Below are 144,179 nucleotides of genomic sequence, written 5' to 3'. Positions count from 1 at the left end.
TGGTCTATGTTGCCCTCTACTGACCAAAGTCCGTTATTGTCTCCGAGGCCTGAAACCATTTTACATTTATATGACTGTATAACTGTACTCTTGAGCCAATTATTCAATTTCTCTTTATTCTTGAACTAATTATAACTCAACGCGGGTACCATGACTATATTCAATTTCAGTTTTTATTGCTTTAAATGCATTTTCAGCCCGAGCTGAGCACGTTTTGTGTGTTTGAATGTATCTTCATAGGAATGAGTTGTGTGGTCAAATTAATGCTCATATGGGCTTCAGGAGGTCATCCTGAAAAAATACATGTTGAAGTGTGTGATAAGTCCTTTTTTAGGCGTGACACTCAATTTGAGTTTTTATTGCTTTAAATGCATTTTCAGCCCGAGCTGAGCACGTTTTGTGAGTTTGAATGTATCTTCATAGGAATGAGTTGTGTAGTCAAATTAATGCTCATATATGGGCTTCAGGAGGTCATCCTGAACAAAATACATGTTGAAGTGTGTGCATAAGTCCTTTGGTTTAGGTGTGACACTCAATTTGAGTTTTTATTGCTTTAAATGCAATTTCTGCCCGAGCTGAGCACGTTTTGTGAGTTTGAATGTATCTTCATAGGAATGAGTTGTGTGGTCAAATTAATGCTCATTTAGGCTTCAGGAGGTCATCCTGAAGAAAATACATGTTGAAGTGTGTGCATAAGTCCTTTGGTTTAGGCGTGACACTCAATTTGAGTTTTTTTGCTTTAAATGCATTTTTAGCCCGAGCTGAGCACGTTTTGTGAGTTTGAATGTATCTTCATAGGAATGAGTTGTGTAGTCAAATTAATGCTCATTTAGGCTTCAGGAGGACATCCTGAACTAAATACATGTTGAATGTGTGCATAAGCCCTTTGGTTTAGGCGTGACACTCAATTTGAGTTTTTATTGCTTTAAATGCATTTTCAGCCCGAGTTGAGCACGTTTTGTGAGTTTGAATGTATCTTCATAGGAATGAGTTGTGTGGTCAAATTAATGCTCATTTAGGCTTCAGGTGGTCATCCTGAACTAAATACATGTTGAAGTGTGTGCATAAGTCCTTTGGTTTAGGCGTGACACTCAATTTGAGTTTTTATTGCTTTAAATGCATTTTCAGCCCGAGCTGAGCGCGCTTTCTGACTTTGAATGTATCTTCATAGGAATGCGTTGTGTGGACAAATTATTGCTCATTTAGGCTTCAGGAGGTCATCCTGAACAAAATACATGTTGAAGTGTGTGCATAAGTCCTTTGGTTTAGGCGTGACACTCAATTTGAGTTTCTATTGCTTTAAATGCATTTTCAGCCCGAGCTGAGCGCGCTTTCTGACTTTGAATGTATCTTCATAGGAATGAGTTGTGTGGTCAAACTAATGCTCATTTAGGCTTCAGGTGGTCATCCTGAACAAAATACATGTTGAAGTGTGTGCATAAGTCCTTATGTTTAGGCGTGAAACTCAATTTGAGTTTTTATTGCTTTAAATGCATTTTCAGCCCGAGCTGAGCACGTTTTGTGAGTTTGAATGTATCTTCATAGGAATGAGTTGTGTGGTCAAATTAATGCTCATTTAGGCTTCAGGTGGTCATCATGAACTAAATACATGTTGAAGTGTGTGCATAAGTCCTTTGGTTTAGGCGTGACACTCAATTTGAGTTTTTATTGCTTTAAATGCATTTTCAGCCCGAGCTGAGCGCGCTTTCTGACTTTGAATGTATCTTCATAGGAATGCGTTGTGTGGTCAAATGATTGCTCATTTAGGCTTCAGGAGGTCATCCTGAACAAAATACATGTTGAAGTGTGTGCATAAGTCCTTTGGTTTAGGCGTGACACTCAATTTGAGTTTCTATTGCTTTAAATGCATTTTCAGCCCGAGCTGAGCGCGCTTTCTGACTTTGAATGTATCTTCATAGGAATGAGTTGTGTGGTCAAATTATTGCTCATTTAGGCTTCAGGAGGTCATCCTGAACAAAATACATGTTGAAGTGTGTGCATAAGTCCTTTGGTTTAGGCGTGACACTCAATTTGAGTTTTTATTGCTTTAAATGCATTTTCAGCCAAAGTTGAACACGTTTTGTGAGTTTGAATGTATCTTCATAGGAATGAGTTGTGTGGTCAAATTAATGCTCATTTAGGCTTCAGGTGGTCATCCTGAACAAAATACATGTTGAAGTGTGTGCATAAGTCCTTTGGTTTAGGCGTGACACTCAATTTGAGTTTTTATTGCTTTAAATGCATTTTCAGCCCGAGCTGAGCACGTTTTGTGTGTTTGAATGTATCTTCATAGGAATGAGTTGTGTGGTCAAATTAATGCTCATTTAGGCTTCAGGAGGACATCCTGAACTAAGTACATGTTGAAGTGTGTGCATAAGTCCTTTGGTTTAGGCGTGACACTCAATTTGAGTTTTTTTGCTTTAAATGCATTTTTAGCCCGAGCTGAGCACGTTTTGTGAGTTTGAATGTATCTTCATAGGAATGAGTTGTGTAGTCAAATTAATGCTCATTTAGGCTTCAGGAGGACATCCTGAACTAAATACATGTTGAATGTGTGCATAAGCCCTTTGGTTTAGGCGTGACACTCAATTTGAGTTTTTATTGCTTTAAATGCATTTTCAGCCCGAGCTGAGCACGTTTTGTGAGTAGTTTGAATGTATCTTCATAGGAATGAGTTGTGTGGTCAAATTACTGCTCATATGGGCTTCAGGAGGTCATCCTGAAACAAATACATGTTGAAGTGTGTGCATAAGTCTTTTGGTTTAGTAGTGACACTCAATTTGAATTTTTATTTCTTTAAATGCATTTTCAGCCCGAGTTGAGCACGTTTTGTGAGTTTGAATGAATCTTCATAGGAATGAGTTGTGTGGTCAAATTAATGCTCATTTTAGGCTTCAGGTTGTCATCCTGAACAAAATACATGTTGAAGTGTGTGCATAAGTCCTTTGGTTTAGGCGTGACACTCAATTTGAGTTTTTATTGCTTTAAATGCATTTTCAGCCCGAGCTGAGCATGTTTTGTGAGTTTGAATGTATCTTCATAGGAATGAGTTGTGTGGTCAAATTAATGCTCATTTAGGCTTCAGGTGGTCATCCTGAACTAAATGCATGTTGAAGTGTGTGCATAAGTCCTTTGGTTTAGGCGTGACACTCAATTTGAGTTTTTATTGCTTTAAATGCATTTTCAGCCCGAGCTGAGCGCGCTTTCTGACTTTGGATGTATCTTAATAGGAATGCGTTGTGTGGTCAAATTATTGCTCATTTAGGCTTCAGGAGGTCATCCTGAACAAAATACATGTTGAAGTGTGTGCATAAGTCCTTTGGTTTAGGCGTGACACTCAATTTGAGTTTCTATTGCTTTAAATGCATTTTCAGGCCGAGCTGAGCGCGCTTTCTGACTTTGAATGTATCTTCATAGGAATGAGTTGTGTGGTCAAATTATTGCTCATTTTGGCTTCAGGAGGTCATCCTGAACAAAATACATGATGAAGTGTGTGCATAAATCCTTTGGTTTAGGCGTGACACTCAATTTGAGTTATTATTGCTTTAAATGCATTTTCAGCCCGAGTTGAACACGTTTTGTGAGTTTGAATGTATCTTCATCGGAATGAGTTGTGTGGTCAAATTAATGCTCATTTAGGCTTTAGGTGTTCATCCTAAACAAAATACATGTTGAAGTGTGTGCATAAGTCCTTTGGTTTAGGCGTGACACTCAATTTGAATTTTTATTGCTTTAAATGCATTTTCAGCCCGAGCTGAGCGCGCTTTCTGACTTTGGATGTATCTTAATAGGAATGCGTTGTGTGGTCAAATTATTGCTCATTTAGGCTTCAGGAGGTCATCCTGAACAAAATACATGTTGATGTGTGTGCATAAGTCCTTTGGTTTAGGCGTGACACTCAATTTGAGTTTCTATTGCTTTAAATGCATTTTCAGCCCGAGCTGAGCGCGCTTTCTGACTTTGAATGTATCTTCATAGGAATGAGTTGTGTGGTCAAATTATTGCTCATTTAGGCTTCAGTAGGTCATCCTGAACAAAATACATGTTGAAGTGTGTGCATAAGTCCTTTGGTTTAGGCGTGACACTCAATTTGAGTTTTTATTGCTTTAAATGCATTTTCAGCCCGAGCTGAGCACGCTTTCTGACTTTGAATATATCTTCATAGGAATGCGTTGTGTGGTCAAATTATTGCTCATTTAGGCTTCAGGAGGTCATCCTGAACAAAATACATGTTGAAGTGTGTGCATAAGTCCTTTGGTTTAGGCGTGACACTCAATTTGAGTTTCTATTGCTTTAAATGCATTTTCAGCCCGAGTTGAGCACGTTTTGTGAGTTTGAATGTATCTTCATAGGAATGAGTTGTGTGGTCAAATTAATGCTCATTTAGGCTTCAGGTGGTCATCCTGAACTAAATACATGTTGAAGTGTGTGCATAAGTCCTTTGGTTTAGGCGTGACACTCAATTTGAGTTTTTATTGCTTTAAATGCATTTTCAGCCCGAGCTGAGCGCGCTTTCTGACTTTGGATGCATCTTAATAGGAATGCGTTGTGTGGTCAAATTATTGCTCATTTAGGCTTCAGGAGGTCATCCTGAACAAAATACATGTTGAAGTGTGTGCATAAGTCCTTTGGTTTAGGCGTGACACTCAATTTGAGTTTTTATTGCTTTAAATGCATTTTCAGCCCGAGCTGAGCATGTTTTGTGAGTTTGAATGTATCTTCATAGGAATGAGTTGTGTGGTCAAATTAATGCTCATTTAGGCTTCAGGTGGTCATCCTGAACTAAATGCATGTTGAAGTGTGTGCATAAGTCCTTTGGTTTAGGCGTGACACTCAATTTGAGTTTTTATTGCTTTAAATGCATTTTCAGCCCGAGCTGAGCACGCTTTCTGACTTTGAATATATCTTCATAGGAATGCGTTGTGTGGTCAAATTATTGCTCATTTAGGCTTCAGGAGGTCATCCTGAACAAAATACATGTTGAAGTGTGTGCATAAGTCCTTTGGTTTAGGCGTGACACTCAATTTGAGTTTCTATTGCTTTAAATGCATTTTCAGCCCGAGTTGAGCACGTTTTGTGAGTTTGAATGTATCTTCATAGGAATGAGTTGTGTGGTCAAATTAATGCTCATTTAGGCTTCAGGTGGTCATCCTAAACTAAATACATGTTGAAGTGTGTGCATAAGTCCTTTGGTTTAGGCGTGACACTCAATTTGAGTTTTTATTGCTTTAAATGCATTTTCAGCCCGAGCTGAGCGCGCTTTCTGACTTTGGATGTATCTTAATAGGAATGCGTTGTGTGGTCAAATTATTGCTCATTTAGGCTTCAGGAGGTCATCCTGAACAAAATACATGTTGAAGTGTGTGCATAAGTCCTTTGGTTTAGGCGTGACACTCAATTTGAGTTTCTATTGCTTTAAATGCATTTTCAGGCCGAGCTGAGCGCGCTTTCTGACTTTGAATGTATCTTCATAGGAATGAGTTGTGTGGTCAAATTATTGCTCATTTTGGCTTCAGGAGGTCATCCTGAACAAAATACATGATGAAGTGTGTGCATAAATCCTTTGGTTTAGGCGTGACACTCAATTTGAGTTATTATTGCTTTAAATGCATTTTCAGCCCGAGTTGAACACGTTTTGTGAGTTTGAATGTATCTTCATCGGAATGAGTTGTGTGGTCAAATTAATGCTCATTTAGGCTTTAGGTGGTCATCCTGAACAAAATACATGTTGAAGTGTGTGCATAAGTCCTTTGGTTTAGGCGTGACACTCAATTTGAATTTTTATTGCTTTAAATGCATTTTCAGCCCGAGCTGAGCACGCTTTCTGACTTTGGATGTATCTTAATAGGAATGCGTTGTGTGGTCAAATTATTGCTCATTTAGGCTTCAGGAGGTCATCCTGAACAAAATACATGTTGAAGTGTGTGCATAAGTCCTTTGGTTTAGGCGTGACACTCAATTTGAATTTTTATTTCTTTAAATGCATTTTCAGCCCGAGTTGAGCACGTTTTGTGAGTTTGAATGAATCTTCATAGGAATGAGTTGTGTGGTCAAATTAATGCTCATTTTAGGCTTCAGGTTGTCATCCTGAACAAAATACATGTTGAAGTGTGTGCATAAGTCCTTTGGTTTAGGCGTGACACTCAATTTGAGTTTTTATTGCTTTAAATGCATTTTCAGCCCGAGCTGAGCATGTTTTGTGAGTTTGAATGTATCTTCATAGGAATGAGTTGTGTGGTCAAATTAATGCTCATTTAGGCTTCAGGTGGTCATCCTGAACTAAATGCATGTTGAAGTGTGTGCATAAGTCCATTGGTTTAGGCGTGACACTCAATTTGAGTTTTTATTGCTTTAAATGCATTTTCAGCCCGAGCTGAGCGCGCTTTCTGACTTTGGATGTATCTTAATAGGAATGCGTTGTGTGGTCAAATTATTGCTCATTTAGGCTTCAGGAGGTCATCCTGAACAAAATACATGTTGAAGTGTGTGCATAAGTCCTTTGGTTTAGGCGTGACACTCAATTTGAGTTTCTATTGCTTTAAATGCATTTTCAGGCCGAGCTGAGCGCGCTTTCTGACTTTGAATGTATCTTCATAGGAATGAGTTGTGTGGTCAAATTATTGCTCATTTTGGCTTCAGGAGGTCATCCTGAACAAAATACATGATGAAGTGTGTGCATAAATCCTTTGGTTTAGGCGTGACACTCAATTTGAGTTATTATTGCTTTAAATGCATTTTCAGCCCGAGTTGAACACGTTTTGTGAGTTTGAATGTATCTTCATCGGAATGAGTTGTGTGGTCAAATTAATGCTCATTTAGGCTTTAGGTGTTCATCCTAAACAAAATACATGTTGAAGTGTGTGCATAAGTCCTTTGGTTTAGGCGTGACACTCAATTTGAATTTTTATTGCTTTAAATGCATTTTCAGCCCGAGCTGAGCGCGCTTTCTGACTTTGGATGTATCTTAATAGGAATGCGTTGTGTGGTCAAATTATTGCTCATTTAGGCTTCAGGAGGTCATCCTGAACAAAATACATGTTGAAGTGTGTGCATAAGTCCTTTGGTTTAGGCGTGACACTCAATTTGAGTTTCTATTGCTTTAAATGCATTTTCAGCCCGAGCTGAGCGCGCTTTCTGACTTTGAATGTATCTTCATAGGAATGAGTTGTGTGGTCAAATTATTGCTCATTTAGGCTTCAGTAGGTCATCCTGAACAAAATACATGTTGAAGTGTGTGCATAAGTCCTTTGGTTTAGGCGTGACACTCAATTTGAGTTTTTATTGCTTTAAATGCATTTTCAGCCCGAGCTGAGCACGCTTTCTGACTTTGAATATATCTTCATAGGAATGCGTTGTGTGGTCAAATTATTGCTCATTTAGGCTTCAGGAGGTCATCCTGAACAAAATACATGTTGAAGTGTGTGCATAAGTCCTTTGGTTTAGGCGTGACACTCAATTTGAGTTTCTATTGCTTTAAATGCATTTTCAGCCCGAGTTGAGCACGTTTTGTGAGTTTGAATGTATCTTCATAGGAATGAGTTGTGTGGTCAAATTAATGCTCATTTAGGCTTCAGGTGGTCATCCTAAACTAAATACATGTTGAAGTGTGTGCATAAGTCCTTTGGTTTAGGCGTGACACTCAATTTGAGTTTTTATTGCTTTAAATGCATTTTCAGCCCGAGCTGAGCGCGCTTTCTGACTTTGGATGTATCTTAATAGGAATGCGTTGTGTGGTCAAATTATTGCTCATTTAGGCTTCAGGAGGTCATCCTGAACAAAATACATGTTGAAGTGTGTGCATAAGTCCTTTGGTTTAGGCGTGACACTCAATTTGAGTTTCTATTGCTTTAAATGCATTTTCAGGCCGAGCTGAGCACGTTTTGTGAGTTTGAATGTATCTTCATAGGAATGAGTTCTGTGGTCAAATTAATGCTCATATAGGCTTCAGGATGACCTCTTGAACTAAATACATGTTGAAGTGTGTGCATAAGTCCTTTGGTTTAGGCGTGACACTCAATTTGAGTTTTTATTGCTTTAAATGCATTTTCAGCCCGAGCTGAGCACGTTTTGTGAGTTTGAATGTATCTTCATAGGAATGAGTTGTGTAGTCAAATTACTGCTCATTTAGGCTTCAGGAGGACATCCTGAACTAAATACATTGAAGTGTGTGCAAAAGTCCTTTGGTTTGGGAGTGACACTCAATTTGAGTTATTATTGCTTTAAATGCATTTTCAGGCCGAGTGGAACAAGTTTTCAAAATTAGTCTTGAATCATGTTATGGTCTATGTTGCCCTCTACTGACCAAAGTCCGTTATTGTCTCCGAGGCCTGAAACCATTTTACATTTATATGACTGTATAACTGTACTCTTGAGCCAATTATTCAATTTCTCTTTATTCTTGAACTAATTATAACTCAACGCGGGTACCATGACTATATTCAATTTCAGTTTTTATTGCTTTAAATGCATTTTCAGCCCGAGCTGAGCACGTTTTGTGTGTTTGAATGTATCTTCATAGGAATGAGTTGTGTGGTCAAATTAATGCTCATATGGGCTTCAGGAGGTCATCCTGAAAAAATACATGTTGAAGTGTGTGATAAGTCCTTTTTTAGGCGTGACACTCAATTTGAGTTTTTATTGCTTTAAATGCATTTTCAGCCCGAGCTGAGCACGTTTTGTGAGTTTGAATGTATCTTCATAGGAATGAGTTGTGTAGTCAAATTAATGCTCATATATGGGCTTCAGGAGGTCATCCTGAACAAAATACATGTTGAAGTGTGTGCATAAGTCCTTTGGTTTAGGTGTGACACTCAATTTGAGTTTTTATTGCTTTAAATGCAATTTCTGCCCGAGCTGAGCACGTTTTGTGAGTTTGAATGTATCTTCATAGGAATGAGTTGTGTGGTCAAATTAATGCTCATTTAGGCTTCAGGAGGTCATCCTGAAGAAAATACATGTTGAAGTGTGTGCATAAGTCCTTTGGTTTAGGCGTGACACTCAATTTGAGTTTTTTTGCTTTAAATGCATTTTTAGCCCGAGCTGAGCACGTTTTGTGAGTTTGAATGTATCTTCATAGGAATGAGTTGTGTAGTCAAATTAATGCTCATTTAGGCTTCAGGAGGACATCCTGAACTAAATACATGTTGAATGTGTGCATAAGCCCTTTGGTTTAAGCGTGACACTCAATTTGAGTTTTTATTGCTTTAAATGCATTTTCAGCCCGAGTTGAGCACGTTTTGTGAGTTTGAATGTATCTTCATAGGAATGAGTTGTGTGGTCAAATTAATGCTCATTTAGGCTTCAGGTGGTCATCCTGAACTAAATACATGTTGAAGTGTGTGCATAAGTCCTTTGGTTTAGGCGTGACACTCAATTTGAGTTTTTATTGCTTTAAATGCATTTTCAGCCCGAGCTGAGCGCGCTTTCTGACTTTGAATGTATCTTCATAGGAATGCGTTGTGTGGACAAATTATTGCTCATTTAGGCTTCAGGAGGTCATCCTGAACAAAATACATGTTGAAGTGTGTGCATAAGTCCTTTGGTTTAGGCGTGACACTCAATTTGAGTTTCTATTGCTTTAAATGCATTTTCAGCCCGAGCTGAGCGCGCTTTCTGACTTTGAATGTATCTTCATAGGAATGAGTTGTGTGGTCAAACTAATGCTCATTTAGGCTTCAGGTGGTCATCCTGAACAAAATACATGTTGAAGTGTGTGCATAAGTCCTTTGGTTTAGGCGTGAAACTCAATTTGAGTTTTTATTGCTTTAAATGCATTTTCAGCCCGAGCTGAGCACGTTTTGTGAGTTTGAATGTATCTTCATAGGAATGAGTTGTGTGGTCAAATTAATGCTCATTTAGGCTTCAGGTGGTCATCATGAACTAAATACATGTTGAAGTGTGTGCATAAGTCCTTTGGTTTAGGCGTGACACTCAATTTGAGTTTTTATTGCTTTAAATGCATTTTCAGCCCGAGCTGAGCGCGCTTTCTGACTTTGAATGTATCTTAATAGGAATGCGTTGTGTGGTCAAATGATTGCTCATTTAGGCTTCAGGAGGTCATCCTGAACAAAATACATGTTGAAGTGTGTGCATAAGTCCTTTGGTTTAGGCGTGACACTCAATTTGAGTTTCTATTGCTTTAAATGCATTTTCAGCCCGAGCTGAGCGCGCTTTCTGACTTTGAATGTATCTTCATAGGAATGAGTTGTGTGGTCAAATTATTGCTCATTTAGGCTTCAGGAGGTCATCCTGAACAAAATACATGTTGAAGTGTGTGCATAAGTCCTTTGGTTTAGGCGTGACACTCAATTTGAGTTTTTATTGCTTTAAATGCATTTTCAGCCAAAGTTGAACACGTTTTGTGAGTTTGAATGTATCTTCATAGGAATGAGTTGTGTGGTCAAATTAATGCTCATTTAGGCTTCAGGTGGTCATCCTGAACAAAATACATGTTGAAGTGTGTGCATAAGTCCTTTGGTTTAGGCGTGACACTCAATTTGAGTTTTTATTGCTTTAAATGCATTTTCAGCCCGAGCTGAGCACGTTTTGTGTGTTTGAATGTATCTTCATAGGAATGAGTTGTGTGGTCAAATTAATGCTCATTTAGGCTTCAGGAGGACATCCTGAACTAAGTACATGTTGAAGTGTGTGCATAAGTCCTTTGGTTTAGGCGTGACACTCAATTTGAGTTTTTTTGCTTTAAATGCATTTTTAGCCCGAGCTGAGCACGTTTTGTGAGTTTGAATGTATCTTCATAGGAATGAGTTGTGTAGTCAAATTAATGCTCATTTAGGCTTCAGGAGGACATCCTGAACTAAATACATGTTGAATGTGTGCATAAGCCCTTTGGTTTAGGCGTGACACTCAATTTGAGTTTTTATTGCTTTAAATGCATTTTCAGCCCGAGCTGAGCACGTTTTGTGAGTAGTTTGAATGTATCTTCATAGGAATGAGTTGTGTGGTCAAATTACTGCTCATATGGGCTTCAGGAGGTCATCCTGAAACAAATACATGTTGAAGTGTGTGCATAAGTCTTTTGGTTTAGTAGTGACACTCAATTTGAATTTTTATTTCTTTAAATGCATTTTCAGCCCGAGTTGAGCACGTTTTGTGAGTTTGAATGAATCTTCATAGGAATGAGTTGTGTGGTCAAATTAATGCTCATTTTAGGCTTCAGGTTGTCATCCTGAACAAAATACATGTTGAAGTGTGTGCATAAGTCCTTTGGTTTAGGCGTGACACTCAATTTGAGTTTTTATTGCTTTAAATGCATTTTCAGCCCGAGCTGAGCATGTTTTGTGAGTTTGAATGTATCTTCATAGGAATGAGTTGTGTGGTCAAATTAATGCTCATTTAGGCTTCAGGTAGTCATCCTGAACTAAATGCATGTTGAAGTGTGTGCATAAGTCCTTTGGTTTAGGCGTGACACTCAATTTGAGTTTTTATTGCTTTAAATGCATTTTCAGCCCGAGCTGAGCGCGCTTTCTGACTTTGGATGTATCTTAATAGGAATGCGTTGTGTGGTCAAATTATTGCTCATTTAGGCTTCAGGAGGTCATCCTGAACAAAATACATGTTGAAGTGTGTGCATAAGTCCTTTGGTTTAGGCGTGACACTCAATTTGAGTTTCTATTGCTTTAAATGCATTTTCAGGCCGAGCTGAGCGCGCTTTCTGACTTTGAATGTATCTTCATAGGAATGAGTTGTGTGGTCAAATTATTGCTCATTTTGGCTTCAGGAGGTCATCCTGAACAAAATACATGATGAAGTGTGTGCATAAATCCTTTGGTTTAGGCGTGACACTCAATTTGAGTTATTATTGCTTTAAATGCATTTTCAGCCCGAGTTGAACACGTTTTGTGAGTTTGAATGTATCTTCATCGGAATGAGTTGTGTGGTCAAATTAATGCTCATTTAGGCTTTAGGTGTTCATCCTAAACAAAATACATGTTGAAGTGTGTGCATAAGTCCTTTGGTTTAGGCGTGACACTCAATTTGAATTTTTATTGCTTTAAATGCATTTTCAGCCCGAGCTGAGCGCGCTTTCTGACTTTGGATGTATCTTAATAGGAATGCGTTGTGTGGTCAAATTATTGCTCATTTAGGCTTCAGGAGGTCATCCTGAACAAAATACATGTTGAAGTGTGTGCATAAGTCCTTTGGTTTAGGCGTGACACTCAATTTGAGTTTCTATTGCTTTAAATGCATTTTCAGCCCGAGCTGAGCGCGCTTTCTGACTTTGAATGTATCTTCATAGGAATGAGTTGTGTGGTCAAATTATTGCTCATTTAGGCTTCAGTAGGTCATCCTGAACAAAATACATGTTGAAGTGTGTGCATAAGTCCTTTGGTTTAGGCGTGACACTCAATTTGAGTTTTTATTGCTTTAAATGCATTTTCAGCCCGAGCTGAGCACGCTTTCTGACTTTGAATATATCTTCATAGGAATGCGTTGTGTGGTCAAATTATTGCTCATTTAGGCTTCAGGAGGTCATCCTGAACAAAATACATGTTGAAGTGTGTGCATAAGTCCTTTGGTTTAGGCGTGACACTCAATTTGAGTTTCTATTGCTTTAAATGCATTTTCAGCCCGAGTTGAGCACGTTTTGTGAGTTTGAATGTATCTTCATAGGAATGAGTTGTGTGGTCAAATTAATGCTCATTTAGGCTTCAGGTGGTCATCCTGAACTAAATACATGTTGAAGTGTGTGCATAAGTCCTTTGGTTTAGGCGTGACACTCAATTTGAGTTTTTATTGCTTTAAATGCATTTTCAGCCCGAGCTGAGCGCGCTTTCTGACTTTGGATGCATCTTAATAGGAATGCGTTGTGTGGTCAAATTATTGCTCATTTAGGCTTCAGGAGGTCATCCTGAACAAAATACATGTTGAAGTGTGTGCATAAGTCCTTTGGTTTAGGCGTGACACTCAATTTGAGTTTTTATTGCTTTAAATGCATTTTCAGCCCGAGCTGAGCATGTTTTGTGAGTTTGAATGTATCTTCATAGGAATGAGTTGTGTGGTCAAATTAATGCTCATTTAGGCTTCAGGTGGTCATCCTGAACTAAATGCATGTTGAAGTGTGTGCATAAGTCCTTTGGTTTAGGCGTGACACTCAATTTGAGTTTTTATTGCTTTAAATGCATTTTCAGCCCGAGCTGAGCACGCTTTCTGACTTTGAATATATCTTCATAGGAATGCGTTGTGTGGTCAAATTATTGCTCATTTAGGCTTCAGGAGGTCATCCTGAACAAAATACATGTTGAAGTGTGTGCATAAGTCCTTTGGTTTAGGCGTGACACTCAATTTGAGTTTCTATTGCTTTAAATGCATTTTCAGCCCGAGTTGAGCACGTTTTGTGAGTTTGAATGTATCTTCATAGGAATGAGTTGTGTGGTCAAATTAATGCTCATTTAGGCTTCAGGTGGTCATCCTAAACTAAATACATGTTGAAGTGTGTGCATAAGTCCTTTGGTTTAGGCGTGACACTCAATTTGAGTTTTTATTGCTTTAAATGCATTTTCAGCCCGAGCTGAGCGCGCTTTCTGACTTTGGATGTATCTTAATAGGAATGCGTTGTGTGGTCAAATTATTGCTCATTTAGGCTTCAGGAGGTCATCCTGAACAAAATACATGTTGAAGTGTGTGCATAAGTCCTTTGGTTTAGGCGTGACACTCAATTTGAGTTTCTATTGCTTTAAATGCATTTTCAGGCCGAGCTGAGCGCGCTTTCTGACTTTGAATGTATCTTCATAGGAATGAGTTGTGTGGTCAAATTATTGCTCATTTTGGCTTCAGGAGGTCATCCTGAACAAAATACATGATGAAGTGTGTGCATAAATCCTTTGGTTTAGGCGTGACACTCAATTTGAGTTATTATTGCTTTAAATGCATTTTCAGCCCGAGTTGAACACGTTTTGTGAGTTTGAATGTATCTTCATCGGAATGAGTTGTGTGGTCAAATTAATGCTCATTTAGGCTTTAGGTGGTCATCCTGAACAAAATACATGTTGAAGTGTGTGCATAAGTCCTTTGGTTTAGGCGTGACACTCAATTTGAATTTTTATTGCTTTAAATGCATTTTCAGCCCGAGCTGAGCGCGCTTTCTGACTTTGGATGTATCTTAATAGGAATGCGTTGTGTGGTCAAATTATTGCTCATTTAGGCTTCAGGAGGTCATCCTGAACAAAATACATGTTGAAGTGTGTGCATAAGTCCTTTGGTTTAGGCGTGACACTCAATTTGAATTTTTATTTCTTTAAATGCATTTTCAGCCCGAGTTGAGCACGTTTTGTGAGTTTGAATGAATCTTCATAGGAATGAGTTGTGTGGTCAAATTAATGCTCATTTTAGGCTTCAGGTTGTCATCCTGAACAAAATACATGTTGAAGTGTGTGCATAAGTCCTTTGGTTTAGGCGTGACACTCAATTTGAGTTTTTATTGCTTTAAATGCATTTTCAGCCCGAGCTGAGCATGTTTTGTGAGTTTGAATGTATCTTCATAGGAATGAGTTGTGTGGTCAAATTAATGCTCATTTAGGCTTCAGGTGGTCATCCTGAACTAAATGCATGTTGAAGTGTGTGCATAAGTCCTTTGGTTTAGGCGTGACACTCAATTTGAGTTTTTATTGCTTTAAATGCATTTTCAGCCCGAGCTGAGCGCGCTTTCTGACTTTGGATGTATCTTAATAGGAATGCGTTGTGTGGTCAAATTATTGCTCATTTAGGCTTCAGGAGGTCATCCTGAACAAAATACATGTTGAAGTGTGTGCATAAGTCCTTTGGTTTAGGCGTGACACTCAATTTGAGTTTCTATTGCTTTAAATGCATTTTCAGGCCGAGCTGAGCGCGCTTTCTGACTTTGAATGTATCTTCATAGGAATGAGTTGTGTGGTCAAATTATTGCTCATTTTGGCTTCAGGAGGTCATCCTGAACAAAATACATGATGAAGTGTGTGCATAAATCCTTTGGTTTAGGCGTGACACTCAATTTGAGTTATTATTGCTTTAAATGCATTTTCAGCCCGAGTTGAACACGTTTTGTGAGTTTGAATGTATCTTCATCGGAATGAGTTGTGTGGTCAAATTAATGCTCATTTAGGCTTTAGGTGTTCATCCTAAACAAAATACATGTTGAAGTGTGTGCATAAGTCCTTTGGTTTAGGCGTGACACTCAATTTGAATTTTTATTGCTTTAAATGCATTTTCAGCCCGAGCTGAGCGCGCTTTCTGACTTTGGATGTATCTTAATAGGAATGCGTTGTGTGGTCAAATTATTGCTCATTTAGGCTTCAGGAGGTCATCCTGAACAAAATACATGTTGAAGTGTGTGCATAAGTCCTTTGGTTTAGGCGTGACACTCAATTTGAGTTTCTATTGCTTTAAATGCATTTTCAGCCCGAGCTGAGCGCGCTTTCTGACTTTGAATGTATCTTCATAGGAATGAGTTGTGTGGTCAAATTATTGCTCATTTAGGCTTCAGTAGGTCATCCTGAACAAAATACATGTTGAAGTGTGTGCATAAGTCCTTTGGTTTAGGCGTGACACTCAATTTGAGTTTTTATTGCTTTAAATGCATTTTCAGCCCGAGCTGAGCACGCTTTCTGACTTTGAATATATCTTCATAGGAATGCGTTGTGTGGTCAAATTATTGCTCATTTAGGCTTCAGGAGGTCATCCTGAACAAAATACATGTTGAAGTGTGTGCATAAGTCCTTTGGTTTAGGCGTGACACTCAATTTGAGTTTCTATTGCTTTAAATGCATTTTCAGCCCGAGTTGAGCACGTTTTGTGAGTTTGAATGTATCTTCATAGGAATGAGTTGTGTGGTCAAATTAATGCTCATTTAGGCTTCAGGTGGTCATCCTGAACTAAATACATGTTGAAGTGTGTGCATAAGTCCTTTGGTTTAGGCGTGACACTCAATTTGAGTTTTTATTGCTTTAAATGCATTTTCAGCCCGAGCTGAGCGCGCTTTCTGACTTTGGATGCATCTTAATAGGAATGCGTTGTGTGGTCAAATTATTGCTCATTTAGGCTTCAGGAGGTCATCCTGAACAAAATACATGTTGAAGTGTGTGCATAAGTCCTTTGGTTTAGGCGTGACACTCAATTTGAGTTTTTATTGCTTTAAATGCATTTTCAGCCCGAGCTGAGCATGTTTTGTGAGTTTGAATGTATCTTCATAGGAATGAGTTGTGTGGTCAAATTAATGCTCATTTAGGCTTCAGGTGGTCATCCTGAACTAAATGCATGTTGAAGTGTGTGCATAAGTCCTTTGGTTTAGGCGTGACACTCAATTTGAGTTTTTATTGCTTTAAATGCATTTTCAGCCCGAGCTGAGCACGCTTTCTGACTTTGAATATATCTTCATAGGAATGCGTTGTGTGGTCAAATTATTGCTCATTTAGGCTTCAGGAGGTCATCCTGAACAAAATACATGTTGAAGTGTGTGCATAAGTCCTTTGGTTTAGGCGTGACACTCAATTTGAGTTTCTATTGCTTTAAATGCATTTTCAGCCCGAGTTGAGCACGTTTTGTGAGTTTGAATGTATCTTCATAGGAATGAGTTGTGTGGTCAAATTAATGCTCATTTAGGCTTCAGGTGGTCATCCTAAACTAAATACATGTTGAAGTGTGTGCATAAGTCCTTTGGTTTAGGCGTGACACTCAATTTGAGTTTTTATTGCTTTAAATGCATTTTCAGCCCGAGCTGAGCGCGCTTTCTGACTTTGGATGTATCTTAATAGGAATGCGTTGTGTGGTCAAATTATTGCTCATTTAGGCTTCAGGAGGTCATCCTGAACAAAATACATGTTGAAGTGTGTGCATAAGTCCTTTGGTTTAGGCGTGACACTCAATTTGAGTTTCTATTGCTTTAAATGCATTTTCAGGCCGAGCTGAGCGCGCTTTCTGACTTTGAATGTATCTTCATAGGAATGAGTTGTGTGGTCAAATTATTGCTCATTTTGGCTTCAGGAGGTCATCCTGAACAAAATACATGATGAAGTGTGTGCATAAATCCTTTGGTTTAGGCGTGACACTCAATTTGAGTTATTATTGCTTTAAATGCATTTTCAGCCCGAGTTGAACACGTTTTGTGAGTTTGAATGTATCTTCATCGGAATGAGTTGTGTGGTCAAATTAATGCTCATTTAGGCTTTAGGTGGTCATCCTGAACAAAATACATGTTGAAGTGTGTGCATAAGTCCTTTGGTTTAGGCGTGACACTCAATTTGAATTTTTATTGCTTTAAATGCATTTTCAGCCCGAGCTGAGCGCGCTTTCTGACTTTGGATGTATCTTAATAGGAATGCGTTGTGTGGTCAAATTATTGCTCATTTAGGCTTCAGGAGGTCATCCTGAACAAAATACATGTTGAAGTGTGTGCATAAGTCCTTTGGTTTAGGCGTGACACTCAATTTGAGTTTCTATTGCTTTAAATGCATTTTCAGCCCGAGCTGAGCGCGCTTTCTGACTTTGAATGTATCTTCATAGGAATGAGTTGTGTGGTCAAATTAATGCTCATTTAGGCTTCAGGTGGTCATCCTGAACAAAATACATGTTGAAGTGTGTGCATAAAAGTCCTTTGGTTTAGGCGTGACACTCAATTTGAGTTTCTATTGCTTTAAATGCATTTTCAGCCCGAGCTGAGCGCGCTTTCTGACTTTGAATGTATCTTCATAGGAATGAGTTGTGTGGTCAAATTATTGCTCATTTAGGCTTCAGTAGGTCATCCTGAACAAAATACATGTTGAAGTGTGTGCATAAGTCCTTTGGTTTAGGCGTGACACTCAATTTGAGTTTTTATTGCTTTAAATGCATTTTCAGCCCGAGCTGAGCACGTTTTGTGAGTTTGAAGTATCTTCATAGGAATGAGTTGTGTGGTCAAATTAATGCTCATATGGGCTTCAGGAGGTCATCCTGAACAAAATACATGTTGAAGTGTGTGAATAAGTCCTTTGGTTTAGGTGTGACACTCAATTTGAGTTTTTATTGCTTTAAATGCATTTTCAGCCCGAGCTGAGCACGTTTTGTGAGTTTGAATGTATCTTCATAGGAATGAGTTGTGTGGTCAAATTAATGCTCATTTAGGCTTCAGGCGGTCATCCTGAACAAAATACAAGTTGAAGTGTGTGCATAAGTCTTTTGGTTTAGGCGTGACACTCAATTTGAGTTTTTATTGCTTTAAATGCATTTTCAGCCCGAGTTGAGCACGTTTTGTGAGTTTGAAGTATCTTCATAGGAATGAGTTGTGTGGTCAAATTAATGCTCATTTAGGCTTCAGGTTGTCATCTTGAACTAAATAGATATTGAAGTGTGTGCATAAGTCCTTTGGTTTAGGCGTGACACTCAATTTGAGTTTTTATTGCTTTAAATGCATTTTCAAACCCAGCTGAGCGCGCTTTCTGACTTTGAATGTATCTTCATAGGAATGAGTTGTGTGGTCAAATTATTGCTCATTTAGGCTTCAGGAGGTCATCCTGAACAAAATACATGTTGAAGTGTGTGCATAAGTCCTTTGGTTTAGGCGTGACACTCAATTTGAATTTTTATTGCTTTGAATGCATTTTCAGCCCGAGCTGAGCGCGCTTTCTGACTCTGAATGTATCTTCATAGGAATGCGTTGTGTGGTCAAATTATTGCTCAATTAGGCTTCAGGAGGTCATCCTGAACAAAATACATGAAGTGTGTGCATAAGTCCTTTGGTTTAGGCGTGACACTCAATTTGAGTTTCTATTGCTTTAAATGCATTTTCAGCCCGAGTTGAGCACGTTTTGTGAGTTTGAATGTATCTTCATAGGAATGAGTTGTTTGGTCAAATTAATGCTCATTTAGGCTTCAGGTGGTCATCCTGAACAAAATACATGTTGAAGTGTGTGCATAAGTCCTTTGGTTTAGGCGTGACACTCAATTTGAGTTTTTATTGCTTTAAATGCATTTTCAGCCCGAGCTGAGCATGTTTTGTGAGTTTAATGTATCTTCATAGGAATGAGTTTTGTGGTCAAATTAATGCTCATATGGGCTTCAGGAGGTCATCCTGAACAAAATACATGTTGAAGTGTGTGCATAAATCCTTTGGTTTAGGCGTGACACTCAATTTGAGTTTGTTTTGCTTTAAATGCATTTTCAGCCCGAGTTGAGCACGTTTTGTGAGTTTGAATGTATGTTCATAGGAATGAGTTGTGTGGTCAAATTAATGCTCATTTAGGCTTCAGGATGTCATCCTGAACAAAATACATGTTGAAGTGTGTGCATAAGTCCTTTGGTTTAAGCGTAACACTCAATTTGAGTTTGTTTTGCTTTAAATGCATTTTCAGCCCGAGTTGAGCACGTTTTGTGAGTTTGAATGTATGTTCATAGGAATGAGTTGTGTGGTCAAATTAATGCTCATTTAGGCTTCAGGTTGTCATCTTGAACGAAATAGATATTGAAGTGTGTGCATAAGTCCTTTGGTTTAGGCGTGACACTCAATTTGAGTTTTTATTGCTTTAAATGCATTTTCAGCCCCAGCTGAGCGCGCTTTCTGACTTTGAATGTATCTTCATAGGAATGAGTTGTGTGGTCAAATTATTGCTCATTTAGGCTTCAGGAGGTCATCCTGAACAAAATACATGTTGAAGTGTGTGCATAAGTCCTTTGGTTTAGGCGTGACACTCAATTTGAATTTTTATTGCTTTGAATGCATTTTCAGCCCGAGCTGAGCGCGCTTTCTGACTCTGAATGTATCTTCATAGGAATGAGTTGTGTGGACAAATTAATACTCATTTGGGCTTCAGGTGGTCATCCTGAACAAAATACATGTTGAAGTGTGTGCATAAGTCCTTTGGTTTAGGCGTGACACTCAATTTGAGTTTTTATTGCTTTAAATGCATTTTCAGCCCGAGCTGAGCATGTTTTGTGAGTTTGAATGTATCTTCATAGGAATGAGTTGTGTGGTCAAATTAATGCTCATTTAGGCTTCAGGTGGTCATCCTGAACTAAATGCATGTTGAAGTGTGTGCATAAGTCCTTTGGTTTAGGCGTGACACTCAATTTGAGTTTTTATTGCTTTAAATGCATTTTCAGCCCGAGCTGAGCACGCTTTCTGACTTCGAATATATCTTCATAGGAATGCGTTGTGTGGTCAAATTATTGCTCATTTAGGCTTCAGGAGGTCATCCTGAACAAAATACATGTTGAAGTGTGTGCATAAGTCCTTTGGTTTAGGCGTGACACTCAATTTGAGTTTCTATTGCTTTAAATGCATTTTCAGCCCGAGTTGAGCACGTTTTGTGAGTTTGAATGTATCTTCATAGGAATGAGTTGTGTGGTCAAATTAATGCTCATTTAGGCTTCAGGTGGTCATCCTAAACTAAATACATGTTGAAGTGTGTGCATAAGTCCTTTGGTTTAGGCGTGACACTCAATTTGAGTTTTTATTGCTTTAAATGCATTTTCAGCCCGAGCTGAGCGCGCTTTCTGACTTTGGATGTATCTTAATAGGAATGCGTTGTGTGGTCAAATTATTGCTCATTTAGGCTTCAGGAGGTCATCCTGAACAAAATACATGTTGAAGTGTGTGCATAAGTCCTTTGGTTTAGGCGTGACACTCAATTTGAGTTTCTATTGCTTTAAATGCATTTTCAGGCCGAGCTGAGCGCGCTTTCTGACTTTGAATGTATCTTCATAGGAATGAGTTGTGTGGTCAAATTATTGCTCATTTTGGCTTCAGGAGGTCATCCTGAACAAAATACATGATGAAGTGTGTGCATAAATCCTTTGGTTTAGGCGTGACACTCAATTTGAGTTATTATTGCTTTAAATGCATTTTCAGCCCGAGTTGAACACGTTTTGTGAGTTTGAATGTATCTTCATCGGAATGAGTTGTGTGGTCAGATTAATGCTCATTTAGGCTTTAGGTGGTCATCCTGAACAAAATACATGTTGAAGTGTGTGCATAAGTCCTTTGGTTTAGGCGTGACACTCAATTTGAATTTTTATTGCTTTAAATGCATTTTCAGCCCGAGCTGAGCGCGCTTTCTGACTTTGGATGTATCTTAATAGGAATGCGTTGTGTGGTCAAATTATTGCTCATTTAGGCTTCAGGAGGTCATCCTGAACAAAATACATGTTGAAGTGTGTGCATAAGTCCTTTGGTTTAGGCGTGACACTCAATTTGAATTTTTATTTCTTTAAATGCATTTTCAGCCCGAGTTGAGCACGTTTTGTGAGTTTGAATGAATCTTCATAGGAATGAGTTGTGTGGTCAAATTAATGCTCATTTTAGGCTTCAGGTTGTCATCCTGAACAAAATACATGTTGAAGTGTGTGCATAAGTCCTTTGGTTTAGGCGTGACACTCAATTTGAGTTTTTATTGCTTTAAATGCATTTTCAGCCCGAGCTGAGCATGTTTTGTGAGTTTGAATGTATCTTCATAGGAATGAGTTGTGTGGTCAAATTAATGCTCATTTAGGCTTCAGGTGGTCATCCTGAACTAAATGCATGTTGAAGTGTGTGCATAAGTCCTTTGGTTTAGGCGTGACACTCAATTTGAGTTTTTATTGCTTTAAATGCATTTTCAGCCCGAGCTGAGCATGTTTTGTGAGTTTGAATGTATCTTCATAGGAATGAGTTGTGTAGTCAAATTAATGCTCATTTAGGCTTCAGGTGGTCATCCTGAACTAAATACATGTTGAAGTGTGTGCATAAGTCCTTTGGTTTAGGCGTGACACTCAATTTGAGTTTTTATTGCTTTAAATGCATTTTCAGCCCGAGCTGAGCGCGCTTTCTGACTTTGAATGTATCTTCATAGGAATGCGTTGTGTGGTCAAATTATTGCTCAATTAGGCTTCAGGAGGTCATCCTGAACAAAATACATGTTGAAGTGTGTGCATAAGTCCTTTGGTTTAGGCGTGACACTCAATTTGAGTTTCTATTGCTTTAAATGCATTTTCAGCCCGAGCTGAGCATGTTTTGTGAGTTTAATGTATCTTCATAGGAATGAGTTTTGTGGTCAAATTAATGCTCATATGGGCTTCAGGAGGTCATCCTGAACAAAATACATGTTGAAGTGTGTGCATAAATCCTTTGGTTTAGGCGTGACACTCAATTTGAGTTTGTTTTGCTTTAAATGCATTTTCAGCCCGAGTTGAGCACGTTTTGTGAGTTTGAATGTATGTTCATAGGAATGAGTTGTGTGGTCAAATTAACGCTCATTTAGGCTTCAGGATGTCATCCTGAACAAAATACATGTTGAAGTGTGTGCATAAGTCCTTTGGTTTAAGCGTAACACTCAATTTGAGTTTGTATTGCTTTAAATGCATTTTCAGCCCGAGCTGAGCATGTTTTGTGAGTTTGAATGTATCTTCATAGGAATGAGTTGTGTGGTCAAAGTAATGCTCATTTAGGCTTCAGGTGGTCATCCTGAACAAAATACATGTTGAAGTGTGTGCATAAGTCCTTTGGTTTAGGCGTGACACGCAATTTGAGTTTTTATTGCTTTAAATGCATTTTCAGCCCGAGCTGAGCACGCTTTCTGACTTTGAATGTATCTTCATAGGAATGAGTTGTGTAGTCAAATTAATGCTCTTTTAGGCTTCAGGAGGCCATCCTGAACAAAATACATGTTGAAGCGTGTGCATAAGTCCTTTGGTTTAGGTGTGACACTCAATTTGAGTTTTTATTGCGAAATGCCTTTTCAGTCCGAGCTGAGCACGTTTTGTGAGTTTGAATGTATCTTCATAGGAATGAGTTGTGTGGTCAAATTAATGCTCACTTAGGCTTCAGGAGGTCATCCTGAACAAAATACATGTTGAAGTGTGTGCATAAGTCCTTTGGTTTAAGCGTGACACTGAATTTGAGTTTTTATTGCTTTAAATGCATTTTCAGCGCGAGCTGAGCACGTTTTGTGAGTTTGAATGTATCTTCATAGGAATGAGTTGTGTGGTCAAATTAAAGCTCATTTAGGCTTCAGGTGGTCATCCTGAACAAAATACATGTTGAAGTGTGTGCATAAGTCCTTTGGTTTAGGCGTAACACTCAATTTGAATTTTTATTGCTTTAAATGCGTTTTCAGCCCGAGCTGAGCACGTTTTGTGAGTTTGAATGTATCTTCATAGGAATGAGTTGTGTGGTCAAATTAATGCTCATTTAGGCTTCAGGAGGACATCCTGAACTAAGTACATGTTGAAGTGTGTGCATAAGTCCTTTGGTTTAAGCGTGACACTCAATTTGAGTTTTTATTGCTTTAAATGCATTTTCAGCCCGAGCTGAGCACGTTTTGTGAGTTTGAATGTATCTTCATAGGAATGAGTTGTGTGGTCAAATTAATGCTCATTTAGGCTTCAGGTGATCGTCCTGGACAAAATACAGGTTAAAGTGTGTGCATAAGTCCTTTGGTTTAGGTGTGACACTCAATTTGAGTTTTTATTGCTTTAAATGCATTTTCAGCCCGAGCTGAACACGTTTTCTGAGTTTGAATGTATCTTCATAGGAATGAGTTGTATGGTCAAATTAATGCTCATTTAGGCTTCAGGAGGACATCCTGAACTAAATACATGTTCAAGTGTGTGCATAAGTCCTTTGGTTTAGGCGTGACACTCAGTTTGAGTTTTTATTGCTTTAAATGCATTTTCAGCCCGAGCTGAGCACGTTTTGTGAGTCTGAATGTATCTTCATAGAAATGAGTTGTGTGGTCAAATTAATGCTCATTTAGGCTTCAGGAGGACATCCTGAACTAAGTACATGTTGAAGTGTGTGCATAAGTCCCTTGGTTTGGGCGTGACACTCAATTTGAGTTTTTATTGCTTTACATGCATTTTCAGGCCGAGCTGAGCACGTTTTGTGAGTTTGAATGTAACTTCATAGGAATGAGTTGGGTGGTCAAATTAATACTCATTTAGACTTCAGGAGGCCATCCTGAACAAAATACATGTTGAAGTGTGTGCATAAGTCCTTTGGTTTAGGTGTGACACTCAATTTGAGTTTTTATTGCTTTAAATGCATTTTCAGCCCGAGCTGAGCACGTTTTGTGAGTTTGAATGTATCTTCATAGGAATGAGTTGTGTAGTCAAATTAATGCTCTTTTAGGCTTCAGGAGGCAATCCTGAACAAAATACATGTTCAAGTGTGTGCATAAGTCCTTTGGTTTAGGCGTGACACTCAGTTTGAGTTTTTATTGCTTTAAATGCATTTTCAGCCCGAGTTGAGCACGTTTTGTGAGTTTGAATGTATCTTCATAGGAATGAGTTGTGTGGTCAAATTAATGCTCATTTAGGCTTCAGGAGGACATCCTGAACTAAGTACATGTTGAAGTGTGTGCATAAGTCCTTTGGTTTAGGCGTGACGCTCAGTTTGAGTTTTTATTGCTTTAAATGCATTTTCAGCCCGAGCTGAGCACGTTTTGTGAGTCTGAATGTATCTTCATAGGAATGAGTTGTGTGGTCAAATTAATGCTCATTTAGGCTTCAGGAGGACATCCTGAACTAAGTACATGTTGAAGTGTGTGCATAAGTCCTTTGGTTTAGGTGTGACACTCAATTTGAGTTTTTATTGCTTTAAATGCATTTTCAGCCCGAGCTGAGCACGTTTTGTGAGTTTGAATGTATCTTCATAGGAATGAGTTGTGTAGTCAAATTATAATGCTCATTTAGGCTTCAGGAGGCCATCCTGAACAAAATACATGTTGAAGTGTGTGCATAAGTCCTTTGGTTTAGGTGTGACACTCAATTTGAGTTTTTATTGCTTTAAATGCATTTTCAGCCCGAGCTGAGCGCGCTTTCTGACTTTGAATGTATCTTCATAGGAATGTGTTGTGTAGTCAAATTAATGCTCTTTTAGGCTTCAGGAGGCCATCCTGAACAAAATACATGTTGAAGTGTGTGCATAAGTCTTTTGGTTTAGGCGTGACACTCAATTTGAGTTTGTTTTGCTTTAAATGCATTTTCAGCCCGAGCTGAGCACGTTTTGTGAGTTTGAATGTATCTTCATAGGAATGAGTTGTGTGGTCAAATTAATGCTCATTTAGGCTTCAGGAGGTCATCCTGAACAAAATACATGTTGAAGTGTGTGCAGAAGTCCTTTGGTTTAGGCGTGACACTCAATTTGAGTTTTTATTGCTTTAAATGCATTTTCAGCCCGAGCTGAGCACGTTTTCTGACTTTGAATGTATCTTCATAGGAATGAGTTGTGTAGTCAAATTAATGCTCATTTAGGCTTCAGGAGGCCATCCTGAACAAAATACATGTTGAAGTGTGTGCATAAGTCCTTTGGTTTAGGTGTGACACTCAATTTGAGTTTTTATTGCTTTAAATGCATTTTCAGCCCGAGCTGAGCGCGCTTTCTGACTTTGAATGTATCTTCATAGGAATGTGTTGTGTAGTCAAATTAATGCTCTTTTAGGCTTCAGGAGGCCATCCTGAACAAAATACATGTTGAAGTGTGTGCATAAGTCTTTTGGTTTAGGCGTGACACTCAATTTGAGTTTGTTTTGCTTTAAATGCATTTTCAGCCCGAGCTGAGCACGTTTTGTGAGTTTGAATGTATCTTCATAGGAATGAGTTGTGTGGTCAAATTAATGCTCATTTAGGCTTCAGGAGGTCATCCTGAACAAAATACATGTTGAAGTGTGTGCAGAAGTCCTTTGGTTTAGGCGTGACACTCAATTTGAGTTTTTATTGCTTTAAATGCATTTTCAGCCCGAGCTGAGCGCGCTTTCTGACTTTGAATGTATCTTCATAGGAATGCGTTGTGTGGTCAAATGATTGCTCATTTAGGCTTCAGGAGGTCATCCTGAACAAAATACATGTTGAAGTGTGTGCATAAGTCCTTTGGTTTAGGCGTGACACTCAATTTGAGTTTCTATTGCTTTAAATGCATTTTCAGCCCGAGCTGAGCGCGCTTTCTGACTTTGAATGTATCTTCATAGGAATGAGTTGTGTGGTCAAATTATTGCTCATTTAGGCTTCAGGAGGTCATCCTGAACAAAATACATGTTGAAGTGTGTGCATAAGTCCTTTGGTTTAGGCGTGACACTCAATTTGAGTTTTTATTGCTTTAAATGCATTTTCAGCCAAAGTTGAACACGTTTTGTGAGTTTGAATGTATCTTCATAGGAATGAGTTGTGTGGTCAAATTAATGCTCATTTAGGCTTCAGGTGGTCATCCTGAACAAAATACATGTTGAAGTGTGTGCATAAGTCCTTTGGTTTAGGCGTGACACTCAATTTGAGTTTTTATTGCTTTAAATGCATTTTCAGCCCGAGCTGAGCACGTTTTGTGTGTTTGAATGTATCTTCATAGGAATGAGTTGTGTGGTCAAATTAATGCTCATTTAGGCTTCAGGAGGACATCCTGAACTAAGTACATGTTGAAGTGTGTGCATAAGTCCTTTGGTTTAGGCGTGACACTCAATTTGAGTTTTTTTGCTTTAAATGCATTTTTAGCCCGAGCTGAGCACGTTTTGTGAGTTTGAATGTATCTTCATAGGAATGAGTTGTGTAGTCAAATTAATGCTCATTTAGGCTTCAGGAGGACATCCTGAACTAAATACATGTTGAATGTGTGCATAAGCCCTTTGGTTTAGGCGTGACACTCAATTTGAGTTTTTATTGCTTTAAATGCATTTTCAGCCCGAGCTGAGCACGTTTTGTGAGTAGTTTGAATGTATCTTCATAGGAATGAGTTGTGTGGTCAAATTACTGCTCATATGGGCTTCAGGAGGTCATCCTGAAACAAATACATGTTGAAGTGTGTGCATAAGTCTTTTGGTTTAGTAGTGACACTCAATTTGAATTTTTATTTCTTTAAATGCATTTTCAGCCCGAGTTGAGCACGTTTTGTGAGTTTGAATGAATCTTCATAGGAATGAGTTGTGTGGTCAAATTAATGCTCATTTTAGGCTTCAGGTTGTCATCCTGAACAAAATACATGTTGAAGTGTGTGCATAAGTCCTTTGGTTTAGGCGTGACACTCAATTTGAGTTTTTATTGCTTTAAATGCATTTTCAGCCCGAGCTGAGCATGTTTTGTGAGTTTGAATGTATCTTCATAGGAATGAGTTGTGTGGTCAAATTAATGCTCATTTAGGCTTCAGGTGGTCATCCTGAACTAAATGCATGTTGAAGTGTGTGCATAAGTCCTTTGGTTTAGGCGTGACACTCAATTTGAGTTTTTATTGCTTTAAATGCATTTTCAGCCCGAGCTGAGCGCGCTTTCTGACTTTGGATGTATCTTAATAGGAATGCGTTGTGTGGTCAAATTATTGCTCATTTAGGCTTCAGGAGGTCATCCTGAACAAAATACATGTTGAAGTGTGTGCATAAGTCCTTTGGTTTAGGCGTGACACTCAATTTGAGTTTCTATTGCTTTAAATGCATTTTCAGGCCGAGCTGAGCGCGCTTTCTGACTTTGAATGTATCTTCATAGGAATGAGTTGTGTGGTCAAATTATTGCTCATTTTGGCTTCAGGAGGTCATCCTGAACAAAATACATGATGAAGTGTGTGCATAAATCCTTTGGTTTAGGCGTGACACTCAATTTGAGTTATTATTGCTTTAAATGCATTTTCAGCCCGAGTTGAACACGTTTTGTGAGTTTGAATGTATCTTCATCGGAATGAGTTGTGTGGTCAAATTAATGCTCATTTAGGCTTTAGGTGTTCATCCTAAACAAAATACATGTTGAAGTGTGTGCATAAGTCCTTTGGTTTAGGCGTGACACTCAATTTGAATTTTTATTGCTTTAAATGCATTTTCAGCCCGAGCTGAGCGCGCTTTCTGACTTTGGATGTATCTTAATAGGAATGCGTTGTGTGGTCAAATTATTGCTCATTTAGGCTTCAGGAGGTCATCCTGAACAAAATACATGTTGAAGTGTGTGCATAAGTCCTTTGGTTTAGGCGTGACACTCAATTTGAGTTTCTATTGCTTTAAATGCATTTTCAGCCCGAGCTGAGCGCGCTTTCTGACTTTGAATGTATCTTCATAGGAATGAGTTGTGTGGTCAAATTATTGCTCATTTAGGCTTCAGTAGGTCATCCTGAACAAAATACATGTTGAAGTGTGTGCATAAGTCCTTTGGTTTAGGCGTGACACTCAATTTGAGTTTTTATTGCTTTAAATGCATTTTCAGCCCGAGCTGAGCACGCTTTCTGACTTTGAATATATCTTCATAGGAATGCGTTGTGTGGTCAAATTATTGCTCATTTAGGCTTCAGGAGGTCATCCTGAACAAAATACATGTTGAAGTGTGTGCATAAGTCCTTTGGTTTAGGCGTGACACTCAATTTGAGTTTCTATTGCTTTAAATGCATTTTCAGCCCGAGTTGAGCACGTTTTGTGAGTTTGAATGTATCTTCATAGGAATGAGTTGTGTGGTCAAATTAATGCTCATTTAGGCTTCAGGTGGTCATCCTGAACTAAATACATGTTGAAGTGTGTGCATAAGTCCTTTGGTTTAGGCGTGACACTCAATTTGAGTTTTTATTGCTTTAAATGCATTTTCAGCCCGAGCTGAGCGCGCTTTCTGACTTTGGATGCATCTTAATAGGAATGCGTTGTGTGGTCAAATTATTGCTCATTTAGGCTTCAGGAGGTCATCCTGAACAAAATACATGTTGAAGTGTGTGCATAAGTCCTTTGGTTTAGGCGTGACACTCAATTTGAGTTTTTATTGCTTTAAATGCATTTTCAGCCCGAGCTGAGCATGTTTTGTGAGTTTGAATGTATCTTCATAGGAATGAGTTGTGTGGTCAAATTAATGCTCATTTAGGCTTCAGGTGGTCATCCTGAACTAAATGCATGTTGAAGTGTGTGCATAAGTCCTTTGGTTTAGGCGTGACACTCAATTTGAGTTTTTATTGCTTTAAATGCATTTTCAGCCCGAGCTGAGCACGCTTTCTGACTTTGAATATATCTTCATAGGAATGCGTTGTGTGGTCAAATTATTGCTCATTTAGGCTTCAGGAGGTCATCCTGAACAAAATACATGTTGAAGTGTGTGCATAAGTCCTTTGGTTTAGGCGTGACACTCAATTTGAGTTTCTATTGCTTTAAATGCATTTTCAGCCCGAGTTGAGCACGTTTTGTGAGTTTGAATGTATCTTCATAGGAATGAGTTGTGTGGTCAAATTAATGCTCATTTAGGCTTCAGGTGGTCATCCTAAACTAAATACATGTTGAAGTGTGTGCATAAGTCCTTTGGTTTAGGCGTGACACTCAATTTGAGTTTTTATTGCTTTAAATGCATTTTCAGCCCGAGCTGAGCGCGCTTTCTGACTTTGGATGTATCTTAATAGGAATGCGTTGTGTGGTCAAATTATTGCTCATTTAGGCTTCAGGAGGTCATCCTGAACAAAATACATGTTGAAGTGTGTGCATAAGTCCTTTGGTTTAGGCGTGACACTCAATTTGAGTTTCTATTGCTTTAAATGCATTTTCAGGCCGAGCTGAGCGCGCTTTCTGACTTTGAATGTATCTTCATAGGAATGAGTTGTGTGGTCAAATTATTGCTCATTTTGGCTTCAGGAGGTCATCCTGAACAAAATACATGATGAAGTGTGTGCATAAATCCTTTGGTTTAGGCGTGACACTCAATTTGAGTTATTATTGCTTTAAATGCATTTTCAGCCCGAGTTGAACACGTTTTGTGAGTTTGAATGTATCTTCATCGGAATGAGTTGTGTGGTCAAATTAATGCTCATTTAGGCTTTAGGTGGTCATCCTGAACAAAATACATGTTGAAGTGTGTGCATAAGTCCTTTGGTTTAGGCGTGACACTCAATTTGAATTTTTATTGCTTTAAATGCATTTTCAGCCCGAGCTGAGCGCGCTTTCTGACTTTGGATGTATCTTAATAGGAATGCGTTGTGTGGTCAAATTATTGCTCATTTAGGCTTCAGGAGGTCATCCTGAACAAAATACATGTTGAAGTGTGTGCATAAGTCCTTTGGTTTAGGCGTGACACTCAATTTGAATTTTTATTTCTTTAAATGCATTTTCAGCCCGAGTTGAGCACGTTTTGTGAGTTTGAATGAATCTTCATAGGAATGAGTTGTGTGGTCAAATTAATGCTCATTTTAGGCTTCAGGTTGTCATCCTGAACAAAATACATGTTGAAGTGTGTGCATAAGTCCTTTGGTTTAGGCGTGACACTCAATTTGAGTTTTTATTGCTTTAAATGCATTTTCAGCCCGAGCTGAGCATGTTTTGTGAGTTTGAATGTATCTTCATAGGAATGAGTTGTGTGGTCAAATTAATGCTCATTTAGGCTTCAGGTGGTCATCCTGAACTAAATGCATGTTGAAGTGTGTGCATAAGTCCTTTGGTTTAGGCGTGACACTCAATTTGAGTTTTTATTGCTTTAAATGCATTTTCAGCCCGAGCTGAGCGCGCTTTCTGACTTTGGATGTATCTTAATAGGAATGCGTTGTGTGGTCAAATTATTGCTCATTTTGGCTTCAGGAGGTCATCCTGAACAAAATACATGATGAAGTGTGTGCATAAATCCTTTGGTTTAGGCGTGACACTCAATTTGAGTTATTATTGCTTTAAATGCATTTTCAGCCCGAGTTGAACACGTTTTGTGAGTTTGAATGTATCTTCATCGGAATGAGTTGTGTGGTCAAATTAATGCTCATTTAGGCTTTAGGTGTTCATCCTAAACAAAATACATGTTGAAGTGTGTGCATAAGTCCTTTGGTTTAGGCGTGACACTCAATTTGAATTTTTATTGCTTTAAATGCATTTTCAGCCCGAGCTGAGCGCGCTTTCTGACTTTGGATGTATCTTAATAGGAATGCGTTGTGTGGTCAAATTATTGCTCATTTAGGCTTCAGGAGGTCATCCTGAACAAAATACATGTTGAAGTGTGTGCATAAGTCCTTTGGTTTAGGCGTGACACTCAATTTGAGTTTCTATTGCTTTAAATGCATTTTCAGCCCGAGCTGAGCGCGCTTTCTGACTTTGAATGTATCTTCATAGGAATGAGTTGTGTGGTCAAATTATTGCTCATTTAGGCTTCAGTAGGTCATCCTGAACAAAATACATGTTGAAGTGTGTGCATAAGTCCTTTGGTTTAGGCGTGACACTCAATTTGAGTTTTTATTGCTTTAAATGCATTTTCAGCCCGAGCTGAGCACGCTTTCTGACTTTGAATATATCTTCATAGGAATGCGTTGTGTGGTCAAATTATTGCTCATTTAGGCTTCAGGAGGTCATCCTGAACAAAATACATGTTGAAGTGTGTGCATAAGTCCTTTGGTTTAGGCGTGACACTCAATTTGAGTTTCTATTGCTTTAAATGCATTTTCAGCCCGAGTTGAGCACGTTTTGTGAGTTTGAATGTATCTTCATAGGAATGAGTTGTGTGGTCAAATTAATGCTCATTTAGGCTTCAGGTGGACATCCTGAACTAAATACATGTTGAAGTGTGTGCATAAGTCCTTTGGTTTAGGCGTGACACTCAATTTGAGTTTTTATTGCTTTAAATGCATTTTCAGCCCGAGCTGAGCGCGCTTTCTGACTTTGGATGTATCTTAATAGGAATGCGTTGTGTGGTCAAATTATTGCTCATTTAGGCTTCAGGAGGTCATCCTGAACAAAATACATGTTGAAGTGTGTGCATAAGTCCTTTGGTTTAGGCGTGACACTCAATTTGAGTTTCTATTGCTTTAAATGCATTTTCAGGCCGAGCTGAGCGCGCTTTCTGACTTTGAATGTATCTTCATAGGAATGAGTTGTGTGGTCAAATTATTGCTCATTTTGGCTTCAGGAGGTCATCCTGAACAAAATACATGATGAAGTGTGTGCATAAATCCTTTGGTTTAGGCGTGACACTCAATTTGAGTTATTATTGCTTTAAATGCATTTTCAGCCCGAGTTGAACACGTTTTGTGAGTTTGAATGTATCTTCATCGGAATGAGTTGTGTGGTCAAATTAATGCTCATTTAGGCTTTAGGTGTTCATCCTAAACAAAATACATGTTGAAGTGTGTGCATAAGTCCTTTGGTTTAGGCGTGACACTCAATTTGAATTTTTATTGCTTTAAATGCATTTTCAGCCCGAGCTGAGCGCGCTTTCTGACTTTGGATGTATCTTAATAGGAATGCGTTGTGTGGTCAAATTATTGCTCATTTAGGCTTCAGGAGGTCATCCTGAACAAAATACATGTTGAAGTGTGTGCATAAGTCCTTTGGTTTAGGCGTGACACTCAATTTGAGTTTCTATTGCTTTAAATGCATTTTCAGCCCGAGCTGAGCGCGCTTTCTGACTTTGAATGTATCTTCATAGGAATGAGTTGTGTGGTCAAATTATTGCTCATTTAGGCTTCAGTAGGTCATCCTGAACAAAATACATGTTGAAGTGTGTGCATAAGTCCTTTGGTTTAGGCGTGACACTCAATTTGAGTTTTTATTGCTTTAAATGCATTTTCAGCCCGAGCTGAGCACGCTTTCTGACTTTGAATATATCTTCATAGGAATGCGTTGTGTGGTAAATTTATTGCTCATTTAGGCTTCAGGAGGTCATCCTGAACAAAATACATGTTGAAGTGTGTGCATAAGTCCTTTGGTTTAGGCGTGACACTCAATTTGAGTTTCTATTGCTTTAAATGCATTTTCAGCCCGAGTTGAGCACGTTTTGTGAGTTTGAATGTATCTTCATAGGAATGAGTTGTGTGGTCAAATTAATGCTCATTTAGGCTTCAGGTGGTCATCCTGAACTAAATACATGTTGAAGTGTGTGCATAAGTCCTTTGGTTTAGGCGTGACACTCAATTTGAGTTTTTATTGCTTTAAATGCATTTTCAGCCCGAGCTGAGCGCGCTTTCTGACTTTGGATGCATCTTAATAGGAATGCGTTGTGTGGTCAAATTATTGCTCATTTAGGCTTCAGGAGGTCATCCTGAACAAAATACATGTTGAAGTGTGTGCATAAGTCCTTTGGTTTAGGCGTGACACTCAATTTGAGTTTTTATTGCTTTAAATGCATTTTCAGCCCGAGCTGAGCATGTTTTGTGAGTTTGAATGTATCTTCATAGGAATGAGTTGTGTGGTCAAATTAATGCTCATTTAGGCTTCAGGTGGTCATCCTGAACTAAATGCATGTTGAAGTGTGTGCATAAGTCCTTTGGTTTAGGCGTGACACTCAATTTGAGTTTTTATTGCTTTAAATGCATTTTCAGCCCGAGCTGAGCACGCTTTCTGACTTTGAATATATCTTCATAGGAATGCGTTGTGTGGTCAAATTATTGCTCATTTAGGCTTCAGGAGGTCATCCTGAACAAAATACATGTTGAAGTGTGTGCATAAGTCCTTTGGTTTAGGCGTGACACTCAATTTGAGTTTCTATTGCTTTAAATGCATTTTCAGCCCGAGTTGAGCACGTTTTGTGAGTTTGAATGTATCTTCATTAGAATGAGTTGTGTGGTCAAATTAATGCTCATTTAGGCTTCAGGTGGTCATCCTAAACTAAATACATGTTGAAGTGTGTGCATAAGTCCTTTGGTTTAGGCGTGACACTCAATTTGAGTTTTTATTGCTTTAAATGCATTTTCAGCCCGAGCTGAGCGCGCTTTCTGACTTTGGATGTATCTTAATAGGAATGCGTTGTGTGGTCAAATTATTGCTCATTTAGGCTTCAGGAGGTCATCCTGAACAAAATACATGTTGAAGTGTGTGCATAAGTCCTTTGGTTTAGGCGTGACACTCAATTTGAGTTTCTATTGCTTTAAATGCATTTTCAGGCCGAGCTGAGCACGTTTTGTGAGTTTGAATGTATCTTCATAGGAATGAGTTCTGTGGTCAAATTAATGCTCATATAGGCTTCAGGATGACCTCTTGAACTAAATACATGTTGAAGTGTGTGCATAAGTCCTTTGGTTTAGGCGTGACACTCAATTTGAGTTTTTATTGCTTTAAATGCATTTTCAGCCCGAGCTGAGCACGTTTTGTGAGTTTGAATGTATCTTCATAGGAATGAGTTGTGTAGTCAAATTACTGCTCATTTAGGCTTCAGGAGGACATCCTGAACTAAATACATTGAAGTGTGTGCAAAAGTCCTTTGGTTTGGGAGTGACACTCAATTTGAGTTATTATTGCTTTAAATGCATTTTCAGGCCGAGTGGAACAAGTTTTCAAAATTAGTCTTGAATCATGTTATGGTCTATGTTGCCCTCTACTGACCAAAGTCCGTTATTGTCTCCGAGGCCTGAAACCATTTTACATTTATATGACTGTATAACTGTACTCTTGAGCCAATTATTCAATTTCTCTTTATTCTTGAACTAATTATAACTCAACGCGGGTACCATGACTATATTCAATTTCAGTTTTTATTGCTTTAAATGCATTTTCAGCCCGAGCTGAGCACGTTTTGTGTGTTTGAATGTATCTTCATAGGAATGAGTTGTGTGGTCAAATTAATGCTCATATGGGCTTCAGGAGGTCATCCTGAAAAAATACATGTTGAAGTGTGTGATAAGTCCTTTTTTAGGCGTGACACTCAATTTGAGTTTTTATTGCTTTAAATGCATTTTCAGCCCGAGCTGAGCACGTTTTGTGAGTTTGAATGTATCTTCATAGGAATGAGTTGTGTAGTCAAATTAATGCTCATATATGGGCTTCAGGAGGTCATCCTGAACAAAATACATGTTGAAGTGTGTGCATAAGTCCTTTGGTTTAGGTGTGACACTCAATTTGAGTTTTTATTGCTTTAAATGCAATTTCTGCCCGAGCTGAGCACGTTTTGTGAGTTTGAATGTATCTTCATAGGAATGAGTTGTGTGGTCAAATTAATGCTCATTTAGGCTTCAGGAGGTCATCCTGAAGAAAATACATGTTGAAGTGTGTGCATAAGTCCTTTGGTTTAGGCGTGACACTCAATTTGAGTTTTTTTGCTTTAAATGCATTTTTAGCCCGAGCTGAGCACGTTTTGTGAGTTTGAATGTATCTTCATAGGAATGAGTTGTGTAGTCAAATTAATGCTCATTTAGGCTTCAGGAGGACATCCTGAACTAAATACATGTTGAATGTGTGCATAAGCCCTTTGGTTTAGGCGTGACACTCAATTTGAGTTTTTATTGCTTTAAATGCATTTTCAGCCCGAGTTGAGCACGTTTTGTGAGTTTGAATGTATCTTCATAGGAATGAGTTGTGTGGTCAAATTAATGCTCATTTAGGCTTCAGGTGGTCATCCTGAACTAAATACATGTTGAAGTGTGTGCATAAGTCCTTTGGTTTAGGCGTGACACTCAATTTGAGTTTTTATTGCTTTAAATGCATTTTCAGCCCGAGCTGAGCGCGCTTTCTGACTTTGAATGTATCTTCATAGGAATGCGTTGTGTGGACAAATTATTGCTCATTTAGGCTTCAGGAGGTCATCCTGAACAAAATACATGTTGAAGTGTGTGCATAAGTCCTTTGGTTTAGGCGTGACACTCAATTTGAGTTTCTATTGCTTTAAATGCATTTTCAGCCCGAGCTGAGCGCGCTTTCTGACTTTGAATGTATCTTCATAGGAATGAGTTGTGTGGTCAAACTAATGCTCATTTAGGCTTCAGGTGGTCATCCTGAACAAAATACATGTTGAAGTGTGTGCATAAGTCCTTTGGTTTAGGCGTGAAACTCAATTTGAGTTTTTATTGCTTTAAATGCATTTTCAGCCCGAGCTGAGCACGTTTTGTGAGTTTGAATGTATCTTCATAGGAATGAGTTGTGTGGTCAAATTAATGCTCATTTAGGCTTCAGGTGGTCATCATGAACTAAATACATGTTGAAGTGTGTGCATAAGTCCTTTGGTTTAGGCGTGACACTCAATTTGAGTTTTTATTGCTTTAAATGCATTTTCAGCCCGAGCTGAGCGCGCTTTCTGACTTTGAATGTATCTTCATAGGAATGCGTTGTGTGGTCAAATGATTGCTCATTTAGGCTTCAGGAGGTCATCCTGAACAAAATACATGTTGAAGTGTGTGCATAAGTCCTTTGGTTTAGGCGTGACACTCAATTTGAGTTTCTATTGCTTTAAATGCATTTTCAGCCCGAGCTGAGCGCGCTTTCTGACTTTGAATGTATCTTCATAGGAATGAGTTGTGTGGTCAAATTATTGCTCATTTAGGCTTCAGGAGGTCATCCTGAACAAAATACATGTTGAAGTGTGTGCATAAGTCCTTTGGTTTAGGCGTGACACTCAATTTGAGTTTTTATTGCTTTAAATGCATTTTCAGCCAAAGTTGAACACGTTTTGTGAGTTTGAATGTATCTTCATAGGAATGAGTTGTGTGGTCAAATTAATGCTCATTTAGGCTTCAGGTGGTCATCCTGAACAAAATACATGTTGAAGTGTGTGCATAAGTCCTTTGGTTTAGGCGTGACACTCAATTTGAGTTTTTATTGCTTTAAATGCATTTTCAGCCCGAGCTGAGCACGTTTTGTGTGTTTGAATGTATCTTCATAGGAATGAGTTGTGTGGTCAAATTAATGCTCATTTAGGCTTCAGGAGGACATCCTGAACTAAGTACATGTTGAAGTGTGTGCATAAGTCCTTTGGTTTAGGCGTGACACTCAATTTGAGTTTTTTTGCTTTAAATGCATTTTTAGCCCGAGCTGAGCACGTTTTGTGAGTTTGAATGTATCTTCATAGGAATGAGTTGTGTAGTCAAATTAATGCTCATTTAGGCTTCAGGAGGACATCCTGAACTAAATACATGTTGAATGTGTGCATAAGCCCTTTGGTTTAGGCGTGACACTCAATTTGAGTTTTTATTGCTTTAAATGCATTTTCAGCCCGAGCTGAGCACGTTTTGTGAGTAGTTTGAATGTATCTTCATAGGAATGAGTTGTGTGGTCAAATTACTGCTCATATGGGCTTCAGGAGGTCATCCTGAAACAAATACATGTTGAAGTGTGTGCATAAGTCTTTTGGTTTAGTAGTGACACTCAATTTGAATTTTTATTTCTTTAAATGCATTTTCAGCCCGAGTTGAGCACGTTTTGTGAGTTTGAATGAATCTTCATAGGAATGAGTTGTGTGGTCAAATTAATGCTCATTTTAGGCTTCAGGTTGTCATCCTGAACAAAATACATGTTGAAGTGTGTGCATAAGTCCTTTGGTTTAGGCGTGACACTCAATTTGAGTTTTTATTGCTTTAAATGCATTTTCAGCCCGAGCTGAGCATGTTTTGTGAGTTTGAATGTATCTTCATAGGAATGAGTTGTGTGGTCAAATTAATGCTCATTTAGGCTTCAGGTGGTCATCCTGAACTAAATGCATGTTGAAGTGTGTGCATAAGTCCTTTGGTTTAGGCGTGACACTCAATTTGAGTTTTTATTGCTTTAAATGCATTTTCAGCCCGAGCTGAGCACGCTTTCTGACTTTGAATATATCTTCATAGGAATGCGTTGTGTGGTCAAATTATTGCTCATTTAGGCTTCAGGAGGTCATCCTGAACAAAATACATGTTGAAGTGTGTGCATAAGTCCTTTGGTTTAGGCGTGACACTCAATTTGAGTTTCTATTGCTTTAAATGCATTTTCAGCCCGAGTTGAGCACGTTTTGTGAGTTTGAATGTATCTTCATAGGAATGAGTTGTGTGGTCAAATTAATGCTCATTTAGGCTTCAGGTGGTCATCCTAAACTAAATACATGTTGAAGTGTGTGCATAAGTCCTTTGGTTTAGGCGTGACACTCAATTTGAGTTTTTATTGCTTTAAATGCATTTTCAGCCCGAGCTGAGCGCGCTTTCTGACTTTGGATGTATCTTAATAGGAATGCGTTGTGTGGTCAAATTATTGCTCATTTAGGCTTCAGGAGGTCATCCTGAACAAAATACATGTTGAAGTGTGTGCATAAGTCCTTTGGTTTAGGCGTGACACTCAATTTGAGTTTCTATTGCTTTAAATGCATTTTCAGGCCGAGCTGAGCGCGCTTTCTGACTTTGAATGTATCTTCATAGGAATGAGTTGTGTGGTCAAATTATTGCTCATTTTGGCTTCAGGAGGTCATCCTGAACAAAATACATGATGAAGTGTGTGCATAAATCCTTTGGTTTAGGCGTGACACTCAATTTGAGTTATTATTGCTTTAAATGCATTTTCAGCCCGAGTTGAACACGTTTTGTGAGTTTGAATGTATCTTCATCGGAATGAGTTGTGTGGTCAAATTAATGCTCATTTAGGCTTTAGGTGGTCATCCTGAACAAAATACATGTTGAAGTGTGTGCATAAGTCCTTTGGTTTAGGCGTGACACTCAATTTGAATTTTTATTGCTTTAAATGCATTTTCAGCCCGAGCTGAGCGCGCTTTCTGACTTTGGATGTATCTTAATAGGAATGCGTTGTGTGGTCAAATTATTGCTCATTTAGGCTTCAGGAGGTCATCCTGAACAAAATACATGTTGAAGTGTGTGCATAAGTCCTTTGGTTTAGGCGTGACACTCAATTTGAATTTTTATTTCTTTAAATGCATTTTCAGCCCGAGTTGAGCACGTTTTGTGAGTTTGAATGAATCTTCATAGGAATGAGTTGTGTGGTCAAATTAATGCTCATTTTAGGCTTCAGGTTGTCATCCTGAACAAAATACATGTTGAAGTGTGTGCATAAGTCCTTTGGTTTAGGCGTGACACTCAATTTGAGTTTTTATTGCTTTAAATGCATTTTCAGCCCGAGCTGAGCATGTTTTGTGAGTTTGAATGTATCTTCATAGGAATGAGTTGTGTGGTCAAATTAATGCTCATTTAGGCTTCAGGTGGTCATCCTGAACTAAATGCATGTTGAAGTGTGTGCATAAGTCCTTTGGTTTAGGCGTGACACTCAATTTGAGTTTTTATTGCTTTAAATGCATTTTCAGCCCGAGCTGAGCGCGCTTTCTGACTTTGGATGTATCTTAATAGGAATGCGTTGTGTGGTCAAATTATTGCTCATTTTGGCTTCAGGAGGTCATCCTGAACAAAATACATGAAGTGTGTGCATAAATCCTTTGGTTTAGGCGTGACACTCAATTTGAGTTATTATTGCTTTAAATGCATTTTCAGCCCGAGTTGAACACGTTTTGTGAGTTTGAATGTATCTTCATCGGAATGAGTTGTGTGGTCAAATTAATGCTCATTTAGGCTTTAGGTGTTCATCCTAAACAAAATACATGTTGAAGTGTGTGCATAAGTCCTTTGGTTTAGGCGTGACACTCAATTTGAATTTTTATTGCTTTAAATGCATTTTCAGCCCGAGCTGAGCGCGCTTTCTGACTTTGGATGTATCTTAATAGGAATGCGCTGTATGGTCAAATTATTGCTCATTTAGGCTTCAGGAGGTCATCCTGAACAAAATACATGTTGAAGTGTGTGCATAAGTCCTTTGGTTTAGGCGTGACACTCAATTTGAGTTTCTATTGCTTTAAATGCATTTTCAGCCCGAGCTGAGCGCGCTTTCTGACTTTGAATGTATCTTCATAGGAATGAGTTGTGTGGTCAAATTATTGCTCATTTAGGCTTCAGTAGGTCATCCTGAACAAAATACATGTTGAAGTGTGTGCATAAGTCCTTTGGTTTAGGCGTGACACTCAATTTGAGTTTTTATTGCTTTAAATGCATTTTCAGCCCGAGCTGAGCACGCTTTCTGACTTTGAATATATCTTCATAGGAATGCGTTGTGTGGTCAAATTATTGCTCATTTAGGCTTCAGGAGGTCATCCTGAACAAAATACATGTTGAAGTGTGTGCATAAGTCCTTTGGTTTAGGCGTGACACTCAATTTGAGTTTCTATTGCTTTAAATGCATTTTCAGCCCGAGTTGAGCACGTTTTGTGAGTTTGAATGTATCTTCATAGGAATGAGTTGTGTGGTCAAATTAATGCTCATTTAGGCTTCAGGTGGTCATCCTGAACTAAATACATGTTGAAGTGTGTGCATAAGTCCTTTGGTTTAGGCGTGACACTCAATTTGAGTTTTTATTGCTTTAAATGCATTTTCAGCCCGAGCTGAGCGCGCTTTCTGACTTTGGATGTATCTTAATAGGAATGCGTTGTGTGGTCAAATTATTGCTCATTTAGGCTTCAGGAGGTCATCCTGAACAAAATACATGTTGAAGTGTGTGCATAAGTCCTTTGGTTTAGGCGTGACACTCAATTTGAGTTTCTATTGCTTTAAATGCATTTTCAGGCCGAGCTGAGCGCGCTTTCTGACTTTGAATGTATCTTCATAGGAATGAGTTGTGTGGTCAAATTATTGCTCATTTTGGCTTCAGGAGGTCATCCTGAACAAAATACATGATGAAGTGTGTGCATAAATCCTTTGGTTTAGGCGTGACACTCAATTTGAGTTATTATTGCTTTAAATGCATTTTCAGCCCGAGTTGAACACGTTTTGTGAGTTTGAATGTATCTTCATCGGAATGAGTTGTGTGGTCAAATTAATGCTCATTTAGGCTTTAGGTGTTCATCCTAAACAAAATACATGTTGAAGTGTGTGCATAAGTCCTTTGGTTTAGGCGTGACACTCAATTTGAATTTTTATTGCTTTAAATGCATTTTCAGCCCGAGCTGAGCGCGCTTTCTGACTTTGGATGTATCTTAATAGGAATGCGTTGTGTGGTCAAATTATTGCTCATTTAGGCTTCAGGAGGTCATCCTGAACAAAATACATGTTGAAGTGTGTGCATAAGTCCTTTGGTTTAGGCGTGACACTCAATTTGAGTTTCTATTGCTTTAAATGCATTTTCAGCCCGAGCTGAGCGCGCTTTCTGACTTTGAATGTATCTTCATAGGAATGAGTTGTGTGGTCAAATTATTGCTCATTTAGGCTTCAGTAGGTCATCCTGAACAAAATACATGTTGAAGTGTGTGCATAAGTCCTTTGGTTTAGGCGTGACACTCAATTTGTGTTTTTATTGCTTTAAATGCATTTTCAGCCCGAGCTGAGCACGCTTTCTGACTTTGAATATATCTTCATAGGAATGCGTTGTGTGGTAAATTTATTGCTCATTTAGGCTTCAGGAGGTCATCCTGAACAAAATACATGTTGAAGTGTGTGCATAAGTCCTTTGGTTTAGGCGTGACACTCAATTTGAGTTTCTATTGCTTTAAATGCATTTTCAGCCCGAGTTGAGCACGTTTTGTGAGTTTGAATGTATCTTCATAGGAATGAGTTGTGTGGTCAAATTAATGCTCATTTAGGCTTCAGGTGGTCATCCTGAACTAAATACATGTTGAAGTGTGTGCATAAGTCCTTTGGTTTAGGCGTGACACTCAATTTGAGTTTTTATTGCTTTAAATGCATTTTCAGCCCGAGCTGAGCGCGCTTTCTGACTTTGGATGCATCTTAATAGGAATGCGTTGTGTGGTCAAATTATTGCTCATTTAGGCTTCAGGAGGTCATCCTGAACAAAATACATGTTGAAGTGTGTGCATAAGTCCTTTGGTTTAGGCGTGACACTCAATTTGAGTTTTTATTCCTTTAAATGCATTTTCAGCCCGAGCTGAGCATGTTTTGTGAGTTTGAATGTATCTTCATAGGAATGAGTTGTGTGGTCAAATTAATGCTCATTTAGGCTTCAGGTGGTCATCCTGAACTAAATGCATGTTGAAGTGTGTGCATAAGTCCTTTGGTTTAGGCGTGACACTCAATTTGAGTTTTTATTGCTTTAAATGCATTTTCAGCCCGAGCTGAGCACGCTTTCTGACTTTGAATATATCTTCATAGGAATGCGTTGTGTGGTCAAATTATTGCTCATTTAGGCTTCAGGAGGTCATCCTGAACAAAATACATGTTGAAGTGTGTGCATAAGTCCTTTGGTTTAGGCGTGACACTCAATTTGAGTTTCTATTGCTTTAAATGCATTTTCAGCCCGAGTTGAGCACGTTTTGTGAGTTTGAATGTATCTTCATAGGAATGAGTTGTGTGGTCAAATTAATGCTCATTTAGGCTTCAGGTGGTCATCCTAAACTAAATACATGTTGAAGTGTGTGCATAAGTCCTTTGGTTTAGGCGTGACACTCAATTTGAGTTTTTATTGCTTTAAATGCATTTTCAGCCCGAGCTGAGCGCGCTTTCTGACTTTGGATGTATCTTAATAGGAATGCGTTGTGTGGTCAAATTATTGCTCATTTAGGCTTCAGGAGGTCATCCTGAACAAAATACATGTTGAAGTGTGTGCATAAGTCCTTTGGTTTAGGCGTGACACTCAATTTGAGTTTCTATTGCTTTAAATGCATTTTCAGCCCGAGCTGAGCGCGCTTTCTGACTTTGAATGTATCTTCATAGGAATGAGTTGTGTGGTCAAATTATTGCTCATTTAGGCTTCAGTAGGTCATCCTGAACAAAATACATGTTGAAGTGTGTGCATAAGTCCTTTGGTTTAGGCGTGACACTCAATTTGAGTTTTTATTGCTTTAAATGCATTTTCAGCCCGAGCTGAGCACGCTTTCTGACTTTGAATATATCTTCATAGGAATGCGTTGTGTGGTCAAATTATTGCTCATTTAGGCTTCAGGAGGTCATCCTGAACAAAATACATGTTGAAGTGTGTGCATAAGTCCTTTGGTTTAGGCGTGACACTCAATTTGAGTTTCTATTGCTTTAAATGCATTTTCAGCCCGAGTTGAGCACGTTTTGTGAGTTTGAATGTATCTTCATAGGAATGAGTTGTGTGGTCAAATTAATGCTCATTTAGGCTTCAGGTGGTCATCCTGAACTAAATACATGTTGAAGTGTGTGCATAAGTCCTTTGGTTTAGGCGTGACACTCAATTTGAGTTTTTATTGCTTTAAATGCATTTTCAGCCCGAGCTGAGCGCGCTTTCTGACTTTGGATGTATCTTAATAGGAATGCGTTGTGTGGTCAAATTATTGCTCATTTAGGCTTCAGGAGGTCATCCTGAACAAAATACATGTTGAAGTGTGTGCATAAGTCCTTTGGTTTAGGCGTGACACTCAATTTGAGTTTCTATTGCTTTAAATGCATTTTCAGGCCGAGCTGAGCGCGCTTTCTGACTTTGAATGTATCTTCATAGGAATGAGTTGTGTGGTCAAATTATTGCTCATTTTGGCTTCAGGAGGTCATCCTGAACAAAATACATGATGAAGTGTGTGCATAAATCCTTTGGTTTAGGCGTGACACTCAATTTGAGTTATTATTGCTTTAAATGCATTTTCAGCCCGAGTTGAACACGTTTTGTGAGTTTGAATGTATCTTCATCGGAATGAGTTGTGTGGTCAAATTAATGCTCATTTAGGCTTTAGGTGTTCATCCTAAACAAAATACATGTTGAAGTGTGTGCATAAGTCCTTTGGTTTAGGCGTGACACTCAATTTGAATTTTTATTGCTTTAAATGCATTTTCAGCCCGAGCTGAGCGCGCTTTCTGACTTTGGATGTATCTTAATAGGAATGCGTTGTGTGGTCAAATTATTGCTCATTTAGGCTTCAGGAGGTCATCCTGAACAAAATACATGTTGAAGTGTGTGCATAAGTCCTTTGGTTTAGGCGTGACACTCAATTTGAGTTTCTATTGCTTTAAATGCATTTTCAGCCCGAGCTGAGCGCGCTTTCTGACTTTGAATGTATCTTCATAGGAATGAGTTGTGTGGTCAAATTATTGCTCATTTAGGCTTCAGTAGGTCATCCTGAACAAAATACATGTTGAAGTGTGTGCATAAGTCCTTTGGTTTAGGCGTGACACTCAATTTGAGTTTTTATTGCTTTAAATGCATTTTCAGCCCGAGCTGAGCACGCTTTCTGACTTTGAATATATCTTCATAGGAATGCGTTGTGTGGTAAATTTATTGCTCATTTAGGCTTCAGGAGGTCATCCTGAACAAAATACATGTTGAAGTGTGTGCATAAGTCCTTTGGTTTAGGCGTGACACTCAATTTGAGTTTCTATTGCTTTAAATGCATTTTCAGCCCGAGTTGAGCACGTTTTGTGAGTTTGAATGTATCTTCATAGGAATGAGTTGTGTGGTCAAATTAATGCTCATTTAGGCTTCAGGTGGTCATCCTGAACTAAATACATGTTGAAGTGTGTGCATAAGTCCTTTGGTTTAGGCGTGACACTCAATTTGAGTTTTTATTGCTTTAAATGCATTTTCAGCCCGAGCTGAGCGCGCTTTCTGACTTTGGATGCATCTTAATAGGAATGCGTTGTGTGGTCAAATTATTGCTCATTTAGGCTTCAGGAGGTCATCCTGAACAAAATACATGTTGAAGTGTGTGCATAAGTCCTTTGGTTTAGGCGTGACACTCAATTTGAGTTTTTATTGCTTTAAATGCATTTTCAGCCCGAGCTGAGCATGTTTTGTGAGTTTGAATGTATCTTCATAGGAATGAGTTGTGTGGTCAAATTAATGCTCATTTAGGCTTCAGGTGGTCATCCTGAACTAAATGCATGTTGAAGTGTGTGCATAAGTCCTTTGGTTTAGGCGTGACACTCAATTTGAGTTTTTATTGCTTTAAATGCATTTTCAGCCCGAGCTGAGCACGCTTTCTGACTTTGAATATATCTTCATAGGAATGCGTTGTGTGGTCAAATTATTGCTCATTTAGGCTTCAGGAGGTCATCCTGAACAAAATACATGTTGAAGTGTGTGCATAAGTCCTTTGGTTTAGGCGTGACACTCAATTTGAGTTTCTATTGCTTTAAATGCATTTTCAGCCCGAGTTGAGCACGTTTTGTGAGTTTGAATGTATCTTCATAGGAATGAGTTGTGTGGTCAAATTAATGCTCATTTAGGCTTCAGGTGGTCATCCTAAACTAAATACATGTTGAAGTGTGTGCATAAGTCCTTTGGTTTAGGCGTGACACTCAATTTGAGTTTTTATTGCTTTAAATGCATTTTCAGCCCGAGCTGAGCGCGCTTTCTGACTTTGGATGTATCTTAATAGGAATGCGTTGTGTGGTCAAATTATTGCTCATTTAGGCTTCAGGAGGTCATCCTGAACAAAATACATGTTGAAGTGTGTGCATAAGTCCTTTGGTTTAGGCGTGACACTCAATTTGAGTTTCTATTGCTTTAAATGCATTTTCAGGCCGAGCTGAGCACGTTTTGTGAGTTTGAATGTATCTTCATAGGAATGAGTTCTGTGGTCAAATTAATGCTCATATAGGCTTCAGGATGACCTCTTGAACTAAATACATGTTGAAGTGTGTGCATAAGTCCTTTGGTTTAGGCGTGACACTCAATTTGAGTTTTTATTGCTTTAAATGCATTTTCAGCCCGAGCTGAGCACGTTTTGTGAGTTTGAATGTATCTTCATAGGAATGAGTTGTGTAGTCAAATTACTGCTCATTTAGGCTTCAGGAGGACATCCTGAACTAAATACATTGAAGTGTGTGCAAAAGTCCTTTGGTTTGGGAGTGACACTCAATTTGAGTTATTATTGCTTTAAATGCATTTTCAGGCCGAGTGGAACAAGTTTTCAAAATTAGTCTTGAATCATGTTATGGTCTATGTTGCCCTCTACTGACCAAAGTCCGTTATTGTCTCCGAGGCCTGAAACCATTTTACATTTATATGACTGTATAACTGTACTCTTGAGCCAATTATTCAATTTCTCTTTATTCTTGAACTAATTATAACTCAACGCGGGTACCATGACTATATTCAATTTCAGTTTTTATTGCTTTAAATGCATTTTCAGCCCGAGCTGAGCACGTTTTGTGTGTTTGAATGTATCTTCATAGGAATGAGTTGTGTGGTCAAATTAATGCTCATATGGGCTTCAGGAGGTCATCCTGAAAAAATACATGTTGAAGTGTGTGATAAGTCCTTTTTTAGGCGTGACACTCAATTTGAGTTTTTATTGCTTTAAATGCATTTTCAGCCCGAGCTGAGCACGTTTTGTGAGTTTGAATGTATCTTCATAGGAATGAGTTGTGTAGTCAAATTAATGCTCATATATGGGCTTCAGGAGGTCATCCTGAACAAAATACATGTTGAAGTGTGTGCATAAGTCCTTTGGTTTAGGTGTGACACTCAATTTGAGTTTTTATTGCTTTAAATGCAATTTCTGCCCGAGCTGAGCACGTTTTGTGAGTTTGAATGTATCTTCATAGGAATGAGTTGTGTGGTCAAATTAATGCTCATTTAGGCTTCAGGAGGTCATCCTGAAGAAAATACATGTTGAAGTGTGTGCATAAGTCCTTTGGTTTAGGCGTGACACTCAATTTGAGTTTTTTTGCTTTAAATGCATTTTTAGCCCGAGCTGAGCACGTTTTGTGAGTTTGAATGTATCTTCATAGGAATGAGTTGTGTAGTCAAATTAATGCTCATTTAGGCTTCAGGAGGACATCCTGAACTAAATACATGTTGAATGTGTGCATAAGCCCTTTGGTTTAGGCGTGACACTCAATTTGAGTTTTTATTGCTTTAAATGCATTTTCAGCCCGAGTTGAGCACGTTTTGTGAGTTTGAATGTATCTTCATAGGAATGAGTTGTGTGGTCAAATTAATGCTCATTTAGGCTTCAGGTGGTCATCCTGAACTAAATACATGTTGAAGTGTGTGCATAAGTCCTTTGGTTTAGGCGTGACACTCAATTTGAGTTTTTATTGCTTTAAATGCATTTTCAGCCCGAGCTGAGCAGGCTTTCTGACTTTGAATGTATCTTCATAGGAATGCGTTGTGTGGACAAATTATTGCTCATTTAGGCTTCAGGAGGTCATCCTGAACAAAATACATGTTGAAGTGTGTGCATAAGTCCTTTGGTTTAGGCGTGACACTCAATTTGAGTTTCTATTGCTTTAAATGCATTTTCAGCCCGAGCTGAGCGCGCTTTCTGACTTTGAATGTATCTTCATAGGAATGAGTTGTGTGGTCAAACTAATGCTCATTTAGGCTTCAGGTGGTCATCCTGAACAAAATACATGTTGAAGTGTGTGCATAAGTCCTTTGGTTTAGGCGTGAAACTCAATTTGAGTTTTTATTGCTTTAAATGCATTTTCAGCCCGAGCTGAGCACGTTTTGTGAGTTTGAATGTATCTTCATAGGAATGAGTTGTATGGTCAAATTAATGCTCATTTAGGCTTCAGGTGGTCATCATGAACTAAATACATGTTGAAGTGTGTGCATAAGTCCTTTGGTTTAGGCGTGACACTCAATTTGAGTTTTTATTGCTTTAAATGCATTTTCAGCCCGAGCTGAGCGCGCTTTCTGACTTTGAATGTATCTTCATAGGAATGCGTTGTGTGGTCAAATGATTGCTCATTTAGGCTTCAGGAGGTCATCCTGAACAAAATACATGTTGAAGTGTGTGCATAAGTCCTTTGGTTTAGGCGTGACACTCAATTTGAGTTTCTATTGCTTTAAATGCATTTTCAGCCCGAGCTGAGCGCGCTTTCTGACTTTGAATGTATCTTCATAGGAATGAGTTGTGTGGTCAAATTATTGCTCATTTAGGCTTCAGGAGGTCATCCTGAACAAAATACATGTTGAAGTGTGTGCATAAGTCCTTTGGTTTAGGCGTGACACTCAATTTGAGTTTTTATTGCTTTAAATGCATTTTCAGCCAAAGTTGAACACGTTTTGTGAGTTTGAATGTATCTTCATAGGAATGAGTTGTGTGGTCAAATTAATGCTCATTTAGGCTTCAGGTGGTCATCCTGAACAAAATACATGTTGAAGTGTGTGCATAAGTCCTTTGGTTTAGGCGTGACACTCAATTTGAGTTTTTATTGCTTTAAATGCATTTTCAGCCCGAGCTGAGCACGTTTTGTGTGTTTGAATGTATCTTCATAGGAATGAGTTGTGTGGTCAAATTAATGCTCATTTAGGCTTCAGGAGGACATCCTGAACTAAGTACATGTTGAAGTGTGTGCATAAGTCCTTTGGTTTAGGCGTGACACTCAATTTGAGTTTTTTTGCTTTAAATGCATTTTTAGCCCGAGCTGAGCACGTTTTGTGAGTTTGAATGTATCTTCATAGGAATGAGTTGTGTAGTCAAATTAATGCTCATTTAGGCTTCAGGAGGACATCCTGAACTAAATACATGTTGAATGTGTGCATAAGCCCTTTGGTTTAGGCGTGACACTCAATTTGAGTTTTTATTGCTTTAAATGCATTTTCAGCCCGAGCTGAGCACGTTTTGTGAGTAGTTTGAATGTATCTTCATAGGAATGAGTTGTGTGGTCAAATTACTGCTCATATGGGCTTCAGGAGGTCATCCTGAAACAAATACATGTTGAAGTGTGTGCATAAGTCTTTTGGTTTAGTAGTGACACTCAATTTGAATTTTTATTTCTTTAAATGCATTTTCAGCCCGAGTTGAGCACGTTTTGTGAGTTTGAATGAATCTTCATAGGAATGAGTTGTGTGGTCAAATTAATGCTCATTTTAGGCTTCAGGTTGTCATCCTGAACAAAATACATGTTGAAGTGTGTGCATAAGTCCTTTGGTTTAGGCGTGACACTCAATTTGAGTTTTTATTGCTTTAAATGCATTTTCAGCCCGAGCTGAGCATGTTTTGTGAGTTTGAATGTATCTTCATAGGAATGAGTTGTGTGGTCAAATTAATGCTCATTTAGGCTTCAGGTGGTCATCCTGAACTAAATGCATGTTGAAGTGTGTGCATAAGTCCTTTGGTTTAGGCGTGACACTCAATTTGAGTTTTTATTGCTTTAAATGCATTTTCAGCCCGAGCTGAGCGCGCTTTCTGACTTTGGATGTATCTTAATAGGAATGCGTTGTGTGGTCAAATTATTGCTCATTTAGGCTTCAGGAGGTCATCCTGAACAAAATACATGTTGAAGTGTGTGCATAAGTCCTTTGGTTTAGGCGTGACACTCAATTTGAGTTTCTATTGCTTTAAATGCATTTTCAGGCCGAGCTGAGCGCGCTTTCTGACTTTGAATGTATCTTCATAGGAATGAGTTGTGTGGTCAAATTATTGCTCATTTTGGCTTCAGGAGGTCATCCTGAACAAAATACATGATGAAGTGTGTGCATAAATCCTTTGGTTTAGGCGTGACACTCAATTTGAGTTATTATTGCTTTAAATGCATTTTCAGCCCGAGTTGAACACGTTTTGTGAGTTTGAATGTATCTTCATCGGAATGAGTTGTGTGGTCAAATTAATGCTCATTTAGGCTTTAGGTGTTCATCCTAAACAAAATACATGTTGAAGTGTGTGCATAAGTCCTTTGGTTTAGGCGTGACACTCAATTTGAATTTTTATTGCTTTAAATGCATTTTCAGCCCGAGCTGAGCGCGCTTTCTGACTTTGGATGTATCTTAATAGGAATGCGTTGTGTGGTCAAATTATTGCTCATTTAGGCTTCAGGAGGTCATCCTGAACAAAATACATGTTGAAGTGTGTGCATAAGTCCTTTGGTTTAGGCGTGACACTCAATTTGAGTTTCTATTGCTTTAAATGCATTTTCAGCCCGAGCTGAGCGCGCTTTCTGACTTTGAATGTATCTTCATAGGAATGAGTTGTGTGGTCAAATTATTGCTCATTTAGGCTTCAGTAGGTCATCCTGAACAAAATACATGTTGAAGTGTGTGCATAAGTCCTTTGGTTTAGGCGTGACACTCAATTTGAGTTTTTATTGCTTTAAATGCATTTTCAGCCCGAGCTGAGCACGCTTTCTGACTTTGAATATATCTTCATAGGAATGCGTTGTGTGGTCAAATTATTGCTCATTTAGGCTTCAGGAGGTCATCCTGAACAAAATACATGTTGAAGTGTGTGCATAAGTCCTTTGGTTTAGGCGTGACACTCAATTTGAGTTTCTATTGCTTTAAATGCATTTTCAGCCCGAGTTGAGCACGTTTTGTGAGTTTGAATGTATCTTCATAGGAATGAGTTGTGTGGTCAAATTAATGCTCATTTAGGCTTCAGGTGGTCATCCTGAACTAAATACATGTTGAAGTGTGTGCATAAGTCCTTTGGTTTAGGCGTGACACTCAATTTGAGTTTTTATTGCTTTAAATGCATTTTCAGCCCGAGCTGAGCGCGCTTTCTGACTTTGGATGCATCTTAATAGGAATGCGTTGTGTGGTCAAATTATTGCTCATTTAGGCTTCAGGAGGTCATCCTGAACAAAATACATGTTGAAGTGTGTGCATAAGTCCTTTGGTTTAGGCGTGACACTCAATTTGAGTTTTTATTGCTTTAAATGCATTTTCAGCCCGAGCTGAGCATGTTTTGTGAGTTTGAATGTATCTTCATAGGAATGAGTTGTGTGGTCAAATTAATGCTCATTTAGGCTTCAGGTGGTCATCCTGAACTAAATGCATGTTGAAGTGTGTGCATAAGTCCTTTGGTTTAGGCGTGACACTCAATTTGAGTTTTTATTGCTTTAAATGCATTTTCAGCCCGAGCTGAGCACGCTTTCTGACTTTGAATATATCTTCATAGGAATGCGTTGTGTGGTCAAATTATTGCTCATTTAGGCTTCAGGAGGTCATCCTGAACAAAATACATGTTGAAGTGTGTGCATAAGTCCTTTGGTTTAGGCGTGACACTCAATTTGAGTTTCTATTGCTTTAAATGCATTTTCAGCCCGAGTTGAGCACGTTTTGTGAGTTTGAATGTATCTTCATAGGAATGAGTTGTGTGGTCAAATTAATGCTCATTTAGGCTTCAGGTGGTCATCCTAAACTAAATACATGTTGAAGTGTGTGCATAAGTCCTTTGGTTGAGGCGTGACACTCAATTTGAGTTTTTATTGCTTTAAATGCATTTTCAGCCCGAGCTGAGCGCGCTTTCTGACTTTGGATGTATCTTAATAGGAATGCGTTGTGTGGTCAAATTATTGCTCATTTAGGCTTCAGGAGGTCATCCTGAACAAAATACATGTTGAAGTGTGTGCATAAGTCCTTTGGTTTAGGCGTGACACTCAATTTGAGTTTCTATTGCTTTAAATGCATTTTCAGGCCGAGCTGAGCGCGCTTTCTGACTTTGAATGTATCTTCATAGGAATGAGTTGTGTGGTCAAATTATTGCTCATTTTGGCTTCAGGAGGTCATCCTGAACAAAATACATGATGAAGTGTGTGCATAAATCCTTTGGTTTAGGCGTGACACTCAATTTGAGTTATTATTGCTTTAAATGCATTTTCAGCCCGAGTTGAACACGTTTTGTGAGTTTGAATGTATCTTCATCGGAATGAGTTGTGTGGTCAAATTAATGCTCATTTAGGCTTTAGGTGGTCATCCTGAACAAAATACATGTTGAAGTGTGTGCATAAGTCCTTTGGTTTAGGCGTGACACTCAATTTGAATTTTTATTGCTTTAAATGCATTTTCAGCCCGAGCTGAGCGCGCTTTCTGACTTTGGATGTATCTTAATAGGAATGCGTTGTGTGGTCAAATTATTGCTCATTTAGGCTTCAGGAGGTCATCCTGAACAAAATACATGTTGAAGTGTGTGCATAAGTCCTTTGGTTTAGGCGTGACACTCAATTTGAATTTTTATTTCTTTAAATGCATTTTCAGCCCGAGTTGAGCACGTTTTGTGAGTTTGAATGAATCTTCATAGGAATGAGTTGTGTGGTCAAATTAATGCTCATTTTAGGCTTCAGGTTGTCATCCTGAACAAAATACATGTTGAAGTGTGTGCATAAGTCCTTTGGTTTAGGCGTGACACTCAATTTGAGTTTTTATTGCTTTAAATGCATTTTCAGCCCGAGCTGAGCATGTTTTGTGAGTTTGAATGTATCTTCATAGGAATGAGTTGTGTGGTCAAATTAATGCTCATTTAGGCTTCAGGTGGTCATCCTGAACTAAATGCATGTTGAAGTGTGTGCATAAGTCCTTTGGTTTAGGCGTGACACTCAATTTGAGTTTTTATTGCTTTAAATGCATTTTCAGCCCGAGCTGAGCGCGCTTTCTGACTTTGGATGTATCTTAATAGGAATGCGTTGTGTGGTCAAATTATTGCTCATTTAGGCTTCAGGAGGTCATCCTGAACAAAATACATGTTGAAGTGTGTGCATAAGTCCTTTGGTTTAGGCGTGACACTCAATTTGAGTTTCTATTGCTTTAAATGCATTTTCAGGCCGAGCTGAGCGCGCTTTCTGACTTTGAATGTATCTTCATAGGAATGAGTTGTGTGGTCAAATTATTGCTCATTTTGGCTTCAGGAGGTCATCCTGAACAAAATACATGATGAAGTGTGTGCATAAATCCTTTGGTTTAGGCGTGACACTCAATTTGAGTTATTATTGCTTTAAATGCATTTTCAGCCCGAGTTGAACACGTTTTGTGAGTTTGAATGTATCTTCATCGGAATGAGTTGTGTGGTCAAATTAATGCTCATTTAGGCTTTAGGTGTTCATCCTAAACAAAATACATGTTGAAGTGTGTGCATAAGTCCTTTGGTTTAGGCGTGACACTCAATTTGAATTTTTATTGCTTTAAATGCATTTTCAGCCCGAGCTGAGCGCGCTTTCTGACTTTGGATGTATCTTAATAGGAATGCGTTGTGTGGTCAAATTATTGCTCATTTAGGCTTCAGGAGGTCATCCTGAACAAAATACATGTTGAAGTGTGTGCATAAGTCCTTTGGTTTAGGCGTGACACTCAATTTGAGTTTCTATTGCTTTAAATGCATTTTCAGCCCGAGCTGAGCGCGCTTTCTGACTTTGAATGTATCTTCATAGGAATGAGTTGTGTGGTCAAATTATTGCTCATTTAGGCTTCAGTAGGTCATCCTGAACAAAATACATGTTGAAGTGTGTGCATAAGTCCTTTGGTTTAGGCGTGACAATCAATTTGAGTTTTTATTGCTTTAAATGCATTTTCAGCCCGAGCTGAGCACGCTTTCTGACTTTGAATATATCTTCATAGGAATGCGTTGTGTGGTCAAATTATTGCTCATTTAGGCTTCAGGAGGTCATCCTGAACAAAATACATGTTGAAGTGTGTGCATAAGTCCTTTGGTTTAGGCGTGACACTCAATTTGAGTTTCTATTGCTTTAAATGCATTTTCAGCCCGAGTTGAGCACGTTTTGTGAGTTTGAATGTATCTTCATAGGAATGAGTTGTGTGGTCAAATTAATGCTCATTTAGGCTTCAGGTGGTCATCCTGAACTAAATACATGTTGAAGTGTGTGCATAAGTCCTTTGGTTTAGGCGTGACACTCAATTTGAGTTTTTATTGCTTTAAATGCATTTTCAGCCCGAGCTGAGCGCGCTTTCTGACTTTGGATGCATCTTAATAGGAATGCGTTGTGTGGTCAAATTATTGCTCATTTAGGCTTCAGGAGGTCATCCTGAACAAAATACATGTTGAAGTGTGTGCATAAGTCCTTTGGTTTAGGCGTGACACTCAATTTGAGTTTTTATTGCTTTAAATGCATTTTCAGCCCGAGCTGAGCATGTTTTGTGAGTTTGAATGTATCTTCATAGGAATGAGTTGTGTGGTCAAATTAATGCTCATTTAGGCTTCAGGTGGTCATCCTGAACTAAATGCATGTTGAAGTGTGTGCATAAGTCCTTTGGTTTAGGCGTGACACTCAATTTGAGTTTTTATTGCTTTAAATGCATTTTCAGCCCGAGCTGAGCACGCTTTCTGACTTTGAATATATCTTCATAGGAATGCGTTGTGTGGTCAAATTATTGCTCATTTAGGCTTCAGGAGGTCATCCTGAACAAAATACATGTTGAAGTGTGTGCATAAGTCCTTTGGTTTAGGCGTGACACTCAATTTGAGTTTCTATTGCTTTAAATGCATTTTCAGCCCGAGTTGAGCACGTTTTGTGAGTTTGAATGTATCTTCATAGGAATGAGTTGTGTGGTCAAATTAATGCTCATTTAGGCTTCAGGTGGTCATCCTAAACTAAATACATGTTGAAGTGTGTGCATAAGTCCTTTGGTTTAGGCGTGACACTCAATTTGAGTTTCTATTGCTTTAAATGCATTTTCAGCCCGAGCTGAGCGCGCTTTCTGACTTTGAATGTATCTTCATAGGAATGAGTTGTGTGGTCAAATTATTGCTCATTTAGGCTTCAGTAGGTCATCCTGAACAAAATACATGTTGAAGTGTGTGCATAAGTCCTTTGGTTTAGGCGTGACACTCAATTTGAGTTTTTATTGCTTTAAATGCATTTTCAGCCCGAGCTGAGCACGCTTTCTGACTTTGAATATATCTTCATAGGAATGCGTTGTGTGGTCAAATTATTGCTCATTTAGGCTTCAGGAGGTCATCCTGAACAAAATACATGTTGAAGTGTGTGCATAAGTCCTTTGGTTTAGGCGTGACACTCAATTTGAGTTTCTATTGCTTTAAATGCATTTTCAGCCCGAGTTGAGCACGTTTTGTGAGTTTGAATGTATCTTCATAGGAATGAGTTGTGTGGTCAAATTAATGCTCATTTAGGCTTCAGGTGGTCATCCTGAACTAAATACATGTTGAAGTGTGTGCATAAGTCCTTTGGTTTAGGCGTGACACTCAATTTGAGTTTTTATTGCTTTAAATGCATTTTCAGCCCGAGCTGAGCGCGCTTTCTGACTTTGGATGCATCTTAATAGGAATGCGTTGTGTGGTCAAATTATTAATCATTTAGGCTTCAGGAGGTCATCCTGAACAAAATACATGTTGAAGTGTGTGCATAAGTCCTTTGGTTTAGGCGTGACACTCAATTTGAGTTTTTATTGCTTTAAATGCATTTTCAGCCCGAGCTGAGCATGTTTTGTGAGTTTGAATGTATCTTCATAGGAATGAGTTGTGTGGTCAAATTAATGCTCATTTAGGCTTCAGGTGGTCATCCTGAACTAAATGCATGTTGAAGTGTGTGCATAAGTCCTTTGGTTTAGGCGTGACACTCAATTTGAGTTTTTATTGCTTTAAATGCATTTTCAGCCCGAGCTGAGCACGCTTTCTGACTTTGAATATATCTTCATAGGAATGCGTTGTGTGGTCAAATTATTGCTCATTTAGGCTTCAGGAGGTCATCCTGAACAAAATACATGTTGAAGTGTGTGCATAAGTCCTTTGGTTTAGGCGTGACACTCAATTTGAGTTTCTATTGCTTTAAATGCATTTTCAGCCCGAGTTGAGCACGTTTTGTGAGTTTGAATGTATCTTCATAGGAATGAGTTGTGTGGTCAAATTAATGCTCATTTAGGCTTCAGGTGGTCATCCTAAACTAAATACATGTTGAAGTGTGTGCATAAGTCCTTTGGTTTAGGCGTGACACTCAATTTGAGTTTTTATTGCTTTAAATGCATTTTCAGCCCGAGCTGAGCGCGCTTTCTGACTTTGGATGTATCTTAATAGGAATGCGTTGTGTGGTCAAATTATTGCTCATTTAGGCTTCAGGAGGTCATCCTGAACAAAATACATGTTGAAGTGTGTGCATAAGTCCTTTGGTTTAGGCGTGACACTCAATTTGAGTTTCTATTGCTTTAAATGCATTTTCAGGCCGAGCTGAGCGCGCTTTCTGACTTTGAATGTATCTTCATAGGAATGAGTTGTGTGGTCAAATTATTGCTCATTTTGGCTTCAGGAGGTCATCCTGAACAAAATACATGATGAAGTGTGTGCATAAATCCTTTGGTTTAGGCGTGACACTCAATTTGAGTTATTATTGCTTTAAATGCATTTTCAGCCCGAGTTGAACACGTTTTGTGAGTTTGAATGTATCTTCATCGGAATGAGTTGTGTGGTCAAATTAATGCTCATTTAGGCTTTAGGTGGTCATCCTGAACAAAATACATGTTGAAGTGTGTGCATAAGTCCTTTGGTTTAGGCGTGACACTCAATTTGAATTTTTATTGCTTTAAATGCATTTTCAGCCCGAGCTGAGCGCGCTTTCTGACTTTGGATGTATCTTAATAGGAATGCGTTGTGTGGTCAAATTATTGCTCATTTAGGCTTCAGGAGGTCATCCTGAACAAAATACATGTTGAAGTGTGTGCATAAGTCCTTTGGTTTAGGCGTGACACTCAATTTGAGTTTCTATTGCTTTAAATGCATTTTCAGCCCGAGCTGAGCGCGCTTTCTGACTTTGAATGTATCTTCATAGGAATGAGTTGTGTGGTCAAATTAATGCTCATTTAGGCTTCAGGTGGTCATCCTGAACAAAATACATGTTGAAGTGTGTGCATAAAAGTCCTTTGGTTTAGGCGTGACACTCAATTTGAGTTTCTATTGCTTTAAATGCATTTTCAGCCCGAGCTGAGCGCGCTTTCTGACTTTGAATGTATCTTCATAGGAATGAGTTGTGTGGTCAAATTATTGCTCATTTAGGCTTCAGTAGGTCATCCTGAACAAAATACATGTTGAAGTGTGTGCATAAGTCCTTTGGTTTAGGCGTGACACTCAATTTGAGTTTTTATTGCTTTAAATGCATTTTCAGCCCGAGCTGAGCACGTTTTGTGAGTTTGAAGTATCTTCATAGGAATGAGTTGTGTGGTCAAATTAATGCTCATATGGGCTTCAGGAGGTCATCCTGAACAAAATACATGTTGAAGTGTGTGAATAAGTCCTTTGGTTTAGGTGTGACACTCAATTTGAGTTTTTATTGTTTTAAATGCATTTTCAGCCCGAGCTGAGCACGTTTTGTGAGTTTGAATGTATCTTCATAGGAATGAGTTGTGTGGTCAAATTAATGCTCATTTAGGCTTCAGGCGGTCATCCTGAACAAAATACAAGTTGAAGTGTGTGCATAAGTCTTTTGGTTTAGGCGTGACACTCAATTTGAGTTTTTATTGCTTTAAATGCATTTTCAGCCCGAGTTGAGCACGTTTTGTGAGTTTGAAGTATCTTCATAGGAATGAGTTGTGTGGTCAAATTAATGCTCATTTAGGCTTCAGGTTGTCATCTTGAACTAAATAGATATTGAAGTGTGTGCATAAGTCCTTTGGTTTAGGCGTGACACTCAATTTGAGTTTTTATTGCTTTAAATGCATTTTCAGCCCCAGCTGAGCGCGCTTTCTGACTTTGAATGTATCTTCATAGGAATGAGTTGTGTGGTCAAATTATTGCTCATTTAGGCTTCAGGAGGTCATCCTGAACAAAATACATGTTGAAGTGTGTGCATAAGTCCTTTGGTTTAGGCGTGACACTCAATTTGAATTTTTATTGCTTTGAATGCATTTTCAGCCCGAGCTGAGCGCGCTTTCTGACTCTGAATGTATCTTCATAGGAATGCGTTGTGTGGTCAAATTATTGCTCAATTAGGCTTCAGGAGGTCATCCTGAACAAAATACATGAAGTGTGTGCATAAGTCCTTTGGTTTAGGCGTGACACTCAATTTGAGTTTCTATTGCTTTAAATGCATTTTCAGCCCGAGTTGAGCACGTTTTGTGAGTTTGAATGTATCTTCATAGGAATGAGTTGTTTGGTCAAATTAATGCTCATTTAGGCTTCAGGTGGTCATCCTGAACAAAATACATGTTGAAGTGTGTGCATAAGTCCTTTGGTTTAGGCGTGACACTCAATTTGAGTTTTTATTGCTTTAAATGCATTTTCAGCCCGAGCTGAGCATGTTTTGTGAGTTTAATGTATCTTCATAGGAATGAGTTTTGTGGTCAAATTAATGCTCATATGGGCTTCAGGAGGTCATCCTGAACAAAATACATGTTGAAGTGTGTGCATAAATCCTTTGGTTTAGGCGTGACACTCAATTTGAGTTTGTTTTGCTTTAAATGCATTTTCAGCCCGAGTTGAGCACGTTTTGTGAGTTTGAATGTATGTTCATAGGAATGAGTTGTGTGGTCAAATTAATGCTCATTTAGGCTTCAGGATGTCATCCTGAACAAAATACATGTTGAAGTGTGTGCATAAGTCCTTTGGTTTAAGCGTAACACTCAATTTGAGTTTGTTTTGCTTTAAATGCATTTTCAGCCCGAGTTGAGCACGTTTTGTGAGTTTGAATGTATGTTCATAGGAATGAGTTGTGTGGTCAAATTAATGCTCATTTAGGCTTCAGGTTGTCATCTTGAACGAAATAGATATTGAAGTGTGTGCATAAGTCCTTTGGTTTAGGCGTGACACTCAATTTGAGTTTTTATTGCTTTAAATGCATTTTCAGCCCCAGCTGAGCGCGCTTTCTGACTTTGAATGTATCTTCATAGGAATGAGTTGTGTGGTCAAATTATTGCTCATTTAGGCTTCAGGAGGTCATCCTGAACAAAATACATGTTGAAGTGTGTGCATAAGTCCTTTGGTTTAGGCGTGACACTCAATTTGAATTTTTATTGCTTTGAATGCATTTTCAGCCCGAGCTGAGCGCGCTTTCTGACTCTGAATGTATCTTCATAGGAATGAGTTGTGTGGACAAATTAATACTCATTTGGGCTTCAGGTGGTCATCCTGAACAAAATACATGAAGTGTGTGCATAAGTCCTTTGGTTTAGGCGTGACACTCAATTTGAGTTTTTATTGCTTTAAATGCATTTTCAGCCCGAGCTGAGCATGTTTTGTGAGTTTGAATGTATCTTCATAGGAATGAGTTGTGTAGTCAAATTAATGCTCATTTAGGCTTCAGGTGGTCATCCTGAACTAAATACATGTTGAAGTGTGTGCATAAGTCCTTTGGTTTAGGCGTGACACTCAATTTGAGTTTTTATTGCTTTAAATGCATTTTCAGCCCGAGCTGAGCGCGCTTTCTGACTTTGAATGTATCTTCATAGGAATGCGTTGTGTGGTCAAATTATTGCTCAATTAGGCTTCAGGAGGTCATCCTGAACAAAATACATGTTGAAGTGTGTGCATAAGTCCTTTGGTTTAGGCGTGACACTCAATTTGAGTTTCTATTGCTTTAAATGCATTTTCAGCCCGAGTTGAGCACGTTTTGTGAGTTTGAATGTATCTTCATAGGAATGAGTTGTTTGGTCAAATTAATGCTCATTTAGGCTTCAGGTGGTCATCCTGAACAAAATACATGTTGAAGTGTGTGCATAAGTCCTTTGGTTTAGGCGTGACACTCAATTTGAGTTTTTATTGCTTTAAATGCATTTTCAGCCCGAGCTGAGCATGTTTTGTGAGTTTAATGTATCTTCATAGGAATGAGTTTTGTGGTCAAATTAATGCTCATATGGGCTTCAGGAGGTCATCCTGAACAAAATACATGTTGAAGTGTGTGCATAAATCCTTTGGTTTAGGCGTGACACTCAATTTGAGTTTGTTTTGCTTTAAATGCATTTTCAGCCCGAGTTGAGCACGTTTTGTGAGTTTGAATGTATGTTCATAGGAATGAGGTGTGTGGTCAAATTAACGCTCATTTAGGCTTCAGGATGTCATCCTGAACAAAATACATGTTGAAGTGTGTGCATAAGTCCTTTGGTTTAAGCGTAACACTCAATTTGAGTTTGTATTGCTTTAAATGCATTTTCAGCCCGAGCTGAGCATGTTTTGTGAGTTTGAATGTATCTTCATAGGAATGAGTTGTGTGGTCAAAGTAATGCTCATTTAGGCTTCAGGTGGTCATCCTGAACAAAATACATGTTGAAGTGTGTGCATAAGTCCTTTGGTTTAGGCGTGACACGCAATTTGAGTTTTTATTGCTTTAAATGCATTTTCAGCCCGAGCTGAGCACGCTTTCTGACTTTGAATGTATCTTCATAGGAATGAGTTGTGTAGTCAAATTAATGCTCTTTTAGGCTTCAGGAGGCCATCCTGAACAAAATACATGTTGAAGCGTGTGCATAAGTCCTTTGGTTTAGGTGTGACACTCAATTTGAGTTTTTATTGCGAAATGCCTTTTCAGGCCGAGCTGAGCACGTTTTGTGAGTTTGAATGTATCTTCATAGGAATGAGTTGTGTGGTCAAATTAATGCTCACTTAGGCTTCAGGAGGTCATCCTGAACAAAATACATGTTGAAGTGTGTGCATAAGTCCTTTGGTTTAAGCGTGACACTGAATTTGAGTTTTTATTGCTTTAAATGCATTTTCAGCGCGAGCTGAGCACGTTTTGTGAGTTTGAATGTATCTTCATAGGAATGAGTTGTGTGGTCAAATTAAAGCTCATTTAGGCTTCAGGTGGTCATCCTGAACAAAATACATGTTGAAGTGTGTGCATAAGTCCTTTGGTTTAGGCGTAACACTCAATTTGAATTTTTATTGCTTTAAATGCGTTTTCAGCCCGAGCTGAGCACGTTTTGTGAGTTTGAATGTATCTTCATAGGAATGAGTTGTGTGGTCAAATTAATGCTCATTTAGGCTTCAGGAGGACATCCTGAACTAAGTACATGTTGAAGTGTGTGCATAAGTCCTTTGGTTTAAGCGTGACACTCAATTTGAGTTTTTATTGCTTTAAATGCATTTTCAGCCCGAGCTGAGCACGTTTTGTGAGTTTGAATGTATCTTCATAGGAATGAGTTGTGTGGTCAAATTAATGCTCATTTAGGCTTCAGGTGATCGTCCTGGACAAAATACAGGTTAAAGTGTGTGCATAAGTCCTTTGGTTTAGGTGTGACACTCAATTTGAGTTTTTATTGCTTTAAATGCATTTTCAGCCCGAGCTGAACACGTTTTCTGAGTTTGAATGTATCTTCATAGGAATGAGTTGTATGGTCAAATTAATGCTCATTTAGGCTTCAGGAGGACATCCTGAACTAAATACATGTTCAAGTGTGTGCATAAGTCCTTTGGTTTAGGCGTGACACTCAGTTTGAGTTTTTATTGCTTTAAATGCATTTTCAGCCCGAGTTGAGCACGTTTTGTGAGTTTGAATGTATCTTCATAGGAATGAGTTGTGTGGTCAAATTAATGCTCATTTAGGCTTCAGGAGGACATCCTGAACTAAGTACATGTTGAAGTGTGTGCATAAGTCCTTTGGTTTAGGCGTGACGCTCAGTTTGAGTTTTTATTGCTTTAAATGCATTTTCAGCCCGAGCTGAGCACGTTTTGTGAGTCTGAATGTATCTTCATAGGAATGAGTTGTGTGGTCAAATTAATGCTCATTTAGGCTTCAGGAGGACATCCTGAACTAAGTACATGTTGAAGTGTGTGCATAAGTCCTTTGGTTTAGGTGTGACACTCAATTTGAGTTTTTATTGCTTTAAATGCATTTTCAGCCCGAGCTGAGCACGTTTTGTGAGTTTGAATGTATCTTCATAGGAATGAGTTGTGTAGTCAAATTATAATGCTCATTTAGGCTTCAGGAGGCCATCCTGAACAAAATACATGTTGAAGTGTGTGCATAAGTCCTTTGGTTTAGGTGTGACACTCAATTTGAGTTTTTATTGCTTTAAATGCATTTTCAGCCCGAGCTGAGCGCGCTTTCTGACTTTGAATGTATCTTCATAGGAATGTGTTGTGTAGTCAAATTAATGCTCTTTTAGGCTTCAGGAGGCCATCCTGAACAAAATACATGTTGAAGTGTGTGCATAAGTCTTTTGGTTTAGGCGTGACACTCAATTTGAGTTTGTTTTGCTTTAAATGCATTTTCAGCCCGAGCTGAGCACGTTTTGTGAGTTTGAATGTATCTTCATAGGAATGAGTTGTGTGGTCAAATTAATGCTCATTTAGGCTTCAGGAGGTCATCCTGAACAAAATACATGTTGAAGTGTGTGCATAAGTCCTTTGGTTTAGGCGTGACACTCAATTTGAGTTTTTATTGCTTTAAATGCATTTTCAGCCCGAGCTGAGCACGCTTTCTGACTTTGAATATATCTTCATAGGAATGCGTTGTGTGGTCAAATTATTGCTCATTTAGGCTTCAGGAGGTCATCCTGAACAAAATACATGTTGAAGTGTGTGCATAAGTCCTTTGGTTTAGGCGTGACACTCAATTTGAGTTTCTATTGCTTTAAATGCATTTTCAGCCCGAGTTGAGCACGTTTTGTGAGTTTGAATGTATCTTCATAGGAATGAGTTGTGTGGTCAAATTAATGCTCATTTAGGCTTCAGGTGGTCATCCTGAACTAAATACATGTTGAAGTGTGTGCATAAGTCCTTTGGTTTAGGCGTGACACTCAATTTGAGTTTTTATTGCTTTAAATGCATTTTCAGCCCGAGCTGAGCGCGCTTTCTGACTTTGGATGCATCTTAATAGGAATGCGTTGTGTGGTCAAATTATTGCTCATTTAGGCTTCAGGAGGTCATCCTGAACAAAATACATGTTGAAGTGTGTGCATAAGTCCTTTGGTTTAGGCGTGACACTCAATTTGAGTTTTTATTGCTTTAAATGCATTTTCAGCCCGAGCTGAGCATGTTTTGTGAGTTTGAATGTATCTTCATAGGAATGAGTTGTGTGGTCAAATTAATGCTCATTTAGGCTTCAGGTGGTCATCCTGAACTAAATGCATGTTGAAGTGTGTGCATAAGTCCTTTGGTTTAGGCGTGACACTCAATTTGAGTTTTTATTGCTTTAAATGCATTTTCAGCCCGAGCTGAGCACGCTTTCTGACTTTGAATATATCTTCATAGGAATGCGTTGTGTGGTCAAATTATTGCTCATTTAGGCTTCAGGAGGTCATCCTGAACAAAATACATGTTGAAGTGTGTGCATAAGTCCTTTGGTTTAGGCGTGACACTCAATTTGAGTTTCTATTGCTTTAAATGCATTTTCAGCCCGAGTTGAGCACGTTTTGTGAGTTTGAATGTATCTTCATAGGAATGAGTTGTGTGGTCAAATTAATGCTCATTTAGGCTTCAGGTGGTCATCCTAAACTAAATACATGTTGAAGTGTGTGCATAAGTCCTTTGGTTTAGGCGTGACACTCAATTTGAGTTTTTATTGCTTTAAATGCATTTTCAGCCCGAGCTGAGCGCGCTTTCTGACTTTGGATGTATCTTAATAGGAATGCGTTGTGTGGTCAAATTATTGCTCATTTAGGCTTCAGGAGGTCATCCTGAACAAAATACATGTTGAAGTGTGTGCATAAGTCCTTTGGTTTAGGCGTGACACTCAATTTGAGTTTCTATTGCTTTAAATGCATTTTCAGGCCGAGCTGAGCGCGCTTTCTGACTTTGAATGTATCTTCATAGGAATGAGTTGTGTGGTCAAATTATTGCTCATTTTGGCTTCAGGAGGTCATCCTGAACAAAATACATGATGAAGTGTGTGCATAAATCCTTTGGTTTAGGCGTGACACTCAATTTGAGTTATTATTGCTTTAAATGCATTTTCAGCCCGAGTTGAACACGTTTTGTGAGTTTGAATGTATCTTCATCGGAATGAGTTGTGTGGTCAAATTAATGCTCATTTAGGCTTTAGGTGGTCATCCTGAACAAAATACATGTTGAAGTGTGTGCATAAGTCCTTTGGTTTAGGCGTGACACTCAATTTGAATTTTTATTGCTTTAAATGCATTTTCAGCCCGAGCTGAGCGCGCTTTCTGACTTTGGATGTATCTTAATAGGAATGCGTTGTGTGGTCAAATTATTGCTCATTTAGGCTTCAGGAGGTCATCCTGAACAAAATACATGTTGAAGTGTGTGCATAAGTCCTTTGGTTTAGGCGTGACACTCAATTTGAGTTTCTATTGCTTTAAATGCATTTTCAGCCCGAGCTGAGCGCGCTTTCTGACTTTGAATGTATCTTCATAGGAATGAGTTGTGTGGTCAAATTAATGCTCATTTAGGCTTCAGGTGGTCATCCTGAACAAAATACATGTTGAAGTGTGTGCATAAAAGTCCTTTGGTTTAGGCGTGACACTCAATTTGAGTTTCTATTGCTTTAAATGCATTTTCAGCCCGAGCTGAGCGCGCTTTCTGACTTTGAATGTATCTTCATAGGAATGAGTTGTGTGGTCAAATTATTGCTCATTTAGGCTTCAGTAGGTCATCCTGAACAAAATACATGTTGAAGTGTGTGCATAAGTCCTTTGGTTTAGGCGTGACACTCAATTTGAGTTTTTATTGCTTTAAATGCATTTTCAGCCCGAGCTGAGCACGTTTTGTGAGTTTGAAGTATCTTCATAGGAATGAGTTGTGTGGTCAAATTAATGCTCATATGGGCTTCAGGAGGTCATCCTGAACAAAATACATGTTGAAGTGTGTGAATAAGTCCTTTGGTTTAGGTGTGACACTCAATTTGAGTTTTTATTGTTTTAAATGCATTTTCAGCCCGAGCTGAGCACGTTTTGTGAGTTTGAATGTATCTTCATAGGAATGAGTTGTGTGGTCAAATTAATGCTCATTTAGGCTTCAGGCGGTCATCCTGAACAAAATACAAGTTGAAGTGTGTGCATAAGTCTTTTGGTTTAGGCGTGACACTCAATTTGAGTTTTTATTGCTTTAAATGCATTTTCAGCCCGAGCTGAGCGCGCTTTCTGACTTTGAATGTATCTTCATAGGAATGAGTTGTGTGGTCAAATTATTGCTCATTTAGGCTTCAGTAGGTCATCCTGAACAAAATACATGTTGAAGTGTGTGCATAAGTCCTTTGGTTTAGGCGTGACACTCAATTTGAGTTTCTATTGCTTTAAATGCATTTTCAGCCCGAGCTGAGCGCGCTTTCTGACTTTGAATGTATCTTCATAGGAATGAGTTGTGTGGTCAAATTATTGCTCATTTAGGCTTCAGTAGGTCATCCTGAACAAAATACATGTTGAAGTGTGTGCATAAGTCCTTTGGTTTAGGCGTGACACTCAATTTGAGTTTTTATTGCTTTAAATGCATTTTCAGCCCGAGCTGAGCACGCTTTCTGACTTTGAATATATCTTCATAGGAATGCGTTGTGTGGTCAAATTATTGCTCATTTAGGCTTCAGGAGGTCATCCTGAACAAAATACATGTTGAAGTGTGTGCATAAGTCCTTTGGTTTAGGCGTGACACTCAATTTGAGTTTCTATTGCTTTAAATGCATTTTCAGCCCGAGTTGAGCACGTTTTGTGAGTTTGAATGTATCTTCATAGGAATGAGTTGTGTGGTCAAATTAATGCTCATTTAGGCTTCAGGTGGTCATCCTGAACTAAATACATGTTGAAGTGTGTGCATAAGTCCTTTGGTTTAGGCGTGACACTCAATTTGAGTTTTTATTGCTTTAAATGCATTTTCAGCCCGAGCTGAGCGCGCTTTCTGACTTTGGATGCATCTTAATAGGAATGCGTTGTGTGGTCAAATTATTGCTCATTTAGGCTTCAGGAGGTCATCCTGAACAAAATACATGTTGAAGTGTGTGCATAAGTCCTTTGGTTTAGGCGTGACACTCAATTTGAGTTTTTATTGCTTTAAATGCATTTTCAGCCCGAGCTGAGCATGTTTTGTGAGTTTGAATGTATCTTCATAGGAATGAGTTGTGTGGTCAAATTAATGCTCATTTAGGCTTCAGGTGGTCATCCTGAACTAAATGCATGTTGAAGTGTGTGCATAAGTCCTTTGGTTTAGGCGTGACACTCAATTTGAGTTTTTATTGCTTTAAATGCATTTTCAGCCCGAGCTGAGCACGCTTTCTGACTTTGAATATATCTTCATAGGAATGCGTTGTGTGGTCAAATTATTGCTCATTTAGGCTTCAGGAGGTCATCCTGAACAAAATACATGTTGAAGTGTGTGCATAAGTCCTTTGGTTTAGGCGTGACACTCAATTTGAGTTTCTATTGCTTTAAATGCATTTTCAGCCCGAGTTGAGCACGTTTTGTGAGTTTGAATGTATCTTCATAGGAATGAGTTGTGTGGTCAAATTAATGCTCATTTAGGCTTCAGGTGGTCATCCTAAACTAAATACATGTTGAAGTGTGTGCATAAGTCCTTTGGTTTAGGCGTGACACTCAATTTGAGTTTTTATTGCTTTAAATGCATTTTCAGCCCGAGCTGAGCGCGCTTTCTGACTTTGGATGTATCTTAATAGGAATGCGTTGTGTGGTCAAATTATTGCTCATTTAGGCTTCAGGAGGTCATCCTGAACAAAATACATGTTGAAGTGTGTGCATAAGTCCTTTGGTTTAGGCGTGACACTCAATTTGAGTTTCTATTGCTTTAAATGCATTTTCAGGCCGAGCTGAGCGCGCTTTCTGACTTTGAATGTATCTTCATAGGAATGAGTTGTGTGGTCAAATTATTGCTCATTTTGGCTTCAGGAGGTCATCCTGAACAAAATACATGATGAAGTGTGTGCATAAATCCTTTGGTTTAGGCGTGACACTCAATTTGAGTTATTATTGCTTTAAATGCATTTTCAGCCCGAGTTGAACACGTTTTGTGAGTTTGAATGTATCTTCATCGGAATGAGTTGTGTGGTCAAATTAATGCTCATTTAGGCTTTAGGTGGTCATCCTGAACAAAATACATGTTGAAGTGTGTGCATAAGTCCTTTGGTTTAGGCGTGACACTCAATTTGAATTTTTATTGCTTTAAATGCATTTTCAGCCCGAGCTGAGCGCGCTTTCTGACTTTGGATGTATCTTAATAGGAATGCGTTGTGTGGTCAAATTATTGCTCATTTAGGCTTCAGGAGGTCATCCTGAACAAAATACATGTTGAAGTGTGTGCATAAGTCCTTTGGTTTAGGCGTGACACTCAATTTGAGTTTCTATTGCTTTAAATGCATTTTCAGCCCGAGCTGAGCGCGCTTTCTGACTTTGAATGTATCTTCATAGGAATGAGTTGTGTGGTCAAATTAATGCTCATTTAGGCTTCAGGTGGTCATCCTGAACAAAATACATGTTGAAGTGTGTGCATAAAAGTCCTTTGGTTTAGGCGTGACACTCAATTTGAGTTTCTATTGCTTTAAATGCATTTTCAGCCCGAGCTGAGCGCGCTTTCTGACTTTGAATGTATCTTCATAGGAATGAGTTGTGTGGTCAAATTATTGCTCATTTAGGCTTCAGTAGGTCATCCTGAACAAAATACATGTTGAAGTGTGTGCATAAGTCCTTTGGTTTAGGCGTGACACTCAATTTGAGTTTTTATTGCTTTAAATGCATTTTCAGCCCGAGCTGAGCACGTTTTGTGAGTTTGAAGTATCTTCATAGGAATGAGTTGTGTGGTCAAATTAATGCTCATATGGGCTTCAGGAGGTCATCCTGAACAAAATACATGTTGAAGTGTGTGAATAAGTCCTTTGGTTTAGGTGTGACACTCAATTTGAGTTTTTATTGTTTTAAATGCATTTTCAGCCCGAGCTGAGCACGTTTTGTGAGTTTGAATGTATCTTCATAGGAATGAGTTGTGTGGTCAAATTAATGCTCATTTAGGCTTCAGGCGGTCATCCTGAACAAAATACAAGTTGAAGTGTGTGCATAAGTCTTTTGGTTTAGGCGTGACACTCAATTTGAGTTTTTATTGCTTTAAATGCATTTTCAGCCCGAGTTGAGCACGTTTTGTGAGTTTGAAGTATCTTCATAGGAATGAGTTGTGTGGTCAAATTAATGCTCATTTAGGCTTCAGGTTGTCATCTTGAACTAAATAGATATTGAAGTGTGTGCATAAGTCCTTTGGTTTAGGCGTGACACTCAATTTGAGTTTTTATTGCTTTAAATGCATTTTCAGCCCCAGCTGAGCGCGCTTTCTGACTTTGAATGTATCTTCATAGGAATGAGTTGTGTGGTCAAATTATTGCTCATTTAGGCTTCAGGAGGTCATCCTGAACAAAATACATGTTGAAGTGTGTGCATAAGTCCTTTGGTTTAGGCGTGACACTCAATTTGAATTTTTATTGCTTTGAATGCATTTTCAGCCCGAGCTGAGCGCGCTTTCTGACTCTGAATGTATCTTCATAGGAATGCGTTGTGTGGTCAAATTATTGCTCAATTAGGCTTCAGGAGGTCATCCTGAACAAAATACATGAAGTGTGTGCATAAGTCCTTTGGTTTAGGCGTGACACTCAATTTGAGTTTCTATTGCTTTAAATGCATTTTCAGCCCGAGTTGAGCACGTTTTGTGAGTTTGAATGTATCTTCATAGGAATGAGTTGTTTGGTCAAATTAATGCTCATTTAGGCTTCAGGTGGTCATCCTGAACAAAATACATGTTGAAGTGTGTGCATAAGTCCTTTGGTTTAGGCGTGACACTCAATTTGAGTTTTTATTGCTTTAAATGCATTTTCAGCCCGAGCTGAGCATGTTTTGTGAGTTTAATGTATCTTCATAGGAATGAGTTTTGTGGTCAAATTAATGCTCATATGGGCTTCAGGAGGTCATCCTGAACAAAATACATGTTGAAGTGTGTGCATAAATCCTTTGGTTTAGGCGTGACACTCAATTTGAGTTTGTTTTGCTTTAAATGCATTTTCAGCCCGAGTTGAGCACGTTTTGTGAGTTTGAATGTATGTTCATAGGAATGAGTTGTGTGGTCAAATTAATGCTCATTTAGGCTTCAGGATGTCATCCTGAACAAAATACATGTTGAAGTGTGTGCATAAGTCCTTTGGTTTAAGCGTAACACTCAATTTGAGTTTGTTTTGCTTTAAATGCATTTTCAGCCCGAGTTGAGCACGTTTTGTGAGTTTGAATGTATGTTCATAGGAATGAGTTGTGTCGTCAAATTAATGCTCATTTAGGCTTCAGGTTGTCATCTTGAACGAAATAGATATTGAAGTGTGTGCATAAGTCCTTTGGTTTAGGCGTGACACTCAATTTGAGTTTTTATTGCTTTAAATGCATTTTCAGCCCCAGCTGAGCGCGCTTTCTGATTTTGAATGTATCTTCATAGGAATGAGTTGTGTGGTCAAATTATTGCTCATTTAGGCTTCAGGAGGTCATCCTGAACAAAATACATGAAGTGTGTGCATAAGTCCTTTGGTTTAGGCGTGACACTCAATTTGAGTTTTTATTGCTTTAAATGCATTTTCAGCCAAAGTTGAACACGTTTTGTGAGTTTGAATGTATCTTCATAGGAATGAGTTGTGTGGTCAAATTAATGCTCATTTAGGCTTCAGGTGGTCATCCTGAACAAAATACATGTTGAAGTGTGTGCATAAGTCCTTTGGTTTAGGCGTGACACTCAATTTGAGTTTTTATTGCTTTAAATGCATTTTCAGCCCGAGCTGAGCACGTTTTGTGTGTTTGAATGTATCTTCATAGGAATGAGTTGTGTGGTCAAATTAATGCTCATTTAGGCTTCAGGAGGACATCCTGAACTAAGTACATGTTGAAGTGTGTGCATAAGTCCTTTGGTTTAGGCGTGACACTCAATTTGAGTTTTTTTGCTTTAAATGCATTTTTAGCCCGAGCTGAGCACGTTTTGTGAGTTTGAATGTATCTTCATAGGAATGAGTTGTGTAGTCAAATTAATGCTCATTTAGGCTTCAGGAGGCCATCCTGAACAAAATACATGTTGAAGTGTGTGCATAAGTCCTTTGGTTTAGGTGTGACACTCAATTTGAGTTTTTATTGCTTTAAATGCATTTTCAGCCCGAGCTGAGCGCGCTTTCTGACTTTGAATGTATCTTCATAGGAATGTGTTGTGTAGTCAAATTAATGCTCTTTTAGGCTTCAGGAGGCCATCCTGAACAAAATACATGTTGAAGTGTGTGCATAAGTCTTTTGGTTTAGGCGTGACACTCAATTTGAGTTTGTTTTGCTTTAAATGCATTTTCAGCCCGAGCTGAGCACGTTTTGTGAGTTTGAATGTATCTTCATAGGAATGAGTTGTGTGGTCAAATTAATGCTCATTTAGGCTTCAGGAGGTCATCCTGAACAAAATACATGTTGAAGTGTGTGCAGAAGTCCTTTGGTTTAGGCGTGACACTCAATTTGAGTTTTTATTGCTTTAAATGCATTTTCAGCCCGAGCTGAGCACGTTTTCTGACTTTGAATGTATCTTCATAGGAATGAGTTGTGTAGTCAAATTAATGCTCATTTAGGCTTCAGGAGGCCATCCTGAACAAAATACATGTTGAAGTGTGTGCATAAGTCCTTTGGTTTAGGTGTGACACTCAATTTGAGTTTTTATTGCTTTAAATGCATTTTCAGCCCGAGCTGAGCGCGCTTTCTGACTTTGAATGTATCTTCATAGGAATGTGTTGTGTAGTCAAATTAATGCTCTTTTAGGCTTCAGGAGGCCATCCTGAACAAAATACATGTTGAAGTGTGTGCATAAGTCTTTTGGTTTAGGCGTGACACTCAATTTGAGTTTGTTTTGCTTTAAATGCATTTTCAGCCCGAGCTGAGCACGTTTTGTGAGTTTGAATGTATCTTCATAGGAATGAGTTGTGTGGTCAAATTAATGCTCATTTAGGCTTCAGGAGGTCATCCTGAACAAAATACATGTTGAAGTGTGTGCAGAAGTCCTTTGGTTTAGGCGTGACACTCAATTTGAGTTTTTATTGCTTTAAATGCATTTTCAGCCCGAGCTGAGCGCGCTTTCTGACTTTGAATGTATCTTCATAGGAATGCGTTGTGTGGTCAAATGATTGCTCATTTAGGCTTCAGGAGGTCATCCTGAACAAAATACATGTTGAAGTGTGTGCATAAGTCCTTTGGTTTAGGCGTGACACTCAATTTGAGTTTCTATTGCTTTAAATGCATTTTCAGCCCGAGCTGAGCGCGCTTTCTGACTTTGAATGTATCTTCATAGGAATGAGTTGTGTGGTCAAATTATTGCTCATTTAGGCTTCAGGAGGTCATCCTGAACAAAATACATGTTGAAGTGTGTGCATAAGTCCTTTGGTTTAGGCGTGACACTCAATTTGAGTTTTTATTGCTTTAAATGCATTTTCAGCCAAAGTTGAACACGTTTTGTGAGTTTGAATGTATCTTCATAGGAATGAGTTGTGTGGTCAAATTAATGCTCATTTAGGCTTCAGGTGGTCATCCTGAACAAAATACATGTTGAAGTGTGTGCATAAGTCCTTTGGTTTAGGCGTGACACTCAATTTGAGTTTTTATTGCTTTAAATGCATTTTCAGCCCGAGCTGAGCACGTTTTGTGTGTTTGAATGTATCTTCATAGGAATGAGTTGTGTGGTCAAATTAATGCTCATTTAGGCTTCAGGAGGACATCCTGAACTAAGTACATGTTGAAGTGTGTGCATAAGTCCTTTGGTTTAGGCGTGACACTCAATTTGAGTTTTTTTGCTTTAAATGCATTTTTAGCCCGAGCTGAGCACGTTTTGTGAGTTTGAATGTATCTTCATAGGAATGAGTTGTGTAGTCAAATTAATGCTCATTTAGGCTTCAGGAGGACATCCTGAACTAAATACATGTTGAATGTGTGCATAAGCCCTTTGGTTTAGGCGTGACACTCAATTTGAGTTTTTATTGCTTTAAATGCATTTTCAGCCCGAGCTGAGCACGTTTTGTGAGTAGTTTGAATGTATCTTCATAGGAATGAGTTGTGTGGTCAAATTACTGCTCATATGGGCTTCAGGAGGTCATCCTGAAACAAATACATGTTGAAGTGTGTGCATAAGTCTTTTGGTTTAGTAGTGACACTCAATTTGAATTTTTATTTCTTTAAATGCATTTTCAGCCCGAGTTGAGCACGTTTTGTGAGTTTGAATGAATCTTCATAGGAATGAGTTGTGTGGTCAAATTAATGCTCATTTTAGGCTTCAGGTTGTCATCCTGAACAAAATACATGTTGAAGTGTGTGCATAAGTCCTTTGGTTTAGGCGTGACACTCAATTTGAGTTTTTATTGCTTTAAATGCATTTTCAGCCCGAGCTGAGCATGTTTTGTGAGTTTGAATGTATCTTCATAGGAATGAGTTGTGTGGTCAAATTAATGCTCATTTAGGCTTCAGGTGGTCATCCTGAACTAAATGCATGTTGAAGTGTGTGCATAAGTCCTTTGGTTTAGGCGTGACACTCAATTTGAGTTTTTATTGCTTTAAATGCATTTTCAGCCCGAGCTGAGCGCGCTTTCTGACTTTGGATGTATCTTAATAGGAATGCGTTGTGTGGTCAAATTATTGCTCATTTAGGCTTCAGGAGGTCATCCTGAACAAAATACATGTTGAAGTGTGTGCATAAGTCCTTTGGTTTAGGCGTGACACTCAATTTGAGTTTCTATTGCTTTAAATGCATTTTCAGGCCGAGCTGAGCGCGCTTTCTGACTTTGAATGTATCTTCATAGGAATGAGTTGTGTGGTCAAATTATTGCTCATTTTGGCTTCAGGAGGTCATCCTGAACAAAATACATGATGAAGTGTGTGCATAAATCCTTTGGTTTAGGCGTGACACTCAATTTGAGTTATTATTGCTTTAAATGCATTTTCAGCCCGAGTTGAACACGTTTTGTGAGTTTGAATGTATCTTCATCGGAATGAGTTGTGTGGTCAAATTAATGCTCATTTAGGCTTTAGGTGTTCATCCTAAACAAAATACATGTTGAAGTGTGTGCATAAGTCCTTTGGTTTAGGCGTGACACTCAATTTGAATTTTTATTGCTTTAAATGCATTTTCAGCCCGAGCTGAGCGCGCTTTCTGACTTTGGATGTATCTTAATAGGAATGCGTTGTGTGGTCAAATTATTGCTCATTTAGGCTTCAGGAGGTCATCCTGAACAAAATACATGTTGAAGTGTGTGCATAAGTCCTTTGGTTTAGGCGTGACACTCAATTTGAGTTTCTATTGCTTTAAATGCATTTTCAGCCCGAGCTGAGCGCGCTTTCTGACTTTGAATGTATCTTCATAGGAATGAGTTGTGTGGTCAAATTATTGCTCATTTAGGCTTCAGTAGGTCATCCTGAACAAAATACATGTTGAAGTGTGTGCATAAGTCCTTTGGTTTAGGCGTGACACTCAATTTGAGTTTTTATTGCTTTAAATGCATTTTCAGCCCGAGCTGAGCACGCTTTCTGACTTTGAATATATCTTCATAGGAATGCGTTGTGTGGTCAAATTATTGCTCATTTAGGCTTCAGGAGGTCATCCTGAACAAAATACATGTTGAAGTGTGTGCATAAGTCCTTTGGTTTAGGCGTGACACTCAATTTGAGTTTCTATTGCTTTAAATGCATTTTCAGCCCGAGTTGAGCACGTTTTGTGAGTTTGAATGTATCTTCATAGGAATGAGTTGTGTGGTCAAATTAATGCTCATTTAGGCTTCAGGTGGTCATCCTGAACTAAATACATGTTGAAGTGTGTGCATAAGTCCTTTGGTTTAGGCGTGACACTCAATTTGAGTTTTTATTGCTTTAAATGCATTTTCAGCCCGAGCTGAGCGCGCTTTCTGACTTTGGATGCATCTTAATAGGAATGCGTTGTGTGGTCAAATTATTGCTCATTTAGGCTTCAGGAGGTCATCCTGAACAAAATACATGTTGAAGTGTGTGCATAAGTCCTTTGGTTTAGGCGTGACACTCAATTTGAGTTTTTATTGCTTTAAATGCATTTTCAGCCCGAGCTGAGCATGTTTTGTGAGTTTGAATGTATCTTCATAGGAATGAGTTGTGTGGTCAAATTAATGCTCATTTAGGCTTCAGGTGGTCATCCTGAACTAAATGCATGTTGAAGTGTGTGCATAAGTCCTTTGGTTTAGGCGTGACACTCAATTTGAGTTTTTATTGCTTTAAATGCATTTTCAGCCCGAGCTGAGCACGCTTTCTGACTTTGAATATATCTTCATAGGAATGCGTTGTGTGGTCAAATTATTGCTCATTTAGGCTTCAGGAGGTCATCCTGAACAAAATACATGTTGAAGTGTGTGCATAAGTCCTTTGGTTTAGGCGTGACACTCAATTTGAGTTTCTATTGCTTTAAATGCATTTTCAGCCCGAGTTGAGCACGTTTTGTGAGTTTGAATGTATCTTCATAGGAATGAGTTGTGTGGTCAAATTAATGCTCATTTAGGCTTCAGGTGGTCATCCTAAACTAAATACATGTTGAAGTGTGTGCATAAGTCCTTTGGTTTAGGCGTGACACTCAATTTGAGTTTTTATTGCTTTAAATGCATTTTCAGCCCGAGCTGAGCGCGCTTTCTGACTTTGGATGTATCTTAATAGGAATGCGTTGTGTGGTCAAATTATTGCTCATTTAGGCTTCAGGAGGTCATCCTGAACAAAATACATGTTGAAGTGTGTGCATAAGTCCTTTGGTTTAGGCGTGACACTCAATTTGAGTTTCTATTGCTTTAAATGCATTTTCAGGCCGAGCTGAGCGCGCTTTCTGACTTTGAATGTATCTTCATAGGAATGAGTTGTGTGGTCAAATTATTGCTCATTTTGGCTTCAGGAGGTCATCCTGAACAAAATACATGATGAAGTGTGTGCATAAATCCTTTGGTTTAGGCGTGACACTCAATTTGAGTTATTATTGCTTTAAATGCATTTTCAGCCCGAGTTGAACACGTTTTGTGAGTTTGAATGTATCTTCATCGGAATGAGTTGTGTGGTCAAATTAATGCTCATTTAGGCTTTAGGTGGTCATCCTGAACAAAATACATGTTGAAGTGTGTGCATAAGTCCTTTGGTTTAGGCGTGACACTCAATTTGAATTTTTATTGCTTTAAATGCATTTTCAGCCCGAGCTGAGCGCGCTTTCTGACTTTGGATGTATCTTAATAGGAATGCGTTGTGTGGTCAAATTATTGCTCATTTAGGCTTCAGGAGGTCATCCTGAACAAAATACATGTTGAAGTGTGTGCATAAGTCCTTTGGTTTAGGCGTGACACTCAATTTGAATTTTTATTTCTTTAAATGCATTTTCAGCCCGAGTTGAGCACGTTTTGTGAGTTTGAATGAATCTTCATAGGAATGAGTTGTGTGGTCAAATTAATGCTCATTTTAGGCTTCAGGTTGTCATCCTGAACAAAATACATGTTGAAGTGTGTGCATAAGTCCTTTGGTTTAGGCGTGACACTCAATTTGAGTTTTTATTGCTTTAAATGCATTTTCAGCCCGAGCTGAGCATGTTTTGTGAGTTTGAATGTATCTTCATAGGAATGAGTTGTGTGGTCAAATTAATGCTCATTTAGGCTTCAGGTGGTCATCCTGAACTAAATGCATGTTGAAGTGTGTGCATAAGTCCTTTGGTTTAGGCGTGACACTCAATTTGAGTTTTTATTGCTTTAAATGCATTTTCAGCCCGAGCTGAGCGCGCTTTCTGACTTTGGATGTATCTTAATAGGAATGCGTTGTGTGGTCAAATTATTGCTCATTTAGGCTTCAGGAGGTCATCCTGAACAAAATACATGTTGAAGTGTGTGCATAAGTCCTTTGGTTTAGGCGTGACACTCAATTTGAGTTTCTATTGCTTTAAATGCATTTTCAGGCCGAGCTGAGCGCGCTTTCTGACTTTGAATGTATCTTCATAGGAATGAGTTGTGTGGTCAAATTATTGCTCATTTTGGCTTCAGGAGGTCATCCTGAACAAAATACATGATGAAGTGTGTGCATAAATCCTTTGGTTTAGGCGTGACACTCAATTTGAGTTATTATTGCTTTAAATGCATTTTCAGCCCGAGTTGAACACGTTTTGTGAGTTTGAATGTATCTTCATCGGAATGAGTTGTGTGGTCAAATTAATGCTCATTTAGGCTTTAGGTGTTCATCCTAAACAAAATACATGTTGAAGTGTGTGCATAAGTCCTTTGGTTTAGGCGTGACACTCAATTTGAATTTTTATTGCTTTAAATGCATTTTCAGCCCGAGCTGAGCGCGCTTTCTGACTTTGGATGTATCTTAATAGGAATGCGTTGTGTGGTCAAATTATTGCTCATTTAGGCTTCAGGAGGTCATCCTGAACAAAATACATGTTGAAGTGTGTGCATAAGTCCTTTGGTTTAGGCGTGACACTCAATTTGAGTTTCTATTGCTTTAAATGCATTTTCAGCCCGAGCTGAGCGCGCTTTCTGACTTTGAATGTATCTTCATAGGAATGAGTTGTGTGGTCAAATTATTGCTCATTTAGGCTTCAGTAGGTCATCCTGAACAAAATACATGTTGAAGTGTGTGCATAAGTCCTTTGGTTTAGGCGTGACACTCAATTTGAGTTTTTATTGCTTTAAATGCATTTTCAGCCCGAGCTGAGCACGCTTTCTGACTTTGAATATATCTTCATAGGAATGCGTTGTGTGGTCAAATTATTGCTCATTTAGGCTTCAGGAGGTCATCCTGAACAAAATACATGTTGAAGTGTGTGCATAAGTCCTTTGGTTTAGGCGTGACACTCAATTTGAGTTTCTATTGCTTTAAATGCATTTTCAGCCCGAGTTGAGCACGTTTTGTGAGTTTGAATGTATCTTCATAGGAATGAGTTGTGTGGTCAAATTAATGCTCATTTAGGCTTCAGGAGGTCATCCTGAACAAAATACATGTTGAAGTGTGTGCATAAGTCCTTTGGTTTAGGCGTGACACTCAATTTGAGTTTCTATTGCTTTAAATGCATTTTCAGCCCGAGCTGAGCGCGCTTTCTGACTTTGAATGTATCTTCATAGGAATGAGTTGTGTGGTCAAATTAATGCTCATTTAGGCTTCAGGTGGTCATCCTGAACAAAATACATGTTGAAGTGTGTGCATAAAAGTCCTTTGGTTTAGGCGTGACACTCAATTTGAGTTTCTATTGCTTTAAATGCATTTTCAGCCCGAGCTGAGCGCGCTTTCTGACTTTGAATGTATCTTCATAGGAATGAGTTGTGTGGTCAAATTATTGCTCATTTAGGCTTCAGTAGGTCATCCTGAACAAAATACATGTTGAAGTGTGTGCATAAGTCCTTTGGTTTAGGCGTGACACTCAATTTGAGTTTTTATTGCTTTAAATGCATTTTCAGCCCGAGCTGAGCACGTTTTGTGAGTTTGAAGTATCTTCATAGGAATGAGTTGTGTGGTGAAATTAATGCTCATATGGGCTTCAGGAGGTCATCCTGAACAAAATACATGTTGAAGTGTGTGAATAAGTCCTTTGGTTTAGGTGTGACACTCAATTTGAGTTTTTATTGCTTTAAATGCATTTTCAGCCCGAGCTGAGCACGTTTTGTGAGTTTGAATGTATCTTCATAGGAATGAGTTGTGTGGTCAAATTAATGCTCATTTAGGCTTCAGGCGGTCATCCTGAACAAAATACAAGTTGAGGTGTGTGCATAAGTCTTTTGGTTTAGGCGTGACACTCAATTTGAGTTTTTATTGCTTTAAATGCATTTTCAGCCCGAGTTGAGCACGTTTTGTGAGTTTGAAGTATCTTCATAGGAATGAGTTGTGTGGTCAAATTAATGCTCATTTAGGCTTCAGGTTGTCATCTTGAACTAAATAGATATTGAAGTGTGTGCATAAGTCCTTTGGTTTAGGCGTGACACTCAATTTGAGTTTTTATTGCTTTAAATGCATTTTCAGCCCCAGCTGAGCGCGCTTTCTGACTTTGAATGTATCTTCATAGGAATGAGTTGTGTGGTCAAATTATTGCTCATTTAGGCTTCAGGAGGTCATCCTGAACAAAATACATGTTGAAGTGTGTGCATAAGTCCTTTGGTTTAGGCGTGACACTCAATTTGAATTTTTATTGCTTTGAATGCATTTTCAGCCCGAGCTGAGCGCGCTTTCTGACTCTGAATGTATCTTCATAGGAATGAGTTGTGTGGTCAAATTAATGCTCATTTTAGGCTTCAGGTTGTCATCCTGAACAAAATACATGTTGAAGTGTGTGCATAAGTCCTTTGGTTTAGGCGTGACACTCAATTTGAGTTTTTATTGCTTTAAATGCATTTTCAGCCCGAGCTGAGCATGTTTTGTGAGTTTGAATGTATCTTCATAGGAATGAGTTGTGTGGTCAAATTAATGCTCATTTAGGCTTCAGGTGGTCATCCTGAACTAAATGCATGTTGAAGTGTGTGCATAAGTCCTTTGGTTTAGGCGTGACACTCAATTTGAGTTTTTATTGCTTTAAATGCATTTTCAGCCCGAGCTGAGCGCGCTTTCTGACTTTGGATGTATCTTAATAGGAATGCGTTGTGTGGTCAAATTATTGCTCATTTAGGCTTCAGGAGGTCATCCTGAACAAAATACATGTTGAAGTGTGTGCATAAGTCCTTTGGTTTAGGCGTGACACTCAATTTGAGTTTCTATTGCTTTAAATGCATTTTCAGGCCGAGCTGAGCGCGCTTTCTGACTTTGAATGTATCTTCATAGGAATGAGTTGTGTGGTCAAATTATTGCTCATTTTGGCTTCAGGAGGTCATCCTGAACAAAATACATGATGAAGTGTGTGCATAAATCCTTTGGTTTAGGCGTGACACTCAATTTGAGTTATTATTGCTTTAAATGCATTTTCAGCCCGAGTTGAACACGTTTTGTGAGTTTGAATGTATCTTCATCGGAATGAGTTGTGTGGTCAAATTAATGCTCATTTAGGCTTTAGGTGTTCATCCTAAACAAAATACATGTTGAAGTGTGTGCATAAGTCCTTTGGTTTAGGCGTGACACTCAATTTGAATTTTTATTGCTTTAAATGCATTTTCAGCCCGAGCTGAGCGCGCTTTCTGACTTTGGATGTATCTTAATAGGAATGCGTTGTGTGGTCAAATTATTGCTCATTTAGGCTTCAGGAGGTCATCCTGAACAAAATACATGTTGAAGTGTGTGCATAAGTCCTTTGGTTTAGGCGTGACACTCAATTTGAGTTTCTATTGCTTTAAATGCATTTTCAGCCCGAGCTGAGCGCGCTTTCTGACTTTGAATGTATCTTCATAGGAATGAGTTGTGTGGTCAAATTATTGCTCATTTAGGCTTCAGTAGGTCATCCTGAACAAAATACATGTTGAAGTGTGTGCATAAGTCCTTTGGTTTAGGCGTGACACTCAATTTGAGTTTTTATTGCTTTAAATGCATTTTCAGCCCGAGCTGAGCACGCTTTCTGACTTTGAATATATCTTCATAGGAATGCGTTGTGTGGTCAAATTATTGCTCATTTAGGCTTCAGGAGGTCATCCTGAACAAAATACATGTTGAAGTGTGTGCATAAGTCCTTTGGTTTAGGCGTGACACTCAATTTGAGTTTCTATTGCTTTAAATGCATTTTCAGCCCGAGTTGAGCACGTTTTGTGAGTTTGAATGTATCTTCATAGGAATGAGTTGTGTGGTCAAATTAATGCTCATTTAGGCTTCAGGTGGTCATCCTGAACTAAATACATGTTGAAGTGTGTGCATAAGTCCTTTGGTTTAGGCGTGACACTCAATTTGAGTTTTTATTGCTTTAAATGCATTTTCAGCCCGAGCTGAGCGCGCTTTCTGACTTTGGATGCATCTTAATAGGAATGCGTTGTGTGGTCAAATTATTGCTCATTTAGGCTTCAGGAGGTCATCCTGAACAAAATACATGTTGAAGTGTGTGCATAAGTCCTTTGGTTTAGGCGTGACACTCAATTTGAGTTTTTATTGCTTTAAATGCATTTTCAGCCCGAGCTGAGCATGTTTTGTGAGTTTGAATGTATCTTCATAGGAATGAGTTGTGTGGTCAAATTAATGCTCATTTAGGCTTCAGGTGGTCATCCTGAACTAAATGCATGTTGAAGTGTGTGCATAAGTCCTTTGGTTTAGGCGTGACACTCAATTTGAGTTTTTATTGCTTTAAATGCATTTTCAGCCCGAGCTGAGCACGCTTTCTGACTTTGAATATATCTTCATAGGAATGCGTTGTGTGGTCAAATTATTGCTCATTTAGGCTTCAGGAGGTCATCCTGAACAAAATACATGTTGAAGTGTGTGCATAAGTCCTTTGGTTTAGGCGTGACACTCAATTTGAGTTTCTATTGCTTTAAATGCATTTTCAGCCCGAGTTGAGCACGTTTTGTGAGTTTGAATGTATCTTCATAGGAATGAGTTGTGTGGTCAAATTAATGCTCATTTAGGCTTCAGGTGGTCATCCTAAACTAAATACATGTTGAAGTGTGTGCATAAGTCCTTTGGTTTAGGCGTGACACTCAATTTGAGTTTTTATTGCTTTAAATGCATTTTCAGCCCGAGCTGAGCGCGCTTTCTGACTTTGGATGTATCTTAATAGGAATGCGTTGTGTGGTCAAATTATTGCTCATTTAGGCTTCAGGAGGTCATCCTGAACAAAATACATGTTGAAGTGTGTGCATAAGTCCTTTGGTTTAGGCGTGACACTCAATTTGAGTTTCTATTGCTTTAAATGCATTTTCAGGCCGAGCTGAGCGCGCTTTCTGACTTTGAATGTATCTTCATAGGAATGAGTTGTGTGGTCAAATTATTGCTCATTTTGGCTTCAGGAGGTCATCCTGAACAAAATACATGATGAAGTGTGTGCATAAATCCTTTGGTTTAGGCGTGACACTCAATTTGAGTTATTATTGCTTTAAATGCATTTTCAGCCCGAGTTGAACACGTTTTGTGAGTTTGAATGTATCTTCATCGGAATGAGTTGTGTGGTCAAATTAATGCTCATTTAGGCTTTAGGTGGTCATCCTGAACAAAATACATGTTGAAGTGTGTGCATAAGTCCTTTGGTTTAGGCGTGACACTCAATTTGAATTTTTATTGCTTTAAATGCATTTTCAGCCCGAGCTGAGCGCGCTTTCTGACTTTGGATGTATCTTAATAGGAATGCGTTGTGTGGTCAAATTATTGCTCATTTAGGCTTCAGGAGGTCATCCTGAACAAAATACATGTTGAAGTGTGTGCATAAGTCCTTTGGTTTAGGCGTGACACTCAATTTGAATTTTTATTTCTTTAAATGCATTTTCAGCCCGAGTTGAGCACGTTTTGTGAGTTTGAATGAATCTTCATAGGAATGAGTTGTGTGGTCAAATTAATGCTCATTTTAGGCTTCAGGTTGTCATCCTGAACAAAATACATGTTGAAGTGTGTGCATAAGTCCTTTGGTTTAGGCGTGACACTCAATTTGAGTTTTTATTGCTTTAAATGCATTTTCAGCCCGAGCTGAGCATGTTTTGTGAGTTTGAATGTATCTTCATAGGAATGAGTTGTGTGGTCAAATTAATGCTCATTTAGGCTTCAGGTGGTCATCCTGAACTAAATGCATGTTGAAGTGTGTGCATAAGTCCTTTGGTTTAGGCGTGACACTCAATTTGAGTTTTTATTGCTTTAAATGCATTTTCAGCCCGAGCTGAGCGCGCTTTCTGACTTTGGATGTATCTTAATAGGAATGCGTTGTGTGGTCAAATTATTGCTCATTTAGGCTTCAGGAGGTCATCCTGAACAAAATACATGTTGAAGTGTGTGCATAAGTCCTTTGGTTTAGGCGTGACACTCAATTTGAGTTTCTATTGCTTTAAATGCATTTTCAGGCCGAGCTGAGCGCGCTTTCTGACTTTGAATGTATCTTCATAGGAATGAGTTGTGTGGTCAAATTATTGCTCATTTTGGCTTCAGGAGGTCATCCTGAACAAAATACATGATGAAGTGTGTGCATAAATCCTTTGGTTTAGGCGTGACACTCAATTTGAGTTATTATTGCTTTAAATGCATTTTCAGCCCGAGTTGAACACGTTTTGTGAGTTTGAATGTATCTTCATCGGAATGAGTTGTGTGGTCAAATTAATGCTCATTTAGGCTTTAGGTGTTCATCCTAAACAAAATACATGTTGAAGTGTGTGCATAAGTCCTTTCGTTTAGGCGTGACACTCAATTTGAATTTTTATTGCTTTAAATGCATTTTCAGCCCGAGCTGAGCGCGCTTTCTGACTTTGGATGTATCTTAATAGGAATGCGTTGTGTGGTCAAATTATTGCTCATTTAGGCTTCAGGAGGTCATCCTGAACAAAATACATGTTGAAGTGTGTGCATAAGTCCTTTGGTTTAGGCGTGACACTCAATTTGAGTTTCTATTGCTTTAAATGCATTTTCAGCCCGAGCTGAGCGCGCTTTCTGACTTTGAATGTATCTTCATAGGAATGAGTTGTGTGGTCAAATTATTGCTCATTTAGGCTTCAGTAGGTCATCCTGAACAAAATACATGTTGAAGTGTGTGCATAAGTCCTTTGGTTTAGGCGTGACACTCAATTTGAGTTTTTATTGCTTTAAATGCATTTTCAGCCCGAGCTGAGCACGCTTTCTGACTTTGAATATATCTTCATAGGAATGCGTTGTGTGGTCAAATTATTGCTCATTTAGGCTTCAGGAGGTCATCCTGAACAAAATACATGTTGAAGTGTGTGCATAAGTCCTTTGGTTTAGGCGTGACACTCAATTTGAGTTTCTATTGCTTTAAATGCATTTTCAGCCCGAGTTGAGCACGTTTTGTGAGTTTGAATGTATCTTCATAGGAATGAGTTGTGTGGTCAAATTAATGCTCATTTAGGCTTCAGGAGGTCATCCTGAACAAAATACATGTTGAAGTGTGTGCATAAGTCCTTTGGTTTAGGCGTGACACTCAATTTGAGTTTCTATTGCTTTAAATGCATTTTCAGCCCGAGCTGAGCGCGCTTTCTGACTTTGAATGTATCTTCATAGGAATGAGTTGTGTGGTCAAATTAATGCTCATTTAGGCTTCAGGTGGTCATCCTGAACAAAATACATGTTGAAGTGTGTGCATAAAAGTCCTTTGGTTTAGGCGTGACACTCAATTTGAGTTTCTATTGCTTTAAATGCATTTTCAGCCCGAGCTGAGCGCGCTTTCTGACTTTGAATGTATCTTCATAGGAATGAGTTGTGTGGTCAAATTATTGCTCATTTAGGCTTCAGTAGGTCATCCTGAACAAAATACATGTTGAAGTGTGTGCATAAGTCCTTTGGTTTAGGCGTGACACTCAATTTGAGTTTTTATTGCTTTAAATGCATTTTCAGCCCGAGCTGAGCACGTTTTGTGAGTTTGAAGTATCTTCATAGGAATGAGTTGTGTGGTGAAATTAATGCTCATATGGGCTTCAGGAGGTCATCCTGAACAAAATACATGTTGAAGTGTGTGAATAAGTCCTTTGGTTTAGGTGTGACACTCAATTTGAGTTTTTATTGCTTTAAATGCATTTTCAGCCCGAGCTGAGCACGTTTTGTGAGTTTGAATGTATCTTCATAGGAATGAGTTGTGTGGTCAAATTAATGCTCATTTAGGCTTCAGGCGGTCATCCTGAACAAAATACAAGTTGAAGTGTGTGCATAAGTCTTTTGGTTTAGGCGTGACACTCAATTTGAGTTTTTATTGCTTTAAATGCATTTTCAGCCCGAGTTGAGCACGTTTTGTGAGTTTGAAGTATCTTCATAGGAATGAGTTGTGTGGTCAAATTAATGCTCATTTAGGCTTCAGGTTGTCATCTTGAACTAAATAGATATTGAAGTGTGTGCATAAGTCCTTTGGTTTAGGCGTGACACTCAATTTGAGTTTTTATTGCTTTAAATGCATTTTCAGCCCCAGCTGAGCGCGCTTTCTGACTTTGAATGTATCTTCATAGGAATGAGTTGTGTGGTCAAATTATTGCTCATTTAGGCTTCAGGAGGTCATCCTGAACAAAATACATGTTGAAGTGTGTGCATAAATCCTTTGGTTTAGGCGTGACACTCAATTTGAATTTTTATTGCTTTGAATGCATTTTCAGCCCGAGCTGAGCGCGCTTTCTGACTCTGAATGTATCTTCATAGGAATGCGTTGTGTGGTCAAATTATTGCTCAATTAGGCTTCAGGAGGTCATCCTGAACAAAATACATGAAGTGTGTGCATAAGTCCTTTGGTTTAGGCGTGACACTCAATTTGAGTTTCTATTGCTTTAAATGCATTTTCAGCCCGAGTTGAGCACGTTTTGTGAGTTTGAATGTATCTTCATAGGAATGAGTTGTTTGGTCAAATTAATGCTCATTTAGGCTTCAGGTGGTCATCCTGAACAAAATACATGTTGAAGTGTGTGCATAAGTCCTTTGGTTTAGGCGTGACACTCAATTTGAGTTTTTATTGCTTTAAATGCATTTTCAGCCCGAGCTGAGCATGTTTTGTGAGTTTAATGTATCTTCATAGGAATGAGTTTTGTGGTCAAATTAATGCTCATATGGGCTTCAGGAGGTCATCCTGAACAAAATACATGTTGAAGTGTGTGCATTAATCCTTTGGTTTAGGCGTGACACTCAATTTGAGTTTGTTTTGCTTTAAATGCATTTTCAGCCCGAGTTGAGCACGTTTTGTGAGTTTGAATGTATGTTCATAGGAATGAGTTGTGTGGTCAAATTAATGCTCATTTAGGCTTCAGGATGTCATCCTGAACAAAATACATGTTGAAGTGTGTGCATAAGTCCTTTGGTTTAAGCGTAACACTCAATTTGAGTTTGTTTTGCTTTAAATGCATTTTCAGCCCGAGTTGAGCACGTTTTGTGAGTTTGAATGTATGTTCATAGGAATGAGTTGTGTGGTCAAATTAATGCTCATTTAGGCTTCAGGTTGTCATCTTGAACGAAATAGATATTGAAGTGTGTGCATAAGTCCTTTGGTTTAGGCGTGACACTCAATTTGAGTTTTTATTGCTTTAAATGCATTTTCAGCCCCAGCTGAGCGCGCTTTCTGACTTTGAATGTATCTTCATAGGAATGAGTTGTGTGGTCAAATTATTGCTCATTTAGGCTTCAGGAGGTCATCCTGAACAAAATACATGTTGAAGTGTGTGCATAAGTCCTTTGGTTTAGGCGTGACACTCAATTTGAATTTTTATTTCTTTGAATGCATTTTCAGCCCGAGCTGAGCGCGCTTTCTGACTCTGAATGTATCTTCATAGGAATGAGTTGTGTGGACAAATTAATACTCATTTGGGCTTCAGGTGGTCATCCTGAACAAAATACATGAAGTGTGTGCATAAGTCCTTTGGTTTAGGCGTGACACTCAATTTGAGTTTTTATTGCTTTAAATGCATTTTCAGCCCGAGCTGAGCATGTTTTGTGAGTTTGAATGTATCTTCATAGGAATGAGTTGTGTAGTCAAATTAATGCTCATTTAGGCTTCAGGTGGTCATCCTGAAGTAAATACATGTTGAAGTGTGTGCATAAGTCCTTTGGTTTAGGCGTGACACTCTATTTGAGTTTTTATTGCTTTAAATGCATTTTCAGCCCGAGCTGAGCGCGCTTTCTGACTTTGAATGTATCTTCATAGGAATGCGTTGTGTGGTCAAATTATTGCTCAATTAGGCTTCAGGAGGTCATCCTGAACAAAATACATGTTGAAGTGTGTGCATAAGTCCTTTGGTTTAGGCGTGACACTCAATTTGAGTTTCTATTGCTTTAAATGCATTTTCAGCCCGAGTTGAGCACGTTTTGTGAGTTTGAATGTATCTTCATAGGAATGAGTTGTTTGGTCAAATTAATGCTCATTTAGGCTTCAGGTGGTCATCCTGAACAAAATACATGTTGAAGTGTGTGCATAAGTCCTTTGGTTTAGGCGTGACACTCAATTTGAGTTTTTATTGCTTTAAATGCATTTTCAGCCCGAGCTGAGCATGTTTTGTGAGTTTAATGTATCTTCATAGGAATGAGTTTTGTGGTCAAATTAATGCTCATATGGGCTTCAGGAGGTCATCCTGAACAAAATACATGTTGAAGTGTGTGCATAAATCCTTTGGTTTAGGCGTGACACTCAATTTGAGTTTGTTTTGCTTTAAATGCATTTTCAGCCCGAGTTGAGCACGTTTTGTGAGTTTGAATGTATAATCATAGGAATGAGTTGTGTGGTCAAATTAACGCTCATTTAGGCTTCAGGATGTCATCCTGAACAAAATACATGTTGAAGTGTGTGCATAAGTCCTTTGGTTTAAGCGTAACACTCAATTTGAGTTTGTATTGCTTTAAATGCATTTTCAGCCCGAGCTGAGCATGTTTTGTGAGTTTGAATGTATCTTCATAGGAATGAGTTGTGTGGTCAAAGTAATGCTCATTTAGGCTTCAGGTGGTCATCCTGAACAAAATACATGTTGAAGTGTGTGCATAAGTCCTTTGGTTTAGGCGTGACACTCAATTTGAATTTTTATTTCTTTAAATGCATTTTCAGCCCGAGTTGAGCACGTTTTGTGAGTTTGAATGAATCTTCATAGGAATGAGTTGTGTGGTCAAATTAATGCTCATTTTAGGCTTCAGGTTGTCATCCTGAACAAAATACATGTTGAAGTGTGTGCATAAGTCCTTTGGTTTAGGCGTGACACTCAATTTGAGTTTTTATTGCTTTAAATGCATTTTCAGCCCGAGCTGAGCATGTTTTGTGAGTTTGAATGTATCTTCATAGGAATGAGTTGTGTGGTCAAATTAATGCTCATTTAGGCTTCAGGTGGTCATCCTGAACTAAATGCATGTTGAAGTGTGTGCATAAGTCCTTTGGTTTAGGCGTGACACTCAATTTGAGTTTTTATTGCTTTAAATGCATTTTCAGCCCGAGCTGAGCGCGCTTTCTGACTTTGGATGTATCTTAATAGGAATGCGTTGTGTGGTCAAATTATTGCTCATTTAGGCTTCAGGAGGTCATCCTGAACAAAATACATGTTGAAGTGTGTGCATAAGTCCTTTGGTTTAGGCGTGACACTCAATTTGAGTTTCTATTGCTTTAAATGCATTTTCAGGCCGAGCTGAGCGCGCTTTCTGACTTTGAATGTATCTTCATAGGAATGAGTTGTGTGGTCAAATTATTGCTCATTTTGGCTTCAGGAGGTCATCCTGAACAAAATACATGATGAAGTGTGTGCATAAATCCTTTGGTTTAGGCGTGACACTCAATTTGAGTTATTATTGCTTTAAATGCATTTTCAGCCCGAGTTGAACACGTTTTGTGAGTTTGAATGTATCTTCATCGGAATGAGTTGTGTGGTCAAATTAATGCTCATTTAGGCTTTAGGTGTTCATCCTAAACAAAATACATGTTGAAGTGTGTGCATAAGTCCTTTCGTTTAGGCGTGACACTCAATTTGAATTTTTATTGCTTTAAATGCATTTTCAGCCCGAGCTGAGCGCGCTTTCTGACTTTGGATGTATATTAATAGGAATGCGTTGTGTGGTCAAATTATTGCTCATTTAGGCTTCAGGAGGTCATCCTTAACAAAATACATGTTGAAGTGTGTGCATAAGTCCTTTGGTTTAGGCGTGACACTCAATTTGAGTTTCTATTGCTTTAAATGCATTTTCAGCCCGAGCTGAGCGCGCTTTCTGACTTTGAATGTATCTTCATAGGAATGAGTTGTGTGGTCAAATTATTGCTCATTTAGGCTTCAGTAGGTCATCCTGAACAAAATACATGTTGAAGTGTGTGCATAAGTCCTTTGGTTTAGGCGTGACACTCAATTTGAGTTTTTATTGCTTTAAATGCATTTTCAGCCCGAGCTGAGCACGCTTTCTGACTTTGAATATATCTTCATAGGAATGCGTTGTGTGGTCAAATTATTGCTCATTTAGGCTTCAGGAGGTCATCCTGAACAAAATACATGTTGAAGTGTGTGCATAAGTCCTTTGGTTTAGGCGTGACACTCAATTTGAGTTTCTATTGCTTTAAATGCATTTTCAGCCCGAGTTGAGCACGTTTTGTGAGTTTGAATGTATCTTCATAGGAATGAGTTGTGTGGTCAAATTAATGCTCATTTAGGCTTCAGGAGGTCATCCTGAACAAAATACATGTTGAAGTGTGTGCATAAGTCCTTTGGTTTAGGCGTGACACTCAATTTGAGTTTCTATTGCTTTAAATGCATTTTCAGCCCGAGCTGAGCGCGCTTTCTGACTTTGAATGTATCTTCATAGGAATGAGTTGTGTGGTCAAATTAATGCTCATTTAGGCTTCAGGTGGTCATCCTGAACAAAATACATGTTGAAGTGTGTGCATAAAAGTCCTTTGGTTTAGGCGTGACACTCAATTTGAGTTTCTATTGCTTTAAATGCATTTTCAGCCCGAGCTGAGCGCGCTTTCTGACTTTGAATGTATCTTCATAGGAATGAGTTGTGTGGTCAAATTATTGCTCATTTAGGCTTCAGTAGGTCATCCTGAACAAAATACATGTTGAAGTGTGTGCATAAGTCCTTTGGTTTAGGCGTGACACTCAATTTGAGTTTTTATTGCTTTAAATGCATTTTCAGCCCGAGCTGAGCACGTTTTGTGAGTTTGAAGTATCTTCATAGGAATGAGTTGTGTGGTGAAATTAATGCTCATATGGGCTTCAGGAGGTCATCCTGAACAAAATACATGTTGAAGTGTGTGAATAAGTCCTTTGGTTTAGGTGTGACACTCAATTTGAGTTTTTATTGCTTTAAATGCATTTTCAGCCCGAGCTGAGCACGTTTTGTGAGTTTGAATGTATCTTCATAGGAATGAGTTGTGTGGTCAAATTAATGCTCATTTAGGCTTCAGGCGGTCATCCTGAACAAAATACAAGTTGAAGTGTGTGCATAAGTCTTTTGGTTTAGGCGTGACACTCAATTTGAGTTTTTATTGCTTTAAATGCATTTTCAGCCCGAGTTGAGCACGTTTTGTGAGTTTGAAGTATCTTCATAGGAATGAGTTGTGTGGTCAAATTAATGCTCATTTAGGCTTCAGGTTGTCATCTTGAACTAAATAGATATTGAAGTGTGTGCATAAGTCCTTTGGTTTAGGCGTGACACTCAATTTGAGTTTTTATTGCTTTAAATGCATTTTCAGCCCCAGCTGAGCGCGCTTTCTGACTTTGAATGTATCTTCATAGGAATGAGTTGTGTGGTCAAATTATTGCTCATTTAGGCTTCAGGAGGTCATCCTGAACAAAATACATGTTGAAGTGTGTGCATAAGTCCTTTGGTTTAGGCGTGACACTCAATTTGAATTTTTATTGCTTTGAATGCATTTTCAGCCCGAGCTGAGCGCGCTTTCTGACTCTGAATGTATCTTCATAGGAATGCGTTGTGTGGTCAAATTATTGCTCAATTAGGCTTCAGGAGGTCATCCTGAACAAAATACATGAAGTGTGTGCATAAGTCCTTTGGTTTAGGCGTGACACTCAATTTGAGTTTCTATTGCTTTAAATGCATTTTCAGCCCGAGTTGAGCACGTTTTGTGAGTTTGAATGTATCTTCATAGGAATGAGTTGTTTGGTCAAATTAATGCTCATTTAGGCTTCAGGTGGTCATCCTGAACAAAATACATGTTGAAGTGTGTGCATAAGTCCTTTGGTTTAGGCGTGACACTCAATTTGAGTTTTTATTGCTTTAAATGCATTTTCAGCCCGAGCTGAGCATGTTTTGTGAGTTTAATGTATCTTCATAGGAATGAGTTTTGTGGTCAAATTAATGCTCATATGGGCTTCAGGAGGTCATCCTGAACAAAATACATGTTGAAGTGTGTGCATTAATCCTTTGGTTTAGGCGTGACACTCAATTTGAGTTTGTTTTGCTTTAAATGCATTTTCAGCCCGAGTTGAGCACGTTTTGTGAGTTTGAATGTATGTTCATAGGAATGAGTTGTGTGGTCAAATTAATGCTCATTTAGGCTTCAGGATGTCATCCTGAACAAAATACATGTTGAAGTGTGTGCATAAGTCCTTTGGTTTAAGCGTAACACTCAATTTGAGTTTGTTTTGCTTTAAATGCATTTTCAGCCCGAGTTGAGCACGTTTTGTGAGTTTGAATGTATGTTCATAGGAATGAGTTGTGTGGTCAAATTAATGCTCATTTAGGCTTCAGGTTGTCATCTTGAACGAAATAGATATTGAAGTGTGTGCATAAGTCCTTTGGTTTAGGCGTGACACTCAATTTGAGTTTTTATTGCTTTAAATGCATTTTCAGCCCCAGCTGAGCGCGCTTTCTGACTTTGAATGTATCTTCATAGGAATGAGTTGTGTGGTCAAATTATTGCTCATTTAGGCTTCAGGAGGTCATCCTGAACAAAATACATGTTGAAGTGTGTGCATAAGTCCTTTGGTTTAGGCGTGACACTCAATTTGAATTTTTATTTCTTTGAATGCATTTTCAGCCCGAGCTGAGCGCGCTTTCTGACTCTGAATGTATCTTCATAGGAATGAGTTGTGTGGACAAATTAATACTCATTTGGGCTTCAGGTGGTCATCCTGAACAAAATACATGAAGTGTGTGCATAAGTCCTTTGGTTTAGGCGTGACACTCAATTTGAGTTTTTATTGCTTTAAATGCATTTTCAGCCCGAGCTGAGCATGTTTTGTGAGTTTGAATGTATCTTCATAGGAATGAGTTGTGTAGTCAAATTAATGCTCATTTAGGCTTCAGGTGGTCATCCTGAAGTAAATACATGTTGAAGTGTGTGCATAAGTCCTTTGGTTTAGGCGTGACACTCTATTTGAGTTTTTATTGCTTTAAATGCATTTTCAGCCCGAGCTGAGCGCGCTTTCTGACTTTGAATGTATCTTCATAGGAATGCGTTGTGTGGTCAAATTATTGCTCAATTAGGCTTCAGGAGGTCATCCTGAACAAAATACATGTTGAAGTGTGTGCATAAGTCCTTTGGTTTAGGCGTGACACTCAATTTGAGTTTCTATTGCTTTAAATGCATTTTCAGCCCGAGTTGAGCACGTTTTGTGAGTTTGAATGTATCTTCATAGGAATGAGTTGTTTGGTCAAATTAATGCTCATTTAGGCTTCAGGTGGTCATCCTGAACAAAATACATGTTGAAGTGTGTGCATAAGTCCTTTGGTTTAGGCGTGACACTCAATTTGAGTTTTTATTGCTTTAAATGCATTTTCAGCCCGAGCTGAGCATGTTTTGTGAGTTTAATGTATCTTCATAGGAATGAGTTTTGTGGTCAAATTAATGCTCATATGGGCTTCAGGAGGTCATCCTGAACAAAATACATGTTGAAGTGTGTGCATAAATCCTTTGGTTTAGGCGTGACACTCAATTTGAGTTTGTTTTGCTTTAAATGCATTTTCAGCCCGAGTTGAGCACGTTTTGTGAGTTTGAATGTATGTTCATAGGAATGAGTTGTGTGGTCAAATTAACGCTCATTTAGGCTTCAGGATGTCATCCTGAACAAAATACATGTTGAAGTGTGTGCATAAGTCCTTTGGTTTAAGCGTAACACTCAATTTGAGTTTGTATTGCTTTAAATGCATTTTCAGCCCGAGCTGAGCATGTTTTGTGAGTTTGAATGTATCTTCATAGGAATGAGTTGTGTGGTCAAAGTAATGCTCATTTAGGCTTCAGGTGGTCATCCTGAACAAAATACATGTTGAAGTGTGTGCATAAGTCCTTTGGTTTAGGCGTGACACGCAATTTGAGTTTTTATTGCTTTAAATGCATTTTCAGCCCGAGCTGAGCACGCTTTCTGACTTTGAATGTATCTTCATAGGAATGAGTTGTGTAGTCAAATTAATGCTCTTTTAGGCTTCAGGAGGCCATCCTGAACAAAATACATGTTGAAGCGTGTGCATAAGTCCTTTGGTTTAGGTGTGACACTCAATTTGAGTTTTTATTGCGAAATGCCTTTTCAGGCCGAGCTGAGCACGTTTTGTGAGTTTGAATGTATCTTCATAGGAATGAGTTGTGTGGTCAAATTAATGCTCACTTAGGCTTCAGGAGGTCATCCTGAACAAAATACATGTTGAAGTGTGTGCATAAGTCCTTTGGTTTAAGCGTGACACTGAATTTGAGTTTTTATTGCTTTAAATGCATTTTCAGCGCGAGCTGAGCACGTTTTGTGAGTTTGAATGTATCTTCATAGGAATGAGTTGTGTGGTCAAATTAAAGCTCATTTAGGCTTCAGGTGGTCATCCTGAACAAAATACATGTTGAAGTGTGTGCATAAGTCCTTTGGTTTAGGCGTAACACTCAATTTGAATTTTTATTGCTTTAAATGCGTTTTCAGCCCGAGCTGAGCACGTTTTGTGAGTTTGAATGTATCTTCATAGGAATGAGTTGTGTGGTCAAATTAATGCTCATTTAGGCTTCAGGAGGACATCCTGAACTAAGTACATGTTGAAGTGTGTGCATAAGTCCTTTGGTTTAAGCGTGACACTCAATTTGAGTTTTTATTGCTTTAAATGCATTTTCAGCCCGAGCTGAGCACGTTTTGTGAGTTTGAATGTATCTTCATAGGAATGAGTTGTGTGGTCAAATTAATGCTCATTTAGGCTTCAGGTGATCGTCCTGGACAAAATACAGGTTAAAGTGTGTGCATAAGTCCTTTGGTTTAGGTGTGACACTCAATTTGAGTTTTTATTGCTTTAAATGCATTTTCAGCCCGAGCTGAACACGTTTTCTGAGTTTGAATGTATCTTCATAGGAATGAGTTGTATGGTCAAATTAATGCTCATTTAGGCTTCAGGAGGACATCCTGAACTAAATACATGTTCAAGTGTGTGCATAAGTCCTTTGGTTTAGGCGTGACACTCAGTTTGAGTTTTTATTGCTTTAAATGCATTTTCAGCCCGAGCTGAGCACGTTTTGTGAGTCTGAATGTATCTTCATAGGAATGAGTTGTGTGGTCAAATTAATGCTCATTTAGGCTTCAGGAGGACATCCTGAACTAAGTACATGTTGAAGTGTGTGCATAAGTCCCTTGGTTTGGGCGTGACACTCAATTTGAGTTTTTATTGCTTTACATGCATTTTCAGGCCGAGCTGAGCACGTTTTGTGAGTTTGAATGTAACTTCATAGGAATGAGTTGGGTGGTCAAATTAATACTCATTTAGACTTCAGGAGGCCATCCTGAACAAAATACATGTTGAAGTGTGTGCATAAGTCCTTTGGTTTAGGTGTGACACTCAATTTGAGTTTTTATTGCTTTAAATGCATTTTCAGCCCGAGCTGAGCACGTTTTGTGAGTTTGAATGTATCTTCATAGGAATGAGTTGTGTAGTCAAATTAATGCTCTTTTAGGCTTCAGGAGGCAATCCTGAACAAAATACATGTTCAAGTGTGTGCATAAGTCCTTTGGTTTAGGCGTGACACTCAGTTTGAGTTTTTATTGCTTTAAATGCATTTTCAGCCCGAGTTGAGCACGTTTTGTGAGTTTGAATGTATCTTCATAGGAATGAGTTGTGTGGTCAAATTAATGCTCATTTAGGCTTCAGGAGGACATCCTGAACTAAGTACATGTTGAAGTGTGTGCATAAGTCCTTTGGTTTAGGCGTGACGCTCAGTTTGAGTTTTTATTGCTTTAAATGCATTTTCAGCCCGAGCTGAGCACGTTTTGTGAGTCTGAATGTATCTTCATAGGAATGAGTTGTGTGGTCAAATTAATGCTCATTTAGGCTTCAGGAGGACATCCTGAACTAAGTACATGTTGAAGTGTGTGCATAAGTCCTTTGGTTTAGGTGTGACACTCAATTTGAGTTTTTATTGCTTTAAATGCATTTTCAGCCCGAGCTGAGCACGTTTTGTGAGTTTGAATGTATCTTCATAGGAATGAGTTGTGTAGTCAAATTATAATGCTCATTTAGGCTTCAGGAGGCCATCCTGAACAAAATACATGTTGAAGTGTGTGCATAAGTCCTTTGGTTTAGGTGTGACACTCAATTTGAGTTTTTATTGCTTTAAATGCATTTTCAGCCCGAGCTGAGCGCGCTTTCTGACTTTGAATGTATCTTCATAGGAATGTGTTGTGTAGTCAAATTAATGCTCTTTTAGGCTTCAGGAGGCCATCCTGAACAAAATACATGTTGAAGTGTGTGCATAAGTCTTTTGGTTTAGGCGTGACACTCAATTTGAGTTTGTTTTGCTTTAAATGCATTTTCAGCCCGAGCTGAGCACGTTTTGTGAGTTTGAATGTATCTTCATAGGAATGAGTTGTGTGGTCAAATTAATGCTCATTTAGGCTTCAGGAGGTCATCCTGAACAAAATACATGTTGAAGTGTGTGCAGAAGTCCTTTGGTTTAGGCGTGACACTCAATTTGAGTTTTTATTGCTTTAAATGCATTTTCAGCCCGAGCTGAGCACGTTTTCTGACTTTGAATGTATCTTCATAGGAATGAGTTGTGTAGTCAAATTAATGCTCATTTAGGCTTCAGGAGGCCATCCTGAACAAAATACATGTTGAAGTGTGTGCATAAGTCCTTTGGTTTAGGTGTGACACTCAATTTGAGTTTTTATTGCTTTAAATGCATTTTCAGCCCGAGCTGAGCGCGCTTTCTGACTTTGAATGTATCTTCATAGGAATGTGTTGTGTAGTCAAATTAATGCTCTTTTAGGCTTCAGGAGGCCATCCTGAACAAAATACATGTTGAAGTGTGTGCATAAGTCTTTTGGTTTAGGCGTGACACTCAATTTGAGTTTGTTTTGCTTTAAATGCATTTTCAGCCCGAGCTGAGCACGTTTTGTGAGTTTGAATGTATCTTCATAGGAATGAGTTGTGTTGTCAAATTAATGCTCATTTAGGCTTCAGGAGGTCATCCTGAACAAAATACATGTTGAAGTGTGTGCAGAAGTCCTTTGGTTTAGGCGTGACACTCAATTTGAGTTTTTATTGCTTTAAATGCATTTTCAGCCCGAGCTGAGCGCGCTTTCTGACTTTGAATGTATCTTCATAGGAATGCGTTGTGTGGTCAAATGATTGCTCATTTAGGCTTCAGGAGGTCATCCTGAACAAAATACATGTTGAAGTGTGTGCATAAGTCCTTTGGTTTAGGCGTGACACTCAATTTGAGTTTCTATTGCTTTAAATGCATTTTCAGCCCGAGCTGAGCGCGCTTTCTGACTTTGAATGTATCTTCATAGGAATGAGTTGTGTGGTCAAATTATTGCTCATTTAGGCTTCAGGAGGTCATCCTGAACAAAATACATGTTGAAGTGTGTGCATAAGTCCTTTGGTTTAGGCGTGACACTCAATTTGAGTTTTTATTGCTTTAAATGCATTTTCAGCCAAAGTTGAACACGTTTTGTGAGTTTGAATGTATCTTCATAGGAATGAGTTGTGTGGTCAAATTAATGCTCATTTAGGCTTCAGGTGGTCATCCTGAACAAAATACATGTTGAAGTGTGTGCATAAGTCCTTTGGTTTAGGCGTGACACTCAATTTGAGTTTTTATTGCTTTAAATGCATTTTCAGCCCGAGCTGAGCACGTTTTGTGTGTTTGAATGTATCTTCATAGGAATGAGTTGTGTGGTCAAATTAATGCTCATTTAGGCTTCAGGAGGACATCCTGAACTAAGTACATGTTGAAGTGTGTGCATAAGTCCTTTGGTTTAGGCGTGACACTCAATTTGAGTTTTTTTGCTTTAAATGCATTTTTAGCCCGAGCTGAGCACGTTTTGTGAGTTTGAATGTATCTTCATAGGAATGAGTTGTGTAGTCAAATTAATGCTCATTTAGGCTTCAGGAGGACATCCTGAACTAAATACATGTTGAATGTGTGCATAAGCCCTTTGGTTTAGGCGTGACACTCAATTTGAGTTTTTATTGCTTTAAATGCATTTTCAGCCCGAGCTGAGCACGTTTTGTGAGTAGTTTGAATGTATCTTCATAGGAATGAGTTGTGTGGTCAAATTACTGCTCATATGGGCTTCAGGAGGTCATCCTGAAACAAATACATGTTGAAGTGTGTGCATAAGTCTTTTGGTTTAGTAGTGACACTCAATTTGAATTTTTATTTCTTTAAATGCATTTTCAGCCCGAGTTGAGCACGTTTTGTGAGTTTGAATGAATCTTCATAGGAATGAGTTGTGTGGTCAAATTAATGCTCATTTTAGGCTTCAGGTTGTCATCCTGAACAAAATACATGTTGAAGTGTGTGCATAAGTCCTTTGGTTTAGGCGTGACACTCAATTTGAGTTTTTATTGCTTTAAATGCATTTTCAGCCCGAGCTGAGCATGTTTTGTGAGTTTGAATGTATCTTCATAGGAATGAGTTGTGTGGTCAAATTAATGCTCATTTAGGCTTCAGGTGGTCATCCTGAACTAAATGCATGTTGAAGTGTGTGCATAAGTCCTTTGGTTTAGGCGTGACACTCAATTTGAGTTTTTATTGCTTTAAATGCATTTTCAGCCCGAGCTGAGCGCGCTTTCTGACTTTGGATGTATCTTAATAGGAATGCGTTGTGTGGTCGAATTATTGCTCATTTAGGCTTCAGGAGGTCATCCTGAACAAAATACATGTTGAAGTGTGTGCATAAGTCCTTTGGTTTAGGCGTGACACTCAATTTGAGTTTCTATTGCTTTAAATGCATTTTCAGGCCGAGCTGAGCGCGCTTTCTGACTTTGAATGTATCTTCATAGGAATGAGTTGTGTGGTCAAATTATTGCTCATTTTGGCTTCAGGAGGTCATCCTGAACAAAATACATGATGAAGTGTGTGCATAAATCCTTTGGTTTAGGCGTGACACTCAATTTGAGTTATTATTGCTTTAAATGCATTTTCAGCCCGAGTTGAACACGTTTTGTGAGTTTGAATGTATCTTCATCGGAATGAGTTGTGTGGTCAAATTAATGCTCATTTAGGCTTTAGGTGTTCATCCTAAACAAAATACATGTTGAAGTGTGTGCATAAGTCCTTTGGTTTAGGCGTGACACTCAATTTGAATTTTTATTGCTTTAAATGCATTTTCAGCCCGAGCTGAGCGCGCTTTCTGACTTTGGATGTATCTTAATAGGAATGCGTTGTGTGGTCAAATTATTGCTCATTTAGGCTTCAGGAGGTCATCCTGAACAAAATACATGTTGAAGTGTGTGCATAAGTCCTTTGGTTTAGGCGTGACACTCAATTTGAGTTTCTATTGCTTTAAATGCATTTTCAGCCCGAGCTGAGCGCGCTTTCTGACTTTGAATGTATCTTCATAGGAATGAGTTGTGTGGTCAAATTATTGCTCATTTAGGCTTCAGTAGGTCATCCTGAACAAAATACATGTTGAAGTGTGTGCATAAGTCCTTTGGTTTAGGCGTGACACTCAATTTGAGTTTTTATTGCTTTAAATGCATTTTCAGCCCGAGCTGAGCACGCTTTCTGACTTTGAATATATCTTCATAGGAATGCGTTGTGTGGTCAAATTATTGCTCATTTAGGCTTCAGGAGGTCATCCTGAACAAAATACATGTTGAAGTGTGTGCATAAGTCCTTTGGTTTAGGCGTGACACTCAATTTGAGTTTCTATTGCTTTAAATGCATTTTCAGCCCGAGTTGAGCACGTTTTGTGAGTTTGAATGTATCTTCATAGGAATGAGTTGTGTGGTCAAATTAATGCTCATTTAGGCTTCAGGTGGTCATCCTGAACTAAATACATGTTGAAGTGTGTGCATAAGTCCTTTGGTTTAGGCGTGACACTCAATTTGAGTTTTTATTGCTTTAAATGCATTTTCAGCCCGAGCTGAGCGCGCTTTCTGACTTTGGATGCATCTTAATAGGAATGCGTTGTGTGGTCAAATTATTGCTCATTTAGGCTTCAGGAGGTCATCCTGAACAAAATACATGTTGAAGTGTGTGCATAAGTCCTTTGGTTTAGGCGTGACACTCAATTTGAGTTTTTATTGCTTTAAATGCATTTTCAGCCCGAGCTGAGCATGTTTTGTGAGTTTGAATGTATCTTCATAGGAATGAGTTGTGTGGTCAAATTAATGCTCATTTAGGCTTCAGGTGGTCATCCTGAACTAAATGCATGTTGAAGTGTGTGCATAAGTCCTTTGGTTTAGGCGTGACACTCAATTTGAGTTTTTATTGCTTTAAATGCATTTTCAGCCCGAGCTGAGCACGCTTTCTGACTTTGAATATATCTTCATAGGAATGCGTTGTGTGGTCAAATTATTGCTCATTTAGGCTTCAGGAGGTCATCCTGAACAAAATACATGTTGAAGTGTGTGCATAAGTCCTTTGGTTTAGGCGTGACACTCAATTTGAGTTTCTATTGCTTTAAATGCATTTTCAGCCCGAGTTGAGCACGTTTTGTGAGTTTGAATGTATCTTCATAGGAATGAGTTGTGTGGTCAAATTAATGCTCATTTAGGCTTCAGGTGGTCATCCTAAACTAAATACATGTTGAAGTGTGTGCATAAGTCCTTTGGTTTAGGCGTGACACTCAATTTGAGTTTTTATTGCTTTAAATGCATTTTCAGCCCGAGCTGAGCGCGCTTTCTGACTTTGGATGTATCTTAATAGGAATGCGTTGTGTGGTCAAATTATTGCTCATTTAGGCTTCAGGAGGTCATCCTGAACAAAATACATGTTGAAGTGTGTGCATAAGTCCTTTGGTTTAGGCGTGACACTCAATTTGAGTTTTTATTGCTTTAAATGCATTTTCAGCCCGAGCTGAGCACGCTTTCTGACTTTGAATGTATCTTCATAGGAATGAGTTGTGTGGTCAAATTATTGCTCATTTTGGCTTCAGGAGGTCATCCTGAACAAAATACATGATGAAGTGTGTGCATAAATCCTTTGGTTTAGGCGTGACACTCAATTTGAGTTATTATTGCTTTAAATGCATTTTCAGCCCGAGTTGAACACGTTTTGTGAGTTTGAATGTATCTTCATCGGAATGAGTTGTGTGGTCAAATTAATGCTCATTTAGGCTTTAGGTGGTCATCCTGAACAAAATACATGTTGAAGTGTGTGCATAAGTCCTTTGGTTTAGGCGTGACACTCAATTTGAATTTTTATTGCTTTAAATGCATTTTCAGCCCGAGCTGAGCGCGCTTTCTGACTTTGGATGTATCTTAATAGGAATGAGTTGTGTGGTCAAATTATTGCTCATTTAGGCTTCAGGAGGTCATCCTGAACAAAATACATGTTGAAGTGTGTGCATAAGTCCTTTGGTTTAGGCGTGACACTCAATTTGAATTTTTATTTCTTTAAATGCATTTTCAGCCCGAGTTGAGCACGTTTTGTGAGTTTGAATGAATCTTCATAGGAATGAGTTGTGTGGTCAAATTAATGCTCATTTTAGGCTTCAGGTTGTCATCCTGAACAAAATACATGTTGAAGTGTGTGCATAAGTCCTTTGGTTTAGGCGTGACACTCAATTTGAGTTTTTATTGCTTTAAATGCATTTTCAGCCCGAGCTGAGCATGTTTTGTGAGTTTGAATGTATCTTCATAGGAATGAGTTGTGTGGTCAAATTAATGCTCATTTAGGCTTCAGGTGGTCATCCTGAACTAAATGCATGTTGAAGTGTGTGCATAAGTCCTTTGGTTTAGGCGTGACACTCAATTTGAGTTTTTATTGCTTTAAATGCATTTTCAGCCCGAGCTGAGCGCGCTTTCTGACTTTGGATGTATCTTAATAGGAATGCGTTGTGTGGTCAAATTATTGCTCATTTAGGCTTCAGGAGGTCATCCTGAACAAAATACATGTTGAAGTGTGTGCATAAGTCCTTTGGTTTAGGCGTGACACTCAATTTGAGTTTCTATTGCTTTAAATGCATTTTCAGGCCGAGCTGAGCGCGCTTTCTGACTTTGAATGTATCTTCATAGGAATGAGTTGTGTGGTCAAATTATTGCTCATTTTGGCTTCAGGAGGTCATCCTGAACAAAATACATGTTGAAGTGTGTGCATAAGTCCTTTGGTTTAGGCGTGACACTCAATTTGAGTTTTTATTGCTTTAAATGCATTTTCAGCCCGAGCTGAGCACGCTTTCTGACTTTGAATATATCTTCATAGGAATGCGTTGTGTGGTCAAATTATTGCTCATTTAGGCTTCAGGAGGTCATCCTGAACAAAATACATGTTGAAGTGTGTGCATAAGTCCTTTGGTTTAGGCGTGACACTCAATTTGAGTTTCTATTGCTTTAAATGCATTTTCAGCCCGAGTTGAGCACGTTTTGTGAGTTTGAATGTATCTTCATAGGAATGAGTTGTGTGGTCAAATTAATGCTCATTTAGGCTTCAGGTGGTCATCCTGAACTAAATACATGTTGAAGTGTGTGCATAAGTCCTTTGGTTTAGGCGTGACACTCAATTTGAGTTTTTATTGCTTTAAATGCATTTTCAGCCCGAGCTGAGCGCGCTTTCTGACTTTGGATGTATCTTAATAGGAATGCGTTGTGTGGTCAAATTATTGCTCATTTAGGCTTCAGGAGGTCATCCTGAACAAAATACATGTTGAAGTGTGTGCATAAGTCCTTTGGTTTAGGCGTGACACTCAATTTGAGTTTCTATTGCTTTAAATGCATTTTCAGGCCGAGCTGAGCGCGCTTTCTGACTTTGAATGTATCTTCATAGGAATGAGTTGTGTGGTCAAATTATTGCTCATTTTGGCTTCAGGAGGTCATCCTGAACAAAATACATGATGAAGTGTGTGCATAAATCCTTTGGTTTAGGCGTGACACTCAATTTGAGTTATTATTGCTTTAAATGCATTTTCAGCCCGAGTTGAACACGTTTTGTGAGTTTGAATGTATCTTCATCGGAATGAGTTGTGTGGTCAAATTAATGCTCATTTAGGCTTTAGGTGTTCATCCTAAACAAAATACATGTTGAAGTGTGTGCATAAGTCCTTTGGTTTAGGCGTGACACTCAATTTGAATTTTTATTGCTTTAAATGCATTTTCAGCCCGAGCTGAGCGCGCTTTCTGACTTTGGATGTATCTTAATAGGAATGCGTTGTGTGGTCAAATTATTGCTCATTTAGGCTTCAGGAGGTCATCCTGAACAAAATACATGTTGAAGTGTGTGCATAAGTCCTTTGGTTTAGGCGTGACACTCAATTTGAGTTTCTATTGCTTTAAATGCATTTTCAGCCCGAGCTGAGCGCGCTTTCTGACTTTGAATGTATCTTCATAGGAATGAGTTGTGTGGTCAAATTATTGCTCATTTAGGCTTCAGTAGGTCATCCTGAACAAAATACATGTTGAAGTGTGTGCATAAGTCCTTTGGTTTAGGCGTGACACTCAATTTGAGTTTTTATTGCTTTAAATGCATTTTCAGCCCGAGCTGAGCACGCTTTCTGACTTTGAATATATCTTCATAGGAATGCGTTGTGTGGTCAAATTATTGCTCATTTAGGCTTCAGGAGGTCATCCTGAACAAAATACATGTTGAAGTGTGTGCATAAGTCCTTTGGTTTAGGCGTGACACTCAATTTGAGTTTCTATTGCTTTAAATGCATTTTCAGCCCGAGTTGAGCACGTTTTGTGAGTTTGAATGTATCTTCATAGGAATGAGTTGTGTGGTCAAATTAATGCTCATTTAGGCTTCAGGTGGTCATCCTGAACTAAATACATGTTGAAGTGTGTGCATAAGTCCTTTGGTTTAGGCGTGACACTCAATTTGAGTTTTTATTGCTTTAAATGCATTTTCAGCCCGAGCTGAGCGCGCTTTCTGACTTTGGATGCATCTTAATAGGAATGCGTTGTGTGGTCAAATTATTGCTCATTTAGGCTTCAGGAGGTCATCCTGAACAAAATACATGTTGAAGTGTGTGCATAAGTCCTTTGGTTTAGGCGTGACACTCAATTTGAGTTTTTATTGCTTTAAATGCATTTTCAGCCCGAGCTGAGCATGTTTTGTGAGTTTGAATGTATCTTCATAGGAATGAGTTGTGTGGTCAAATTAATGCTCATTTAGGCTTCAGGTGGTCATCCTGAACTAAATGCATGTTGAAGTGTGTGCATAAGTCCTTTGGTTTAGGCGTGACACTCAATTTGAGTTTTTATTGCTTTAAATGCATTTTCAGCCCGAGCTGAGCACGCTTTCTGACTTTGAATATATCTTCATAGGAATGCGTTGTGTGGTCAAATTATTGCTCATTTAGGCTTCAGGAGGTCATCCTGAACAAAATACATGTTGAAGTGTGTGCATAAGTCCTTTGGTTTAGGCGTGACACTCAATTTGAGTTTCTATTGCTTTAAATGCATTTTCAGCCCGAGTTGAGCACGTTTTGTGAGTTTGAATGTATCTTCATAGGAATGAGTTGTGTGGTCAAATTAATGCTCATTTAGGCTTCAGGTGGTCATCCTAAACTAAATACATGTTGAAGTGTGTGCATAAGTCCTTTGGTTTAGGCGTGACACTCAATTTGAGTTTTTATTGCTTTAAATGCATTTTCAGCCCGAGCTGAGCGCGCTTTCTGACTTTGGATGTATCTTAATAGGAATGCGTTGTGTGGTCAAATTATTGCTCATTTAGGCTTCAGGAGGTCATCCTGAACAAAATACATGTTGAAGTGTGTGCATAAGTCCTTTGGTTTAGGCGTGACACTCAATTTGAGTTTCTATTGCTTTAAATGCATTTTCAGGCCGAGCTGAGCACGTTTTGTGAGTTTGAATGTATCTTCATAGGAATGAGTTCTGTGGTCAAATTAATGCTCATATAGGCTTCAGGATGACCTCTTGAACTAAATACATGTTGAAGTGTGTGCATAAGTCCTTTGGTTTAGGCGTGACACTCAATTTGAGTTTTTATTGCTTTAAATGCATTTTCAGCCCGAGCTGAGCACGTTTTGTGAGTTTGAATGTATCTTCATAGGAATGAGTTGTGTAGTCAAATTACTGCTCATTTAGGCTTCAGGAGGACATCCTGAACTAAATACATTGAAGTGTGTGCAAAAGTCCTTTGGTTTGGGAGTGACACTCAATTTGAGTTATTATTGCTTTAAATGCATTTTCAGGCCGAGTGGAACAAGTTTTCAAAATTAGTCTTGAATCATGTTATGGTCTATGTTGCCCTCTACTGACCAAAGTCCGTTATTGTCTCCGAGGCCTGAAACCATTTTACATTTATATGACTGTATAACTGTACTCTTGAGCCAATTATTCAATTTCTCTTTATTCTTGAACTAATTATAACTCAACGCGGGTACCATGACTATATTCAATTTCAGTTTTTATTGCTTTAAATGCATTTTCAGCCCGAGCTGAGCACGTTTTGTGTGTTTGAATGTATCTTCATAGGAATGAGTTGTGTGGTCAAATTAATGCTCATATGGGCTTCAGGAGGTCATCCTGAAAAAATACATGTTGAAGTGTGTGATAAGTCCTTTTTTAGGCGTGACACTCAATTTGAGTTTTTATTGCTTTAAATGCATTTTCAGCCCGAGCTGAGCACGTTTTGTGAGTTTGAATGTATCTTCATAGGAATGAGTTGTGTAGTCAAATTAATGCTCATATATGGGCTTCAGGAGGTCATCCTGAACAAAATACATGTTGAAGTGTGTGCATAAGTCCTTTGGTTTAGGTGTGACACTCAATTTGAGTTTTTATTGCTTTAAATGCAATTTCTGCCCGAGCTGAGCACGTTTTGTGAGTTTGAATGTATCTTCATAGGAATGAGTTGTGTGGTCAAATTAATGCTCATTTAGGCTTCAGGAGGTCATCCTGAAGAAAATACATGTTGAAGTGTGTGCATAAGTCCTTTGGTTTAGGCGTGACACTCAATTTGAGTTTTTTTGCTTTAAATGCATTTTTAGCCCGAGCTGAGCACGTTTTGTGAGTTTGAATGTATCTTCATAGGAATGAGTTGTGTAGTCAAATTAATGCTCATTTAGGCTTCAGGAGGACATCCTGAACTAAATACATGTTGAATGTGTGCATAAGCCCTTTGGTTTAGGCGTGACACTCAATTTGAGTTTTTATTGCTTTAAATGCATTTTCAGCCCGAGTTGAGCACGTTTTGTGAGTTTGAATGTATCTTCATAGGAATGAGTTGTGTGGTCAAATTAATGCTCATTTAGGCTTCAGGTGGTCATCCTGAACTAAATACATGTTGAAGTGTGTGCATAAGTCCTTTGGTTTAGGCGTGACACTCAATTTGAGTTTTTATTGCTTTAAATGCATTTTCAGCCCGAGCTGAGCGCGCTTTCTGACTTTGAATGTATCTTCATAGGAATGCGTTGTGTGGACAAATTATTGCTCATTTAGGCTTCAGGAGGTCATCCTGAACAAAATACATGTTGAAGTGTGTGCATAAGTCCTTTGGTTTAGGCGTGACACTCAATTTGAGTTTCTATTGCTTTAAATGCATTTTCAGCCCGAGCTGAGCGCGCTTTCTGACTTTGAATGTATCTTCATAGGAATGAGTTGTGTGGTCAAACTAATGCTCATTTAGGCTTCAGGTGGTCATCCTGAACAAAATACATGTTGAAGTGTGTGCATAAGTCCTTTGGTTTAGGCGTGAAACTCAATTTGAGTTTTTATTGCTTTAAATGCATTTTCAGCCCGAGCTGAGCACGTTTTGTGAGTTTGAATGTATCTTCATAGGAATGAGTTGTGTGGTCAAATTAATGCTCATTTAGGCTTCAGGTGGTCATCATGAACTAAATACATGTTGAAGTGTGTGCATAAGTCCTTTGGTTTAGGCGTGACACTCAATTTGAGTTTTTATTGCTTTAAATGCATTTTCAGCCCGAGCTGAGCGCGCTTTCTGACTTTGAATGTATCTTCATAGGAATGCGTTGTGTGGTCAAATGATTGCTCATTTAGGCTTCAGGAGGTCATCCTGAACAAAATACATGTTGAAGTGTGTGCATAAGTCCTTTGGTTTAGGCGTGACACTCAATTTGAGTTTCTATTGCTTTAAATGCATTTTCAGCCCGAGCTGAGCGCGCTTTCTGACTTTGAATGTATCTTCATAGGAATGAGTTGTGTGGTCAAATTATTGCTCATTTAGGCTTCAGGAGGTCATCCTGAACAAAATACATGTTGAAGTGTGTGCATAAGTCCTTTGGTTTAGGCGTGACACTCAATTTGAGTTTTTATTGCTTTAAATGCATTTTCAGCCAAAGTTGAACACGTTTTGTGAGTTTGAATGTATCTTCATAGGAATGAGTTGTGTGGTCAAATTAATGCTCATTTAGGCTTCAGGTGGTCATCCTGAACAAAATACATGTTGAAGTGTGTGCATAAGTCCTTTGGTTTAGGCGTGACACTCAATTTGAGTTTTTATTGCTTTAAATGCATTTTCAGCCCGAGCTGAGCACGTTTTGTGTGTTTGAATGTATCTTCATAGGAATGAGTTGTGTGGTCAAATTAATGCTCATTTAGGCTTCAGGAGGACATCCTGAACTAAGTACATGTTGAAGTGTGTGCATAAGTCCTTTGGTTTAGGCGTGACACTCAATTTGAGTTTTTTTGCTTTAAATGCATTTTTAGCCCGAGCTGAGCACGTTTTGTGAGTTTGAATGTATCTTCATAGGAATGAGTTGTGTAGTCAAATTAATGCTCATTTAGGCTTCAGGAGGACATCCTGAACTAAATACATGTTGAATGTGTGCATAAGCCCTTTGGTTTAGGCGTGACACTCAATTTGAGTTTTTATTGCTTTAAATGCATTTTCAGCCCGAGCTGAGCACGTTTTGTGAGTAGTTTGAATGTATCTTCATAGGAATGAGTTGTGTGGTCAAATTACTGCTCATATGGGCTTCAGGAGGTCATCCTGAAACAAATACATGTTGAAGTGTGTGCATAAGTCTTTTGGTTTAGTAGTGACACTCAATTTGAATTTTTATTTCTTTAAATGCATTTTCAGCCCGAGTTGAGCACGTTTTGTGAGTTTGAATGAATCTTCATAGGAATGAGTTGTGTGGTCAAATTAATGCTCATTTTAGGCTTCAGGTTGTCATCCTGAACAAAATACATGTTGAAGTGTGTGCATAAGTCCTTTGGTTTAGGCGTGACACTCAATTTGAGTTTTTATTGCTTTAAATGCATTTTCAGCCCGAGCTGAGCATGTTTTGTGAGTTTGAATGTATCTTCATAGGAATGAGTTGTGTGGTCAAATTAATGCTCATTTAGGCTTCAGGTGGTCATCCTGAACTAAATGCATGTTGAAGTGTGTGCATAAGTCCTTTGGTTTAGGCGTGACACTCAATTTGAGTTTTTATTGCTTTAAATGCATTTTCAGCCCGAGCTGAGCGCGCTTTCTGACTTTGGATGTATCTTAATAGGAATGCGTTGTGTGGTCAAATTATTGCTCATTTAGGCTTCAGGAGGTCATCCTGAACAAAATACATGTTGAAGTGTGTGCATAAGTCCTTTGGTTTAGGCGTGACACTCAATTTGAGTTTCTATTGCTTTAAATGCATTTTCAGGCCGAGCTGAGCGCGCTTTCTGACTTTGAATGTATCTTCATAGGAATGAGTTGTGTGGTCAAATTATTGCTCATTTTGGCTTCAGGAGGTCATCCTGAACAAAATACATGATGAAGTGTGTGCATAAATCCTTTGGTTTAGGCGTGACACTCAATTTGAGTTATTATTGCTTTAAATGCATTTTCAGCCCGAGTTGAACACGTTTTGTGAGTTTGAATGTATCTTCATCGGAATGAGTTGTGTGGTCAAATTAATGCTCATTTAGGCTTTAGGTGTTCATCCTAAACAAAATACATGTTGAAGTGTGTGCATAAGTCCTTTGGTTTAGGCGTGACACTCAATTTGAATTTTTATTGCTTTAAATGCATTTTCAGCCCGAGCTGAGCGCGCTTTCTGACTTTGGATGTATCTTAATAGGAATGCGTTGTGTGGTCAAATTATTGCTCATTTAGGCTTCAGGAGGTCATCCTGAACAAAATACATGTTGAAGTGTGTGCATAAGTCCTTTGGTTTAGGCGTGACACTCAATTTGAGTTTCTATTGCTTTAAATGCATTTTCAGCCCGAGCTGAGCGCGCTTTCTGACTTTGAATGTATCTTCATAGGAATGAGTTGTGTGGTCAAATTATTGCTCATTTAGGCTTCAGTAGGTCATCCTGAACAAAATACATGTTGAAGTGTGTGCATAAGTCCTTTGGTTTAGGCGTGACACTCAATTTGAGTTTTTATTGCTTTAAATGCATTTTCAGCCCGAGCTGAGCACGCTTTCTGACTTTGAATATATCTTCATAGGAATGCGTTGTGTGGTCAAATTATTGCTCATTTAGGCTTCAGGAGGTCATCCTGAACAAAATACATGTTGAAGTGTGTGCATAAGTCCTTTGGTTTAGGCGTGACACTCAATTTGAGTTTCTATTGCTTTAAATGCATTTTCAGCCCGAGTTGAGCACGTTTTGTGAGTTTGAATGTATCTTCATAGGAATGAGTTGTGTGGTCAAATTAATGCTCATTTAGGCTTCAGGTGGTCATCCTGAACTAAATACATGTTGAAGTGTGTGCATAAGTCCTTTGGTTTAGGCGTGACACTCAATTTGAGTTTTTATTGCTTTAAATGCATTTTCAGCCCGAGCTGAGCGCGCTTTCTGACTTTGGATGCATCTTAATAGGAATGCGTTGTGTGGTCAAATTATTGCTCATTTAGGCTTCAGGAGGTCATCCTGAACAAAATACATGTTGAAGTGTGTGCATAAGTCCTTTGGTTTAGGCGTGACACTCAATTTGAGTTTTTATTGCTTTAAATGCATTTTCAGCCCGAGCTGAGCATGTTTTGTGAGTTTGAATGTATCTTCATAGGAATGAGTTGTGTGGTCAAATTAATGCTCATTTAGGCTTCAGGTGGTCATCCTGAACTAAATGCATGTTGAAGTGTGTGCATAAGTCCTTTGGTTTAGGCGTGACACTCAATTTGAGTTTTTATTGCTTTAAATGCATTTTCAGCCCGAGCTGAGCACGCTTTCTGACTTTGAATATATCTTCATAGGAATGCGTTGTGTGGTCAAATTATTGCTCATTTAGGCTTCAGGAGGTCATCCTGAACAAAATACATGTTGAAGTGTGTGCATAAGTCCTTTGGTTTAGGCGTGACACTCAATTTGAGTTTCTATTGCTTTAAATGCATTTTCAGCCCGAGTTGAGCACGTTTTGTGAGTTTGAATGTATCTTCATAGGAATGAGTTGTGTGGTCAAATTAATGCTCATTTAGGCTTCAGGTGGTCATCCTAAACTAAATACATGTTGAAGTGTGTGCATAAGTCCTTTGGTTTAGGCGTGACACTCAATTTGAGTTTTTATTGCTTTAAATGCATTTTCAGCCCGAGCTGAGCGCGCTTTCTGACTTTGGATGTATCTTAATAGGAATGCGTTGTGTGGTCAAATTATTGCTCATTTAGGCTTCAGGAGGTCATCCTGAACAAAATACATGTTGAAGTGTGTGCATAAGTCCTTTGGTTTAGGCGTGACACTCAATTTGAGTTTCTATTGCTTTAAATGCATTTTCAGGCCGAGCTGAGCGCGCTTTCTGACTTTGAATATATCTTCATAGGAATGAGTTGTGTGGTCAAATTATTGCTCATTTTGGCTTCAGGAGGTCATCCTGAACAAAATACATGATGAAGTGTGTGCATAAATCCTTTGGTTTAGGCGTGACACTCAATTTGAGTTATTATTGCTTTAAATGCATTTTCAGCCCGAGTTGAACACGTTTTGTGAGTTTGAATGTATCTTCATCGGAATGAGTTGTGTGGTCAAATTAATGCTCATTTAGGCTTTAGGTGGTCATCCTGAACAAAATACATGTTGAAGTGTGTGCATAAGTCCTTTGGTTTAGGCGTGACACTCAATTTGAATTTTTATTGCTTTAAATGCATTTTCAGCCCGAGCTGAGCGCGCTTTCTGACTTTGGATGTATCTTAATAGGAATGCGTTGTGTGGTCAAATTATTGCTCATTTAGGCTTCAGGAGGTCATCCTGAACAAAATACATGTTGAAGTGTGTGCATAAGTCCTTTGGTTTAGGCGTGACACTCAATTTGAATTTTTATTTCTTTAAATGCATTTTCAGCCCGAGTTGAGCACGTTTTGTGAGTTTGAATGAATCTTCATAGGAATGAGTTGTGTGGTCAAATTAATGCTCATTTTAGGCTTCAGGTTGTCATCCTGAACAAAATACATGTTGAAGTGTGTGCATAAGTCCTTTGGTTTAGGCGTGACACTCAATTTGAGTTTTTATTGCTTTAAATGCATTTTCAGCCCGAGCTGAGCATGTTTTGTGAGTTTGAATGTATCTTCATAGGAATGAGTTGTGTGGTCAAATTAATGCTCATTTAGGCTTCAGGTGGTCATCCTGAACTAAATGCATGTTGAAGTGTGTGCATAAGTCCTTTGGTTTAGGCGTGACACTCAATTTGAGTTTTTATTGCTTTAAATGCATTTTCAGCCCGAGCTGAGCGCGCTTTCTGACTTTGGATGTATCTTAATAGGAATGCGTTGTGTGGTCAAATTATTGCTCATTTAGGCTTCAGGAGGTCATCCTGAACAAAATACATGTTGAAGTGTGTGCATAAGTCCTTTGGTTTAGGCGTGACACTCAATTTGAGTTTCTATTGCTTTAAATGCATTTTCAGGCCGAGCTGAGCGCGCTTTCTGACTTTGAATGTATCTTCATAGGAATGAGTTGTGTGGTCAAATTATTGCTCATTTTGGCTTCAGGAGGTCATCCTGAACAAAATACATGATGAAGTGTGTGCATAAATCCTTTGGTTTAGGCGTGACACTCAATTTGAGTTATTATTGCTTTAAATGCATTTTCAGCCCGAGTTGAACACGTTTTGTGAGTTTGAATGTATCTTCATCGGAATGAGTTGTGTGGTCAAATTAATGCTCATTTAGGCTTTAGGTGTTCATCCTAAACAAAATACATGTTGAAGTGTGTGCATAAGTCCTTTGGTTTAGGCGTGACACTCAATTTGAATTTTTATTGCTTTAAATGCATTTTCAGCCCGAGCTGAGCGCGCTTTCTGACTTTGGATGTATCTTAATAGGAATGCGTTGTGTGGTCAAATTATTGCTCATTTAGGCTTCAGGAGGTCATCCTGAACAAAATACATGTTGAAGTGTGTGCATAAGTCCTTTGGTTTAGGCGTGACACTCAATTTGAGTTTCTATTGCTTTAAATGCATTTTCAGCCCGAGCTGAGCGCGCTTTCTGACTTTGAATGTATCTTCATAGGAATGAGTTGTGTGGTCAAATTATTGCTCATTTAGGCTTCAGTAGGTCATCCTGAACAAAATACATGTTGAAGTGTGTGCATAAGTCCTTTGGTTTAGGCGTGACACTCAATTTGAGTTTTTATTGCTTTAAATGCATTTTCAGCCCGAGCTGAGCACGCTTTCTGACTTTGAATATATCTTCATAGGAATGCGTTGTGTGGTCAAATTATTGCTCATTTAGGCTTCAGGAGGTCATCCTGAACAAAATACATGTTGAAGTGTGTGCATAAGTCCTTTGGTTTAGGCGTGACACTCAATTTGAGTTTCTATTGCTTTAAATGCATTTTCAGCCCGAGTTGAGCACGTTTTGTGAGTTTGAATGTATCTTCATAGGAATGAGTTGTGTGGTCAAATTAATGCTCATTTAGGCTTCAGGTGGTCATCCTGAACTAAATACATGTTGAAGTGTGTGCATAAGTCCTTTGGTTTAGGCGTGACACTCAATTTGAGTTTTTATTGCTTTAAATGCATTTTCAGCCCGAGCTGAGCGCGCTTTCTGACTTTGGATGCATCTTAATAGGAATGCGTTGTGTGGTCAAATTATTGCTCATTTAGGCTTCAGGAGGTCATCCTGAACAAAATACATGTTGAAGTGTGTGCATAAGTCCTTTGGTTTAGGCGTGACACTCAATTTGAGTTTTTATTGCTTTAAATGCATTTTCAGCCCGAGCTGAGCATGTTTTGTGAGTTTGAATGTATCTTCATAGGAATGAGTTGTGTGGTCAAATTAATGCTCATTTAGGCTTCAGGTGGTCATCCTGAACTAAATGCATGTTGAAGTGTGTGCATAAGTCCTTTGGTTTAGGCGTGACACTCAATTTGAGTTTTTATTGCTTTAAATGCATTTTCAGCCCGAGCTGAGCACGCTTTCTGACTTTGAATATATCTTCATAGGAATGCGTTGTGTGGTCAAATTATTGCTCATTTAGGCTTCAGGAGGTCATCCTGAACAAAATACATGTTGAAGTGTGTGCATAAGTCCTTTGGTTTAGGCGTGACACTCAATTTGAGTTTCTATTGCTTTAAATGCATTTTCAGCCCGAGTTGAGCACGTTTTGTGAGTTTGAATGTATCTTCATAGGAATGAGTTGTGTGGTCAAATTAATGCTCATTTAGGCTTCAGGTGGTCATCCTAAACTAAATACATGTTGAAGTGTGTGCATAAGTCCTTTGGTTTAGGCGTGACACTCAATTTGAGTTTTTATTGCTTTAAATGCATTTTCAGCCCGAGCTGAGCGCGCTTTCTGACTTTGGATGTATCTTAATAGGAATGCGTTGTGTGGTCAAATTATTGCTCATTTAGGCTTCAGGAGGTCATCCTGAACAAAATACATGTTGAAGTGTGTGCATAAGTCCTTTGGTTTAGGCGTGACACTCAATTTGAGTTTCTATTGCTTTAAATGCATTTTCAGGCCGAGCTGAGCGCGCTTTCTGACTTTGAATGTATCTTCATAGGAATGAGTTGTGTGGTCAAATTATTGCTCATTTTGGCTTCAGGAGGTCATCCTGAACAAAATACATGATGAAGTGTGTGCATAAATCCTTTGGTTTAGGCGTGACACTCAATTTGAGTTATTATTGCTTTAAATGCATTTTCAGCCCGAGTTGAACACGTTTTGTGAGTTTGAATGTATCTTCATCGGAATGAGTTGTGTGGTCAAATTAATGCTCATTTAGGCTTTAGGTGGTCATCCTGAACAAAATACATGTTAAAGTGTGTGCATAAGTCCTTTGGTTTAGGCGTGACACTCAATTTGAATTTTTATTGCTTTAAATGCATTTTCAGCCCGAGCTGAGCGCGCTTTCTGACTTTGGATGTATCTTAATAGGAATGCGTTGTGTGGTCAAATTATTGCTCATTTAGGCTTCAGGAGGTCATCCTGAACAAAATACATGTTGAAGTGTGTGCATAAGTCCTTTGGTTTAGGCGTGACACTCAATTTGAGTTTCTATTGCTTTAAATGCATTTTCAGCCCGAGCTGAGCGCGCTTTCTGACTTTGAATGTATCTTCATAGGAATGAGTTGTGTGGTCAAATTAATGCTCATTTAGGCTTCAGGTGGTCATCCTGAACAAAATACATGTTGAAGTGTGTGCATAAAAGTCCTTTGGTTTAGGCGTGACACTCAATTTGAGTTTCTATTGCTTTAAATGCATTTTCAGCCCGAGCTGAGCGCGCTTTCTGACTTTGAATGTATCTTCATAGGAATGAGTTGTGTGGTCAAATTATTGCTCATTTAGGCTTCAGTAGGTCATCCTGAACAAAATACATGTTGAAGTGTGTGCATAAGTCCTTTGGTTTAGGCGTGACACTCAATTTGAGTTTTTATTGCTTTAAATGCATTTTCAGCCCGAGCTGAGCACGTTTTGTGAGTTTGAAGTATCTTCATAGGAATGAGTTGTGTGGTCAAATTAATGCTCATATGGGCTTCAGGAGGTCATCCTGAACAAAATACATGTTGAAGTGTGTGAATAAGTCCTTTGGTTTAGGTGTGACACTCAATTTGAGTTTTTATTGTTTTAAATGCATTTTCAGCCCGAGCTGAGCACGTTTTGTGAGTTTGAATGTATCTTCATAGGAATGAGTTGTGTGGTCAAATTAATGCTCATTTAGGCTTCAGGCGGTCATCCTGAACAAAATACAAGTTGAAGTGTGTGCATAAGTCTTTTGGTTTAGGCGTGACACTCAATTTGAGTTTTTATTGCTTTAAATGCATTTTCAGCCCGAGTTGAGCACGTTTTGTGAGTTTGAAGTATCTTCATAGGAATGAGTTGTGTGGTCAAATTAATGCTCATTTAGGCTTCAGGTTGTCATCTTGAACTAAATAGATATTGAAGTGTGTGCATAAGTCCTTTGGTTTAGGCGTGACACTCAATTTGAGTTTTTATTGCTTTAAATGCATTTTCAGCCCCAGCTGAGCGCGCTTTCTGACTTTGAATGTATCTTCATAGGAATGAGTTGTGTGGTCAAATTATTGCTCATTTAGGCTTCAGGAGGTCATCCTGAACAAAATACATGTTGAAGTGTGTGCATAAGTCCTTTGGTTTAGGCGTGACACTCAATTTGAATTTTTATTGCTTTGAATGCATTTTCAGCCCGAGCTGAGCGCGCTTTCTGACTCTGAATGTATCTTCATAGGAATGCGTTGTGTGGTCAAATTATTGCTCAATTAGGCTTCAGGAGGTCATCCTGAACAAAATACATGAAGTGTGTGCATAAGTCCTTTGGTTTAGGCGTGACACTCAATTTGAGTTTCTATTGCTTTAAATGCATTTTCAGCCCGAGTTGAGCACGTTTTGTGAGTTTGAATGTATCTTCATAGGAATGAGTTGTTTGGTCAAATTAATGCTCATTTAGGCTTCAGGTGGTCATCCTGAACAAAATACATGTTGAAGTGTGTGCATAAGTCCTTTGGTTTAGGCGTGACACTCAATTTGAGTTTTTATTGCTTTAAATGCATTTTCAGCCCGAGCTGAGCATGTTTTGTGAGTTTAATGTATCTTCATAGGAATGAGTTTTGTGGTCAAATTAATGCTCATATGGGCTTCAGGAGGTCATCCTGAACAAAATACATGTTGAAGTGTGTGCATAAATCCTTTGGTTTAGGCGTGACACTCAATTTGAGTTTGTTTTGCTTTAAATGCATTTTCAGCCCGAGTTGAGCACGTTTTGTGAGTTTGAATGTATGTTCATAGGAATGAGTTGTGTGGTCAAATTAATGCTCATTTAGGCTTCAGGATGTCATCCTGAACAAAATACATGTTGAAGTGTGTGCATAAGTCCTTTGGTTTAAGCGTAACACTCAATTTGAGTTTGTTTTGCTTTAAATGCATTTTCAGCCCGAGTTGAGCACGTTTTGTGAGTTTGAATGTATGTTCATAGGAATGAGTTGTGTGGTCAAATTAATGCTCATTTAGGCTTCAGGTTGTCATCTTGAACGAAATAGATATTGAAGTGTGTGCATAAGTCCTTTGGTTTAGGCGTGACACTCAATTTGAGTTTTTATTGCTTTAAATGCATTTTCAGCCCCAGCTGAGCGCGCTTTCTGACTTTGAATGTATCTTCATAGGAATGAGTTGTGTGGTCAAATTATTGCTCATTTAGGCTTCAGGAGGTCATCCTGAACAAAATACATGTTGAAGTGTGTGCATAAGTCCTTTGGTTTAGGCGTGACACTCAATTTGAATTTTTATTGCTTTGAATGCATTTTCAGCCCGAGCTGAGCGCGCTTTCTGACTCTGAATGTATCTTCATAGGAATGAGTTGTGTGGACAAATTAATACTCATTTGGGCTTCAGGTGGTCATCCTGAACAAAATACATGAAGTGTGTGCATAAGTCCTTTGGTTTAGGCGTGACACTCAATTTGAGTTTTTATTGCTTTAAATGCATTTTCAGCCCGAGCTGAGCATGTTTTGTGAGTTTGAATGTATCTTCATAGGAATGAGTTGTGTAGTCAAATTAATGCTCATTTAGGCTTCAGGTGGTCATCCTGAACTAAATACATGTTGAAGTGTGTGCATAAGTCCTTTGGTTTAGGCGTGACACTCAATTTGAGTTTTTATTGCTTTAAATGCATTTTCAGCCCGAGCTGAGCGCGCTTTCTGACTTTGAATGTATCTTCATAGGAATGCGTTGTGTGGTCAAATTATTGCTCAATTAGGCTTCAGGAGGTCATCCTGAACAAAATACATGTTGAAGTGTGTGCATAAGTCCTTTGGTTTAGGCGTGACACTCAATTTGAGTTTCTATTGCTTTAAATGCATTTTCAGCCCGAGTTGAGCACGTTTTGTGAGTTTGAATGTATCTTCATAGGAATGAGTTGTTTGGTCAAATTAATGCTCATTTAGGCTTCAGGTGGTCATCCTGAACAAAATGCATGTTGAAGTGTGTGCATAAGTCCTTTGGTTTAGGCGTGACACTCAATTTGAGTTTTTATTGCTTTAAATGCATTTTCAGCCCGAGCTGAGCATGTTTTGTGAGTTTAATGTATCTTCATAGGAATGAGTTTTGTGGTCAAATTAATGCTCATATGGGCTTCAGGAGGTCATCCTGAACAAAATACATGTTGAAGTGTGTGCATAAATCCTTTGGTTTAGGCGTGACACTCAATTTGAGTTTGTTTTGCTTTAAATGCATTTTCAGCCCGAGTTGAGCACGTTTTGTGAGTTTGAATGTATGTTCATAGGAATGAGTTGTGTGGTCAAATTAACGCTCATTTAGGCTTCAGGATGTCATCCTGAACAAAATACATGTTGAAGTGTGTGCATAAGTCCTTTGGTTTAAGCGTAACACTCAATTTGAGTTTGTATTGCTTTAAATGCATTTTCAGCCCGAGCTGAGCATGTTTTGTGAGTTTGAATGTATCTTCATAGGAATGAGTTGTGTGGTCAAAGTAATGCTCATTTAGGCTTCAGGTGGTCATCCTGAACAAAATACATGTTGAAGTGTGTGCATAAGTCCTTTGGTTTAGGCGTGACACGCAATTTGAGTTTTTATTGCTTTAAATGCATTTTCAGCCCGAGCTGAGCACGCTTTCTGACTTTGAATGTATCTTCATAGGAATGAGTTGTGTAGTCAAATTAATGCTCTTTTAGGCTTCAGGAGGCCATCCTGAACAAAATACATGTTGAAGCGTGTGCATAAGTCCTTTGGTTTAGGTGTGACACTCAATTTGAGTTTTTATTGCGAAATGCCTTTTCAGGCCGAGCTGAGCACGTTTTGTGAGTTTGAATGTATCTTCATAGGAATGAGTTGTGTGGTCAAATTAATGCTCACTTAGGCTTCAGGAGGTCATCCTGAACAAAATACATGTTGAAGTGTGTGCATAAGTCCTTTGGTTTAAGCGTGACACTGAATTTGAGTTTTTATTGCTTTAAATGCATTTTCAGCGCGAGCTGAGCACGTTTTGTGAGTTTGAATGTATCTTCATAGGAATGAGTTGTGTGGTCAAATTAAAGCTCATTTAGGCTTCAGGTGGTCATCCTGAACAAAATACATGTTGAAGTGTGTGCATAAGTCCTTTGGTTTAGGCGTAACACTCAATTTGAATTTTTATTGCTTTAAATGCGTTTTCAGCCCGAGCTGAGCACGTTTTGTGAGTTTGAATGTATCTTCATAGGAATGAGTTGTGTGGTCAAATTAATGCTCATTTAGGCTTCAGGAGGACATCCTGAACTAAGTACATGTTGAAGTGTGTGCATAAGTCCTTTGGTTTAAGCGTGACACTCAATTTGAGTTTTTATTGCTTTAAATGCATTTTCAGCCCGAGCTGAGCACGTTTTGTGAGTTTGAATGTATCTTCATAGGAATGAGTTGTGTGGTCAAATTAATGCTCATTTAGGCTTCAGGTGATCGTCCTGGACAAAATACAGGTTAAAGTGTGTGCATAAGTCCTTTGGTTTAGGTGTGACACTCAATTTGAGTTTTTATTGCTTTAAATGCATTTTCAGCCCGAGCTGAACACGTTTTCTGAGTTTGAATGTATCTTCATAGGAATGAGTTGTATGGTCAAATTAATGCTCATTTAGGCTTCAGGAGGACATCCTGAACTAAATACATGTTCAAGTGTGTGCATAAGTCCTTTGGTTTAGGCGTGACACTCAGTTTGAGTTTTTATTGCTTTAAATGCATTTTCAGCCCGAGCTGAGCACGTTTTGTGAGTCTGAATGTATCTTCATAGGAATGAGTTGTGTGGTCAAATTAATGCTCATTTAGGCTTCAGGAGGACATCCTGAACTAAGTACATGTTGAAGTGTGTGCATAAGTCCCTTGGTTTGGGCGTGACACTCAATTTGAGTTTTTATTGCTTTACATGCATTTTCAGGCCGAGCTGAGCACGTTTTGTGAGTTTGAATGTAACTTCATAGGAATGAGTTGGGTGGTCAAATTAATACTCATTTAGACTTCAGGAGGCCATCCTGAACAAAATACATGTTGAAGTGTGTGCATAAGTCCTTTGGTTTAGGTGTGACACTCAATTTGAGTTTTTATTGCTTTAAATGCATTTTCAGCCCGAGCTGAGCACGTTTTGTGAGTTTGAATGTATCTTCATAGGAATGAGTTGTGTAGTCAAATTAATGCTCTTTTAGGCTTCAGGAGGCAATCCTGAACAAAATACATGTTCAAGTGTGTGCATAAGTCCTTTGGTTTAGGCGTGACACTCAGTTTGAGTTTTTATTGCTTTAAATGCATTTTCAGCCCGAGTTGAGCACGTTTTGTGAGTTTGAATGTATCTTCATAGGAATGAGTTGTGTGGTCAAATTAATGCTCATTTAGGCTTCAGGAGGACATCCTGAACTAAGTACATGTTGAAGTGTGTGCATAAGTCCTTTGGTTTAGGCGTGACGCTCAGTTTGAGTTTTTATTGCTTTAAATGCATTTTCAGCCCGAGCTGAGCACGTTTTGTGAGTCTGAATGTATCTTCATAGGAATGAGTTGTGTGGTCAAATTAATGCTCATTTAGGCTTCAGGAGGACATCCTGAACTAAGTACATGTTGAAGTGTGTGCATAAGTCCTTTGGTTTAGGTGTGACACTCAATTTGAGTTTTTATTGCTTTAAATGCATTTTCAGCCCGAGCTGAGCACGTTTTGTGAGTTTGAATGTATCTTCATAGGAATGAGTTGTGTAGTCAAATTATAATGCTCATTTAGGCTTCAGGAGGCCATCCTGAACAAAATACATGTTGAAGTGTGTGCATAAGTCCTTTGGTTTAGGTGTGACACTCAATTTGAGTTTTTATTGCTTTAAATGCATTTTCAGCCCGAGCTGAGCGCGCTTTCTGACTTTGAATGTATCTTCATAGGAATGTGTTGTGTAGTCAAATTAATGCTCTTTTAGGCTTCAGGAGGCCATCCTGAACAAAATACATGTTGAAGTGTGTGCATAAGTCTTTTGGTTTAGGCGTGACACTCAATTTGAGTTTGTTTTGCTTTAAATGCATTTTCAGCCCGAGCTGAGCACGTTTTGTGAGTTTGAATGTATCTTCATAGGAATGAGTTGTGTGGTCAAATTAATGCTCATTTAGGCTTCAGGAGGTCATCCTGAACAAAATACATGTTGAAGTGTGTGCAGAAGTCCTTTGGTTTAGGCGTGACACTCAATTTGAGTTTTTATTGCTTTAAATGCATTTTCAGCCCGAGCTGAGCACGTTTTCTGACTTTGAATGTATCTTCATAGGAATGAGTTGTGTAGTCAAATTAATGCTCATTTAGGCTTCAGGAGGCCATCCTGAACAAAATACATGTTGAAGTGTGTGCATAAGTCCTTTGGTTTAGGTGTGACACTCAATTTGAGTTTTTATTGCTTTAAATGCATTTTCAGCCCGAGCTGAGCGCGCTTTCTGACTTTGAATGTATCTTCATAGGAATGTGTTGTGTAGTCAAATTAATGCTCTTTTAGGCTTCAGGAGGCCATCCTGAACAAAATACATGTTGAAGTGTGTGCATAAGTCTTTTGGTTTAGGCGTGACACTCAATTTGAGTTTGTTTTGCTTTAAATGCATTTTCAGCCCGAGCTGAGCACGTTTTGTGAGTTTGAATGTATCTTCATAGGAATGAGTTGTGTGGTCAAATTAATGCTCATTTAGGCTTCAGGAGGTCATCCTGAACAAAATACATGTTGAAGTGTGTGCAGAAGTCCTTTGGTTTAGGCGTGACACTCAATTTGAGTTTTTATTGCTTTAAATGCATTTTCAGCCCGAGCTGAGCGCGCTTTCTGACTTTGAATGTATCTTCATAGGAATGCGTTGTGTGGTCAAATGATTGCTCATTTAGGCTTCAGGAGGTCATCCTGAACAAAATACATGTTGAAGTGTGTGCATAAGTCCTTTGGTTTAGGCGTGACACTCAATTTGAGTTTCTATTGCTTTAAATGCATTTTCAGCCCGAGCTGAGCGCGCTTTCTGACTTTGAATGTATCTTCATAGGAATGAGTTGTGTGGTCAAATTATTGCTCATTTAGGCTTCAGGAGGTCATCCTGAACAAAATACATGTTGAAGTGTGTGCATAAGTCCTTTGGTTTAGGCGTGACACTCAATTTGAGTTTTTATTGCTTTAAATGCATTTTCAGCCAAAGTTGAACACGTTTTGTGAGTTTGAATGTATCTTCATAGGAATGAGTTGTGTGGTCAAATTAATGCTCATTTAGGCTTCAGGTGGTCATCCTGAACAAAATACATGTTGAAGTGTGTGCATAAGTCCTTTGGTTTAGGCGTGACACTCAATTTGAGTTTTTATTGCTTTAAATGCATTTTCAGCCCGAGCTGAGCACGTTTTGTGTGTTTGAATGTATCTTCATAGGAATGAGTTGTGTGGTCAAATTAATGCTCATTTAGGCTTCAGGAGGACATCCTGAACTAAGTACATGTTGAAGTGTGTGCATAAGTCCTTTGGTTTAGGCGTGACACTCAATTTGAGTTTTTTTGCTTTAAATGCATTTTTAGCCCGAGCTGAGCACGTTTTGTGAGTTTGAATGTATCTTCATAGGAATGAGTTGTGTAGTCAAATTAATGCTCATTTAGGCTTCAGGAGGACATCCTGAACTAAATACATGTTGAATGTGTGCATAAGCCCTTTGGTTTAGGCGTGACACTCAATTTGAGTTTTTATTGCTTTAAATGCATTTTCAGCCCGAGCTGAGCACGTTTTGTGAGTAGTTTGAATGTATCTTCATAGGAATGAGTTGTGTGGTCAAATTACTGCTCATATGGGCTTCAGGAGGTCATCCTGAAACAAATACATGTTGAAGTGTGTGCATAAGTCTTTTGGTTTAGTAGTGACACTCAATTTGAATTTTTATTTCTTTAAATGCATTTTCAGCCCGAGTTGAGCACGTTTTGTGAGTTTGAATGAATCTTCATAGGAATGAGTTGTGTGGTCAAATTAATGCTCATTTTAGGCTTCAGGTTGTCATCCTGAACAAAATACATGTTGAAGTGTGTGCATAAGTCCTTTGGTTTAGGCGTGACACTCAATTTGAGTTTTTATTGCTTTAAATGCATTTTCAGCCCGAGCTGAGCATGTTTTGTGAGTTTGAATGTATCTTCATAGGAATGAGTTGTGTGGTCAAATTAATGCTCATTTAGGCTTCAGGTGGTCATCCTGAACTAAATGCATGTTGAAGTGTGTGCATAAGTCCTTTGGTTTAGGCGTGACACTCAATTTGAGTTTTTATTGCTTTAAATGCATTTTCAGCCCGAGCTGAGCGCGCTTTCTGACTTTGGATGTATCTTAATAGGAATGCGTTGTGTGGTCAAATTATTGCTCATTTAGGCTTCAGGAGGTCATCCTGAACAAAATACATGTTGAAGTGTGTGCATAAGTCCTTTGGTTTAGGCGTGACACTCAATTTGAGTTTCTATTGCTTTAAATGCATTTTCAGGCCGAGCTGAGCGCGCTTTCTGACTTTGAATGTATCTTCATAGGAATGAGTTGTGTGGTCAAATTATTGCTCATTTTGGCTTCAGGAGGTCATCCTGAACAAAATACATGATGAAGTGTGTGCATAAATCCTTTGGTTTAGGCGTGACACTCAATTTGAGTTATTATTGCTTTAAATGCATTTTCAGCCCGAGTTGAACACGTTTTGTGAGTTTGAATGTATCTTCATCGGAATGAGTTGTGTGGTCAAATTAATGCTCATTTAGGCTTTAGGTGTTCATCCTAAACAAAATACATGTTGAAGTGTGTGCATAAGTCCTTTGGTTTAGGCGTGACACTCAATTTGAATTTTTATTGCTTTAAATGCATTTTCAGCCCGAGCTGAGCGCGCTTTCTGACTTTGGATGTATCTTAATAGGAATGCGTTGTGTGGTCAAATTATTGCTCATTTAGGCTTCAGGAGGTCATCCTGAACAAAATACATGTTGAAGTGTGTGCATAAGTCCTTTGGTTTAGGCGTGACACTCAATTTGAGTTTCTATTGCTTTAAATGCATTTTCAGCCCGAGCTGAGCGCGCTTTCTGACTTTGAATGTATCTTCATAGGAATGAGTTGTGTGGTCAAATTATTGCTCATTTAGGCTTCAGTAGGTCATCCTGAACAAAATACATGTTGAAGTGTGTGCATAAGTCCTTTGGTTTAGGCGTGACACTCAATTTGAGTTTTTATTGCTTTAAATGCATTTTCAGCCCGAGCTGAGCACGCTTTCTGACTTTGAATATATCTTCATAGGAATGCGTTGTGTGGTCAAATTATTGCTCATTTAGGCTTCAGGAGGTCATCCTGAACAAAATACATGTTGAAGTGTGTGCATAAGTCCTTTGGTTTAGGCGTGACACTCAATTTGAGTTTCTATTGCTTTAAATGCATTTTCAGCCCGAGTTGAGCACGTTTTGTGAGTTTGAATGTATCTTCATAGGAATGAGTTGTGTGGTCAAATTAATGCTCATTTAGGCTTCAGGTGGTCATCCTGAACTAAATACATGTTGAAGTGTGTGCATAAGTCCTTTGGTTTAGGCGTGACACTCAATTTGAGTTTTTATTGCTTTAAATGCATTTTCAGCCCGAGCTGAGCGCGCTTTCTGACTTTGGATGCATCTTAATAGGAATGCGTTGTGTGGTCAAATTATTGCTCATTTAGGCTTCAGGAGGTCATCCTGAACAAAATACATGTTGAAGTGTGTGCATAAGTCCTTTGGTTTAGGCGTGACACTCAATTTGAGTTTTTATTGCTTTAAATGCATTTTCAGCCCGAGCTGAGCATGTTTTGTGAGTTTGAATGTATCTTCATAGGAATGAGTTGTGTGGTCAAATTAATGCTCATTTAGGCTTCAGGTGGTCATCCTGAACTAAATGCATGTTGAAGTGTGTGCATAAGTCCTTTGGTTTAGGCGTGACACTCAATTTGAGTTTTTATTGCTTTAAATGCATTTTCAGCCCGAGCTGAGCACGCTTTCTGACTTTGAATATATCTTCATAGGAATGCGTTGTGTGGTCAAATTATTGCTCATTTAGGCTTCAGGAGGTCATCCTGAACAAAATACATGTTGAAGTGTGTGCATAAGTCCTTTGGTTTAGGCGTGACACTCAATTTGAGTTTCTATTGCTTTAAATGCATTTTCAGCCCGAGTTGAGCACGTTTTGTGAGTTTGAATGTATCTTCATAGGAATGAGTTGTGTGGTCAAATTAATGCTCATTTAGGCTTCAGGTGGTCATCCTAAACTAAATACATGTTGAAGTGTGTGCATAAGTCCTTTGGTTTAGGCGTGACACTCAATTTGAGTTTTTATTGCTTTAAATGCATTTTCAGCCCGAGCTGAGCGCGCTTTCTGACTTTGGATGTATCTTAATAGGAATGCGTTGTGTGGTCAAATTATTGCTCATTTAGGCTTCAGGAGGTCATCCTGAACAAAATACATGTTGAAGTGTGTGCATAAGTCCTTTGGTTTAGGCGTGACACTCAATTTGAGTTTCTATTGCTTTAAATGCATTTTCAGGCCGAGCTGAGCGCGCTTTCTGACTTTGAATGTATCTTCATAGGAATGAGTTGTGTGGTCAAATTATTGCTCATTTTGGCTTCAGGAGGTCATCCTGAACAAAATACATGATGAAGTGTGTGCATAAATCCTTTGGTTTAGGCGTGACACTCAATTTGAGTTATTATTGCTTTAAATGCATTTTCAGCCCGAGTTGAACACGTTTTGTGAGTTTGAATGTATCTTCATCGGAATGAGTTGTGTGGTCAAATTAATGCTCATTTAGGCTTTAGGTGGTCATCCTGAACAAAATACATGTTGAAGTGTGTGCATAAGTCCTTTGGTTTAGGCGTGACACTCAATTTGAATTTTTATTGCTTTAAATGCATTTTCAGCCCGAGCTGAGCGCGCTTTCTGACTTTGGATGTATCTTAATAGGAATGCGTTGTGTGGTCAAATTATTGCTCATTTAGGCTTCAGGAGGTCATCCTGAACAAAATACATGTTGAAGTGTGTGCATAAGTCCTTTGGTTTAGGCGTGACACTCAATTTGAATTTTTATTTCTTTAAATGCATTTTCAGCCCGAGTTGAGCACGTTTTGTGAGTTTGAATGAATCTTCATAGGAATGAGTTGTGTGGTCAAATTAATGCTCATTTTAGGCTTCAGGTTGTCATCCTGAACAAAATACATGTTGAAGTGTGTGCATAAGTCCTTTGGTTTAGGCGTGACACTCAATTTGAGTTTTTATTGCTTTAAATGCATTTTCAGCCCGAGCTGAGCATGTTTTGTGAGTTTGAATGTATCTTCATAGGAATGAGTTGTGTGGTCAAATTAATGCTCATTTAGGCTTCAGGTGGTCATCCTGAACTAAATGCATGTTGAAGTGTGTGCATAAGTCCTTTGGTTTAGGCGTGACACTCAATTTGAGTTTTTATTGCTTTAAATGCATTTTCAGCCCGAGCTGAGCGCGCTTTCTGACTTTGGATGTATCTTAATAGGAATGCGTTGTGTGGTCAAATTATTGCTCATTTAGGCTTCAGGAGGTCATCCTGAACAAAATACATGTTGAAGTGTGTGCATAAGTCCTTTGGTTTAGGCGTGACACTCAATTTGAGTTTCTATTGCTTTAAATGCATTTTCAGGCCGAGCTGAGCGCGCTTTCTGACTTTGAATGTATCTTCATAGGAATGAGTTGTGTGGTCAAATTATTGCTCATTTTGGCTTCAGGAGGTCATCCTGAACAAAATACATGATGAAGTGTGTGCATAAATCCTTTGGTTTAGGCGTGACACTCAATTTGAGTTATTATTGCTTTAAATGCATTTTCAGCCCGAGTTGAACACGTTTTGTGAGTTTGAATGTATCTTCATCGGAATGAGTTGTGTGGTCAAATTAATGCTCATTTAGGCTTTAGGTGTTCATCCTAAACAAAATACATGTTGAAGTGTGTGCATAAGTCCTTTGGTTTAGGCGTGACACTCAATTTGAATTTTTATTGCTTTAAATGCATTTTCAGCCCGAGCTGAGCGCGCTTTCTGACTTTGGATGTATCTTAATAGGAATGCGTTGTGTGGTCAAATTATTGCTCATTTAGGCTTCAGGAGGTCATCCTGAACAAAATACATGTTGAAGTGTGTGCATAAGTCCTTTGGTTTAGGCGTGACACTCAATTTGAGTTTCTATTGCTTTAAATGCATTTTCAGCCCGAGCTGAGCGCGCTTTCTGACTTTGAATGTATCTTCATAGGAATGAGTTGTGTGGTCAAATTATTGCTCATTTAGGCTTCAGTAGGTCATCCTGAACAAAATACATGTTGAAGTGTGTGCATAAGTCCTTTGGTTTAGGCGTGACACTCAATTTGAGTTTTTATTGCTTTAAATGCATTTTCAGCCCGAGCTGAGCACGCTTTCTGACTTTGAATATATCTTCATAGGAATGCGTTGTGTGGTCAAATTATTGCTCATTTAGGCTTCAGGAGGTCATCCTGAACAAAATACATGTTGAAGTGTGTGCATAAGTCCTTTGGTTTAGGCGTGACACTCAATTTGAGTTTCTATTGCTTTAAATGCATTTTCAGCCCGAGTTGAGCACGTTTTGTGAGTTTGAATGTATCTTCATAGGAATGAGTTGTGTGGTCAAATTAATGCTCATTTAGGCTTCAGGTGGTCATCCTGAACTAAATACATGTTGAAGTGTGTGCATAAGTCCTTTGGTTTAGGCGTGACACTCAATTTGAGTTTTTATTGCTTTAAATGCATTTTCAGCCCGAGCTGAGCGCGCTTTCTGACTTTGGATGCATCTTAATAGGAATGCGTTGTGTGGTCAAATTATTGCTCATTTAGGCTTCAGGAGGTCATCCTGAACAAAATACATGTTGAAGTGTGTGCATAAGTCCTTTGGTTTAGGCGTGACACTCAATTTGAGTTTTTATTGCTTTAAATGCATTTTCAGCCCGAGCTGAGCATGTTTTGTGAGTTTGAATGTATCTTCATAGGAATGAGTTGTGTGGTCAAATTAATGCTCATTTAGGCTTCAGGTGGTCATCCTGAACTAAATGCATGTTGAAGTGTGTGCATAAGTCCTTTGGTTTAGGCGTGACACTCAATTTGAGTTTTTATTGCTTTAAATGCATTTTCAGCCCGAGCTGAGCACGCTTTCTGACTTTGAATATATCTTCATAGGAATGCGTTGTGTGGTCAAATTATTGCTCATTTAGGCTTCAGGAGGTCATCCTGAACAAAATACATGTTGAAGTGTGTGCATAAGTCCTTTGGTTTAGGCGTGACACTCAATTTGAGTTTCTATTGCTTTAAATGCATTTTCAGCCCGAGTTGAGCACGTTTTGTGAGTTTGAATGTATCTTCATAGGAATGAGTTGTGTGGTCAAATTAATGCTCATTTAGGCTTCAGGTGGTCATCCTAAACTAAATACATGTTGAAGTGTGTGCATAAGTCCTTTGGTTTAGGCGTGACACTCAATTTGAGTTTTTATTGCTTTAAATGCATTTTCAGCCCGAGCTGAGCGCGCTTTCTGACTTTGGATGTATCTTAATAGGAATGCGTTGTGTGGTCAAATTATTGCTCATTTAGGCTTCAGGAGGTCATCCTGAACAAAATACATGTTGAAGTGTGTGCATAAGTCCTTTGGTTTAGGCGTGACACTCAATTTGAGTTTCTATTGCTTTAAATGCATTTTCAGGCCGAGCTGAGCGCGCTTTCTGACTTTGAATGTATCTTCATAGGAATGAGTTGTGTGGTCAAATTATTGCTCATTTTGGCTTCAGGAGGTCATCCTGAACAAAATACATGATGAAGTGTGTGCATAAATCCTTTGGTTTAGGCGTGACACTCAATTTGAGTTATTATTGCTTTAAATGCATTTTCAGCCCGAGTTGAACACGTTTTGTGAGTTTGAATGTATCTTCATCGGAATGAGTTGTGTGGTCAAATTAATGCTCATTTAGGCTTTAGGTGGTCATCCTGAACAAAATACATGTTGAAGTGTGTGCATAAGTCCTTTGGTTTAGGCGTGACACTCAATTTGAATTTTTATTGCTTTAAATGCATTTTCAGCCCGAGCTGAGCGCGCTTTCTGACTTTGGATGTATCTTAATAGGAATGCGTTGTGTGGTCAAATTATTGCTCATTTAGGCTTCAGGAGGTCATCCTGAACAAAATACATGTTGAAGTGTGTGCATAAGTCCTTTGGTTTAGGCGTGACACTCAATTTGAGTTTCTATTGCTTTAAATGCATTTTCAGCCCGAGCTGAGCGCGCTTTCTGACTTTGAATGTATCTTCATAGGAATGAGTTGTGTGGTCAAATTATTGCTCATTTAGGCTTCAGTAGGTCATCCTGAACAAAATACATGTTGAAGTGTGTGCATAAGTCCTTTGGTTTAGGCGTGACACTCAATTTGAGTTTTTATTGCTTTAAATGCATTTTCAGCCCGAGCTGAGCACGTTTTGTGAGTTTGAAGTATCTTCATAGGAATGAGTTGTGTGGTCAAATTAATGCTCATATGGGCTTCAGGAGGTCATCCTGAACAAAATACATGTTGAAGTGTGTGAATAAGTCCTTTGGTTTAGGTGTGACACTCAATTTGAGTTTTTATTGCTTTAAATGCATTTTCAGCCCGAGCTGAGCACGTTTTGTGAGTTTGAATGTATCTTCATAGGAATGAGTTGTGTGGTCAAATTAATGCTCATTTAGGCTTCAGGCGGTCATCCTGAACAAAATACAAGTTGAAGTGTGTGCATAAGTCTTTTGGTTTAGGCGTGACACTCAATTTGAGTTTTTATTGCTTTAAATGCATTTTCAGCCCGAGTTGAGCACGTTTTGTGAGTTTGAAGTATCTTCATAGGAATGAGTTGTGTGGTCAAATTAATGCTCATTTAGGCTTCAGGTTGTCATCTTGAACTAAATAGATATTGAAGTGTGTGCATAAGTCCTTTGGTTTAGGCGTGACACTCAATTTGAGTTTTTATTGCTTTAAATGCATTTTCAGCCCCAGCTGAGCGCGCTTTCTGACTTTGAATGTATCTTCATAGGAATGAGTTGTGTGGTCAAATTATTGCTCATTTAGGCTTCAGGAGGTCATCCTGAACAAAATACATGTTGAAGTGTGTGCATAAGTCCTTTGGTTTAGGCGTGACACTCAATTTGAATTTTTATTGCTTTGAATGCATTTTCAGCCCGAGCTGAGCGCGCTTTCTGACTCTGAATGTATCTTCATAGGAATGCGTTGTGTGGTCAAATTATTGCTCAATTAGGCTTCAGGAGGTCATCCTGAACAAAATACATGAAGTGTGTGCATAAGTCCTTTGGTTTAGGCGTGACACTCAATTTGAGTTTCTATTGCTTTAAATGCATTTTCAGCCCGAGTTGAGCACGTTTTGTGAGTTTGAATGTATCTTCATAGGAATGAGTTGTTTGGTCAAATTAATGCTCATTTAGGCTTCAGGTGGTCATCCTGAACAAAATACATGTTGAAGTGTGTGCATAAGTCCTTTGGTTTAGGCGTGACACTCAATTTGAGTTTTTATTGCTTTAAATGCATTTTCAGCCCGAGCTGAGCATGTTTTGTGAGTTTAATGTATCTTCATAGGAATGAGTTTTGTGGTCAAATTAATGCTCATATGGGCTTCAGGAGGTCATCCTGAACAAAATACATGTTGAAGTGTGTGCATAAATCCTTTGGTTTAGGCGTGACACTCAATTTGAGTTTGTTTTGCTTTAAATGCATTTTCAGCCCGAGTTGAGCACGTTTTGTGAGTTTGAATGTATGTTCATAGGAATGAGTTGTGTGGTCAAATTAATGCTCATTTAGGCTTCAGGATGTCATCCTGAACAAAATACATGTTGAAGTGTGTGCATAAGTCCTTTGGTTTAAGCGTAACACTCAATTTGAGTTTGTTTTGCTTTAAATGCATTTTCAGCCCGAGTTGAGCACGTTTTGTGAGTTTGAATGTATGTTCATAGGAATGAGTTGTGTGGTCAAATTAATGCTCATTTAGGCTTCAGGTTGTCATCTTGAACGAAATAGATATTGAAGTGTGTGCATAAATCCTTTGGTTTAGGCGTGACACTCAATTTGAGTTTTTATTGCTTTAAATGCATTTTCAGCCCGAGCTGAGCGCGCTTTCTGACTTTGGATGTATCTTAATAGGAATGCGTTGTGTGGTCAAATTATTGCTCATTTAGGCTTCAGGAGGTCATCCTGAACAAAATACATGTTGAAGTGTGTGCATAAGTCCTTTGGTTTAGGCGTGACACTCAATTTGAGTTTCTATTGCTTTAAATGCATTTTCAGCCCGAGCTGAGCGCGCTTTCTGACTTTGAATGTATCTTCATAGGAATGAGTTGTGTGGTCAAATTATTGCTCATTTAGGCTTCAGTAGGTCATCCTGAACAAAATACATGTTGAAGTGTGTGCATAAGTCCTTTGGTTTAGGCGTGACACTCAATTTGAGTTTTTATTGCTTTAAATGCATTTTCAGCCCGAGCTGAGCACGTTTTGTGAGTTTGAAGTATCTTCATAGGAATGAGTTGTGTGGTCAAATTAATGCTCATATGGGCTTCAGGAGGTCATCCTGAACAAAATACATGTTGAAGTGTGTGAATAAGTCCTTTGGTTTAGGTGTGACACTCAATTTGAGTTTTTATTGCTTTAAATGCATTTTCAGCCCGAGCTGAGCACGTTTTGTGAGTTTGAATGTATCTTCATAGGAATGAGTTGTGTGGTCAAATTAATGCTCATTTAGGCTTCAGGCGGTCATCCTGAACAAAATACAAGTTGAAGTGTGTGCATAAGTCTTTTGGTTTAGGCGTGACACTCAATTTGAGTTTTTATTGCTTTAAATGCATTTTCAGCCCGAGTTGAGCACGTTTTGTGAGTTTGAAGTATCTTCATAGGAATGAGTTGTGTGGTCAAATTAATGCTCATTTAGGCTTCAGGTTGTCATCTTGAACTAAATAGATATTGAAGTGTGTGCATAAGTCCTTTGGTTTAGGCGTGACACTCAATTTGAGTTTTTATTGCTTTAAATGCATTTTCAGCCCCAGCTGAGCGCGCTTTCTGACTTTGAATGTATCTTCATAGGAATGAGTTGTGTGGTCAAATTATTGCTCATTTAGGCTTCAGGAGGTCATCCTGAACAAAATACATGTTGAAGTGTGTGCATAAGTCCTTTGGTTTAGGCGTGACACTCAATTTGAATTTTTATTGCTTTGAATGCATTTTCAGCCCGAGCTGAGCGCGCTTTCTGACTCTGAATGTATCTTCATAGGAATGCGTTGTGTGGTCAAATTATTGCTCAATTAGGCTTCAGGAGGTCATCCTGAACAAAATACATGAAGTGTGTGCATAAGTCCTTTGGTTTAGGCGTGACACTCAATTTGAGTTTCTATTGCTTTAAATGCATTTTCAGCCCGAGTTGAGCACGTTTTGTGAGTTTGAATGTATCTTCATAGGAATGAGTTGTTTGGTCAAATTAATGCTCATTTAGGCTTCAGGTGGTCATCCTGAACAAAATACATGTTGAAGTGTGTGCATAAGTCCTTTGGTTTAGGCGTGACACTCAATTTGAGTTTTTATTGCTTTAAATGCATTTTCAGCCCGAGCTGAGCATGTTTTGTGAGTTTAATGTATCTTCATAGGAATGAGTTTTGTGGTCAAATTAATGCTCATATGGGCTTCAGGAGGTCATCCTGAACAAAATACATGTTGAAGTGTGTGCATAAATCCTTTGGTTTAGGCGTGACACTCAATTTGAGTTTGTTTTGCTTTAAATGCATTTTCAGCCCGAGTTGAGCACGTTTTGTGAGTTTGAATGTATGTTCATAGGAATGAGTTGTGTGGTCAAATTAATGCTCATTTAGGCTTCAGGATGTCATCCTGAACAAAATACATGTTGAAGTGTGTGCATAAGTCCTTTGGTTTAAGCGTAACACTCAATTTGAGTTTGTTTTGCTTTAAATGCATTTTCAGCCCGAGTTGAGCACGTTTTGTGAGTTTGAATGTATGTTCATAGGAATGAGTTGTGTGGTCAAATTAATGCTCATTTAGGCTTCAGGTTGTCATCTTGAACGAAATAGATATTGAAGTGTGTGCATAAATCCTTTGGTTTAGGCGTGACACTCAATTTGAGTTTTTATTGCTTTAAATGCATTTTCAGCCCCAGCTGAGCGCGCTTTCTGACTTTGAATGTATCTTCATAGGAATGAGTTGTGTGGTCAAATTATTGCTCATTTAGGCTTCAGGAGGTCATCCTGAACAAAATACATGTTGAAGTGTGTGCATAAGTCCTTTGGTTTAGGCGTGACACTCAATTTGAATTTTTATTGCTTTGAATGCATTTTCAGCCCGAGCTGAGCGCGCTTTCTGACTCTGAATGTATCTTCATAGGAATGAGTTGTGTGGACAAATTAATACTCATTTGGGCTTCAGGTGGTCATCCTGAACAAAATACATGAAGTGTGTGCATAAGTCCTTTGGTTTAGGCGTGACACTCAATTTGAGTTTTTATTGCTTTAAATGCATTTTCAGCCCGAGCTGAGCATGTTTTGTGAGTTTGAATGTATCTTCATAGGAATGAGTTGTGTAGTCAAATTAATGCTCATTTAGGCTTCAGGTGGTCATCCTGAACTAAATACATGTTGAAGTGTGTGCATAAGTCCTTTGGTTTAGGCGTGACACTCAATTTGAGTTTTTATTGCTTTAAATGCATTTTCAGCCCGAGCTGAGCGCGCTTTCTGACTTTGAATGTATCTTCATAGGAATGCGTTGTGTGGTCAAATTATTGCTCAATTAGGCTTCAGGAGGTCATCCTGAACAAAATACATGTTGAAGTGTGTGCATAAGTCCTTTGGTTTAGGCGTGACACTCAATTTGAGTTTCTATTGCTTTAAATGCATTTTCAGCCCGAGTTGAGCACGTTTTGTGAGTTTGAATGTATCTTCATAGGAATGAGTTGTTTGGTCAAATTAATGCTCATTTAGGCTTCAGGTGGTCATCCTGAACAAAATACATGTTGAAGTGTGTGCATAAGTCCTTTGGTTTAGGCGTGACACTCAATTTGAGTTTTTATTGCTTTAAATGCATTTTCAGCCCGAGCTGAGCATGTTTTGTGAGTTTAATGTATCTTCATAGGAATGAGTTTTGTGGTCAAATTAATGCTCATATGGGCTTCAGGAGGTCATCCTGAACAAAATACATGTTGAAGTGTGTGCATAAATCCTTTGGTTTAGGCGTGACACTCAATTTGAGTTTGTTTTGCTTTAAATGCATTTTCAGCCCGAGTTGAGCACGTTTTGTGAGTTTGAATGTATCTTCAAAGGAATGAGTTGTGTGGTCAAATTAATGCTCATTTAGGCTTGAGGAGGTCATCCTGAACAAAATACATGTTGAAGTGTGTGCATAAGTCCTGTGGTTTAGGCGTGACACTCAATGAGTTTTTATTGCTTTAAATGCATTTTCAGCCCGAGCTGAGCACGTTTTGTGAGTTTGAATGTATCTTTATAGGAATGAGTTGTGTGGTCAAATTAATGCTCATTTAGGCTTCAGGTGGTCATCCTGAACAAAATACATGTTGAAGTGTGTGCATAAGTCCTTTGGTTTAGGCGTGTCACTCAATTTGAGTTTTTATTGCTTTAAATGCATTTTCAGCCCGAGCTGAGCACGTTTTGTGAGTTTGAATGTATCTTCATAGGAATGAGGTGTGTGGTCAAATTAATGCTCATTTAGGCTTCAGGATGTCATTCTGAACAAAATACATGTTGAAGTGTGTGCATAAGTCCTTTGGTTTAGGCGTGTCACTAAATTTGAGTTTTTATTGCTTTAAATGCATTTTCAGCCCGAGCTGAGCACGTTTTGTGAGTTTGAATGTATCTTCATAGGAATGAGTTGTGTGGTCATATTAATGCTCATATGGACTTCAGGAGGTCGTCCTGAACAAAATACATGTTGAAGTGTGTGCATAAGTCCTTTGGTTTAGGTGTGACACTCAATTTGAGTTTTTATTGCTTTAAATGCATTTTCAGCCCGAGCTGAGCACGTTTTTTGAGTTTGAATGTATCTTCATAGGAATGAGTTGTGTGGTCAATTTATTGCTCATTTAGGCTTGAGGAGGTCATCCTGAACAAAATACATGAAGTGTGTGCATAAGTCCTGTGGTTTAGGCGTGACACTCATGTTGAGTTTTTATTGCTTTAAATGCATTTTCAGCCCGAGCTGAGCACGTTTTGTGAGTTTGAATGTATCTTCAAAGGAATGAGTTGTGTGGTCAAATTAATGCTAATTTAGGCTTCAGGAGGTCATCCTGAACAAAATACATGTTGAAGTGTGTGCATAAGTCCTGTGGTTTAGGCGTGACACTCATGTTGAGTTTTTATTGCTTTAAATGCATTTTCAGCCCGAGCTGAGCACGTTTTGTGAGTTTGAATGTATCTTCAAAGGAATGAGTTGTGTGGTCAAATTAATGCTCATTTAGGCTTCAGGATGTCATTCTGAACAAAATACATGTTGAAGTGTGTGCATAAGTCCTTTGGTTTAGGCGTGTCACTAAATTTGAGTTTTTATTGCTTTAAATGCATTTTCAGCCCGAGCTGAGCACGTTTTGTGAGTTTGAATGTATCTTCATAGGAATGAGTTGTGTGGTCAAATTAATGCTCATTTAGGCTTCAGGTGGTCATCCTGAACTAAATACATGTTGAAGTGTGTGCATAAGTCCTTTGGTTTAGGCGTGACACTCAATTTGAGTTTTTATTGCTTTAAATGCATTTTCAGCCCGAGCTGAGCGCGCTTTCTGACTTTGGATGCATCTTAATAGGAATGCGTTGTGTGGTCAAATTATTGCTCATTTAGGCTTCAGGAGGTCATCCTGAACAAAATACATGTTGAAGTGTGTGCATAAGTCCTTTGGTTTAGGCGTGACACTCAATTTGAGTTTTTATTGCTTTAAATGCATTTTCAGCCCGAGCTGAGCATGTTTTGTGAGTTTGAATGTATCTTCATAGGAATGAGTTGTGTGGTCAAATTAATGCTCATTTAGGCTTCAGGTGGTCATCCTGAACTAAATGCATGTTGAAGTGTGTGCATAAGTCCTTTGGTTTAGGCGTGACACTCAATTTGAGTTTTTATTGCTTTAAATGCATTTTCAGCCCGAGCTGAGCACGCTTTCTGACTTTGAATATATCTTCATAGGAATGCGTTGTGTGGTCAAATTATTGCTCATTTAGGCTTCAGGAGGTCATCCTGAACAAAATACATGTTGAAGTGTGTGCATAAGTCCTTTGGTTTAGGCGTGACACTCAATTTGAGTTTCTATTGCTTTAAATGCATTTTCAGCCCGAGTTGAGCACGTTTTGTGAGTTTGAATGTATCTTCATAGGAATGAGTTGTGTGGTCAAATTAATGCTCATTTAGGCTTCAGGTGGTCATCCTAAACTAAATACATGTTGAAGTGTGTGCATAAGTCCTTTGGTTTAGGCGTGACACTCAATTTGAGTTTTTATTGCTTTAAATGCATTTTCAGCCCGAGCTGAGCGCGCTTTCTGACTTTGGATGTATCTTAATAGGAATGCGTTGTGTGGTCAAATTATTGCTCATTTAGGCTTCAGGAGGTCATCCTGAACAAAATACATGTTGAAGTGTGTGCATAAGTCCTTTGGTTTAGGCGTGACACTCAATTTGAGTTTCTATTGCTTTAAATGCATTTTCAGGCCGAGCTGAGCGCGCTTTCTGACTTTGAATGTATCTTCATAGGAATGAGTTGTGTGGTCAAATTATTGCTCATTTTGGCTTCAGGAGGTCATCCTGAACAAAATACATGATGAAGTGTGTGCATAAATCCTTTGGTTTAGGCGTGACACTCAATTTGAGTTATTATTGCTTTAAATGCATTTTCAGCCCGAGTTGAACACGTTTTGTGAGTTTGAATGTATCTTCATCGGAATGAGTTGTGTGGTCAAATTAATGCTCATTTAGGCTTTAGGTGGTCATCCTGAACAAAATACATGTTGAAGTGTGTGCATAAGTCCTTTGGTTTAGGCGTGACACTCAATTTGAATTTTTATTGCTTTAAATGCATTTTCAGCCCGAGCTGAGCGCGCTTTCTGACTTTGGATGTATCTTAATAGGAATGCGTTGTGTGGTCAAATTATTGCTCATTTAGGCTTCAGGAGGTCATCCTGAACAAAATACATGTTGAAGTGTGTGCATAAGTCCTTTGGTTTAGGCGTGACACTCAATTTGAATTTTTATTTCTTTAAATGCATTTTCAGCCCGAGTTGAGCACGTTTTGTGAGTTTGAATGAATCTTCATAGGAATGAGTTGTGTGGTCAAATTAATGCTCATTTTAGGCTTCAGGTTGTCATCCTGAACAAAATACATGTTGAAGTGTGTGCATAAGTCCTTTGGTTTAGGCGTGACACTCAATTTGAGTTTTTATTGCTTTAAATGCATTTTCAGCCCGAGCTGAGCATGTTTTGTGAGTTTGAATGTATCTTCATAGGAATGAGTTGTGTGGTCAAATTAATGCTCATTTAGGCTTCAGGTGGTCATCCTGAACTAAATGCATGTTGAAGTGTGTGCATAAGTCCTTTGGTTTAGGCGTGACACTCAATTTGAGTTTTTATTGCTTTAAATGCATTTTCAGCCCGAGCTGAGCGCGCTTTCTGACTTTGGATGTATCTTAATAGGAATGCGTTGTGTGGTCAAATTATTGCTCATTTAGGCTTCAGGAGGTCATCCTGAACAAAATACATGTTGAAGTGTGTGCATAAGTCCTTTGGTTTAGGCGTGACACTCAATTTGAGTTTCTATTGCTTTAAATGCATTTTCAGGCCGAGCTGAGCGCGCTTTCTGACTTTGAATGTATCTTCATAGGAATGAGTTGTGTGGTCAAATTATTGCTCATTTTGGCTTCAGGAGGTCATCCTGAACAAAATACATGATGAAGTGTGTGCATAAATCCTTTGGTTTAGGCGTGACACTCAATTTGAGTTATTATTGCTTTAAATGCATTTTCAGCCCGAGTTGAACACGTTTTGTGAGTTTGAATGTATCTTCATCGGAATGAGTTGTGTGGTCAAATTAATGCTCATTTAGGCTTTAGGTGTTCATCCTAAACAAAATACATGTTGAAGTGTGTGCATAAGTCCTTTGGTTTAGGCGTGACACTCAATTTGAATTTTTATTGCTTTAAATGCATTTTCAGCCCGAGCTGAGCGCGCTTTCTGACTTTGGATGTATCTTAATAGGAATGCGTTGTGTGGTCAAATTATTGCTCATTTAGGCTTCAGGAGGTCATCCTGAACAAAATACATGTTGAAGTGTGTGCATAAGTCCTTTGGTTTAGGCGTGACACTCAATTTGAGTTTCTATTGCTTTAAATGCATTTTCAGCCCGAGCTGAGCGCGCTTTCTGACTTTGAATGTATCTTCATAGGAATGAGTTGTGTGGTCAAATTATTGCTCATTTAGGCTTCAGTAGGTCATCCTGAACAAAATACATGTTGAAGTGTGTGCATAAGTCCTTTGGTTTAGGCGTGACACTCAATTTGAGTTTTTATTGCTTTAAATGCATTTTCAGCCCGAGCTGAGCACGCTTTCTGACTTTGAATATATCTTCATAGGAATGCGTTGTGTGGTCAAATTATTGCTCATTTAGGCTTCAGGAGGTCATCCTGAACAAAATACATGTTGAAGTGTGTGCATAAGTCCTTTGGTTTAGGCGTGACACTCAATTTGAGTTTCTATTGCTTTAAATGCATTTTCAGCCCGAGTTGAGCACGTTTTGTGAGTTTGAATGTATCTTCATAGGAATGAGTTGTGTGGTCAAATTAATGCTCATTTAGGCTTCAGGTGGTCATCCTGAACTAAATACATGTTGAAGTGTGTGCATAAGTCCTTTGGTTTAGGCGTGACACTCAATTTGAGTTTTTATTGCTTTAAATGCATTTTCAGCCCGAGCTGAGCGCGCTTTCTGACTTTGGATGCATCTTAATAGGAATGCGTTGTGTGGTCAAATTATTGCTCATTTAGGCTTCAGGAGGTCATCCTGAACAAAATACATGTTGAAGTGTGTGCATAAGTCCTTTGGTTTAGGCGTGACACTCAATTTGAGTTTTTATTGCTTTAAATGCATTTTCAGCCCGAGCTGAGCATGTTTTGTGAGTTTGAATGTATCTTCATAGGAATGAGTTGTGTGGTCAAATTAATGCTCATTTAGGCTTCAGGTGGTCATCCTGAACTAAATGCATGTTGAAGTGTGTGCATAAGTCCTTTGGTTTAGGCGTGACACTCAATTTGAGTTTTTATTGCTTTAAATGCATTTTCAGCCCGAGCTGAGCACGCTTTCTGACTTTGAATATATCTTCATAGGAATGCGTTGTGTGGTCAAATTATTGCTCATTTAGGCTTCAGGAGGTCATCCTGAACAAAATACATGTTGAAGTGTGTGCATAAGTCCTTTGGTTTAGGCGTGACACTCAATTTGAGTTTCTATTGCTTTAAATGCATTTTCAGCCCGAGTTGAGCACGTTTTGTGAGTTTGAATGTATCTTCATAGGAATGAGTTGTGTGGTCAAATTAATGCTCATTTAGGCTTCAGGTGGTCATCCTAAACTAAATACATGTTGAAGTGTGTGCATAAGTCCTTTGGTTTAGGCGTGACACTCAATTTGAGTTTTTATTGCTTTAAATGCATTTTCAGCCCGAGCTGAGCGCGCTTTCTGACTTTGGATGTATCTTAATAGGAATGCGTTGTGTGGTCAAATTATTGCTCATTTAGGCTTCAGGAGGTCATCCTGAACAAAATACATGTTGAAGTGTGTGCATAAGTCCTTTGGTTTAGGCGTGACACTCAATTTGAGTTTCTATTGCTTTAAATGCATTTTCAGGCCGAGCTGAGCGCGCTTTCTGACTTTGAATGTATCTTCATAGGAATGAGTTGTGTGGTCAAATTATTGCTCATTTTGGCTTCAGGAGGTCATCCTGGACAAAATACATGATGAAGTGTGTGCATAAATCCTTTGGTTTAGGCGTGACACTCAATTTGAGTTATTATTGCTTTAAATGCATTTTCAGCCCGAGTTGAACACGTTTTGTGAGTTTGAATGTATCTTCATCGGAATGAGTTGTGTGGTCAAATTAATGCTCATTTAGGCTTTAGGTGGTCATCCTGAACAAAATACATGTTGAAGTGTGTGCATAAGTCCTTTGGTTTAGGCGTGACACTCAATTTGAATTTTTATTGCTTTAAATGCATTTTCAGCCCGAGCTGAGCGCGCTTTCTGACTTTGGATGTATCTTAATAGGAATGCGTTGTGTGGTCAAATTATTGCTCATTTAGGCTTCAGGAGGTCATCCTGAACAAAATACATGTTGAAGTGTGTGCATAAGTCCTTTGGTTTAGGCGTGACACTCAATTTGAGTTTCTATTGCTTTAAATGCATTTTCAGCCCGAGCTGAGCGCGCTTTCTGACTTTGAATGTATCTTCATAGGAATGAGTTGTGTGGTCAAATTATTGCTCATTTAGGCTTCAGTAGGTCATCCTGAACAAAATACATGTTGAAGTGTGTGCATAAGTCCTTTGGTTTAGGCGTGACACTCAATTTGAGTTTTTATTGCTTTAAATGCATTTTCAGCCCGAGCTGAGCACGTTTTGTGAGTTTGAAGTATCTTCATAGGAATGAGTTGTGTGGTCAAATTAATGCTCATATGGGCTTCAGGAGGTCATCCTGAACAAAATACATGTTGAAGTGTGTGAATAAGTCCTTTGGTTTAGGTGTGACACTCAATTTGAGTTTTTATTGCTTTAAATGCATTTTCAGCCCGAGCTGAGCACGTTTTGTGAGTTTGAATGTATCTTCATAGGAATGAGTTGTGTGGTCAAATTAATGCTCATTTAGGCTTCAGGCGGTCATCCTGAACAAAATACAAGTTGAAGTGTGTGCATAAGTCTTTTGGTTTAGGCGTGACACTCAATTTGAGTTTTTATTGCTTTAAATGCATTTTCAGCCCGAGTTGAGCACGTTTTGTGAGTTTGAAGTATCTTCATAGGAATGAGTTGTGTGGTCAAATTAATGCTCATTTAGGCTTCAGGTTGTCATCTTGAACTAAATAGATATTGAAGTGTGTGCATAAGTCCTTTGGTTTAGGCGTGACACTCAATTTGAGTTTTTATTGCTTTAAATGCATTTTCAGCCCCAGCTGAGCGCGCTTTCTGACTTTGAATGTATCTTCATAGGAATGAGTTGTGTGGTCAAATTATTGCTCATTTAGGCTTCAGGAGGTCATCCTGAACAAAATACATGTTGAAGTGTGTGCATAAGTCCTTTGGTTTAGGCGTGACACTCAATTTGAATTTTTATTGCTTTGAATGCATTTTCAGCCCGAGCTGAGCGCGCTTTCTGACTCTGAATGTATCTTCATAGGAATGCGTTGTGTGGTCAAATTATTGCTCAATTAGGCTTCAGGAGGTCATCCTGAACAAAATACATGAAGTGTGTGCATAAGTCCTTTGGTTTAGGCGTGACACTCAATTTGAGTTTCTATTGCTTTAAATGCATTTTCAGCCCGAGTTGAGCACGTTTTGTGAGTTTGAATGTATCTTCATAGGAATGAGTTGTTTGGTCAAATTAATGCTCATTTAGGCTTCAGGTGGTCATCCTGAACAAAATACATGTTGAAGTGTGTGCATAAGTCCTTTGGTTTAGGCGTGACACTCAATTTGAGTTTTTATTGCTTTAAATGCATTTTCAGCCCGAGCTGAGCATGTTTTGTGAGTTTAATGTATCTTCATAGGAATGAGTTTTGTGGTCAAATTAATGCTCATATGGGCTTCAGGAGGTCATCCTGAACAAAATACATGTTGAAGTGTGTGCATAAATCCTTTGGTTTAGGCGTGACACTCAATTTGAGTTTGTTTTGCTTTAAATGCATTTTCAGCCCGAGTTGAGCACGTTTTGTGAGTTTGAATGTATGTTCATAGGAATGAGTTGTGTGGTCAAATTAATGCTCATTTAGGCTTCAGGATGTCATCCTGAACAAAATACATGTTGAAGTGTGTGCATAAGTCCTTTGGTTTAAGCGTAACACTCAATTTGAGTTTGTTTTGCTTTAAATGCATTTTCAGCCCGAGTTGAGCACGTTTTGTGAGTTTGAATGTATGTTCATAGGAATGAGTTGTGTGGTCAAATTAATGCTCATTTAGGCTTCAGGTTGTCATCTTGAACGAAATAGATATTGAAGTGTGTGCATAAATCCTTTGGTTTAGGCGTGACACTCAATTTGAGTTTTTATTGCTTTAAATGCATTTTCAGCCCGAGCTGAGCGCGCTTTCTGACTTTGGATGTATCTTAATAGGAATGCGTTGTGTGGTCAAATTATTGCTCATTTAGGCTTCAGGAGGTCATCCTGAACAAAATACATGTTGAAGTGTGTGCATAAGTCCTTTGGTTTAGGCGTGACACTCAATTTGAGTTTCTATTGCTTTAAATGCATTTTCAGCCCGAGCTGAGCGCGCTTTCTGACTTTGAATGTATCTTCATAGGAATGAGTTGTGTGGTCAAATTATTGCTCATTTAGGCTTCAGTAGGTCATCCTGAACAAAATACATGTTGAAGTGTGTGCATAAGTCCTTTGGTTTAGGCGTGACACTCAATTTGAGTTTTTATTGCTTTAAATGCATTTTCAGCCCGAGCTGAGCACGTTTTGTGAGTTTGAAGTATCTTCATAGGAATGAGTTGTGTGGTCAAATTAATGCTCATATGGGCTTCAGGAGGTCATCCTGAACAAAATACATGTTGAAGTGTGTGAATAAGTCCTTTGGTTTAGGTGTGACACTCAATTTGAGTTTTTATTGCTTTAAATGCATTTTCAGCCCGAGCTGAGCACGTTTTGTGAGTTTGAATGTATCTTCATAGGAATGAGTTGTGTGGTCAAATTAATGCTCATTTAGGCTTCAGGCGGTCATCCTGAACAAAATACAAGTTGAAGTGTGTGCATAAGTCTTTTGGTTTAGGCGTGACACTCAATTTGAGTTTTTATTGCTTTAAATGCATTTTCAGCCCGAGTTGAGCACGTTTTGTGAGTTTGAAGTATCTTCATAGGAATGAGTTGTGTGGTCAAATTAATGCTCATTTAGGCTTCAGGTTGTCATCTTGAACTAAATAGATATTGAAGTGTGTGCATAAGTCCTTTGGTTTAGGCGTGACACTCAATTTGAGTTTTTATTGCTTTAAATGCATTTTCAGCCCCAGCTGAGCGCGCTTTCTGACTTTGAATGTATCTTCATAGGAATGAGTTGTGTGGTCAAATTATTGCTCATTTAGGCTTCAGGAGGTCATCCTGAACAAAATACATGTTGAAGTGTGTGCATAAGTCCTTTGGTTTAGGCGTGACACTCAATTTGAATTTTTATTGCTTTGAATGCATTTTCAGCCCGAGCTGAGCGCGCTTTCTGACTCTGAATGTATCTTCATAGGAATGCGTTGTGTGGTCAAATTATTGCTCAATTAGGCTTCAGGAGGTCATCCTGAACAAAATACATGAAGTGTGTGCATAAGTCCTTTGGTTTAGGCGTGACACTCAATTTGAGTTTCTATTGCTTTAAATGCATTTTCAGCCCGAGTTGAGCACGTTTTGTGAGTTTGAATGTATCTTCATAGGAATGAGTTGTTTGGTCAAATTAATGCTCATTTAGGCTTCAGGTGGTCATCCTGAACAAAATACATGTTGAAGTGTGTGCATAAGTCCTTTGGTTTAGGCGTGACACTCAATTTGAGTTTTTATTGCTTTAAATGCATTTTCAGCCCGAGCTGAGCATGTTTTGTGAGTTTAATGTATCTTCATAGGAATGAGTTTTGTGGTCAAATTAATGCTCATATGGGCTTCAGGAGGTCATCCTGAACAAAATACATGTTGAAGTGTGTGCATAAATCCTTTGGTTTAGGCGTGACACTCAATTTGAGTTTGTTTTGCTTTAAATGCATTTTCAGCCCGAGTTGAGCACGTTTTGTGAGTTTGAATGTATGTTCATAGGAATGAGTTGTGTGGTCAAATTAATGCTCATTTAGGCTTCAGGATGTCATCCTGAACAAAATACATGTTGAAGTGTGTGCATAAGTCCTTTGGTTTAAGCGTAACACTCAATTTGAGTTTGTTTTGCTTTAAATGCATTTTCAGCCCGAGTTGAGCACGTTTTGTGAGTTTGAATGTATGTTCATAGGAATGAGTTGTGTGGTCAAATTAATGCTCATTTAGGCTTCAGGTTGTCATCTTGAACGAAATAGATATTGAAGTGTGTGCATAAATCCTTTGGTTTAGGCGTGACACTCAATTTGAGTTTTTATTGCTTTAAATGCATTTTCAGCCCCAGCTGAGCGCGCTTTCTGACTTTGAATGTATCTTCATAGGAATGAGTTGTGTGGTCAAATTATTGCTCATTTAGGCTTCAGGAGGTCATCCTGAACAAAATACATGTTGAAGTGTGTGCATAAGTCCTTTGGTTTAGGCGTGACACTCAATTTGAATTTTTATTGCTTTGAATGCATTTTCAGCCCGAGCTGAGCGCGCTTTCTGACTCTGAATGTATCTTCATAGGAATGAGTTGTGTGGACAAATTAATACTCATTTGGGCTTCAGGTGGTCATCCTGAACAAAATACATGAAGTGTGTGCATAAGTCCTTTGGTTTAGGCGTGACACTCAATTTGAGTTTTTATTGCTTTAAATGCATTTTCAGCCCGAGCTGAGCATGTTTTGTGAGTTTGAATGTATCTTCATAGGAATGAGTTGTGTAGTCAAATTAATGCTCATTTAGGCTTCAGGTGGTCATCCTGAACTAAATACATGTTGAAGTGTGTGCATAAGTCCTTTGGTTTAGGCGTGACACTCAATTTGAGTTTTTATTGCTTTAAATGCATTTTCAGCCCGAGCTGAGCGCGCTTTCTGACTTTGAATGTATCTTCATAGGAATGCGTTGTGTGGTCAAATTATTGCTCAATTAGGCTTCAGGAGGTCATCCTGAACAAAATACATGTTGAAGTGTGTGCATAAGTCCTTTGGTTTAGGCGTGACACTCAATTTGAGTTTCTATTGCTTTAAATGCATTTTCAGCCCGAGTTGAGCACGTTTTGTGAGTTTGAATGTATCTTCATAGGAATGAGTTGTTTGGTCAAATTAATGCTCATTTAGGCTTCAGGTGGTCATCCTGAACAAAATACATGTTGAAGTGTGTGCATAAGTCCTTTGGTTTAGGCGTGACACTCAATTTGAGTTTTTATTGCTTTAAATGCATTTTCAGCCCGAGCTGAGCATGTTTTGTGAGTTTAATGTATCTTCATAGGAATGAGTTTTGTGGTCAAATTAATGCTCATATGGGCTTCAGGAGGTCATCCTGAACAAAATACATGTTGAAGTGTGTGCATAAATCCTTTGGTTTAGGCGTGACACTCAATTTGAGTTTGTTTTGCTTTAAATGCATTTTCAGCCCGAGTTGAGCACGTTTTGTGAGTTTGAATGTATCTTCAAAGGAATGAGTTGTGTGGTCAAATTAATGCTCATTTAGGCTTGAGGAGGTCATCCTGAACAAAATACATGTTGAAGTGTGTGCATAAGTCCTGTGGTTTAGGCGTGACACTCAATGAGTTTTTATTGCTTTAAATGCATTTTCAGCCCGAGCTGAGCACGTTTTGTGAGTTTGAATGTATCTTTATAGGAATGAGTTGTGTGGTCAAATTAATGCTCATTTAGGCTTCAGGTGGTCATCCTGAACAAAATACATGTTGAAGTGTGTGCATAAGTCCTTTGGTTTAGGCGTGTCACTCAATTTGAGTTTTTATTGCTTTAAATGCATTTTCAGCCCGAGCTGAGCACGTTTTGTGAGTTTGAATGTATCTTCATAGGAATGAGGTGTGTGGTCAAATTAATGCTCATTTAGGCTTCAGGATGTCATTCTGAACAAAATACATGTTGAAGTGTGTGCATAAGTCCTTTGGTTTAGGCGTGTCACTAAATTTGAGTTTTTTTTGCTTTAAATGCATTTTCAGCCCGAGCTGAGCACGTTTTGTGAGTTTGAATGTATCTTCATAGGAATGAGTTGTGTGGTCATATTAATGCTCATATGGACTTCAGGAGGTCGTCCTGAACAAAATACATGTTGAAGTGTGTGCATAAGTCCTTTGGTTTAGGTGTGACACTCAATTTGAGTTTTTATTGCTTTAAATGCATTTTCAGCCCGAGCTGAGCACGTTTTTTGAGTTTGAATGTATCTTCATAGGAATGAGTTGTGTGGTCAATTTATTGCTCATTTAGGCTTGAGGAGGTCATCCTGAACAAAATACATGAAGTGTGTGCATAAGTCCTGTGGTTTAGGCGTGACACTCATGTTGAGTTTTTATTGCTTTAAATGCATTTTCAGCCCGAGCTGAGCACGTTTTGTGAGTTTGAATGTATCTTCAAAGGAATGAGTTGTGTGGTCAAATTAATGCTAATTTAGGCTTCAGGAGGTCATCCTGAACAAAATACATGTTGAAGTGTGTGCATAAGTCCTTTGGTTTAGGCGTGACACTCAATGAGTTTTTATTGCTTTAAATGCATTTTCAGCCCGAGCTGAGCACGTTTTGTGAGTTTGAATGTATCTTCATAGGAATGAGTTGTGTGGTCAAATTAATGCTCATTTAGGCTTCAGGTGGTCATCCTGAACAAAATACATGTTGAAGTGTGTGCATAAGTCCTTTGGTTTAGGCGTGTCACGCAATTTGAGTTTTTATTGCTTTAAATGCATTTTCAGCCCGAGCTGAGCACGTTTTGTGAGTTTGAATGTATCTTCATAGGAATGAGTTGTGTGGTCAAATTAATGCTCATATGGACTTCAGGAGGTCATCCTGAACAAAATACATGTTGAAGTGTGTGCATAAGTCCTTTGGTTTAGGTGTGACACTCAATTTGAGTTTTTATTGCTTTAAATGCATTTTCAGCCCGAGCTAAGCACGTTTTGTGAGTTTAAATGTATCTTGATAGGAATGAGTTGTGTGGTCAATTTATTGCTCATTTAGGCTTGAGGAGGTCATCCTGAACAAAATACATGAAGTGTGTGCATAAGTCCTTTGGTTTAGGCGTGACACTCATGTTGAGTTTTTATTGCTTTAAATGCATTTTCAGCCCGAGCTAAGCACGTTTTGTGAGTTTAAATGTATCTTGATAGGAATGAGTTGTGTGGTCAAATTAATGCTCATTTAGGCTTCAGGTGGTCATCTTGAACAAAATACATGAAATGTGTGCATAAGTCCTGTGGTTTAGGCGTGACACTCATGTTGAGTTTTTATTGCTTTAAATGCATTTTCAGCCCGAGCTGAGCACGTTTTTTGAGTTTGAATGTATCTTAATAGGAATGAGTTGTGTGGTCAATTTATTGCTCATTTAGGCTTGAGGAGGTCATCCTGAACAAAATACATGAAATGTGTGCATAAGTCCTGTGGTTTAGGCGTGACACTCATGTTGAGTTTTTATTGCTTTAAATGCATTTTCAGCCCGAGCTGAGCACGTTTTGTGAGTTTGAATGTATCTTCAAAGGAATGAGTTGTGTGGTCAAATTAATGCTAATTTAGGCTTCAGGAGGTCATCCTGAACAAAATACATGTTGAAGTGTGTGCATAAGTCCTTTGGTTTAGGCGTGACACTCAATGAGTTTTTATTGCTTTAAATGCATTTTCAGCCCGAGCTGAGCACGTTTTGTGAGTTTGAATGTATCTTCATAGGAATGAGTTCTGTGGTCAAATTAATGCTCATATAGGCTTCAGGATGACCTCTTGAACTAAATACATGTTGAAGTGTGTGCATAAGTCCTTTGGTTTAGGCGTGACACTCAATTTGAGTTTTTATTGCTTTAAATGCATTTTCAGCCCGAGCTGAGCACGTTTTGTGAGTTTGAATGTATCTTCATAGGAATGAGTTGTGTAGTCAAATT

This window comes from Hippocampus guttulatus, chromosome 21 (assembly GCF_054856545.1).
Source record: "Hippocampus guttulatus isolate MCC_2025c chromosome 21, RoL_Hgut_1.0, whole genome shotgun sequence".
Classification (NCBI taxonomy): Eukaryota; Metazoa; Chordata; class Actinopteri; order Syngnathiformes; family Syngnathidae; genus Hippocampus; species Hippocampus guttulatus.
Note: the sequence above shows the minus strand (reverse complement) of the source record.